The sequence below is a fragment of the Oryctolagus cuniculus genome, chromosome X (assembly GCF_964237555.1).
Source record: "Oryctolagus cuniculus chromosome X, mOryCun1.1, whole genome shotgun sequence".
In the NCBI taxonomy this organism is placed as follows: Eukaryota; Metazoa; Chordata; class Mammalia; order Lagomorpha; family Leporidae; genus Oryctolagus; species Oryctolagus cuniculus.
In genome coordinates this window covers 91807131-91951309 of record NC_091453.1, presented here as the reverse complement: position 1 = coordinate 91951309, position 144179 = coordinate 91807131, and the positions used below count along the sequence as shown (strand labels likewise).

General features: G+C 42.0%; 2 protein-coding genes and 1 long non-coding RNA gene across 6 annotated transcripts; 1 reads left to right on the top strand and 2 right to left on the bottom strand.

The window, feature by feature from the left end:
* Positions 1 to 42443: 42443 nt before the first annotated feature.
* LOC127484901 (uncharacterized) lies at positions 42444 to 59594 on the bottom strand. The gene is made up of 3 exons (XR_007912127.2): positions 59400 to 59594; positions 51302 to 51499; positions 42444 to 42567 (listed from the first exon to the last, which is right to left on the bottom strand). It is a non-coding gene; the product is annotated as an uncharacterized lncRNA (long non-coding RNA).
* A 42-nt stretch (positions 59595 to 59636) lies between these two features.
* Positions 59637 to 92843, top strand: CSTF2 (cleavage stimulation factor subunit 2). 3 transcript variants are annotated; one of them, XM_008273145.4, is made up of 15 exons: positions 59637 to 59808; positions 60830 to 60908; positions 61523 to 61692; positions 62286 to 62422; positions 62896 to 63015; positions 63125 to 63262; positions 66960 to 67083; positions 73478 to 73540; positions 76432 to 76491; positions 77152 to 77293; positions 77923 to 78098; positions 78331 to 78620; positions 84603 to 84713; positions 85456 to 85581; positions 90158 to 92843. In XM_008273145.4, the coding sequence occupies exons 1-14, from the start codon at positions 59751 to 59753 to the stop codon at positions 85576 to 85578; spliced, it is 1791 nt and encodes a 596-aa protein (XP_008271367.1). In that variant the 5' UTR covers positions 59637 to 59750; the 3' UTR covers positions 85579 to 85581; positions 90158 to 92843. The 3 variants fall into 3 exon arrangements, with proteins under 3 accessions (XP_008271367.1, XP_069923015.1, XP_002720432.1); XM_070066914.1 differs by lacking the exon at positions 90158 to 92843 and adding an exon at positions 88249 to 88648 and having other exon boundaries at positions 59654 to 59808; XM_002720386.5 differs by lacking the exon at positions 76432 to 76491 and having other exon boundaries at positions 59654 to 59808.
* NOX1 (NADPH oxidase 1) lies at positions 92631 to 117222 on the bottom strand. 2 transcript variants are annotated; one of them, XM_002720381.5, is made up of 13 exons: positions 117039 to 117222; positions 113280 to 113375; positions 106062 to 106172; positions 105739 to 105823; positions 105259 to 105410; positions 104986 to 105167; positions 104764 to 104896; positions 99289 to 99381; positions 98382 to 98617; positions 98016 to 98178; positions 97221 to 97367; positions 96892 to 97016; positions 92631 to 93196 (listed from the first exon to the last, which is right to left on the bottom strand). In XM_002720381.5, exons 1-13 carry the CDS (start codon positions 117081 to 117083, stop codon positions 93070 to 93072), a joined length of 1695 nt encoding a protein of 564 aa, XP_002720427.1. In that variant the 5' UTR covers positions 117084 to 117222; the 3' UTR covers positions 92631 to 93069. The 2 variants fall into 2 exon arrangements, with proteins under 2 accessions (XP_002720427.1, XP_069923016.1); XM_070066915.1 differs by lacking the exon at positions 92631 to 93196 and adding an exon at positions 94606 to 94798.
* Between the last annotated feature and the right edge of the window lie 26957 nt (positions 117223 to 144179).

Genomic DNA, 144179 nt, shown 5'->3' with positions numbered 1-144179 from the left:
CTCTCAAATATCTATCTTTCTGGCTGTCTATCTATCCTATCTATTGGTTCTATTTCTCTGGAAAATATATATATAATACACATATACAAATAATATATAACACATATACAGATATTATGTGTGTATATAACTAATATATATTAGTACCCACATATATTTTCCATATATACATAAATAAGATATATATGGAAAAATTATAAGTCTTCTGGGCAGGAATCTAACTTACTTTGGTCATCATAGAGGAAATCCACGTCCTCTTACCCAGTTCCCAGTCCTAAGCCAGTTCACAGACACATAGCCCCTTGACCAAGGAAGGACTCTGCAACATAGCCACATAAATTCTCCCCTGAAGATCTTGTAGCAAGTTATCAGGGTAACTAAACTGGGGAAAGAGAAATACTCAGACCTACTGGATATTATTAGATAATGTCTCTGAACACACACCAATCCCTAAACATCTGAAGTATCACTATTAACCACTGATCAGAGCAGGTGACCTATGGAGTTCAGGTGATAGTATTGGCTTGAATATGTCTTACAGTGGAGCTAAGTTTGCATCTTATGGTTATTTTGTAAAAGATTTATGTATGTATGTATTTATCTATTTATTTGAGAGAGAGAGAGAGAGATTGATCTTAAATCTATTGGTTCACTCCCCAAATGACTGCAACATCCAGGGCTGCACCAGGCTGTAGCCAGGAGCCTGAAACTCATCCTGGTCTTCCATCTGGGTGACAGGAACCCAAGAACTTTGGCCATCATCTGCTGCCTCCCAGAGTGTGCATTAGCAAGAAGCTGGATCAGAAGCAGAGTAGAAAGGACTCAAACCTGGTGCTGCAACACCACAGCGCCTCCTGTCCCAATCCTCCAGCATCCTATGGCTATTCACCAAGAATCAAAATATATAGTAGGAATAGATAGATACATTTACTAACTGGCAGAATTCCCAAATTGATACTCTGATCATTGAGTGATATATTATAGTAGAAAAAGCCAAATGGAAGTCCCTGGAACTGCCCCACCTCTGCTACATTAGTAAACCAAAAGGATTGTGTCTATGGGGTAACTAAATAAATCAATACCTAATCAAAACTTGAGAGATGCTATTAAGGTAATTTCTACCAAATCCCCAGGTAACTCACTGACTTGGCTAATGCAAACCAGATGGTTTTTTGGAAAATCAGAGTAAATTATCACAAACATAATTAAATGATATAAATTGCAGCTGGGGTTCCATATGTGGCAACTCTACTGGTATATAGCTATCAAATTGGAAATTCATTCTTCCCCATTTTAATCAATAAGCAACATAACAAACAGTTTATATTTACAGGGAAGAAAAAACAATATATCTTTACTATTTCCACACAGCTATTCTGCTCATTGTCACAGCCCAGAGGACAACTGATTCTCTTCATATCCCAAAGAACAACACAATGGTCCATTACATTGATGACATTACACTATATAAATCCACTGAAGAGGAAATAGCACATGACCTAAATACCTTAGCAAGACGTGTGTGCCAGAGGATAGGGGATGAACCTTGGAAGAGTTCAGAGGCTTGCCACATTGGTGGAGTTCCTAAGGGTCCAGTGGTATTGGGCATTCTAGATATCCAATATGAGATAGAAGCTCTTGCATGTGTACCATCTACCATGAATAAAGAAGCACAGTAGTACTTCTTGAGATGCTTTGGACATTTCATTATGCTGCTCTGACCCATTTATTGTGACCCTTGTTAAGACTACTTTTGGGCCAGTGCCGCGGCTCAATAGGCTAATCCTCCGCCTGTGGCACTGGCACACTGGGTTCTAGTCCCAGTTGGGGCGCCGGATTGTGTGCCAGTCGCTCCTCTTCCTGTCCAGCTCTCTGCTGTGGCCCGGGAGTGCAGTGGAAAATGGCCTAAGTCCTTGGGCCCTGCGCCCACATGGGAGACCCAGAGAAGCACCTGGTTCTTGGCTTCAGATCAGTGTGGTGCACCGGCCACAGCAGCCATTGGGGGGGTGAACCAACGGAAAAGGAAGACCTTTCTCTTTGTCTCTCTCTCTCTCACTGTCAACTCTGCCTGTCAAAAAAAAAAAAAAAGACTACTTTTGAATGACACTCCATAAGAAATGCATTTGCAGTAGGTTTCAGTTGCAGCAACCTGATATGTCACTCAGATATTATGACTCAGCAGATCTGAAGCTACTCAAAATGTCATGTCTGTAGCAGGTAAAGAAAAAGTACAAATCTCTGCCAGACCCCAATAGGCAATCTCTGTGAAGATCACAATGGCTCACAAGCAAGACAATGCTTTCCTCTATTGACAATGATTCTCCACTTGAAAAATAGCTGTTGGTTTACTACTGGGCCCTGGTAGAGACTGAAAATCTGATCATGGGACATGAAGTGACTATACAACTGAAATTCATTTTCATGAACTGAATGTTTTCTGATGCAACAAACCATAAAATTGCTCACATAAAGCAGCATTTTGTTAAACATGGAAGTGGAAGAATCCCACATACACAATGCATAAGGAACAAAGAGTGATAAATGGTGTACATAATTTTAAAAATCAACCACTTGGGGTAAACATTTAGGTTAGTGGTTAAGAGGCCAGTTAAGATACCCATGTTCTATATTAGAGTGCCTGGGTTTGAATCCCGGCTCCAGTTCCTGACTTCAGCTTCTTTTTAACACAGACCCTGGGAGACAGTGGTGATGGTTCAAGTAATTGAGTTCCTGCCACCCATGTGGCAGACATACATTGAGTTCCCTGCTGCCAAGTTTAGACCTGGCCAAGGGTCAACCATTATAGGCATCTGGAGAGTGAACCAATGAATAAGAGCTCTCTCACTCTGTCTCTTGCTCACTCTCTGTCTCTTTCTGTGCCTTACAAACTATTTAAAGTCCCTAGAAATTGTCCTAAGGGTAAACAACAAGTGAAGAATTCAAGAAAAATCTAGGGGCCCCTGCTGTGGCTCACTTGGTTAATCCTCCCCCTGTGGCGCCAGCATCCCATATGGGCACCAGGTTCTAGTCCCAGCTGCTCCTCTTTCAGTCTAGCTCTCTGCTGTGGCCCAGGAAGGCAGTGGAGGATGGCCCAAGTGCTTGGGTCCTGCACCCACATGGGAGACCAGGAGAAAGGACCTGGCTCCTGGCTTCGGATCAGCACAGTTTCGGCTGTAGCGGCCATTTGTGGGGTGAACCAACGGAATGAAGACTTTTCTCTCTCTCTCTCTCTCTCTCACTGTCTATAACTCTACCTGCCAAATAAATACAAAAAAGAAAAAGAAAAATCTAGGGGCCAGCATTGTGGTTCAGAGGGTTAAGCCACCTCCTGCAATGCCAGCACCCCTACTAGAATGCTGGTTCAACTCTCAGCTGCTCTGCTTCCAATCCAGCTCTCTGCTAATGTGCCTGGAAAAGCAATGGAAGATGTCCCAAATACTTGGGCCCCTGAAACCCAAATGGGAGACCCATTTGGAGTTCTGGGCTCTGGGCTTCAGCATGGTCCAGCCCTGGTGGTTGCAGCCATTTGGGAAGTGAACTAGTGGATGAAAGATTCATTCATTCATTCTCTTTCTCTCCCTCTCTCTCTCTCTCTCCCTCTCTCCCTCTCTCTTTCAAATAGATAAAATAAATCATAAAAATAAATTTTAAAAATCTATTAAAACTCAGTAAGAAAAGCAAAAATCTATGGAGGTTCAGCAAAGACCCATTCTCTCTCTCTCCATCCCCCAAGTGGATTTAATGAAAGCTCCATTCTATGAGGGTATGGCCAAGAAAATAGGTCTCTTACACCCCTCAACTCTAAATCAAGTGTTACCATATCTCCTTGAGAGAGACAAGCCACTAGCATTTCTCATCCTCTTCAACTCCAAGTTCCAGGAATTTAATTCCTGTGAATCCCATCAAGAGGTTGGGACTCCCTTACTCCACCTTACTTCGATACACAGGACAGACACATTATATCAGGTGTCAAAGGCCAAGAATACTGGAGCCTGAGTCACTCTCATTCCAACTCACTGTCAAGATGTTGGCTCTATGTCAGCAGTGAAAATCTGAGAAGATCAGAGTTACTGACTCATGCAGGGCTCAGAGAATAATCCAGAAATATTTACTAGGAAAAGAGAGGCAGCCTCTAAAAACAGCTCCAGGGCCGGCGCTGTGGCATGGCGGGTGAGGCTACCGCCTGCAGTCTGGCATCCCATATGGGCGCCGGTTCAAGTTCCGGCTGCTCCACTTCCGATCCAGCTCTCTGCTATGGCCTGGGAAATCAGTAGAAGATGATCCAAGTCCTTGGGCCCCAACACCCGTGTGGGAGACCCAGAAGAAGCTCCTGGCTCCTGGCTTTGGATCAGCTCAGCTCTGGCCATTGTGGCCAACTGGGGAGTGAACCAGCGGATGAAAGACCTCTCTCTCTCTCTCTCTCTCTCTCTCTCTCTCTGCCTCTCCTTCTCTCTGTGTGTGTAATTCTGACTTTCAAATAAATAGAAAAATCTTTTCAGAGAGAAAGAGAAAGAGAGAGAGAGAGAGAGAGAGAGAGCGAGCGAGCACTCCAGGGCTCTTCTCGGAGAAACTGACTTTATTTGAAACAATTTATGAGGAAGTTCAAGCATAAGGGTGGTCTTAGAAACAATGGTTAAATCTGTTTCCTTGTTGATTGTCTGTCTGGTTGATCTGTCTATTGCTGAAAGTGGAGTATTGAAGTCCCCCAATACTATTGTATGGGAGTCTAAGTCTCCCTAAATGAAAGATCTCTGTGAGTGAGATCCCAGTGGAAAGAACGGGCCATCAAAGAAGGAGGTACCTTTCTCTGAAGGGAGGAGAGAACTTCCACTTTGAATATGACTTTGTCTAAATAAGATCGGAGTTGGAGAACTCAAGAGGCTTCCATAGCCTTGGCAGCTCATGACAAGAGCCTCGGGTGATTACTGATGTCATAAATAAGAGTGTCAATTGTTAAATCAACAACAGGAGTCACTGTGCACGAACTCCCCATGTAGGACCTCTGTCCTTAATGTGTTATACTATGTGAATTAATGGTAAAACTGCTACTCAAACAGTACTCTATACTTTGTGTGTCTGTATGGATGCAGTCTGCTGAAATCTTTACTTAGCATATACTAAGTTGATCTTCTGTATATGAAGATAATTGAAAATGAATCGTGATGAAGAATGGGATGGGAGAGGGAGTGGGAGGTAGGATGGTTGCAGGTGGGAGGGAGGTTATGAGGGGAAAAGCCGCTATAATTCAAAAGTTGTACTTTGGAAATTTATATTTATTAAATAAAAGTTAAAAAAAAAAAGAACCAGAAACAGAGGGAAAGGGGCTCGTGGAATTTCTACAAAGAAGAGATGCTCAGTCAGAAGAAAGTGGCCAAAGAAGACTTTGCAAGATAAAAGTGGCAGGCTGTTTAGTTCCTAGAAAGCTGCTTCTCCGTCTGAGAAGGCAGACCTTGCATGGGAATGCTCTGAACACTGCTCGTGTAACCAGTGCCAAGCCTGGCTTGTCATGATGCCCCTGAACCTGAGTTCCTTCTTCAGAGGAAGAACGGTGGGAGTGGGCAGGAGGGAGGGTAGGGTAGGAAGAACCACTATGTTTGTATACTTGTATATATGAAATGCATTAAGTGTGTATACCTGAAATAATATATACATATAAAAAAAAAACAAAAAAATGGTTATTTTGGTAGTGAGTAATTAAGAGGAGATTGGTAATTCCATGAAAGTAACCATCTAAGCTATAGACCAGTTTATTTACTACAGAGAACCAAGGAAAGTAGAAGCTAAGATTAGCCTCCCAGGGAGAAGAGCAAGTCTCAGATATTGCCTGAAAAGTTAACCCCCTCAAAGGGGCCCAAATATAATTGGGCGATGCTATGAAGCAATTTAAGGCCAAAGCCTTCTAAAACAGTAGAGAAATCAGATAGAAATTAGTATAGCCTAACAGCCTGGTGTGATATCAATAGAGATAGACAGCTTAACACACACTAGTCATTCAGAGAGACAAAGAGCATGCTCAAGGTTACATCTTCTGAGGAGCAATATTAAAGGTTTCACATTACATGGAAAGTACCTTTCACTAAAATAGTCTAGCCATACTACTAAACAGATAAACAATCAAACAACAAAAAGAAGCCACAAACATGAGGAATGAAGCCAGTACCCAATTTTATTACAATACATTCCCTAAAATGTCCTATTTTCAACAAAAATTATCATACATGCAAATAAACAAGGGAAGAGTGACCTATATACAGGAAAAGTGCAGGAAAGAAATTCCAAAGAGAGAGTGATCAGATGTTGTATTTGGCAGAGTAAGACTTCAAACAACCATTGCAAATAAATTCAAAGAAAATTATGTTTAAAGAAATATAGGAAGCTATGATGACATAGTGCATCAAATATAGAATATCACTGAAGAGGTAGAAATTATTAAAAAGAACCAAACAGAAATTCTGGAATTCAAAAGAATAATAACCTAGGGGCCGGCGCGGTGGCACACTAGGTTAATCCTCCGCCTGCGGCACCGGCATCCCATACGGGCACTGGTTCTAGTCCTGGTTGCTCCTCTTCCAGTCAAGCTCTCTGCTATGGCCTGGGATAGCAACAGAAGATGGCCCAAGTGCTCGGGCCCCTGCCCCCACATGGGACACCAGGAAGAAGCACTTGGCTCCTGACTTCGGGTCGGCGCAGCTCTGGCCATTGCGGCCATTTGGGGAGTGAACCATCGGAAGGAAGACCTTTCTCTCTGTCTCCCTCACTGTCTGTAACTCTGCCTGTCAAATAAATAAATAAAAATCTTTTTTTAAAAAAAGAATAATAACCTAAAAAATATTTTCACTTAGAGGAACTCAACAGTAGGTCTGAACTAAAGAAGAATGTTCAAACTTACAGATTGATTTCAGTAAATCTCCAAGTAAATTGCAAGTGAATCTCAACTCCAAGTGAACTCCAGGTGAATTTCTGTGAACTCCAAGTCTGATAAATGCAACCAGACTCACACCAAAACATATCATAGTAAAAATGCCAAAAGTGAAAGACAAAAAGGAAATCTTACAAGAGAAAACCAATTCATCATGTACATTAGAACCCATATAAGATTAACAGCTGACTTATACAAAACAACAAAGGCGAAAAAGCTATAAGATGTCATGTTCAAAGCACTGAATGGAAAAAACAATCTGTCAACCAAGAATCACATATCTTAGCAAAATTATCTTTCAGTTAACAGTGAAATAAAGACATTCCAAGATAAACTGAGACTTCATTGCTAGCATACATATCTTTTTTAAAATTTATTTTTAAGGAATACAAATTTCATAAGCATAACTTTAGGAATATAGTTATTCTTCCCACCATACCCACCCTCCCACCCATACTCCCACCCCTCCTCCTCCCTCTCCCCTTCCCAGTCCCATTCTCCATTAAGATTCACTTTCAGTTAACTTTGTACACAGCAGATTAACTCTATACTAAGTAAATATTTCAACAACTTGCATACACACACACACAAGATCTATTTGAGAACTAGTTTTACAGTTAACTCTCATAATACAACTCACTGAGGACAGAGGTCCTGCATGGGGAGTTCGTGCACAGTGACTCCTGTTGTTAATTTAACAATTAACACTCTTATGTATGGTGTCAGTGACCACCCGAGGCTCTTGACATGAGCTGCCTAGGCTATGGAATCCTTTTGAGTCCACAAACTCCGTCAGTATTTAGTCAAGGCTATAAAGCAAAGTAGAAGTTCTCCCTTTAGAGAAAAGTACATCCTTCTTTGATGGCCACTTATTTCCACTGGATCTCATTCACAAAGATCCTTCATGTAGAACATTGTTTGCCACAGTGTCTTGGCTTTCCATGCATGAAATAGCATACATATCTTATAGCAAATATTAGAGTAAGTATATCAGACTGAAAGCCTGTGACCCTAGATGGTAATTTGAAATCACTTAAAAAAACAAACATTACTGATAAATGAAACTATGCAATTATAAGTGTTAGTAAAAATGGTAATTTCTTCTTTCTCATTTAAAAAGCAATTGTATAAACCAATTTGTACATAATTGTGTTGTTATATCTATTACAGATGGTAATGTAATATATATGTAAACAATAGCACAAAGAGGTGGGTGGAGAAAAACTATACTGGAATAAAGAAATGGCACTAGATTATAACTCAAATCTGAGTGTGTTAATTATGCTATAACAATATATCTGATTTAGGGTAATTTATACATAATAGCAATGTATTTTTTCATAGTCCCAGAGGCTGAGAAGTCCAAGATCAAGGTGCCAGCAGATTTGCTATTTGGTGAGGGCCTGTTTCCTGCTTCCAAGATGACACCTGGTTGCTGCATCCTCATATAGCAGAAGGCAAAAGAGCCAAAGAGATAAACACTGTATCCCACCTGCCCTGGCAGAAGACAACAGAGTGAATACATTGCCTCAAGCCCCGTTACAAGGTCCCTAGTCCCATCCATGAGGGGTCTGTCCTCATGACTTAATCACTTCTTAAAGGCCTTACATCTTATGTTTATATATATAAAATTGGTGATTGTATTAGTCAGCTTATCATTATCTAACTAAAATATCTGAGAGGAGCTTTTTGGTTAGGAAAAGGTTTGTTTCATCTTATAGTTTGAAGTTTCACAATTCAAAATCAGGTGGCTCCATTAGTCTAGTTACTGGCAGAGGCTGAATATGGGCAGAGGAATAATCACATGATGAGCCAGGAGGCAGAGAGAGAAGCTAAGCCAAACTCAGCTTAAATAGCCAATCCTTTCTTAGAACTGGCAAGCCCTCAATGACCTAAAGGCCTCTCACTGGTCTTACTTCCTAGCCACTAACTTAGATCAAGTCTCTACCATAATCTACCAACTATTAGCATTATTTCATTAACTGTTAACACAAGATTTTGGGGTTTAAATGACTGCATGAGTTTGAGGGGCAAGTCCTGTTCAATCCATAACAGTGAATAGGTTTAACGTACAGATTTTTTTTTTCTTAGAGTAGTAGAATGGAATTATTTTTTTTATTTTTTTTATTTTTTTTATCTTTTATTTAATGAATATAAATTTCCAAAGTACGACTTATGGATTACAATGGCTTCCCCCCCCATACCATCCCTCCCACCCACAACCCTCCCCTTTCCCACTCCCTCTCCCCTTCCATTCACATCAAGATTCATTTTCGATTATCTTAATATACAGAAGATCAGCTTAGTATACCTTAAGTAAGGATTTCAACAGTTTGCTCCCACACAGAAACATAAAGTGAAAAATAATAGATGATTTTTTTTAAATGATGATGAAATCATATCAGACCTATTGTCATGTTTAATCCCAGTGAGAGTCAAGTTGGGAATTGATAATTTCTTTTTTTTTTTTAAGATCAGTTTAGTGTACATTAAGTAAAGATTTCAATCGTTTGTACCCCCATAGAAACACAAAGTGAAATATACTGTTTGAGTACTCGTTATAGCATTAAGCCTCAATGTACAGCACATTAAGGACAGAGATCCTACATGAGGAGTAAGTGCACAGTGACTCCTGTTGTTGACTTTACAAATTGACACTCCTGTTTATGGCATCAGTAATCTCCCTATGCACCAGTCATGAGTTTCCAAGGCTATGGAAGCCCCTTGAGTTCTCCGACTCTTATCTTGTTTAGACAAGGTCATAGTCAAAGTGGAGGTTCTCTCCTCCCTTCAGAGAAAGGCACCTCCCTCTTTGAAGACCTGTTCTTTCCACTGGGATCTCACTCACAGAGATCTTTTTGCCAGAGTGTCTTGGCTTTCCATTAACGTACAGATTTTGAGGGACATATTCAGACTATATCAGGGCTCAACAGTAATATGAACAGGCAGAAGAAAGAGTTAGTAAATTTAAAGACAGATCAATAGAGATGATGAAATCTATTGTTTTTATTTTTTAAATTTTTTAGTGATTTCTTTTTTTTTACTTTTATTTAGCAAATACGGATTTCCAAAGTACAGCTTATGGATTAAAATGGCTTTCCCCCCCATAACTTCCCTCCCACGCACAACCCTCCCCTCTCCTGCTCCCGCTCCCTCTCCCATTCCATTCACATCAAGATTCATTTTCAATTAACTTTATATACAGAAGATCAATTTAGCATATATTAAGTAAAGATTTCAACAGTTTGCACCCACACAGAAACACAAAGTATAAAATACTGTTTGAGTACTAGTTATAACATTAATTCACATTGAACAACACATTAAGGACAGAGATCCTACATGAGGAGTAAGTGCACAGTGACCAGTGACTCCTGTTGTTGACTTAACAAATTGACACTCTTGTTTATGGCATCAGTAATCACCCTAGGCTCTTGTCATGAGTTGCCAAGGCTATGGAAGCCTTTTGAGTTCGCCAACTTCGATCTTATTTAGACAAGGTCATAGTCAAAGTGGAGATTCACTTCTCCTTTCAGAGAAAGGTACCTCCTTCTTTCTACTGGGATCTCACTCACTCACAGAGATCTTTCATTTAAGTTTGTTGTTGTTGCTGTTTTTGGTTGTTGTTGTTGTTGTTGTTGTTGTTGTTGTTTTTTGCCAGAGTGTCTTGGCTTTCAATGCCTAAAATACTCTCCTGGGCTCTTCAGCCAGATCCGAATGCCTTAAGGGCTGATTCGAGATGATGAAATCTTAAGAACACAAAAAAAGAAGACTCCAAGAGATAAGAGGAGAGAAGACAGACACCACAGCCAGCCATGCAGCACAGCCAGCTGTTGGCTGTGAGCCACCATCTTACCATATCAAGGTAGGAAGAAATTGCTGTGTGCCCCACAACTTGCAGTTTTATCTGAGAGGGAATTCCACAGTCATCCACTGACTGTTACTTCAGCCTGGGGAAGTGACTGGGGTCTGAGCAACTGCCAGACTTGGACCAAAGAATCTGCATTGCTTCTCTTCCCTCTCCCATTCCCACAGAGCACCATATTCAGCTAAATTGGTATATATGAAATGCATTATTTTGTATACCTTAAATAAAAGGTTTCTAGGTGAGGGAGAGAGAGAGAGGGAGAGAGAAATTACCCAAATAATAGTCTATCTTTTTTAAAAAAAATTTATTAGCCAGCGCCATGGCTCACTTGGCTAATCCACCGCCTGCAGCACCCGGGGTTCTAGTCCCGGTTGGGGCGCCAGGTACTAGTCCTGGTTGCTCCTCTTCCAGTCCAGCTGTCTGCTGTGGCCCGGGAGGGCAGCGGAGGGTGGCCCTAGTGTTTGGGTCCCTGCACTCACATGGGAGACTGGAAAGAAGCACCTGGCTCCTGGCTTCGGATCGGCGCAGCTCAGGCCATTGTGGCCATTTGGGGAGTGAACCATCGGAAGGAAGACCTTTCTCTCTGTCTTTCTCTCTCACTGTCTATAAAGAGATTTATTTATTTATTTGAAAGGGAGAGTTAGAGAAAGATAGAGGCAGAGAGATAGGTCTTCCATCCACTCGTTCACTCCCCAAATGGCCACTGTAGCTGGAGCTACAACGATCCGAAGCCAGGAGCCAGGAGCCAGGAGCTTCTTCCGGGTCTCCCATGTGGGTCAGGGCCCCAAGGACTTTGAGCCATTTTCTACTACTTTCCCAGGCCACAGAAGACAGCTAGATCAGAAGTGGAGCGGCCAGGACTCAAACCAGTGCCCATATGGGATGCCAGCACTATAGGCAGCAGCTTTACCCACTATGCCACAGTGCCAGCCCCCCAAATAATAGTCTGTCAACAAGTGACTGCATGCTCATGTTTTAACCCACAAAAAAAGTCTTTGCTTTTCAATAAACCATTATTTCTTAAAAAAAAAAAAAGTTGCACAGCATGCCTCTGTTACACTCCCACTAGAATTAGTGTCAGAGTCAGGGCAATGTGTGGGACAAAGGACAAATGCTCTACAACCTACAACTGTGGGAGGTTTGGGGCATTAGCTGCAAGAACTATACTCACACACTCTACATGAGCCAAAGGGATTCACCTTAGCTTCTGGGAGCTAATTCCAGAAGCAGCCTGTAAATAAATCTGCTTCTACCAGGGGAGATCTGTGTAATGGCCCATTATATCCTGCAACACCAGGATTGTAACAATTAGTTCTAAATATCTCAGTGACCCTGTAATCTACCCGGTGGACCTAGGGAAGAACCAACCTGAATTCTACCTCTTTGGACTCACACCATTCAGAGAAAAATCTCCTGTATACCTTGTAGTCACCCTGTAGAACTAGAGCAGGGTTCAGGACTAGGGCTATTGGTGTTATAAGCTACAACACCAGTTGGACTCTTCTAGGAGGACCTGAGGAAGAATCCATCTGCCTTGCACAGTCCTAGAGACATAGCAATTGGTACCATAGGCTCCAGTATCACTCAGGCTTGCCAGTGAGACAAGGGGACAGCTACCTTTGTCTCCCTCAGCACCAAGAACAAGGCCTTGCCTATCACAATCACCAGGGAGACTGACACCAAACTCTCTGTGGGCCTAAGATACACACCCAGTGAAACCCTTATTCATCTGAAAGTCACACTTCTATCCCTACAAATTGCAGCAGACTAGTCTATTGTGTCACTTATAGACACAGCCAACATTGATTAACACAAAAGAAATCACTCAGAGCCTACACTCCTGGGCTCACATAGAACCAAAGCCAAATCAATGAGTCAAGTGATATTCCAGCAAAACCATAAAATCTTTTCCAATAAAATCTGCTCCATAAAGAAGAAAGGATGATTACACCAGATGTGCAGAAGTCAATGTAGGGACACAGGAGACAGGAAGAAGCAAGGTAGCATGACATGTCCAAAGGAATACAATAATCCTCCAGAACTAGATCCTGAACTAAGGGAAATCTTTGAACTGACAAATATAGAATTCAAAATAATAACTGTAAGGAAACACAATGAGTTGTAAGGGAATGCAGATAGACAGATTAAAGAAATGAGGAAATCAACAAGTGACATGAAAGAAAATATTTCTAAGGAAATAGAACTCATTAAGAAGAATCTAATAGAAATTTTGGAGATTAAATCTTCAATCAGTGCAATAAAAAATACAATTGAGAGCTTTAAAAGCATAATATCAAGTGGAGGAAAGAATTTCTGACCTCGAGGACAAGACTTTTGAAATAACCCAAACAGAAAAATTAAAAGAGAAAATAATTAAAAAGAATGAATAAAGTCTACTACTAAATGACCAAGTGCTCATATTATGGATATTCCCAAAGGAGAAGAAAAGGAATAAAGAAGGCGGTACCTTTCTCTGAAAGGAGAAGTGAATCTCCACTTTGACTACGACCTTGTCTAAATAAGATCGAAGTTGGCGAACTCAAAAGGTTTCCATAGCCTTGGCAACTCATGACAAGAGCCTAGGGTGATTACTGATGCCATAAACAAGAGTGTCAATTTGTTAAGTCAACAACAGGAGTCACTGTGCACTTACTCCTCATGTAGGATCTCTGTCCTTAATGTGTTGTTCAATGTGAATTAATGTTGTAACAAGTACTTAAACAGTATTTTACACTTTGTGTTTCTGTGTGGGTGCAAACTGTTGAAATCTTTACTTAATATATACTAAACTGATCTTCTGTATATAAAGATAATTGAAAATGAATCTTGATGTGAATGGAATAGGAGAGGGAGCGGGAGAGGGGAGGGTTGTGCGTGGGAGGGAAGTTATGGGGGGGAAAGCCATTTTAATCCATAAGCTGTTCTTTGGAAATTTATATTTATTAAATAAAAGTTTAAAAAAGAAAAAAGCATTGAGAACCTACTAAATGAAATAATAGTTGAAAATTTCCCAGGTCTTGAAAAAAACATGGACATCCAGATACAAGAAGCTCAAAGAATCCCAAGCAGACTCAACCAAAAAAGATCTTCTCCAACACATATTGTAGTCAAATTGTCAAAACTTAAGGACCAGAAGAGAATCCTAAAGACAGTAAGAGAAATGTGTCAAGTTACATATAAAGGAAAATCAATTAGACTAACATCAGACTTCTCAGCGGAAACTCTACAGTTCAGAAGAGAGTAGGATGATATATCCAAGGTCTTAAAAGGAAAAAAAAAAACTTTCAACCAAGAATATTATCTTCAGAGAAGCTATCCTTTAAAAGTGAAGGAGAAATAAGGCATTTTCCAGATAAGCAAAAACAGAGAATTCACCACCAGACCAGCCTTACAAGAAATTCTGAAGGATGCTCTGCATTAGAAATAAACATTCTGAAAACACATGACATGACCAAATTCACTACCAAAGCAAGTAGAATCAGTATCCAATCAACAAAATGACAGGATTTAGTTCTTGCCTACCAATACTAACTTTGAGTGTAAACAAATAAATTCTCCAGCCAAAAAAACTTAGGTTGGCTGAATGGATAAAAAAAGAAAAAAAGAAAAACAAACAAACAAAAAAAAAACAAGATCCTACTGTATGCTGTCTACAAGAAACTCATTTCACAAACCAACATACACACAACTGAAAGTGAAGGGCTATTAAAAGACATACCAGGCAAATAGAAACCATAAACGAGCAAGCATATTCTGATCAGATATCAGACAAAACAGCTCTCCCAATATCAGATAAAACAGACTTTAAATAAAAAACTGTAAAAAAAGATAAAGGACATTATATTTTGATAAAAGTTTCAATTCAGCAAGAAGACATAATAATCACAAATATATATGTACCCAACACAAAACCACCCAGATATACATAGCAAATATTGTTAGACCTAAAGGAAGAGACAGATCCCCATACAATAATAGTGGGTGACTTCAACACACCATTCTCATAAATGGACAGATCATCCAGACAGAAAATCAATAAAGATACATTGGAGTTGAAACACTGTCAAGCAAATGGACCTAACAGACATTCACAGGACATTTCACCCAACAGCTACAGAATAAACATTCTTCTCATTAGCACATGGAACATTTTCTAGGATAGACCACATATTAAGCCACAAAGTCTCAGCAAATTTGAACACACTGAAATCATACCATGTATCTTTTCAGACCACAAAGGAATAAAACTAGAAATCAAGAACAAGAATAACAGAACACTCATAAATACTTGGAAAATAAACAAGATGCTAATGAATGATCAATGGGTCATTGAAGAAATTAAAGAGGAAATAAAAAATTTCTTGAAATAGATGAAAATGAAAACCCAATATATCAAATCCTGAGGGATGCAGCAAGAGCAATATTAAGGTGGAAGTTTATAGCATTAAGTGCTTATATATATATTTTTTTTTTTTGGACAGGCAGAGTTAGACAGTGAGAGAGAGAGAGACAGAGAGAAAGGTCTTCCTTTTTCCATTGGTTTACCCCGCAAGTGGCCGCTACGGCTGGCGCGTTGTGGCCAGTGCGTTGCTGCCAGTGCGCTGCACCGATCTGAAGCCAGGAGCCAGGTGCTTCCTCCTGGTCTCTCATGCAGATGCAGGGCCCAAGGACCTGGGCCATCCTCCACTGCCTTCCCGGGCCACAGCAGAGAGCTGGACTGGAAGAGGAGCAATTGGGACAGAATCTGGTGCCCCAACCAGGACTAGATCCCGGGGTGCTGGCGCCGCAGGTGGAAGATTAGCCTAGTGAGCCACGGCGCAGGCCCAAGTGCTTATATTTTAAAAGCAAAAATATCTCAATGATCTAATGTTGTATCTCAAAGACTTAGAAAAACAAGGACAAACCAAACCCAAAATCAGCAGGAGGCAAGAAATGATAAGGATCAGAGCAGAAATAAATGGAACTGAAACTAAAATACAAAAGATCAAAAAAACAAAAAGATGTTTTTTGAGAAGATAAATAAAATAGATAAACCTCTAAAGAAACATGGAGGGAAAACTCAAATAAATAAAATTAGAGATTAAAAAGTAGACTTTACAACTGATACCACTGAAACACAAAGGATAGTAAAAAACTACTAGGAAGAACTATATTCTAATAAACTGGAAAAACTCAAAGAAATGGATAAATTCCTGGATACATATAATCTATCAAGATTAAATCAAGAAGATATAGACACTTTAAATAGACCCATAAAAAACAATGAGATTGAAGCAGTAACCTAAAGTCTTCTACCAAGGAAAAGTCTAGGACCCAATGGCTTTACTACTGAATTTTACAAAATATTCAAAGAGAAAGTAATTCCAATAGTTTTCAAACTATTCAAAAAAGTTGAACAGGCTGAAACTCTGCCTAACTATTTTTTAAAAGGCCAGCATCACTTTAATACCAAAACCAAAGACATTACACAAAAAGGAAACTACAGACTTAGATCCTTAATGAATATAGATGTAAATGTTCTCAACAAAATACTAGCAAATCAAATCCAACTCTACATCAAAAAGATCATACATCAAAATCAAGAGGGATTTATCCCAGAAATGCAAGGGTGGTTCAACATTTACAAATCACTAAATGTCAAAAATCACATCAATAGAATGAAAAACAAAAACTATATGATCATCTCAATAGTTACAGAGAAGGCATTTGATAAGATTCAACAACACTTCATAATAAAAACTCTCCACAAACTAGGTATAGAAGAAACATATCAAAATTATAAAGGCTATAGATGACAAACCAACAGCCAATATGCTGAATGGGGAAAAGCTGAAAGCATTTCCCCTCATATCTGGAATAAGAAAAGGATGTTCACTTTTGCCACTCTTAATCAATATAGTACTGGAAGTTTTAGCAAGAGCAATTAGGGTAGAGAAAGAAACAAAGGGCATCAAAATTGGAAAAGAGGAAGTCAAATTATCCATGTTTGTGGATGACATGTTGTACATGGAAAAACCTAAACTCACCGAAAGAAAAATCAAGAAAGAAATCCCATTCACAATAGCCACAAAAAATCAAATATTTAGGAATAAATTTAACCAAAAAAGTTAAAGATTTTGTGGCTTGTGTTGTGGCATAGCAGGTTAATCCACCTCCTGTAGTACTGGCAACCCTTATGGGTGCCAGTTCAAGACCCAGCTGCTCCACTTCTGACCAGCTTCCTATTAAAGCACCTGGGAAAGGGGTGTAGAACGGCCCAAGTGCTTGGGACTCTGCCACCCACATGGGAGACCTGGAAGAGGCTCCTGGCACCTGGCTTCAGCCTGGTATGTTGTAGCCATTTGGGATAAACCAGCAGATGGAAGACCTTTCTCTCTCTCTCTCTCTCTCTGTAACTCTGTCTTTCAAATAAGTAAAATAAAACTTTTTTTAAAAAAGAAGCAAAAAATCTCTACATTGAAAATTATCATACATTGATGAAAGAAATCAAGGACACAAAAAATGAAAGAATCAATATCATTAAAATGTCTAAACTACCTAAAGCCACCTACAGATTCAAGGCAATCTCTATCAAAATACCAATGACATTCTTTACAGAATTAGGGAAAAAAATCCTAAAATTTTTATGGAATCAAAAAAGACCCAGAATAGCCAAAGCTTCCTGTGCAAGAAAAATCAAGCTGAAGACATCACAATACCTGACTTCAAAGCATACTACAAAGCTATAGTAATTAAAACAGCATGGTAGGCCGGCGCCGTGGCTCAATAGGCTAATCCTCCGCTTTTCGGCGCTGGCACACCAGGTTCTAGTCCCGGTTGGGGTGCCGGATTCTGTCCCTGTTGTCCCTCTTCCAGGCTAGCTCTCTGCTGTGGCCCGGGAGTGCAGTGGAGGATGGCCCAAGTCTTTGGGCCCTGTACCCCATGGGAGACCAGGAGAAGCACCTGGCTCCTGCCTTCGGATCAGCGCAGTGCGCCGGCCGCAGCGCACCTGCGGCGGCGGCCATTGGAGGGTGAACCAACGGCAAAAGGAAGACCTTTCTCTCTGTCTCTCTCTCTCACTGTCCACTCTGCCTGTCAAAAAAAAAAAAAAAACCAGCATGGTACTGGCACAAAAACTGACAAATACATCAATGGAACAGAACGGAAAACCTAAAAATTAATCCAAGTACATACAGCAAACTGACTTTTGACAAAGGTACTCATATCATACAGTGGAGTCTTCCATCTGCTGGTTCACTCCCCAAATGGTCGCAATGGCCAGAGCTGGGCTGATCCAAAGCCAGGAGCCAGGAACTTCCTCTGGGTCTCCTACATGGGTGCAGGGGCCCAAGGACTTGGACCACCTTCTACTGCTTTCCCAGGCCATAGCAGAGAGATGGATCAGAAGTATAACAGCCAGGACATGAACTGGCATCCATATGAGATGCTGGCACTGCAGGCAGCAGCTTTACCCACTACATCACAGTGTCAGCCCTGGGAATATCATTTTATTCCTAGAATTGTGTCTGCAAACTATATTGAATCTGAGAGGAAGGGACTGGGGAGGGAGGAAGGTAATATCACTATATTCTTAAAATTATATCTACAAAGTATACTGAATCCATTAAAAATCAACCAAAAATTAAAATTAAATTTGGAGGAGAGTCACGATAGTTGAATAGGGAGGGAACTTGCTGCTCTAGTCTAGGGGAAGATAGTTTTTAAAAAGTGGAGAGAGCGCAGTCTCAGGAAAGAGTGAGGGAGAAAATGGCAGAGGAAAATGCACGAATTAGAGGGACACTATGGACCTACGTGGAGGGTGTGGACAGGCACAACTCAAGAACCCAGTAGCCAAGAGCCTCAGCTCTAGCTTTGGAGTGAGCTGAGACCAGACTTCAGCAGCCCAAGTCACTGGTGATAAAAATGCAAGAGGAGGGGCTGGTGCTGTGGCGTGACGGGAAAAGCTGCCGCCTGTGGTGCCAGCATCTCATATGGGTGCCAGTTTGAGACCTGGCTGCTCCACTTCTGATCCAGCTCTCTGCTGTGGCCTGGGAAAGCAGTAGAAGATGGCCCAAGTCTTTGGGCCCCTGCACCTGCATAGGAGACCTGGAAGAAGCTCCTGGCTCCTGGCTTTGGATCGGCCCAGCTCCAGCCATTGTGACCAAATGGAGAGTGAACCAGCAGATGGAAGATCTCTCTCTCTCTCTCTCTCTCTCTCTCTCTCTCTCTCTCTGCCTCTCCTTCTCTCTCTCTGTAACTGTGACTTTCAAGTAAAATAAATAAATCTTAAAAAAAAAAAAAAGATGCAGGAGGAGTCTGGCAGGAGTCCAGCTTGGAGTTCTGTGGGGGACAGTGTACCTGAAAATCTAGAGGGGAAAAGGGGGGCAGATTTTTCTCTCCCCAGCCACCTGGCACCAGCATCCTGTAACTAGCCAAGAGAGGGAGAGCGCCATTTTGGACATATGTAGCAGCTGCACCAGCACCTGAAACCCAGCAACCAGCCGAGAGGAGACACCTGACTCTGGCTGGGAGACTTGACAGGAGGCTGGATGGATGCTCATGACTGTGGGAGCCTTGTGTGCCAGGACTATGAATACTGTGGCTGTGTGTGAGGGTGCAGGGTGTGGCTGAGTCTTGGGACAGTCACTGTGGGTAGTTCCACACACTCAGGGCTCTCTGATTCCCTGGTGAGGGTCACTGCCTCAGGATCTGTGCTCAAAGCGAGGACTGAACAGATCCGTTGTGTGGTTCTTGTGGCAGCACAAATGAGTATTGTACCCACTGGGGCTAGCGCCCAGGCATTGGTCTCCTTGGAGGAGAGGAGGTGAGCATGAGACTATGCCAACAGAGCTGAACAAACCTCCCCTCTGATTACAAAAAGAGAGATTTACCACATCCAACTTGGGTGTCATCTTAGACACTCCACTCACCCTGGAGCACTGAACAGAGCTCTCTGACCATACCCAGCACACGCCTCAGGGTATTCACTGAAAGAGCAGACACTCCACTAAGCCACAGAGGCATAGTTCAAAGATAAAAGCCATCACAGAGGGAAAAAAAAAACAAGTATCATCACAAATGCTTAATAATAAAAACAGCAATTCAAGAAACAAGAATAAGGAAGACAACATGACACCTCCAAAAAAACACAACACTTCAATACTAGACTGTAAAGATGAAGAGATTGATGAAATGCCAGAAACAGAATTCAAAAAACTGATCATAGGATTACTTAAAAGTAATCAGAAGCAAATTCATGAACTAAAGGAATACATACATGACATGAATGAAAATTTTTCCCATGAAATTGAGTTTTTAAAGAAAAATCAAAACAAAATATTGGAAATGAAGAATTCAATAGAATAAAAATACAGTGGAGGGGCCAGTGTTGTGGCTTAGCAGGTAAAGCCGCCACCTGCAGTGCTGGCATCTCATATGGGCGCTGGTTCAAGTCTCAGCTGCTCCACTTCCAATCCAGCTCTCTGCTAGGTCCTGGGAAAGCAGTAGAAGATGGTCCAAGTCCTTGGGCCCCTGCACCCATGTTGGAGACCCATAGGAGGTTCCTGGCTCTGGCTTTGGATCAGCTCAGCTCTTGTTGTTGCAGCCATCTGGGGACTGAACCAGCGGATAGAATATTATCCCTCTCTCTCTGCCTCTGCCTCTCTGTAGCTCTGCCTTTCAAATAAATAAATAAATCTTTTTAAAAAATACTGTGGAAAGCCTTAAGAACAGACTTGGTGAGGCAGAAGAAAGAATATTTGATTTAGAAGATAAATCTCTGGAAATTATACAGTCAGACAAAAAAAAAAAGAAGAAATAAGAAAAAAAAGTGTTGGAATTTTATGGGATACTATCAAACGACCTAACATAAGGGTCTCAGGAGTTCCCAAAGGTGTGGAAACAGAGAATGGATTAGAAGGCCTTTTTAATGAAATAATTACAGAAAACTTCCATAATTTGGAGAAATAAAGGGATATCCAAGTACAGGAAGCACATAGGGAATAGGAGGTAGGACAGCAGTTGGGGTAGGAGGGCGGGTATGGGGGGAAGAACCGCTATATTCCTAAAGCTGTACCTATGAAATTTATATTTATTAAATAAAAGCTTCCTTAAAAAACTCCTAATAGACATGACCAGAAAAGATCTTCACCACGACACATTGTAGTCAAACTCTCCACAGTAAAATATAAAGAAAAGATGCTAAACTGTGCACAAGAGTGACACCAGATTACTTTCAGAGGACTCCAATTAGACTCACAGTGACTTCTCATTAGAAACCCTACACGCTAGGAGAGAATGGTGAGATATATTCCAAGTCTTAAGAGAAAAAAAAAAAACTGCCATCCCAGGATATTATATCCTGCAAAACTCTCATTATGAATGAAGGTGAAATAAAGACCTTCCATAACAAACAGAAATTGAAAGAATTTGTCACCACTTGTCTAGCCCTACAAAAAATGCTCAGGATCACTAGCCATCAGGGAAATGTGAATCAAAACCACAATGAGGTTTCACCTCACCCCAGTTAGAATGGCTGTCATACAGAAATCAACAAACAACAAATGCTGGCTAGGATGTGGCTAGGATTGTTGGTGGGAATGTAAACTGGTACAGCCACTGTGGAAGACAGTATGGAGATACTTCAGAAATCTGAATATAGACCTACCATTTGACCCAGCCATCCCTCTCCTGGGAATTTACCCAAAGGAAATGAAATCAGCATATGAAAGAGTTATCTGTACTCCCATGTTTACTGCAGCTCGATTCACAATAGCTAAGATATGGAATCAACCCAGATGCCCATCAACTGAAGATGAGATAAAGAAATTATGGGATATATACACCATGGAATACTACACAGCAGTAAAAAAAATGAAATCCTGTCATTTGCAACAAAGTGGATGAAACTGAAAAACATCATACTTAATGAAATAACCCAGTCCCAAGTGGACAAATACCATATGTTCTCCCTGATCTGTGATAACTAATAGGGCACCTAAAAGGTAATCTATAGAAGTGAAATTAACACTTCAAGATGAAATGACTCTGAAGAACCCTTGTCCCAACTGTTGAGGAACAGTTTTTTTTTTCCATACAATTTGTTGAACTCTTTACCTAGTATAGAGTTAATCATATGTGTATAAAGTTAATTGAAAATAGATCTTAGTAAATAATAGGAATGAGAATAGGAGAAGGAGGAGGAAGAGAGGTGGGAGGGTGGGTACAGTGGGAAGAATCACTGTATTCCTAAGTTGTGTTTTTGGAAAGTATGAAATTAAGAATCCCTTAAATAAAAGGTTTCTGAGAAAAAAAAAAACACTGACTACAGTAAGATTTTATGTATATAAGCCTGAAAACCTATTCCCTGACACTGCAAAGATTAATTAAATGTTGTTATGTGATGGCTACATTAATTAATTTATTTTTGGAAAAAAATATCAGGTTTTTTTTCTAGTTATTTTTCTTCTTAAAACATTTTGTTTTTTTATCTTTTAGATAACATTTTGAATTCACATTACATTCAAAGGCTTAATGTTTGATTAAATGAAACATTCAACAAGTAAAAATTAAAAAAGAATAGTTCAGCAGAAAATAGTCCAGGACTATTCATAATAATCATTTGGAAATATGTCTACCTCACTTACATAAGCTAAATTTTTTTCTTTCAGAGAACATATTTTTAATTTAGGTTATAGTCAAAGGCTTAATGTTCCACTAAAGAGTTCAACAAGTCTAATTTTTAAAATATGTGAGATTTCTTATTTATAAAAAATACTGAGCAGTCAAGAAATTGCAAAGCATATTTTCTTATATTAACTTACTTTTAATCGATGTGTCATCTATTTCCCCATGGAATTTGAGCTAATTTAATATGAAAAACAAATTCAAATGCTTCGGGAAGTGCCATCAAGAACCTAGGGAACAGGGCCAGTGCTGTGGCACAGTGGGTTAACGCCCTGGCCTGGGGCAACGGCATCCCATGTGGGCAATGATTCAAAACCATGCTGCTCCACTTCCAATCCAGCTCTCTGCCATGGCCTGGGAAGGCAGTGGGGGATGGCCCAAGTCCTTGGGCCCCTGCACCCACATGGGAGACCCGGAGGAAGTTCCTAGCTCCTGGCTTCGAATCAGCACAGCTCCGGCTGTTGCGGCCAATTGGGGAGTGAACTAGTGGATGGAAGACCTCTCTCTCTCTCTCTCTCTCTCTCTCTCTCTCTCTGCCTCTCCGCCTCTCCTCTCTCTGTGTAGCTCTTTCATATAAATAAAAATAAATCTTAAAAAAAAGAACTTAGGTAACCACTGTATACATATATACTTTCTGCTAGGTATTCAGGGAAAAGATTTTTATTGCACCTAAATACTTAACTGTGTTTTGTACTTCATGTTATTTATGTCAGTTATGGAACCCAAACTGGTGATGTGGCTGTCTTTGCTTAGGAAAAGCAAGAACGTAATTTATCATGAGAAAATAATGGGTGAGATGAATCACATAAAATAGTGTAATTCTACTTATTGAGCCTGTTGAAAACTAGGAAGGCTATGGACTCTCAGGTCAAATCTCAACCGGGGTTGATATAGAACTTTAATGCTGCTCACATCATCTGGTTTTCTAGGTTTAGACTATTTCATGTAAAATCTTGGACAGTTGGAAGATAATTTATTTTACATTTCATCAAAAAACATTTTATTGTAAAGCTTAATGTGCTTTAGAAAGGACAGTACTATTGCTCCTGTAAAATCTTAGGCCCTTGAATGAAAATGAACCCTGTTATATTGATTAGTATGTCAGTTAGGCTTTTGTAGAGGGTTCTCAAGTGAAAGTGCCTGAAGCTAGACGGAAGTTCAGCCTTCTCTTCTGCATGCACTGTTCTTTACACAGAGGCTGATGTAACTCCCAACTGCCCATGGCACTGGAGGCCTTCCCTCGTGTTCTCTCCTCTCCCCAGTGTAGCTTTTCCATGTTGTGATCCAATGTCCCTGCTGTTTGTTTTTCTGCATTCTAGATAACAGAAAGGAGGCAAGTGACAATGCAGGGCCTGCTGTTTGCCTTTCAGGGCCTGTTCTGGAAGTTGCATGGTTCCCTTACTGCTGTAACTGTTGTCCATGACTTAGTGAGCAGCCTTGCCTAGCTGCAAGAGGCGTGAGGGATAATTTCTTTCCCCTTGGATGGGCATGTACTCAAGTAAAATGTCCAGTTCTATTACTAAAGAGTGATGGGGAAATAGTAAACAGGAGATGGTTAATTAGCAGTTTCTGTACCAACCTTTCAGTTTGCTTTTCTCAACATTTTAAAGTTAATGATAGCACTCTGCCCACCCATCTGTGAGTCTTTTATAATTTATATGCAGTCAACTTGAGAAAAAAATCCCTTTTACAGTAAAAGAAATATAAAATGCAAAAAAATAAAGTTTGGAGTATAGAAAAAAAATTTAGTGAAAAGAATGACCAATAAGCCAATGTGAAATATGCTCAACAGCATTAATCATCAGTGAAAGACAAATCAAAAGCATAACAAGATTGAAGTTGTGAATTAGATACACTTCACATCTACTAGGATAGCTATAATCAAAACATGAAAAAATAAGTACTCGCAACAATGTGTAGAAATTGGAACCCTTATAGGAATGTGAAACAGTACAGCCACTATCAAAAATAGTTGCTCCCAAAACTGGACATAGAATTACAACAGGATCCAGTAATTCCACTTTTAGTCATAGACCTCAAGGAACAGAAAGCAGGAATTCAAATAAGACATTTGTACACCTAGGTTCATATCAATGTTATTCACAGTAAGCAAAAGGTGAAAGCAGCTCAGTGTTTACTAATAAATAGATAAGCATAATATGGTACATACATATAATGGAATCTCATTCAGCCTTTAAAAACTGAAGGAAATTCTGTCACATACTACAACATAGTTGAACCCTGAAGACTTTATGCTGTGAAATAAGCCAGTCACAGAAAGACAATTACTGTGTGGTTCCACTTGTGTGAGGGATCTAAACTAGTCAAATTCATAGAATCAGAAAGGAGAATGGTGGTTATTAGAGGCTGGAGGGAAGGAAAAAAGGGGAGTTGTTACTATTGGGTACAGAGGTTCAGTACAGAGTCAACAAATAGTATGGGAAAAAAAAAAACTGTTCCTCAACAGTCAAGACAAGAGCTGTTCAAAGTCATCAATCTCAAAGTGTCAATTTCATTTCTATAGATTAACTTTTAGGTACTCTATTAGTTACCACAGATCAGGAAGAACATATCGTATTTGTCCATTTGGGACTGGGTTATTTCATTAAGTATAATGTTTCCCAGCTGCATCCATTCTGTTGCAAATGACAAGATTATATTTTTTGTACCACTGTGTAAAATCCCATGGTGTACATGTTCTATAATTTGTCCAGTCTTCAGTTAATGGGCATCTGGGTTGATTCCATATCTTAGCTATTGTGAATTGAGCTGCAGTAAACATGGGGCTACAGATCACTCTTTCATATGCTGATTTCATTTCCTTCGGGTAAATTCCCAGGAGTGGGATGGCTGGGTCATATAGTAGGTCTATATTCAGATTTCTGAAGTATCTCCATACTGTCTTCCACAGTGGCTGTACCAGTTTACATTCCCACCAACAATGGATTAAGGTACCTTTTTCCCCACATCCTAGCCAGCATTTGTTGTTTGTTGATTTCTGTATGACAGCCATTCTAACTGGGGTGAGGTGAAACCTCATTGTGGTTTTGATTCACATTTCCCTGATGGCTAGTGATCCTGAGCAATTTTTCATGTATATGTTGGCCATTTGGATTTCCTCTTTTGAAAAATGACTGTTTGGGGCCGGCGCTGTGGCACAGCCCTGGCCTTAAGCACCGGCATCCCATATGGGTTGTGGTTCAAGACCTGGCTGCTCCACATCCGATCCAGTTCTCTGCTATGGCCTGGGAAAGCAGTAGAAGATGGCCCAAGTCCTTTGGCCCTTGCACCTGCGTGGGAGACCTGGAGGAAGCTCCTGGCTCCTGGCTTCAGAACGCTGCAGCTCCAGCCATTTCGGCCAATTGGGGAGTAAACCAGGTGATGGAAGACCTCTCTCTCTGTGTCTCTCCTCACTCTGTAACTCTGAGTTTCAAATAAATAAATCTTTACAAAAAGAAAAAAGAAAAATGCCAGTTCAAGTCCTTTATAAATAAATCTTTTTTAAAAAGTTTGTATGGGGGTTTGGGAGGTGGTGCTATGGCTTAGTAGGATAAGCCTCCGCCTGCGGTGCAAGAATCCCATATAGTGCCAGTTCCAGTCTCCGCTGCCCCTCTTCCAGTCCAGCTCTCTGCTATGGCCTGAGAAAGCAATAGAAGACAGCCCAAGTGCTTGGGCCCCTGCACCCATGTGAGAAACCCAGAAGAAGCTCCAGGCTCATGGCTTCAGATTGGCTCAGTTCCGGCTGCTGTGGCAATTTGGGGAGTGAACCAGCAGATGGAAGACCTTTTTCTCTGTCTCTCCCTCTCTCTATCTCTAACTCTACCTCTCAAATAAATAAATAAAATCTTTAAAAATAAGTTTGTGGGAAATAGAATTATTTGTGCAAAAAAATTGAAATTCATGCCTAGTTTTCTCATAATATACATTTTCCATGAGCTTTTCTCCTCATTTTTAAGAGCTTTTTGAAGTATCCTCATATATGACTACTTTTTGAAATGCACTTAAATTTTTTTTTGACAGGCAGAGTGGACAGTGAGAGAGAGAGAGAGAGAGAAAGGTCTTCCTTTGCCATTGGTTCACCTTCCAATGGCCACCGCAGCCGGCGCACTGCAGCCAGTGCACTGCGCTGATCCGAAGGCAGGAGCCAGGTGCTTCTCCTGGTCTCCCATGGGGTGCAGGGCCCAAGGACTTGGGCCATCCTCCACTGCACTTCCCTGGCCACAGCAGAGAGCTGGCCTGGAAGAGGGGCAACCAGGACAGAATCTGGTGACCCAACCGGGACTAGAACCCGGTGTGCCGGTGCCACAAGGCGGAGGATTAGCCTAGTGAGCTGTGGCGCCGGCCTAAATGCACTAAATTTATAAATAATTATTTTTCAAATACAGTGCTGCATTTGGCTATTATGGTCTTGATATCTAAACATATGGTATAATTGCAGTTTTTTCCTTTTCCACTTACATTCAATAAATGAGCTCTGTCTCATTTATTGGTGGGGGGATACAGAGAAATTTCATCCCAAATACAATATAAATTATTATAAAATTTAAAGTGATGAAGACTAAATGATATTGCTGTTACACAGTCTTAGACCAAATTTCTCATGCATGTTTTAATTGCCTAATCCTCTGATTACCTCCATCATTATGGGTAATCACAAAATAACCAACTCTTTGTTTCTCATCAGCTAGAAGAGTATGTATTATAACTGCCTTTTGTGATGGGAAGAATTTATGGCCTCAGAAATGTGGAAATTTCACATGACTCCCTGAGGAGTGATTTTACGTATTAAGATCTTGTGGCCATGGGCCGGCGCCATGGCTCAATAGGCTAATCCTCCGCCTTGCGGCGCCGGTACACCGGGTTCTAGTCCTGGTCGGGGCACCGGATTCTGTCCCGGTTGCCCCTCTTCCAGTCTGGCTCTCTGCTGTGGCCCGGGAGTGCAGTGGAGGATGGTCCAAGTGCTTGGGCCCTGCACCCCATGGGAGACCAGGAAGAGCACCTGGCTCTTGGCTTCGGATCAGCGTGATGTGCCGGCCGCAGCGCGCCGGCTGCAGCGGCCATTGGAGGGTGAACCAACGGCAAAAGGAAGACCTTTCTCTCTGTCTCTCTCTCTCTTTCTCACTGTCCACTCTGCCTGTCAAATAAATAAATAAATAAATAAATCTTGTAATGGGTCAGAATCTAACAAATATTTACTGTACATGGGTGTCCAAGAAGCTAGCTAGAAATCTACCAATGTTAAAGCCAACCTATATATGGAGTAGCCCATGATTTTTACACTTATTGAATTTTTACTTGCTACAGTTCCACTGATGGGAGTCTGCAGGCTGAGGGGTACTGGCTGTAGGTAACTGACTATTATATTATTATAGATACGTAATATATAAAATATACATAAAATCCTCTTCCAAATCATGGAGTCAAAAATGCTTTGTAAGATTCTTGAATCTGCACAGCTCAAGGTGAAATAAGAGAAAGGTGGCCACAAGACAGAACTTGCAAGTCCAGCTAGCATGTGAAAGACACCAATCCCATGAGTTTCATAGTTTGCCCACTTGACTCCATGAATTCTGAGACAGAATCAAAAGAGTTGATAGAAAAGTTCTGCACCTGTTGCCAAATGTGACGCATTCTGGAGAATACTTCAGAAAACATATAACATCAGGGCACAAGAGTAGAGACATTAAAATTGCTATATCAAGTCCACCCTCCATGCTCATCTGGAACCTACAGTGATCCAAGGTAAATGCATGATTGTTGTTGGCCAGCTGAAGGTCACAGAAAGCACTCAAAAGGTGGATGCAAAGATGAAATAGAGGCAATGTAACTCTGGCAGATTTTTCACTGCAAGGCCACAAGGGTTGGTGTTTAAGGATGTCCTCCTATTGCCTAATGTCCATCTATGGGTTGTAAGCACAAAAGACTAGAGAGGCCAATGGTGATCTCAATATTCTGTTTGCCAGGCAAATATTTGAAGGTCAAATCATATTAGCACAGAGTTCTCAATCTCTCTACCACTACATGTCTTGGTATTTCTGTGCTTCTCAATGGATGAATGATAAAGCAGATCAGATATATGGAGAATCATCACTATGACTGGAATGTATTCCAGGATAAAAGATTTCCACCATGGTCATGGAATGTACTCATTTACTTTAAAGTATTAGGGGATGGATGGTTTAGTAGTCTCCATCATATACCTTCTGGTAAGAATTGAAGTCACACAGGAGGTTGCTGTTGGGTCTTCTCTATAGGCAATTCCAAAAAAGGGAGGCTGTGAAATGCCAGTTGATTGACTTTGGGGACCTCACAAGCTGTTCCTTATAAACAATATCCCAGGATGAGATGTAGGACTCCAAAAAGATGATAAAGACTTTCAGGGCATTTTCAGACATGCTCCTTTGAGCTGCAGTGGTGCAGCCAGAGGGCAGGAGCAGGTGCAGCCAGAGAAGGCTTCACTGGGCAGCAGCATGAGTAGACAATTCTTGTTGGGCCACTTGGAGAGGCGGTGACAGAATGCAGCAGGAAAGCCAGACGGCAGTAGGGAAATAAAGTCACCATTTTTGTATACCTTTCATTTCTTTGTTCTCACTTTACTGCATGACCTAGGACCTTTTATTTCTTTTCTGCCTTACTGTGTAAATGAGGGCTTCCAGTATGACTTAAATAGGAGAATGGACACTGTTACTTGCTCCATGCTTAGCATTCAGTCTTTTACCATAATATATGATGTTAGCCATAGGAGTTTCTTGTAGGTGCCCTTTACTAGCACAGGAAATTCCCTGTGTTCTGGACAAAATTTTGTCTCCTCTAGATTCATATATTGAAGCTCTGACGTCCAATGTGATTGTATTTTGAGATAGGACCTTTAAAGAGGTAATTAAATGAGGTCAAAAGGGTAGGGCTCCAATCCAATATGACAGATGTCTTTGGAAAAAAACACCAAGGATGTGTACACACTGAGAAAAGGCAATGTTAAAGACACAGGAAAAGGGAGGCCATCCAAAAGAAAAGGAGACAGTCCTTGGGACAAAACCAATTTATTGTCACTTTAATCTTGAACTTCCAACTGGGAGAACTGGGAGAAAATAAATCTTTGTTAACCAAGCCACCCAGTTTTTGATATTTTGTTACAGCTGCCCTGGCAACTAACACACCATATATTCCTTCTTTGTTGATTGACAACTTTTATCACTAAAGTATGTTGAATTTAATGAAATTTTTTTCTATATCACTTGATGTGATCATGCAATTTTTCCTTTTTTAGCCTGTAATATGATGAATTGCATTGATTATTGACTCAGTGTTGTATTCCCAGGATAAATCTCATATTATTAGTTTTATATGTTCATGGATGGAATTTCTCACTATCAGAATTCTTATGCCTATGTTCATGGCAAATGTTGGTCTATCATTTCTTCTTCTTGTACTGCTTTTGTCTGGTCTTGTTGTTAGGGTAAGGCTGGCCTTTAAGAAGAGTTGGGCTTTGTTTTCTGTTTTCTGAAAGAACTCGTGTATAACTGCTGCTATCGCTTCTTTTTTTTAAAGATTTTATTTATTTATTTATTTATTTGAGAGGTACAGTTACAGACAGACAAAAGGAGAGACAGAGAGAAAGGTCTTCCATCTGCTGGTTCATTCCCCAGAGGGCGACAACAGCCAGAGCTCAGGTGATCCAAAGACAGGAGAGGAGTTTCTTCTGGATCTCCCTTTGAATGCAGGGGCCCAAGGACTTGGACTGTCTTCCACTGCTTTCCCAGGCCATAGCAGAGAACTGGACTGGAAGAGGAGCAGCTGTGAAATGAACCGGTACCCATTTAGGATTGAAGCACCACAGGCAGAGGCTTAGCCACTATGCCCCAGTGCCAGCCTTGTTATTGCTTCGTTAAAGGTTTAATAGAATTAGCTCGGAGATTTCTTTTCTTAGAATGTTTTCAACTGAGAATTCAATTTCCTGAATTTCAAGTTATTTATTTCATCTTGGTTGATTTGGGATAGTTTGAGGTTTTACATGTGTAATATTGCTCACATAATTCTATTATTATCCTTTTAATCTCTGAGGATCTGTAGTGATATTTACTATTTCATCCCTGATACTGGTAATTGGTGTCTTCCATTTTTATTTGTTAATTTTGGCAGAGGTCTATTGAATTTGTTGATCTCTTTCAAAGAACCACAGTTTGTTTTTTTTTATTTGTTGTTTTTTAAGTTTAATTTCATTTGTTTCTGCTTTCATTTTTATTATTTCCTTCATTTTGCTTGATTTGGGTTTATTTTGCTCTTGTTTCCTAGTTTCTTAATGGGAAAGCTTAGATTACTGCTTTGAGACTTTTAAAATACATACTTTTAATACTATATGTTTTCCTTACACACTAATTTAACTACATACTACATATTTTGATATATTGTACTTTCATTAAGTTCTGTAGTTGGGTTGTGCTTTTTCATGCTCTCTACAAATCACTGTATATAATTCATGTATTTAAACTATTTAGGGCCAACGCTGTGATGTATTAGGTTAAGACTCTACCTGTAGAGCCAGCATCCCATATGAGCACAAGTTCATGTCCCAGCTGCTCCTCTTCCAATCCAGCTCTCTGTTAATGGCCTGGGAAAGCAGTGGAAGATGGCCCAAGTGCTCGGGTCCCTGCACCTACATGGAAGACCCAGAAGAAGCTCTTGGCTCCTGGCTTTGAATTGACCCAGCTCTGGACATTGCAGCCACTTGGGGAATGAACCATTGTATGGAAGACCTTTCTCTGTTTCTCCCTCTCTCTAACTCTACCTCTCAAATGAATAAATAAAATCTTTTTTTAAAATAAACTATTTATATTTGAAGCACTTGTTGAATGTTAGGGTTTATGTGTCATATTACTTGTTTTCTGATTTTCATTTCGGTTTTCCTTTTCTTCCCTTTTTGTTATTTGAACTTTGTTTAGGACTGCATTTTAATTTATATAGAGAGTTTTAAAAATATACCTCTGTATAGGTTTTGAAGTTGTTGATCTAGGTACTGAGGAAATACATGCTACTTATCATAGACTGCTAGCATTGACCTTTTAACACTTCAAGTGAATTGTAGAAAATTTATTCCACTTAGATGCCTTTATCCTCCAAACATTTTAAATAAATTCCTAAGTATTTTCTCTACATACATTAGGCAACACATCAGATGTCATAATTTTGCTTTAGTCATCAAACATAATTTAAAATTCATGAGGAAAATGATGGTCTATTATATTTGCTCCTATATTTTATCCATGAATTTTTCTTCCAACCTGTATTAAAATTCCAAGTTTTCTTCTTTTATCATTTCTTTTCTTTTTGGAGAAATTACTCTCCCTTTGTTGTGGTAAAAAAATTAAATTTACCATCTTAACCATTTTTAAATGTACATATTAGAACTATATTCACAGGGCTGGCGCTGTGGTGCAGTGGGTTAATGCCCTGGCCTGAAGTACCAGCATCCCATATGGGCGCCAGTTCGAGACCCGGCTGCTCCACTTCTGATCCAGCTCTCTGCTATGCCCTGGGAAAGCAGTAGAAGATGGCCCAAGTCCTTGGGCCCCTGCACCTCTGTGGGAGACCCAGAAGAAACTCCTGGCTCCTGGCTCCTGGCTTCAGATCGGCTCAGCTCCAGCCGTTGCAGCCAACTGGGGAGTGAACCATTAGATGGAAGACTTCTCTTGCTTACATTGTAATCAAACTCTCTACAATAAAACATAAAGAAAATATTTTAAAATGTGCATAAGAGAAACACCAGATTACTTTCAGAGGATCTCCAATTAGACTCAGAGCGACTTCTCATTAGAAACCCTACAGGCTAGGAAAGCATGGTGAGATATATTTCAAGTCTTAAGAGAAAAAAAAAAAAAACTGTCAACCCAGAATACTGTACCTTGCAAAGCTCTCATTTATGAATGAAGGTGAAATAAAGACCTCCCATAACAAACAGAAATTTAAAAAATTTATCACCACCTATTCAGCTTTGCAAAAGATGCTTAAGGATGTGCTGCACACAGAAACATGGTCATCACTATGAAAGAAGGTAAAGGAAGAAAATCTCCCAGTAAAAGTACAAGGGAAATCCAAAGTAAAAAATAGGAACATTTATGGAAAAATGGCAGGGCAAAGTTGTTACTTATCAATAGTCACCTTGAATATAAATGACCTCAACTCTCCAGTTAAAAGACACAGACTGGCTGAATGGATTAAAAAACAAAACACATCTATTTGCTGCATACAAAGATGTATGCAGACTGAAAGTGAAAGGATGGAAAAAGATATTCCATGCTAATAGAAACTAAAAAAGAGTTGGTGTGGACATCCTAGTATCAGACAAAATAGACTTTAACACAAAAACTGTTAAAAGAGACAAAGAAGGGTACCATGTAATGATTAAGGGATCAATTCAACAGGAAGATGTAACTATTATAAATGTATAGGCACCTAATTACAGGGCACCTGGCTATAAAAGAAATGTTAAGGGATCTAAAGGGAGACATAGGCTCAAATACAATAGTAATGGGGGATTTCAATACCCCACCTTCAGCAATGGACAGATCAACCAAACAGAAAATCTGCAAGGAAACAACAGAGTTAATTGACACTATAGACCAAATGGACCTAACAGATGTCTACAGAACTTTCCATCCTATAGTTGCACAATACACATTCTTCTCACCAATGCATAGAACTTTCTCTAGGATTGGTTACATGCTAGGCCATAAAGCAAATCTCAGCAAATTCAAAAAATCGAATTCATACCATGCATCTTCTTAGACTACAATGGAATGAAGCTGGAAATCAGCAACTCAGGAATCTCTAGAACATATACAAACACATGGAGACTGAACAATAGCAGGTCTAATGTGATTAACACACCCAAGTTTCTATTTTATCTGGAAAAGTCTTAATATCGTCTTCATGTTTGAAGGATAGTTTCACCAGATACAGCATTTTTGAGTAATAATTTTTCTTTTGGCACTTTAACTATATCATTCCACTCCCTTCTATCCTGTAAGGTTTCCACTGAGAAATCTGCTGACAATCAAATAGAAACTCATTTTACTTAATAAATAATTTTTATTACTCTTTTTAAGAGTTTCTGTGACTTTTCAGTTTGATTATGATGTGTCTTGGTTAAGTCTCTTTAGATTTACCCTATTTGAATTTTTTTTTTTGAGCTTCTTGATTTTCTACATTTTTCTCTGCTCATATTTGGGAAGTTTTCAGCTACTAGTTAATGAAATAGCCTTTCTTTCTCTTCTCGTTCTAGAGTCTCATAATGCATATGTTGCTATGCTTGATGGTATTCCATAAGTTCTTCCTTAGTCTTCCTTACTCATCCTTTTTTTCTTTTTTGTTCCTTTGCCTGGGTAATTTCTTCCTTTAAATTATTTATTTTATTTATCTGAAAGAATTACAGAGAGAGGGAGAGAGGGAAGAGAGGGAAGAAAGGGAGAGACAGAGTTAGTTCTCCCATCCACTGGTTCACTCCCCAAATGGCCACAATGACCAGAGCTGTGCCAATCCAAAGCAAGGAGCCAGGAGCTTCTCCCAGGTCTCCCACATGGGTGCAGGGGCCCAAGGACTGGGCCATCCTCTGCTGCCTTCCCAGGTATTAGCAGGGTGCTGGATTGGAAGTAGAATAGCCAGGACTCAAACAGGCTCCCACATGGGATGCCAGAGCTGAGCTGCAGGCTGGGGCTTTAATCTGCTGCATCACAGCACCAGCCCCTTGCCTGGGCAATTTTAAATGTCCTGTCCTCAACTCCACTGATTCTTCTGTCTGGTTAAGACTGTGATTGGATTCCTATAATGAGTTTCTCAGGGCTGTTATTATATATTCTTCAGCTTCAAGATATCTTTTTGGTTCTTCTTCATAGTTTCTATCTCTTTGCTAATGTTCTCATCTTGTTCATGGATCATTGTCCTGATTTTGTTTAGTCGTCAATCTTGCACTCTCTTAATTCACGGTGAATACTCTTATGATGGTTATTCTGAATTCTTTGTCTTGTAATCCACATACTTCTATTTTGTCAGGATCCATTTCTGGACATGTAATTTTTTTAATTGTCTATCTGAAGGGGAGAATGAGAGAGAGAGAGAGAGAGATTGATCTTCCAGCTGCTGGTTCACTCCCCAAATGGTTGCAATAGCAAGGGCTGGGCCTGAACAAAGCCATGAGCCAAGAATTCCATCCTAGTCTCCCAACATGTGTCATCGAGGCCCAAGTACTTGGGTCATCCTCCATGCTTCACCAGCCACATCAGCAAGAAGCTCCATTGGAAGTGGAATGCCCAGGACTTGAAACAACACTCCAATATGTGATGGTGGCATGGAAGACAGCAGCTTAGTTTGCTGTACCACAATTTCAGCCTCTAAATTGTTCTTTTGACAGGTCACATTTTCCTATTTGTATACCTTGGTATCTTCAGTTGGGACTTCAGCATGCAAAAAAATCATGCACCCCACCCAGTCTTTGCAGTTTTACTTGTTATAGTAAAAACTTTATCCAATCAGTCTGGCTATAAATTTTAGAGGCCTTTCAAGCTTTTTCTAGGAATCTACCCTCTCTGGGCTTCAGTGTCTAGTAAGCTCCCAATTAAAGAGGTTTGCTGATTAAGTTATATAGCTCCCTCTGGTGGTTATATGTAGTACTGCAGTCTCTCTGTTGGTGTAGACACTAGGTAGTACTGGAGCTCCATCTAGTGTGTATTCATGATATTGCATACTCTGGCGCACAAGTCAGTGCTTGGCTTAAGCCAACATAGAAACTAATCTCTCAGGCACCCCCTACTCCATTTAGTGCAGATGTCAAGACGCTGCTTGGGTCACCTGTGTTCCATATGGGTGTGCCTAGGTTTGTGCTCTGCTTCCACGCCTGATTTTAGCTTCCTGTTAATGCACCTGGGAGGCAGCAGGTGATTGCACAAGCAGTTGACTCCCTACCACCCACACAGGAGACCTACCTGGAATTCATGGCTTTGGGCATCAGTCGGGCCCAGCCCTGGATGTTGTGGGTATTTGGGGAGCCAACCAGTGAATGGACAATCTCTCTGTCTCTGTCTCTTTGTCTCTGTGAAATGAAAATGAAAATAAATAATGTTTCAAACATCATATTGTTGGATATATATTCTATTTTCTTTCCCTACTCACGGATAAGGGAGGGGTTGAGAATTTTCTCCTAATTTCACCTGTTGTTCTGGGAGGATGGGCTCTGGAAAGTGAGCATCATGACTTGTCCTACTAGTCTTCAATGCCATTGATGTCCCACTGGCCTGGGGTGTAGGAACACCTTAACTATTTTCTGGATTTCTTATAAAAGCAATTGATTCAGTACAAGCGTACTCCAAAAACTTCACAGCAAAATGGAATTAAAAGGTACTGCATATTTTCTATAAACCTCTTAAATACTGCTCATATGTTGTTATGGCACTGTCTCCATGGAGGAAGTAGGATCTAGAGCTTCCTGTTCTGCCATCTTGCTGATATAAATCCTGTGAATATATTCTTCTCCTTTTAAATAGCTTTACTGACCTATGATTCAAATACCATACAATTTACCCATTTAAAATGTACAAGTCAATCATTTTTAAAATATTCACAAATGTGTGCAACCACAACCACAGTCAATTTTAGAACATTTTCATCAATTCAAATAGAAATCATATGCCATTTAACTACCACTCTCGCTTTCAGTTACCATCCTCCAAATCCCTAAGCAACTACTAATCAATCCTGTGTTTCCATAGAGTTCTCTATCCTAGACATTTCATATGAGTGGACTCAGAATACATTATATGTTTTTATTGGCTTATTTCACTTAGCATAATATTTTCAAAGTTCATCCATATTGTAGCATTGTCAATATTTCATTATTTTTATGGCCAAATAATACTGTATTATATGGATACACCACATATGCAAAAATGAAAAGAAATCTAGAGACAAATATAACTCATTTAATTAGATACAATAATATTCTACAAAATATTAACAAATTGACCCAGTAATATATAAAAAGAATTATATACCAGGATTAGTTTCTTCCAAGTAAGTAGGGTTGGTTCAATATTTTTTAAGATTTATTTTACTGGAGCTGACATTGTGGCACAAGTGGAGTAAGCCACTGCCTGTAATGCAGGCATCCCATATGAGTGTTGGTTTGAGTCCCAGCTGCTCCATTTCTGATCCAGCTCTCTGCTAATGCACCTGGGAAAGCAGCAGGATGATGGCTCAGGTGCTTAAGTCTTTGCCACCCACATGACTCCTGGCTTTGGCCTGGCCCAGACCCAGATATTATGATCACTGGGGGGTAAATCAGTGGAAGGAAGATCTCTCTCAGTGTGTCTCAGTCTCTCTCTTTCTGTAACTCTTTCGAATAAATAAAATTTTAAAATTTATTTATTTATTGGAAAGACAGAATTATAAGATAGAGCGAGCGAGAGAGAGATCTTTTGCCTGCTGGTTCACTCCCCAAATGGCTGCAACAGCTGGAGCTGGCCCAGGCCAAAGCCAGGAGCCAGAAACCCCATCCAGTCCCCCACATGGGTGACATGGACCCAAGCACTTTGGTCATCCTCCTGCTGCTTTCCCAGATGCATTAGCATAGAGCTGGATTGGAAGGAGAATAGCAAAGACTCCAAACGGCACTCTGATATGGAATGCCAGTGTTGCAGGCGTTGGGTTTAACCCACCGAACAACAACGCCAGCCCTGGTTCAATATTTTAACATCAATCAATACAATCCACTACATTAATAGGTTGAGAAAAAGACTCACAAGATAACAATTCATGCTGTAAAACATATGACATTTCAGGAGCCAGCACTGTGGTATAGTGGGTAAAGTCACCACCTGTGATGCCAGCATTGCACATGGGTGCTGTGTCCAGCTGCTCCATTTCCAATCCACCTCCCTGATAACATACTTTGGAAAGCATCAGGAAGATGGCCCAAGTTCTTGGGCCCCTGTCACCCATGTGGGAGACCCAGATGAAGCGCTTGGGTCCTGGCTTCATCCTGGCTGAGCCCCTGGCCATTGTGGCCATCTGGGGAGTAAACCAGTAGATGGAAGATCTCCCTCTCTCTCTCTGTAATTAAGAATTTCAAAATAAATAAATATTTTACAAAAAAACACTTGACAATTCAATACCCATATGTGAATCTCAACAAAGTTGTTTTTAAAAAGCTTCTTAAGGATGGACATTGTGACGTAGCCTATTATGCCACTACTTGGGGTGCCCACATCCCATAACAGAATATCAGTTCATGACCTGGCTCTCCACTTCCACTCCAGTTTCTTGCTAATGCACCTGGAAAGGCAGCAGATGATAGCCCAAGTACTTGGGTTCCTGTCACTCACATGAGAGACCAGGATGGAGTTCTGGGTTCCTGGATTTGGTCTGCCCCAATCCTGGCTGTTGTGGCCATTTGGGGAGTGAACCAGGAGATAGAAGATCTCTCTCTTTCTCTCCCCCTGCCACTCTGCCTTCCAAATAAATAAATCTTTTAAAAATGCTTTTTAAAAGTAGAAATAGAAGGAAACTATTTATATTTACATTCATAAGGAATATTATTAAATAATACTCATGAGGAGTTGGATCATAAGTGGAGCAGCCAGGACTCGAACTGGTACCCATATGGGATACCAGCAGTGCAGATGATGGCCCAACCCGCTGTGCCACAGTGCTGGACCCAGCAAAACAAATCTTAAAAACAAAAGCTGTTCTTTCTCAATGAATTGTCTCAGAACCCTTGTTTAAAATCATATGACCATGGATGTATAGGCTTGCTTCTGTACTCAGTTCAATTCCACTGACAGATATACCTATCTTTATCCTATTACCACATTACATTGATTACTCTAAGTTATGAAATCAGGAAGTATGAGTCCTAAAAGTTTGCGGCCTTTCTCAAAATCTCTTATGAATATAAATGAAAAGACAACCCTCAGAATGGGAAGAAAGTACTTTCAAAGCATAAAGCTGATATAATTCTAGTACCTAGAATATATAAGAACTCTTAGAACTCAAACAACAACATGACAAACAGCCTAATTTAAAAAGAAAAGGTGGCAGGCATTTGGCACAGTAGTTAGGTTGCTGTTTGGGATGCCCATATCCCAGGTAGGAGTGCCTGGTTCGAGCCCTGGACCCTCCACTTCCAATCCAGCTTCCTGCTAATAGACCAGGGAAGGCAGCAGATGATGGCTTAAGTACTTAGATACCTGCCAACCACATGGGACACCCAAATGGAGTCCCACACTTCTGATTTTGGCACAGCCTTGGCTATTGTGGGCATTTGAATGAGTAGATAGAAGAGTAGTATCTCTCCCCCACCCGTTTCCTCTCTCTCCCTCCCTCTGTCAAATAAAATGAAAATAAATAAATTTTTAATGACAAACGATCTGAAAAAGAAATCAAGAAAACAATTCCATTTACAGTAGCTACAAAAACATACCAGAATAAACATAAGTACAGAAATGAAAGCTCTATAAAGCAAATATTATAAAACATTTATGAAATAAATTAGACATAAATAAATATTTACCCCTTATTAATAGATTGGGAAAAATCATATTGTTAAAAATGTCCATGCTGCTCAAAGTGATGTACAGATTCAATACAATCCTTACACAATGACATTTTTCATAGAAACATAAAAAGTAATCTCAGAATTTATAGAACCACAAATAACCCCAAACACGTAAAACAATCTTATGCAAAAAGAACAAAACTAGAATATCACATTAATTGATTTAAAAATATACTTACAGGGGTAAGCATTTGGTATAGTGATTAAGATGCTGCTTGGATTGTCTGTATCCTATATTGGAGTGTCTGAGTTTGAGTCCCAGCTCTGCTTCCAGTTCCATCTTCCTGCTAATGCATAGGCTGAGAGGTAGCAAGTAATGACTCAAGTACATGGGTCCTTGTCATCAGTGTGGGAGATTCAGATTGAATTCTGGGACCCTGACAGCATGGCCCAACCCTGGCTATTGTGGACATTTCAGAAGTTAGCCAGCAGATGAAAGATTTCTTTCTCTCCCTGTCTCTCTCTATGCCTTTCAAATAAATAAATAAAAATATGACACAGAGTTGTAGTAATCAAAACAGCATGGAATAGTATAAAAACATATAGACAAGGAGCCGGCACTGTGGTGTAGCAGGTAAAGCTGCTGCCTGCACTGCCGGCATCCCATATGGGTGCTGGTTCAAGTCCCAGCCGCTCCACTTCCGATCCAGCTCTCTGCTATGGCCTGGGAAAGCAAAATAAGATGGCCCAAGTCCTTGGACCCCTGCACCCATGTAGGAGACCAGGAAGAGGCTCCTGGCTTCAGATTGGCACAGCTTCAGCCATTGAGGCCAATTGGGGAGTGAACCAGCGGATGGAAAACATTCTCTCTCTCTCTCTCTCTCTCTCTCTCTCTCTGCCTCTCTTTCAAATAAATAAATAAATTTTTTAAAAAAAAAACATATAGACAATGGAATAGAATAGAAGGTCCAAAAATAAATCTGCACATCTATAATTAATGACTTTTTTTCCAAAAGGTGTCAAGAACACACAATGGAGAAAGAACAATCTCTTCAATAAATGGTGCTGGGAAAATTGGATAGCCACACACAGAAAAATGAAATTGTACCCATATCTGAACTCAAAATTGATTACAAGCCCTTAAACTTTAAACTACTAAAAGAAAGCAGGATTACTTGATATGCATCTTGGCAACAAATTTTTGGAGAAGACCCCCAAAAGCAGAGAAAACAAAAAAATGAACAAATGGTATTACATCAAACTAAAAAGTTTCTGCACATCAAGAGAAACAACAAACAACGAAGAAATAACCTACATAATGAAAGAAAATATTTTTTAAAGATTTATTTATTTACTTTAAACTCAGAATTACACAGAGAGAAGGATAGGCAGAAAGAGAGAGAGAGAGGTCTTCCATCCACTGGTTCACTCCCCAATTAGCCGCAATGGCCAGAGCTGTGCCAATCCGAAGCTAGGAGCCAGGAGTTCTTCTGGGTCTCCCACATGGGTGCAGGGACCCAAGCACTTGGGCTATCTTCTACTGCTTTCCCACGCCATAGCAGAGAGCTATATTGGAAGTACATCAGCCAGGACTCAAACTGGTGCCCATTTGGGATTCTGCTATGCCACAGTGCCAACCCCAAGAGAAAATATTTATAAAGCATATATCTGATAAGAGGTTAAGATTCAAAATATAAAACATACATCTGATAAGGGGTTAAGAACCAAAATATGTAAGGAACACAAGCAAGTCAATAGCAAGAAATCACTCAATTAAAAATTGGGCACACAAGACAATGAGGCAAAAAATGTCCTACATGAATGACCTCTGTGGGTGAGACCCCAAGGGAAAGAAGTGATCATCAAAGAAGGATGTACTTTTCTCTGAAGGGAGGAGAGAACTTCCACTTTGCTTATAGCCTTGTCTAAATACTGACGGAGTTCGTTGATTCAAAAGGCTTCCATAGCCTTGACAGCTCATGTCAAGAGCCTTGGGTAATCACTGATGTCATACATAAGAGTGTTAATTGTTAAATTAACAACAGGAGTCCCCATGCGGGACCTCTGTCCTCAGTGAGTTGTATTATGAGAGTTAATAGCAAAACTTGTTCTCAAAGATTTATTTCACTTTAGTGTATTAAGTGGAGGATATTCTTATGTCTTAAAATTTTAGTTATGCCTAAGTATCCAACTCTGCAGATCAAGGCTTAACCTTCTATGCCACAGAGCCACCCCACAGACTATTCACATTATACATGCTACCCACCATAGGCATCTTGGCTATCAGATTGAGTGCTGTCGTATTGCACTATTTGTGTTTAAGTAAACTTTATTTTACTTAATAATGGGCCCAAAGCATAATAGTAGTTATGCTGGCAATTCAGATATGCCAGTGAGAAGCCATAAAGTACTTTCAGTGAAAAGATGAAAGTCTTCAATTTAATGAGGAAAAAAGAAATAATATGCTGAGGTTGCTGAGATCTATGGTAAATTATTGTTAATCTCTCATTGTGCCTAATTTATAAATTAACTTTATCATAGATATATATGTGCAGGAAAAAACAATGGATTTATGTACATTCAGTACCATCTGAAGTTTCAGGCTTCCACTGGAGGTCCTGGAATGTATCTCCTGCAGATGAGCAGGGACTATTGAATTTTCCTGCTTCCAGGAAGTTGGTGATTCTTCCATGGTAAAGATTCCACATTTTTGGTAGACATGCAAAACTCCCCCAATCCCCTTGTTGTGGGATGATGAGGGTGATATCAGTTCTTATCTCACATTGCAGAATTTCCATGCAGACAGGGACAGTGAGCAAAGCAAGATTTATTCAAAGTGAGAAACTTCCTGCCACAGGAATCAGGAGGGGGACTCCAAGGGAGGAGTGGCCAGAGAAGTTTGCCAGTGCTGGCTCTTTTATACACAAAGTGGCTCTCTCTGATTAGCTGCTTTCTGAAAACCAAATATAGATTTAAACAATCAAGGGATCAGAATAACAGCCAATCAGAAGCTAGGGATAACAGCCAATCAGGGGACTAGAATAACAACCAATCAGGAAGCAGGGATAACAACCAATCAGAGGGCTGGAATAACAATCAATCAGGGGGCTGAAAGTGTATGCTAATGAGACATGCTATGCTAACCAGAGAACTGACAGTATATACTAATGAGGCATGCTACCTGGATCCATCAGAAAACTGAAAGTGCATGCTAATAAGGCATGCTAAATGAACCAATCAAGGAACTGACATTGGAGCAGCCTGGTTTGCATAGAAGAGTGTAGAGTGCTCAATCAGATCTGATTAGCAGACTCAACATCTGAAGATTACATTGTATATCTTCATATTGTATATGTCCCCCCACCTTCCAGCAACCCCATCTCCTATCTCCCCCTCCATAAGGGGCCCTGAAAAGTTATATCATGTGTTGTCTTCTTTGCCATGTCCCCCCAACTCCCCAGGGCCCCCTGAAACTGCTGTTGAGGTAACACTTACTTGGCAGATGATGAATCCGCCTTCTTCACAGCTAAGAATCATCTATAGAATCACCAAGTCAGCAATGTTCAGCAGTGGAATCTGTAAGAGGTGTAAAGAAAATAATAAAACAGCAGTTTCATCAAATGGGATAAAGCTACAGCACAACAAAAGGAAAAATTACTACACAGACTTTCCCAGGTCTTCATTCCAATAGTGTATCCTGAGAAGAAGAGGAAAACAAAGTCCTCACTTAATGCTGGATAGGATATAGGATATGTAGGATATGAGAATGGCTCATCTTTCATGAGTTTTCACTCTAACATAACATTTCTCCCATTGTTTTTCTCTCAATTTCTTTGAGAGAAGGTGGTATACATTGTCAAACAGCATTAAAAATATAAATTCCCATAGTTTTATTTCAATTGCTTTATAATTTTTCTGTATTTGTTCCAGACCTTGGCTGCTTACCTAATCCTCTCCTCTATCACAATACACATACTTCACTTTCTAAATAAACTGTATCACTCAAATTTTCTGGCTAAAATCATTCTAAGTAAAATCAGTACTTTGAGGGTCCTGCGCTGTGGTATAGCAGGTAAGGCTGCCGCCTGTGGTGCAGGCATCCCATATGGGTGCCAGTTTGAGTCCAGGCTGCTCCACTTCCAATCCAGCTCTCTGCTATGGCCTGGGAAAGCAGTAGAGGACAGCCCAAGTGCTTGCACCCCTGTACCCGTGTGGGAGACCCAGAGGAGGCTCCTGGCTCCTGGCTTTGGATCAGCACAGTTCTGGACGTTGCAGCCATCTGGGGAGTCAACCAGAAGATAGAAGACCTCTCTTTGCCTCTGCCTCTCTGTAACTCTTTCAAATAAATAAATAAATCTTTTTTAAAAATCAGTACTTTGTATAGTGAAATAATAAAGACAAGCAATTCAGTTTTCCTGTTTGGATTTGGGAGGAATGGAAATTTTTTGAAAGTCACTGCCTAGTAGTAGCAATGAAAGGTCATCTTTGAGCTGACAAAAAATACATTTCCTCTGTGCTCACCTTTCTGTTATCTTCTAAGTATATTTGGCACGATTTGCTATTCTACTTATCTCTATATTTTTTTCTCAGAGCAGTTACAGCAAGAAGACTCTGCTCACAGGTAAGGACAGAGGCAGCACCAACATGAACTATAAAGGGCAATGCAAAAATCCCTAAGAAAAATAAGACACAGCTTGAAGTTTTGGGCCCCAAGTGGCCCAATATGAACAAAGGCTCCAAGTTCTGAGATTCAGAAATAGCAATCTCCCTGAGGGAATACTCACCTTAGGTTGAGCAAGAAAGAAGTCTCCTTGTTCAAAACCTCAGGTGACCATTCTCCAGATGTATTAGAGTGAGTCCTTTCTTCTTTATTATCAAAAAGCTTATACATAGTACTATCTTGTCTGGGGTGCCTACATATATGCTCTTTAGGGAGAAGACATTAACACAAATATTTACAGGATATACCAAAATGTAATAAAATATTTAATATTTTGAGTATTCATACCATACACATATCAGGGGCCAGAACGAGTAGTGCTCAAAAGATAGTAGACACAGAGGTATTAGTAGTCCATAAATTACTATATATTGAGCATGAAACAATTATCTGAGGCTGTATAGTGAAAGAAATTATTAGAAAAGAACATCTCAGACACTTGCATGGGACAAGGCTCACAGATATAAAACATGTGGCAATCTGAGGTTCTGACACTAAAGGGTTTTGGACTTCATTCATAAGGAGTAAGAAGGGCTTTTTAAGAGGAGAAGGAATGATCAAAGGAAGACAATTCTTAAAGAAATCACTTTAAAGAGCTCACCATTTTCTCAGAGGGTAATAAGAATTTCCATTCTATTCAATAAAAAACAGAAATTTTATGTTCAGTACATTCTGACACAAATTTATCACAATTCAACCAAAAAATTTTTATAGCATAGAATAAAAAAGACTGATAAAGACTTAAGAGTAAGTGGAATCTAAATGGAAGTCTAGGGAAGACAGGGCTATTTTAAGGTAATAGTTCCTAGAATTGTCTATCAGCTGCAAAGAGAACCTACATATACTTCTCCAGTATGGGATAGTGATGCCACTTGTAGCTTCTCAGTGAAGAGCCCAAAGGAGAATGCATACTGGGTCACATCAAACTTATACCCAGAGAACAGCTGAATAACATGGGCATCAAACAAAAAAGTGAGGGCTCACAACTGTCCATGCCTTTATAGTATTTGATTTATGCAAGTAAAGAAGTGGGGGGCTGGCACTGTAGTGCAGTGGATTAACGCCATGGCCTGAAGCGCCAGCATCCCATGTGGGCACTGGTTCGAGACCCAGCCTGCTCCACTTCCAATCCAGCTCTGCTATGACCTGGGAAGGCACTGGAAGATGGCCCAAGTCCTTGGGCCCCTGCACCTATGTGGGAGACCGGGAAGAAGCTCCTGGCTCCTGGCTTTGGATCAGCACAGCTGCAGCTGTTGTGGCCAATTGGGGAGTGAACCAGCGGAGAAGGACCTCTCTCTCTCTCTCTCTCTCTCTCTCTCTCTCTCTCTCTCTCTCTCCTCGCCTCTCTCTGTGTAACTCTTTCAAATAAAAATAAATTTAAAAAAAGAATGGAAACTAATAACAATAGCTAACATATGAAGGCTTATGATATGCCAAGCATTGTACAAAACAAGTGTTCTTTCTCATTTAATCTTCATCACCACAACCTCATGAGGCTATTATGCCAATATTACAGGTAGGGAAATTGAGGTTCACAAACATACAGTTAGAAAGTGGGATCTGAGCCAGCGCCGCGGCTCACTAGGCTAATCCTCCGCCTTGCGGCGCCGGCACACCGGGTTCTAGTCCCGGTCAGGGCGCCGGATTCTGTCCCGGTTGCCCCTCTTCCAGGCCAGCTCTCTGCTGTGGCCAGGGAGTGCAGTGGAGGATGGCCCAAGTCCTTGGGCCCTGCACCCCATGGGAGACCAGGAGAAGCACCTGGCTCCTGCCATCGGATCAGCGCGGTGCGCTGGCCGCAGCGGCCATTGGAGGGTGAACCAACGGCAAAGGAAGACCTTTCTCTCTGTCTCTCTCTCTCTCACTGTCCACTCTGCCTGTCAAAAAAAAAAAAAAGTGGGATCTGAACTCTTACTGTGTGCTACTAAGTTGCCTCTAAATGTATAGTAAACTATCATGTCGGAGAGAATTGGATTGTGAATCTTCCAGCTTCCTCTTTTTCTTTTGCTCCTGTTAACCACCCACTATACACATACGCATACTCCCCCAAGTAGGTTCCCAGCCTACTACACTCTTTCATTACTATGCAGACATTTGATATTCTAAAAGGAACCATGGCTGGTTGGAGAAATGGGTGATTCTAGGGATGAATCAAGGAATCCACAAAATGTATTTCTTGTAATGCTCTAAAAACAATATTATGGGGACATGCCAAGGGGACACAGAAGACAACCTGAAAGAGCTTCCAATAGGCAAATCTGGAACAATTTGAGCAATAAAATACATAATTCTTCATTATAGAAGAATTCCAAATAATTTATGTAGATATTTGCTATGGCAGAATAGGAAGCTCTAGGTCCTCCTTCTCCTACAAAGAAACATTTTAAAAAACAATTATAGATTGAGTAAAATAACTGTATACAAGGTCTAGAAAATAGTGAAAGGTCTACAGAAACAAAGAAAATATCCAATAAAAGAGCACATTCAAAACAGTAGGAAATGTCGTGGCATTTTTACTTTCCTGCTTTCTACACACCCCTTCCCCCCCCTCAACAGGAGAGTCCTAGCTGTCAATTACCTCCCTAAAAGAGACAAGAATAGACTTTACTTGCAACATTCTAACATGTCTAGGAATAGTCTAGGATAGAGTTCTATTTTCATCTAACTTAGAGATGGTACAGCTTGGATCTGAAGTTAGGAAAAGCCACAGGAAATGGTGGGCACTGTTCATGAAAGCTGCATACCTGGGGTAAGACATTCAGGTTAAAGGGATACAGTAGAACATCTAAGGCCTCCCATAAGAGGCAGGGGTGAGGTTCCAGGAAACAAAGACATTTAAAAGCAGTCATGTATTCAAGGAAAGGCCTAAGAAGACTTTATGACCTCATATGATGCTAATCCCAAAGTTGAAAACATGTCCTACGAACTATGAAGGTCTTTCTTGGTACAGAGCCAATCTATAAAAAGTGGAAGAGATTGCTATATGCCCAAGTTTTAACAAAAAAATCACAAAGCATACAAATAAAGAGGAAAATATGGCCCACAAAGGAAGAAAATAGTGTCAGAAACTGTCCTTGAAAAAACATAAGCATCAGAAGTGCTAGACAAAGACAATAACAACTGTCTTAAATATGCTTAAGAGAAAAATGAAAACTCTAAGAATTCAAGGAAATCAGAAAGGAATACATAAACAAAAATAATATTAACAATTAAAAATTATAAAAATAAACCAAAAAAATTCTGGAATTAAAAATATAATCACAGAATTGATAAAGTCTCTAGAGCAGTTTGACAGTAAACAGAAAGAAGAAAAAACAATAAACTAGAAGATAGGTCCTTTGAAATTACGGAGTCTAAGAAGAAAAGAAGGAATTAACAAAGGAGGACAGAGACTAAGAGACTTATGGGACACCATCAGGCTAACTGATACAAATCAGGGAAGTCACAGAAAGTGAAGAGACAAAGGGACAGAGAATAAATGGTCAACACCTTTCCAAATTTGAGGGAAAACATAGGTGGATAAATCCACGAATCTAAATGACCTCTAAGTAGGATAAATCCCAAGAAGTACATAATAAGACATATCCAACCATCAAAAGCCAAAGTAAAAATATTGAAAGTAGCAAATAAAAAGTAACTCATCATGTAAAAGTTATTCTCAATGCCATTATCAGGGGATTTCTCAACAGAAACTTTGGAGGCTAGGAGTAGGACAATACAATTAAAGGAATAGAAAAAATGTTATCATAGAAGTCTACATTGAAGAACCTTAAAAATCAAACCAAGATGGAGTGACCTAAGCCAATACCATTAAAAACAAGAAGTTACCTTTGCCCTAAATAAAATTAAAGTTTAAAAATTATAGCCCTAAACTTTTCCCCCAAAGCTAAAATTAGGTGCAGCTATAAAAATAAGGGACCCTCTTGATAGGTGACAACTGAGCACCAAAAAGGAAACCTGTTAAAGTGAATGAACACTATGAGAAACGGTGACTTGATCAGCCCTCACCCTGACTGTTGATGAGCAGCTTAATATGTTATCCCTCTTAGTATTTTTTTCGTTTGTTCTACTTAATACTTTTGGTTGAATACTGTAATCAATACACAATTCTTCTTAAGTGCTGAAACTTAACTGAAAAGTGATCGCTGTTAAATATAAGAGTGGGAATAAGAGAGGGAAGAGATGTGCAATTCGGGACATGCTCAAGCTGACTTGCCTCAAACGGTGGAGTTAGAAACATACCAGGGGATTCGAATTCAATCCCATCGAGGTGGCATGTACCAATGCCATCTCACTAGTCCCAGTGATCAATTTCTGTTCACAATTGATCATAATGATAGGACTAAGAACCAAAGGGATCACATAAACAAGAATAGTGTCTGCAAATACTAGCTGATAGAATCAAAAAGGGAGAGAATGGTCCAACATGGGAAGTGAGATACACAGCAGACCCATAGAATGGCAAATGTCCTAACAGCACTCTGGCCTCATAATCAGCCCTTAAGGCATGAGGATCCGGCTGAAATGCCCATGAGAGTATTTCAGGCATGGAAAGCCAAGACACTCTGGGGGAAAAAAAAAACTAAATGAAAGATCTCCATGAGTGAGATCCCAGTGGAAAGAACGGGTCATCAAAGAAGGAGGTACCTTTCTCTGAAGGGAGGAGAGAACTTCCACTTTGACCATGGCCTTGTCTAAATATGATCAGAGTCAGTGAACTCAGGGGGCTTCCATAGCCTTGGCAGCTCATGACAAGAGCCTAGGGTGATTACTGATGCCATAAACAAGAGTGTCAATTTGTTAAGTCAACAACAGGAGTCACTGTGCACTTACTCCTCATGTAGGATCTTTGGCCTTAGTGTGCTGTACATTGAGATTTAATGCTATAACTAGTACTCAAACAGTATTTTTCACTTTATGTTTCTGTGTGGGAGCAAACTGTTGAAATCTTTACTTAATGTATGCTAAACTGATCTTCTGTATATAAAGAGAATAGAAAATGAATCTTGATGTGAATGGAAGGGGAGAGGGAGTGGATAAGGGGAGGGTTGCAGGTTGGAGGGACGTTATGGGGGGGAAGCCATTATAATCCATATTCTATACTTTGGAAATTTATATTCATTAAATAAAAGTTAAAAAAAAATAAGGGACCCTATGCTTAGCTAGCTGCGACACTTGTGCCTGGCTGTGCTAAGACCTAACCCAGTTTGTATGCCTCCTAATACTCAAATAACAGTGTGGGAAGCGGGACGCCACTCTCCCACCAGGGGAACAAAGGGAGCGAGACGTCGTCCCCCTCAGGGTGAACAAGATGGCGCTGGCAGGGAAAGGAACTACTAAAGAAGTAAACAACAAAATGGTGACGAGGTGCATGCCTCCCATGTGATCCCATAGCTGATTGGATAGAAGACGCATGCCTTTCACATGATCAGCTCACAGATTGGACTGCTGTGTGCATGCCTCCCATGTATCCCGTAGCTGACTGGATAGAAGACACATGCCCTTCACATGATCAGCTCGCGGATTGGACTGCTGTGTGCATGGCCTCCCATGTGATCCCGTAGCTGATTGGATAGAAGACACATGCCCTTCACATGATCAGCTCGCGGATTGGACTGCTGTGTGCATGGACTCTATAGTGCTTTTGATTGGTTGCTGCGGGTATATAAACCGTGTGGCTTTGTGCTGGGGGCGCTCTCTGGACTCCCGAGTTCAGGAGGCCATCTGCGCAGACGCAGAATAAATCCTCTTGCTTTTGCATCAGCTGGTCTGGAGTCTGAGTCTTTGGGGTGTGCCTCTCGACGTGTTAGCATCCTCACTCCGAGGGTCTAACAACATATGACAAAACTGTCCTTCAGAAATGAAGAATAGGGGTTGGCATTACTGCACAGTGGGTTACGCTGTTGTCTGCAATGCCAGCATCTTATATGAGTGTTAGTTAAGTCACAACTGCTCAACTTCTGATCCAGTTCCCTGCTAATGTGTCTGGGAAGGCAGTGAAAGATGACAGCACAAGTACTTGATTTCCTATCATCCACATGGGAGACCAAGATTGAGTTCATTAGCTCCTGACTTCAGCCCTGGCCATTGTGGCCATTTTGGGGTGTGTACCAGCAGATGGAAGATGTCTTCCTCTCTCTATCTCTCCCCCTTATCTCTAACTCTGCCTCTCAAATAAATAAATAGATCTTTTTAAAAAAAGATATGAAGGATAAATTAGGATAGCCCCAGATAAACAACTTTAAACATTGCATGGGAAGTTATAGCTAGAGCAATTATGCAAAAAAATTGAAATCAACGTGATTTTTTTCATAATATTCATTGATATGAACTTCTTGAAGACCTCTTGTACGCATGGATCTCAAAATATTTTTGCACCAAAAATGAATTTACATTTTAATTCTATTTTCTATGAATATTTTAAAGTACTCTCATACAGATGGCCAATAGACACATGAACTATGTTCACCATCACTACTAGGGAAATGCAAATAAAATACCACTTAACACTATGTGGGTACTATAAAAAACATAAAATAACAAATGTTAATAAGGAGTTGGAGAAGTTAGAACCTTTGTTCACTTCTGGTGGAAATGTAAAATGATGCTGGCATTGTCAAAAATAATATGACATTCCTCAAAAATTTAAATGTATGTAATTTAGCAATTCCACTTCTGGGTATAAACCCAAAATAACAGAAAGTGAGATTCAAACAGATATTTGAATGTTTATATTCATAGCATCATTATTTACAATAGCCAAAAAGTAGAAGTAACCCAACTATCAACAGATGAATGAACTAAATATGGTATATACATATAATAAAATATTCAGTTAGAAAAATTAAAGAAATTTTGACACACTGTACAACATGGATGAACCTTGAAGACATGCTAAGTAAAATAAGCCAGTCATAAAAAGGTATATTTTACTATTCTACTTATATGAGGTGCCTAGAATAGTCAAATTCATAGACACAGGAAGTATAATATGGTTTCCAGGGGCTAGGATGAAGAGATGGAAAGTTAGTATTTAGTGAGTATGGAGATTCATTCTGGGACCAAAAAAGAAAGTTCTGGAAATGGATGATAATGAGGGATACACAACAATGTGAATATATTTAATGTCCCTAATTGTACACTTGCAATAATGATTAAAATGGTAAATGTTAAGTTCTATGTATTTTATCACAATAAAAATTTCAAACAAAATTCATCTTAAGCGCTTTGTGAGAATCAAATGACATCTATGGAGAAAAGCCTTGGGTTCTATACAACCCTTCAGAAATATTATCTGTTCTTAGTTATTATCACTACATTTCCCCTGATACTATTATCCACATGGTCTACCCAGAAGCAAACTGTTGGAGTTTGAGTGCTTTCCAGTGATACCCAGTTTCTTTTTGCTAAACCCTGGATGCCAGGTGCTAGGCAACAATATGCCAAAGTTTTGGTTCTGAAATAGAACAAGCCCACAAAAGAGACAGCTTTTAGAGCAGGCTGGTAGAAGCTAGGTAAAAAAAAAAAAAAAAAAAAAAAAAAAAAAAAAAAAAAAAAAAAAAAAAAAAAAAATTGAAGACCAACTCTTCTTACTCAGTTTTTTTCACAATGCTTGAAAGTAGTCCTCACACCATAACTAAAGGTCAGGATGCCATTGCCAAGAATAGGGCAAATCTTCTTCCAATTCAGTTGACAACATACCCCTCTGGCTTTCTACCAAGCAATGCACTTCATAATATACAGCCTTTGAGCAGGTGAATAACCACGAGCCTTCTTTAAAGGAACAGCATTCTGGGAAAGGAATAAAAAAAAATACAGAGCATGCAGTAAGAACAAAATGAGTGATCTAAGAGATAAAAAATGAAAACACTAACATCAAAAGATAAAGAATAGGAATTTAGCACAATGCACAATGTTAAGATGACACTTGGGATGTTGCAACCCTGGGTTTGAATCCTAGCTCTGATTCTGATTCCAGCTTCCTGCTAATGTGCACCTTGGAAGGTAGCAAGTGATGATTCAAGTACTTAGGCCCCTGCCATCTACATGAAAAACCTGAATTGACTTCTAGGTTCCTGGCTTCAAGCTGGCCCAGCACCAGCTATTGAAGGCATTTGGGGAGTGAACCAGCACTTTATTTAACTTTGTTTTCTTTGTTTATCTCTCTCTTCCACCCTCCCTCCCTCCCCCTTTCAAATAAAATTAAAATTTAACAAAAGACCAGAATAACCAGTTTTGATGGACTTGGCAACTATTAGTAGAGTAGCCTCAGGACTTAACTCTCAAATATTCCCAGAAAGTACAAATGCTGCTGCAGAACCAGTCTGATAATACAACAGTACAGAGTTTAGGATTGATGGTTCTTTTTCTTAAAAAAAAAATTATTTATTTGAAAAACAGAGACACACAGAGTTCTCATCCACTGGTTCACTCCCCAAATACCCACAACATCCAGGGCTGTGTCAGACCAATGATGGGAACTGGGAACCCGATGCAGATCTCCCATGTGAGTGGAAGACACCCAGCTGCTTGAGACATCACCTGCTGCTTCCCAGGGAGTACGTTAACAGGAAGGTGGAATCAGGAATGGAACTGAGACTTGAACTCAGACACTCCAATATAGGATGCAGGCATGAAAGGTGAAGTCTTAAGCCAAATGCCTATCCCATGAATGTTTCTTTCTTTAAGCCAGTTGATGGGGCTGGCATTGTGGCGTGGCATATAAAGCCGCTGCCTGCAGTGCCAGTGTCCCATATGGGCACCAGTTCAAGTCCCAGCTGCTCCACTTCCAATCCAGCTCTCTGCTATGGCCTGGGAAAGCAGAAGATGGCCCAAGTGCTTGGGCCCCTGCACCAGTGTGGGATGCCCAGAGGAAGATTCTGGCTCCTGGCTTCAGATTGTCTCAGCTCCAGCCATTGCAGCCAATTGGGGAGTGAACCAGAGGAGAGATCCATCTTCCATCTGCTGGTTCACTCCTAGGATGGCTGCAATTGATAGGGCTGAACCAGCCTAAAGCCAGGAGCTCCATCCGGTCTCCCACATGGGTGGCAGGGGCCCAAACACTTGGGCCATCTTCCGATGCTTTTCCCAGGCCATTTGCTGGCAGGGAGCTGAATCAGAAGTGAAGTAGCTGGGACTTGAACCTGTGCCCATATGGGATGCCAGTGTCACAGGTGGTGGCTTTACCCACTATGCCACAAAGCTGGCCCCTTCCTTGGCTCTTGTAGGTACTAGCAGTCTCATCAGTCGTCTTTTTCATGCAATATCTACCAAGGAGTTGCGGCCTTTCCAGATATTCCCTGCAGAACTAATGAGGGATTTCATCCCACAACTCTTTGAGAAACTTTAAATACAGATCAAACATGAAGTAATATATACCCCAGGGGAAATCTGACCTTCTGTAGCCAGGGAGACAGAACTTGAGTCTCTGTACCCTCACAATATTGAATGTCTTTTCTTGCTTCATTTTAGGTTACCTCATCCAAGATTCATACTATCTACTATAGGACTGCCTAAGAACTCAGGACTGGGCCGGCATTGTGGCACAATGGGTTAAGCTACTCATTGTGACTCCAGCATCCCATATCAGAGCACTGGTTACAGTCCTGGCTGCTATAATTCTGATCTAGATCCTGCTAAGGCACCGGGGAAATCAGCAGAAGATGGTCCAGGTGCTTGGGCTCCTGCCACCCACACAGACCAGGATGGAGCTCTTGGCTCCTGGCTTCAGCCTGAATCAGCACTACCTATCGCAGCCATTTGGGGAATGAATGAGCAGATGAAAGATCTCTCTCCATCTTTCTCTCTTTCTGTCACTCTGTCTTTCAAATAAATACATAAAATATTAAAAAAAAAAACCTTATGGGGCTGGCGCTGTGGTATGGTGGGTACAGCTGCCACCTGCAATGCTGGCATCCCATATGGGCACCGGTTCAAGACCTGGCTGCTCCACTTCTGATCCAGTTCTCTGCTATGGCCTGGGAAAGCGGTGGAAGATAGCCCAAGTCTTTGGGTCCCTGCACCCATGTGGGAGACCTGGAGGAGGCTCCTGGCTCCTGGCTTTGGATCAGCGCAGCTCCAGCCGTTGTGGCCGATTGGGGAGTGGACCAGTGGATAGAAGACCTACCTCCCTCTCTCTCTCTCTCTCTCTCTCTCTCTCTGCCCCTCCTTCTCTGTCTGTGTAACTCTGACTTTCATGTAAAATAAATAAATCTTTAATAAAAAAAAAAAAAGAAAACTCAGAACTCTGCTACAAACCTTCTGCCAAAGCTCCACAAATCTTAACTATTGTTTCCCAAATTCTTCCATTCTCTATTAGATACCCTTTAACTTCTGGTCAATGCCACAGGTAACATTTATCCTGATATATTTAGTCCCATTTATGCAGAAATGTTTCTTTCCTAGCATACCCTCTACCTCTGCATAACACATCCATATGCTCATGTTAACTGCAGCTTAGACCGGACACCTAAAATGGCAGTAGCATCCCACCTTCTGTCTTCACTTTGATATAAACTGGAGGCAAACGAAATGCTGTCACTGACAGAGTATCTTAATGAAGATGAAAGACTCACATGGACAGGCATTGAGGCCAGAGTACCTAGCATAGAGACTATAAGTGAAACCCAAACATAAAAAATCAAATGCTTAGGATAAATCCTTTGCATATATCTCTTCTTTTATAACCAGTAGAACGAGGTTTTGTTGCTGACGTGATAGCACCAACACTCCATATTTCACAGATTTTGCCGACAGCAGAACTGTGGTGGAATGAGAAGGCCATGCCAAGGTGGCTGCTGGCAAGCGAGTGTCAGTTACTCAGGAATGGCTTTGAAACCCACCTGGCAACGGAGCCTTCCTGGCAACAGGCTGTAATTGGATGGATTTGAAACCCACATGGCAAATGGAGCCTGCCTGGCAACAGGCTGTGATTGGATGGCTTTGGAAACTGCCTGGCAACAGGCTGTGATTAGTTGGGGCATAGACCGCCCCTTGACCAGATTGGCTGGTCTTGGCCATATAAGATGTTGTACCAACTGAAGTAAACGAGTTTGCGGGCTGCCTGCCTGAAGCCCACTTTCACCCCACTCCTGGGGTCTGTGTGGTGACTCCCTGCCTCTTTCCCCCACCACCCACACTCCTCCTCTCAGAAACGAATCCACTACAACATTGTTGAGAAATCAACTGCAACACAGAACAAGTTCTGCCTAAGAGCCTCAACCTTTTCTTGGGTGGTTCATTATTATGAGCTCCTGACCCACCATCACTAAGTCATATGCTCTACAACCTTTCCTCAAAACGGTAACATATTGAGCCATCTACATTTTCTGTTATACTGTGACAAAGCAGATAACAGGCAGATTCTGGATCTAGAACCACCTGAGTTGAAACCATGCCTTAGCTGCTTGTTGTGCGATCCAAAGCAAGTTACTTAAAATTACATGTTTATCAATAAAAAAGTAGGCAGAAGCCTAAGACAGAGTTCCTGACTCCCTGATATATTTTTTCTACCCAATTCCCAGGAATGTGATTATAACAGATCTTATTCTCATGATTAGGTTGTTGCATAGCAGTTGACCTTAATTAGGGAGATTTTTCTGGGTGGGCTTGGCCTAAACAGAAGAGCCTTTTAAAAATCAAGAGTTCTGGGGCTGGCGCTGTGGCGCAGTGGGTTAACGCCCTGGCCTGAAGCGCTGGCATCCCATATGGGCGCTGGTTCAAGACCCAGCTGCTCCACTTCCTGTCCAGCTCTCTGCTATGGCCTGGGAAAGCAGTGGAAGATGGCCCAAGTCCTTTGGCCCCTGCACCCACGTGGGAGACCCGGAAGAGGCTCCTGGCTTCGGATCCACGCAGCTCCGGCCATTGCAGCCATTTGGGGAGTGAACCATCGGATGGAAAACCTCTCTTCTCTGTGTGTGTGTGTAACTCTTTCAAATAAAATAAATCTTCTTTTAAAAAAATCAAGAGTTCTCCCCACCCTGGAAGTCAGAGATGCAAAGCATCACAAGGTTTCATTGTGTCACTGCTGGTTCTGAGACGTAGGATCCCTGGGATCTCTTAGGAGCTAACAGCAACAGCCCCCTGGCCAACAGCCAAGTCCACAGAAACAAGAACCCCAGTCCCACAACTATAAAGAACCAAATTCTGTCAACACCAGAAATGAGCTTGGAAGCTGTTTCTTCCCCTCAGAGACTCCAGATAAGAGCCTGACACCTTCATTTCAGCCTAGTGAGATCCTAAGCAGAGAACCCAGCCAAGTATACCTGGATTTCTGACCCATAGAACTGTAGGCTAATCAATTGGTATTGTTAAACATCACTGTTTGTTGAAATGAGTTACACAGCAATAGAAAGCTAATACAATAAGGATACAGCAATTGCTCAAATGTGAGCTTTCCTTATTACTCATTAGGATCAGCTGCACAGGTGTGAGAAGGCTGAAGTACAATTAACTGTGCAAGTCTAGCAATGCAATATATGGCCTTCAGAACCAAGGTCCATTTGTTCTACATGGCTGATAGTAGGTGTTTTTCAAGGGGAGACACATTATTGGTATTTGAAGGGGAATAGGATTCATTGTGTAGTACTATCCTGCACTTGACAGTCCACTTACCATCCCCAGCTCCTCTTTCCCCAGTCATTGCAAAAACACTCCTGTACATTTCTAAACACCCTCTCCCAGAAGGAGTAGCTCTAGATTGAGACTTCTAAGAACCACTGTGGGGGCCGGCACTGTGACGTAGTGGGTAAAGCCGCCGCCTGCACTGCCAGCATCCCATAGGAGCACAGGTTCGAGACCCCGGCTGCTCCACTTCCAATCCAGCTCTCTGCTATGGCCTGGGAAAGCAGTAGAAGATGGGCCAAATCCCTGGGCCCCTGCACCCTCGTGGGAGATCCGGAAGAAACTCCAGGCTCCTAGCTTCGGACTGACTCAGCTCCAGCCATTGTGGCTGATTGGGTAGTGAACCAGCAGATGAAGACCTCTCTCTCTCTCTCTGCCTCTCCTTCTCTGTGTAACTCTGACTTTCAAATAAATAAATAAATTTTCAAAAAAAAAAAAAGAAGTTAAAGATCTTGGGGCCTGTGTTGTGGCATAGCAGGTTAAGCCACTGCCTACAGTACTGGCATCTTATATGGGCACAGGTTCGAATCTTGGCTGCTCCATTTCTTTTTTTTTTTTTAAGTTTTTATTTATTTATTTGAGAGGTAGAGTTACAGACAGAGAGGAGAAGCAGAGAGAGAGAGAGAGGTCTTCCATCCACCAGTTCACTCCCCAAAAGGCCGCAATGGCTGGAGGTGTGCTCATCTGAAGCCAGGAGCCAGGAGCCAGGAGCCTCCTCCGGTCTCTACATGGGTGCAGGGGCCCAAGGACTTCAGCCATCCTCTATTGCTTTCCCAGGCCATAGCAGAGAGCTGTATGGGAAGAGCAGCCTGGACTCAAACCGGCACCCATATGGGATGCCGGCACTGCAGGCAGCGGCCTTACCTGCTACGCCACAGCACTGGCCCCGCTGCTCCACTTCTGATCCAACTCTCTGCGATGGCCTGGGAAAGTAGTAGAAGATGGCCCAAGTCCTTGGGCCCCTGCATCCACGTGGAAGAAGCTCCTGCCTCCCAGCTCTGACCATTGCAGCTATTTGGGGAGTGAACCACCATTTGGAAGATCTCTCTCTGTGTCTCTCTGCCTCTCTCTAACTCCGTCTTGAAAATAAATAAATCTTAAAAAAAAAAAAGAACCACTGTGAGAAATTTTATAAGAAAACAAGGTTGTCCTAAGTGTTGTCATAAAACTACCTCAATAACTACAACAATACCCAAATTGCCTGATCCTAAGAATCAGCAAGGAGGGGCCGGCACTGTGGTATAGTAGGTTAAGCATCAGCCTGTGGCATTGGTATCACATATGGATGCCGGTTCCAGTATCAGCTGCTCCACTTCCAATCCAGCTCCCTGCTGATGGCCTGGGAAAGCAGAAGATGGCTGGCCCAAGTCCTTGGGCCCCTGCACCTGCATGGGAGACCAGGAAGAATCTCCTGGCTCCTGGCTTCGGACCTAGCCAGCTCCAGCCATTGCAGCCATCTGGAGAGTGAACCAGTGGATGGAAGACCTATCTCTCTGTCTCTCCCTTTCTCTGTAACTCTGCCTGTCAAGTAAATAAAAAATTTTTTAAAAAATCACCAAGGACTCTTGTTTAAAAATAAGGACTCCTAAATTCCTTCCCTGGAATCTCATTCCATATGCCTTGGTGAAGCTCAGGAATCTCTATTTTGACTTAAACATCCCAGATCAATATTTTGTTCATGTTAAGTTTGGAAAATACTAGGTTAGAAAACATAAGCCTACTTCAAAAAGTTCGTGGAAAATAGAATTAAAAGTATTTTTGTGCAAAAAATTCTATGCATAAGAGGCGAATCTTCAAAAAGCTCATGAAAATGTATATTATAAAAATAAAACTATGGGGCCATCACTGTAGTGTAGTAGATTAACCATTTGCCTGCAGTGCTGGCATCCCATATGGATGCCAGTTCGAGTCCCGGCTGCTCCTCTTCTGATCCAGCTCTCTGCCATGGCCTGGGAAAGCGATGGAAGATGGTCCAAGTCCTTGGACACCTGCAACCACGTGAGTGACCTGTGAGAAGCTCCTGGCTCCTCGCTTTGGATTGGCCCAGCTCCAGCCATTGCAGTCATTTGGGGAAAGGATCAGCAGATGGAAGATCTCTCTCTCTCTCTCTCTCTCTCTGTGACTCTGCCTTTCAAATAAATAAATAAATATTTTAAAAAGTAAAGCTATGCATGGATTTCAAAAAATTTGGGGCACCAAAATGAACTTATCTTTTAATTTCATTTTCCCAAGAACTGTTTGAAGTACCCTGGTATATTTGGCCATATGTGTACTTAGCAAAAGTTCACCATACTGGGAACAACAACTCATACCAAAACTCTTTGAAACCGGCATTACAGAGCTGTAAATCTTGTTTGGGACTATTCTATTTCACAAGGTGTTCTTTTGGTCACATAGTGATTCCATAAGGAAATTGAGTCATGGGAGTGAAAACTTTCTATCTTCCAAAATTTTATATATTTGCCAGAATTACTTCTTGAAATGACATGTTCAATGTGTAATGCAGCACTTATTCACCTTTTAAAATACTTCTCATTTTGCAAGCAAGCACACTTCTAATACATGTGCAGCAAACACGTCAAATTCTGTGGCTATTTTACTGCCTCTGTTTTTCGGGAGACAGCAAGTTCTCTCTGGATCGTGCTCTTCGCTCCTCGTTTTTTCCTCCTCTAGCTCTGTACTTTTCGGGTACCTTCCTCTGGGTTTCCTCCAACCCGGGCAGGGTCTGCCTTTCTGGGAGTTAGCATCTCGCCTTTGCAGCACACCGTATCCCAGGAACGCAGGCACCCAGAGTGTGTTATCACCGCTCCATGTTTTCTGTTGTTTGCAATACTCTGCCTGTCAATATCCCCTGCGACACCGCCCCTCCAACCTAGCACATGGACCCTAGGGTTACGTCTGTTCTTTCCATAAAATCGCCACTCCTTTTAGAGTAGACTTAGAGCGCCGCTCGTTCTCCCATTCTCTTGACTGGCGCGCCTTTCTTTCCCCCACCTCACTCCGTACACCCAGTTTTAGCAAAATATAATGGCCCGAAAGAGGGCGGCACTAAAATGAAGTTATTCGTTACCACGGTAACTGCCGCCGCCATCTTCGCGGTGGTCGACCAGTATTTCTGTCAGCCTTAAAGAAAATAAACCAAAAAGAATTTCGCAGACTAAAAACTTTTAGTTTAACCTCCCCTACACGAATCCTACTCCGGAAAGAGTTATTCTCAGGCTGCAGCCACCCCACAGCTTTAGTTCTCGCTTGGACGTGCCGAGCGACAGAAGCTGACGGAATGACGCTAGGGGGCGGAGCCCTGCGTCCGCCACGCCCAGGCGCTCTCTGCTCACGCGCCGTAGGGAAGCGTGGTCGGTGCTGGGCACGCGCGCTGTACGGAAGTGTGCTTAGGTGCACCGGAAGCCGCAGGAAGAGAGCGATGGCGGGTTTGACTGTTAGAGACCCTGCGGTGGATCGTTCTCTACGTTCTGTATTTGGTGAGAGGAATTTGATTGAGCCAAACGTCGGGGAGGGACGCTCCCCCGGCACCCCCACCCTTCTTGAATCGCCACTGGAGCTGTGGCGCTCTACCTATTCTGTGGGGCGGCCAACTGGTGGACTCGTGGGCAGAGATGCGCCCCTTTTCCTGAGGTTTCACAGGCTTTGCGCGGTATCATTGAGGAAGTTAGACTTACGTTCAGCTTTTATGCGTTTCTCCTTTTCGGAGCTTCAATTATTGTCTGAAAGAGAGGGCTCATGGCTACAGCCCGTTGCTGTCCCATAGTACTTCTCACCCCCGTCCCAGAATATAGATTATATGCTGAGTGTACAGATACCTGTGTCCACTTCCCCGTCCTCTAAAGAATTTTCATTCTTTGCTTCTTCCCTGTAACGTTTTAGTGCAACCAGCCACCTGTGGTCCTGAAATGGATTCTAAGTAAATGAATGAATAACAATTAAAATCGCCTCAGAGGAATTTTAAAGAGGACCAAAACTATTCTGAGTAATTTTCTTCGACTGGAATAAGTTGTTTAAAAAAAAAAAAAACACGTGTAATAATTTTTAAAGCACGTTTTGAAAGAGGCAATGACAAAACAGTTTTTAAACATCCTCTGTTAGAATCGTGGTCATTCTTCCTTAAGGGCGTTTATGTGTGAAAATACTTACATATGAAACTGTTTTTTAAATTGTATATAAATATTTTAGTAGCTATTGACGAGACTTGCAGAACTTCAGGTAAATACCAAAGCCTAAATAGTAACTTTCACCAACAGTTAAGGAAAAATCTAACACTGGGCAGATCTGTGAGCTTACATTCATCAGTATCTATACCTTTTGCATTTAGTCTCACTGGTTGATTCACTTGTTAAGAGGCCTGAAAAAGTGCAGTGGAATTGGGAGTTGGAGAACACTATTTTGAGACAGATGTTAAATAGTCAGTGACATAAGTAGACACTGTGCTTTTTCACTAAAGGTCTGCATACTCTGAATTTTAGTATTACCTGTTTTCTTCCCTAGTGGGAAACATTCCTTATGAAGCTACTGAAGAACAATTAAAGGACATCTTTTCTGAGGTTGGACCTGTTGTTAGTTTTAGGTGAGACTTCCTTTTACTTCTTATGAGAATTTCTTAAAAATCCCAGCAAATCTGACTTTTAGTAATAATAGTAGGGTTTTTTGTTTGTTTTTCAAACTGGTAACTTTCCACATGCATTTTATTTCTTAGCAACTTTATCAATATATAACTAACTATATAATTCACATTCATTCTTACCTAAAAGGTGCTTTTTTTTTTTCTTAAAAAATGTTTTAAGAGGGGGCCAACATTGTGGTGCAGTGGGTTAAGCCACTGCTTGCAACACTGGTATCCCATTTTGGAGTGCTGGTTTGAGTCCTGGCTGCTCTGCTTCCTGCTAATGTACCTGGGAATGCAGTAGAAGATGACCCCTGCCACCTGTGTGGGAGACCAGGATGGAGTTTCTGGCTTTTTCCTGGCCCAGATCTGACTATTAAGGCCATTTGGGGAGTGAACCAGTGGATAGAAAATCTCTTTCTTCCTGTCTGTCACTCTGCCTTTCAAATAAATAAATAAATAAAATTTTTAAAAATACTGTAATGAGAGTTACAAGGTTATTTAAAGTGAGCTGAATCAGAGCATGTCAATATTAGCAGAAATACTGCATGTTTCTGATACCTGCTTCTGCTCTCTAGATTGGTATATGATAGGGAAACAGGAAAGCCAAAGGGTTATGGCTTCTGTGAATACCAAGACCAAGAGACAGCACTTAGTGCCATGCGGAACCTGAATGGACGTGAATTCAGTGGGAGAGCACTTCGAGTGGACAATGCAGCCAGTGAAAAGAACAAAGAAGAGTTAAAGAGTGAGTATAAACCCAAATTGTATACAATAAGAGTTATGAATAATATAACAATACAAATATTCTGTTAATCATATGTTTTAGAATATTTTGAAATGGTTAGACATACAGTTTCTTAATCTACCAAGGTGCCTCAGTTAGGGAAGTATGTCTTTTGAGAAAAAAAGGTAAAATTGACTTTAGAAACCCTTTAGTTGCCAAGGAGTTTATTTTGAGTTAAAGAGGAGTTCAGGTTCACCAAGCTACTAGTAGTGCTAAGCGTGTCATAGTAATAGATCCAGGAATTCTGTTTTGAAATAAGCATCTTTTTCTATTTAAACCTTTTGTTTCTGAGATGACTTGTGAAGAGAAGTCAATATACCTAGTTCTCTAACTTTTGTCCATCTATGTGTTCGTGGCCCCAGCTTTCCTTTGAGAACATTAAATATGCTCTCACTTTTTTCCATAGAAACGAGATTTTCAAACCACTTATTTCTCAGCTTCAGAGACTCTGTGGTTATCCACTGGCCCAAACAGCAGTCCTGGGAAGTAGATACTTGGGATGATTTAGCTTTTTATTTTGTCTCCCTAACTTCTTGTACTTTTTTCCCAATTAGGCCTTGGCACTGGTGCCCCAGTCATTGAGTCACCTTATGGAGAGACCATCAGTCCTGAGGATGCCCCTGAGTCCATTAGCAAAGCAGTTGCCAGTCTTCCACCAGAGCAGATGTTTGAACTGATGAAACAAATGAAGGTGGGAGGAGGCATTAGGTTGTGGATAAAGAATTTACATCAGATTTTCAAGAAGTTAATTGATAAGTTAATAGAAACCATTCCCTGAGCTCAAATGGAACTTGAGTCCATAGACCAGTATTTTTAGCACCTTCAATAGTCCATGTGTACACAGTATATTTACTTTCTGCCAAGAACTTTTCTATTTTTGTATACAAACCCATCTGTTCAATCTACTGGGGTTTTGTGATCTGTAGATATCAAATACAGATATTTAAATGTGACTTTTTTGCTAAATGACAATATTACTAGATTTGAAATGCCTCTTCCTTCTCTTAACTGCCATGACCCAGACTTTGTGTGCCATGCAAAAAATCCATGATAACTTAAAGAGCCTCTTGAATATTATCTTTCTCAGATGGGAAGGTTCTAAATCACTCCCCATTTCCAAGTAATGAATACTGAACCTGATAATGGATTTGCTTATCTTCTCAGCTCTGTGTCCAGAATAGTCCCCAGGAAGCACGGAACATGTTACTTCAGAATCCTCAGCTGGCATATGCTTTGCTGCAAGCACAGGTAGTGATGAGAATCGTGGATCCAGAGATTGCCCTGGTGAGTGCTTCTGTTTCTTTTATGGAAATGGTAGGGCAAACTTTGAGTGGAATAGAGCTGCCTGATTGCTTTGTTAGACAGTTCACGGGGTTGTCTTTTCCCTTTTTAGAAAATTCTGCATCGCCAGACAAATATCCCAACACTGATTGCAGGCAACCCCCAACCAGTCCATGGTGCTGGACCTGGCTCTGGATCCAGTGTATCGATGAACCAGCCAAATCCTCAGGGCCCTCAGCCCCAATCTTTGGTAGGACTTTATCCCTTCACATTTCTTCTATCTGTCTGTGAATGTCGTTTTCTTTTTAGGAGAAAGTATTGAAAAGGAGTGGTTAGGAACCAGAGGTGACACTTGGCAATTTCCAGGTTTCAGAACACATGGATTCTGAATGCATAAAGATTTAATTTCAATTCTGTGAAATAAAGAGATCCTTCCTTTATTCCCATTTCCTATAAGCTAACTTTGTATGTATGCCAGATATACATGTTGTATAAAGTGGTTAGTGCCTCATTCCATGTATATGATCATGCTTATCTTCACAGTGCTTATATGAAGGTAACATTCTTAATTTTTTTAAAGGTTTGTTTGTTTGCAAGACAGAGTTACAGAGACAGAGGGAGACAGAAAGAGAGAGAGAGATCTTCTATCTACTGGTGCACTCCCTAAATGGCTGAATGAAACCAGGAGCCTGGCACTCCGTGGGTAGCAGGAGCCCGAACACTTGGGCCACCTTCTGCTTTTCCAGGCACATTAGCAGTGCATCAGAAGTGTAGCAGCCAGGACTCAAACCAGTACTCATATGGCATGCTGGTGTTGTAGCTGCCCTCTTAACTTGCTATACTATAACACCAGCTCTGAGGTTAATACTCTTACTATCTCCTTTATCAATGAAAAAAAAGCTCACTTTCCAAGTATGATACGAAATCCTGAAGACATAAACAATTGATATATTTGAAGAATGAAAAATTTCTGTACAGAGAAACACCAAAGAAAAGTAACAAATTAGGGAAAAGTATTTGCCACACATACAATAGACAAAAGGCTGATTACTTAATAAAGAGCCTTTAGTGATGTTTAAAAAATGTTTTTTGCTACATTATAATAGCAAAAAATTGGAAACATCCTAAGTGTGTATCAGTGGAAGAATGGAGAAAATGTGTATTTATCCAGTGGAAAACTCTACAACAGTTAAACTGTATGTATCAACATGGATGATTTTCTTTTTTTTAAAACATGGATGATTTTCAAAAACATAATTCCATAAAGCAGTAAGATGAACTAGGAAATGAGACATCAAAGACATCAACACAGATAACTAAAAAACATAATACTATATAGAAGTGAAACTATGAATGTGAAAGCATTCTAAAAATACAGGGTATATGTATCTACATAAATTTCCAAAAATAAATCCCAAAGATATGTTGAATAAATTAACAAAAGAATATATTCAGTATGTAGTGGTTCATATAAAAAGTTGAAACATCAAAGGCTACCGTTTGGCCTAGCAATTAAGCTGCCGATTGGGATGCCTGTATTACACATTGGAGTGTCTGGGTTCAATTGCAGGCTGCAGGTCCTGATTGCAGCTTTCTGCTAATGCAGAACCTGGGAGGCAGTGGACCTGTCTCAGGTGATTGGGTCCCTGCCACCCATGTGGGAGACCTAGATTGAGTTCCCAGCTCCCAACTTTGGCCTTGCTCAGGCACAGCAGACGACTGGGGAGTGAACCAGTGCATGGGAGCGTGAGCAGTCACCCTTCCTCTACTTTTCCCTCTCCCTATACCTCTTTCCCTCTCAAAAAAAGTTTAAAAATGCTTGTCTAAGAAGAGGATACAACATAAAATTGGGAAAGACCATACAGGGGATTTTGATTGCATTTATAATTTTATTTTCCTAAGTTGGGTGATTATTTTCTTGTGACTTATGTATCTGCAATTTTTTATAATAAAAAACCTATAAATTAGTTAGAAAATTACTAGTAACCCAGTAGAAACTGGGCAGGAGACATACATAGTTCACAAAAGTAGAAATATAAAGGTATGGAAAAGTATTCAAACTTAAGATAAAGATAAATATAAATAGAAACTATACGATTTTTTACTTATCAGACTGGCAGAGCTAAACAACTTGGGTGGATTGTACATTTTCTGTAAATTCCCAGATAGTAAATAATTTTGGCTTTGCCGGTCATAGGATCTCTGTCACAACTACTCTGCCATGCTAATGTGGAATCAGTCATAAACAATACCTAAAGTATGTGTGGTTGTGTTCCAATAAGACTCTAGAGAAAGAAAGGAGTAAACTAAGACCCACAGAGATTAACTGGTCCAAAATTAACACAATTGAAAGTGACAAGTCTAACATCTAAGTCTGATTTTGTTTGACCTCATAGCCTATTTACTCTTATCCATCTTCCTGTACAGTTCCCTCTTTTCTGCTTTAGTTTTGTTTGTGTTCTCTAAGTGTGTGTGTGATTTTTTATGGCTTAGTTTTTATTCTTTATTTATTGGGTTCTTTATTCAAAGGTAGTGCTCAGTTCTCTAAAGAGTACAGAGATGAAAATATAACATTCTCTTTCCTCCAGAGAACTTTAAAATAGCATTAATAGGGCTGACAATGTGGCATAGTGGGCTAAGCCTCTGCCTGCAACGCTGGAATCCCATATAGGTGCCAGGAGGAGGTGCTCCTCCTCCAATCTAGCTCTCTGCTGTGGCCTGGGATGGCAGTGGAAGATGGCCCAAGGGCTTGGGCCCTTGCACCCATGTGGGAGACCTGGAAAAAGCTCCTGGCTCCTGGCTTTGGATAGGCCCAGCTCCAGCTGCTGCGGCAATCTGGGGAGTGAACCAGCAGATGGAAGATCTTTCTCTCTGTCTTTCCCTCTCTCTGTAATTTTTTTTTAATTTTTTATTATTTATTTGACAGGTAGAATTATAGACAGAGAGAGAGAGACAGAGAGAAAGGTCTTCCTTCTGTTTGTTCACTCCCCAAATGGCCGCCACGGCCAGTGCTGCTCCGATCAGAAGCCAGGAGCCAGGTACCTCCCCCTGGTCTCCCATGCGGGTGCAGGGCCCAAGCACCTGGGCCATCCTCCACTGCCTTCCCGGGCCACAGCAGAGAGCTGGACTGGAAGAGGAGCAACAGGGACTAGAACCCAGTGCCCATATGGGATGCCGGTGCCACAGGTGGAGGATTAGCCAAGTGAGCCACAGCGCCAGCCCCCTCCTCTCTCTGTAATTCTACCTTTCAAGTACATAAGTAAAAAAATCTTTTAAAAATAGCATTAATAACATTTTGGTGTCTGTGTTGTGATGTAATGAGTTAGGCCTCAACCTGTGATGCCGGCATCCCATATTGGCACCAGTTTGATCCCAGCTGCAGAAGATGTTCCAAGTGCTTGGGCCCCTGCCACCCACATGTGAGACCTCGGTGAAACTCAAGTCTTTAAAAAAATATGACATTCCCCCCAGACCAGAATTATATCTGAGGACAGGAATGAGGGAAAATTTATCAAATTTAAAAAAGTTTTTTTTCCTCTTAAAAACAGGTGGCTAGGTTACTTTTTTAAAAAGTCCCAGCCTCTTTTTCCTCTTGTATTCAAGACACTTGTTGTTGTTGTTAATCTTAATGCCAGGCCCCAGTCATGAAGTTGACAACAGATGCTTCATGATGCCTTGCCACACAGATAAGGCTTATCAATTCAACTTGTAGAATATGTTGCATAGTAACTGTGTTCCATATAACCAGGCTCATGATATATATTACAGCTTGTTTCTGTGGAATTCAAAATGTGTGTTAGATCTAATGCCATGTAAGACATATTATACAAAAAGAACGTATGGTATCATACTTGGAGCTGTCAATTTGATGAACTTTAAAATCGCAGACTTAGTGTATTAAGTCTTCATGAAAGCAAGTACATACTGTGTTTTTTTGTCTTGATCAGGGTGGAATGCACGTCAATGGCGCACCTCCTCTGATGCAAGCTTCTATGCCAGGTGGTGTTCCAGCACCAGGGCAGATGGCCGCTGCTGTCACAGGACCTGGCCCTGGTTCCTTAGCTCCTGGAGGTAACTTTCATTTCAAGTCGACACCATTTCTGTACTTTGTTGAAATGTTGTCATAGCAACTGCTGCAGTGTAGCCAAAGTATTATGTGGTAATAGGATCTTGATATAAAGTTAATATAGGAGAGTACTTTAAAAAGTCCATGGAATTTGCATACTGTACAATTTGCACCAAAATCAAGTTATCTTTCAACTTCATTTTCTATAAACTTTTTGAAGTCCCCTCATACAGCTAGAAATTATATATCCCGGAGGAAGGAAATAGTTGATTTCTTATACACAAATCCTTAAATATCTGATTATATGGGACACTCAAGTGGAAACTTGGAGTAAAACTTCCAAATTAACAAGGGGGAAAATGAAATGAATGGAAGCTAAAACAAGCCAGAAAAAATTAAAGGAAAAGACAATGTAAAATAAGTAAAAATAAATGTAGAGTAAGATAGAAGAAATAAAAACTGGTTTAAGTTGTTATCCTGCTAAATGTGAATGAATTGAATTCTCCCACTAAAAGCTGAAAACTGTTAGATTAGGTTAAAAAGCTCATGAAGAAAACAGACACAAAGTACATAGTCACATGTGTTATGTTTAGCAAGTCTAAAATTGCATTTTAAAAAATACAATAAGACTAACCAACAAAAGAAATAAATTTGGAAACTCTATATTCATTGAAAGTATATAGGTGGACAATTAAGAATGTTGCTATTGAAGCCAGCATTGTGGCGTGGCTGGTAAAGCCACCACCTGTGACACTGGCATCCCATATGGGCACGGATTGGAGTCCCAACTGCTCCACTTCCAATCCAGCTCTCTGCTAATATGCTTGGCTTGGGCCCCTGCACCCACAAGGGAGATCCAGAAGAGGCTCCTGGCTCCTGGCTTCTGTCTGACCCGACTCTGGCCATTGCAGCCATTTGGGTAGTGAACCATCGGATAAAAGATCTCTCTCTCTTTCTCTCCCTCTCCCTCCCTCCCTCCCTCCTTCCCTCCTTCCTTCTCCCCGTCTCCCTCTCCCTCTCCCTCTCCCTCTCCCTCTCCCTCTTCCTCTTCCTCTCCCTCTCCCTCTCTACACCTCTGACTTTGAAATAAATACATAAATCTTTAAAAAAAACACAAAGAATATTGCTATTACAGTTAGCTTTTCTTTTCAAAAAGATTTTATTTTATTTATTTGAAAGGCAGAGTGACAGAGAAGAAAAGAGAGAAAGATCTTCCATCTGCTGGTTGATTTCTCCAAATGGCCACGATAGCTATAACTAGGCCAGGCTGAAGCCAGGACCCAGGAATTCCATCCAGGTCTCTCATATGAGTGGCAGGGGCCCAAGTACTTGGACCATCTTCTACTGCCTTTCGAGGCACATTAGCAGGGAACTGGATTAGAAGCATAAAATCCGGGCTTCAAACCAGTGCTCTGATATGGGTTGCCAGTGTTGCAAGCTACTGCTTAACCCAATGCACCTCAATGCCAGCCCCCCATTAACTTTTCACTGTACCTAAACACACTGAGTGAAATAGCAGTTCTTTATATGAAAGACCTGTGTGAACCCGAGTTATTTTCAACATTTATAGTTTTTTATGAATCAAACTTGCTTATTGGCTAATTTATCTAATATTAGATTGGCTGTACACTACTCATGAGAATAATGTAGATTACTCTGTTTTGTAGATAAATCAAGTCTACACAGCTAAGTTAACAAGGAATCGATTTTTAAAGAAATTTCTAAAACTCAGAATTTTCATTTATGCTCATTATCAAATTGAGTTGTAATTCTCTCTCAATGAAAGAAATAGGCTCAGCCTTTTATACATTTTTAAATTAGACATGTCTAGCATACCTTAAAAATATCTCAAGTTGTAATGCCCTGCACATGGCAAATATGCAACCCACGATATATGCAGGTTGTTACACAAGTTTACTTAGACTGGTCTATGCTTTGTTCAGTGAAACACGTGCACTGATCACACACTTCAATGTCACAGCATTTTCATATTGCTGTAAAATGTTTCTATGTGTCTGCAGTCCATTTCTGTACTTACCTTGTCATGAACTGTTAACATACAGTGTATAGATCAGCACCATTGGTGGATCACACTTCAAATAGCATTGTGCTAGTGGACAAAAAACAAGTAAGGACACTGAGACAGTAAACAATAGAATCAATAAATTTCATCCAGTACAGAGGGAGCTTTATATGGTTTTTTTTTTTTTTTTTGACAGATAGAATTAGAAAGAGAGAGAAAGAAAGGTCTTCTTTCCGTTGGTTTCCCCCCAAATGGCCGCCACGGCCAGAGCTACACCAATCCAAAGCCAGGAGCCAGGTGCTTCTCCTGGTCTCCCATGGGGTGCAGGGCCCAAGCACTTGGGCCATCCTCCACTGCCTTCCCGGGCCACAGCAGAGAGCTGGCCTGGAAGAGGGGCAACCGGGACTAGAATCAGCACCCATATGGGATTCTGGTGCCGCAGGCAGAGGATTAACCAATGAGCCACAGCGCTGGCCCCGCTTTATATGTTTTGACTAGAGAATACATCTTTTGCCCTCCCAAATGACAATGGGAAGTTTTTTGTTTTAAAAGACCATGTAAAAACATTAGCTGTAAAATAAAACCTTAACAAATTCAAAAGAAAAGATTATTTCATAGGCCACAGTCTTTGATTATAAGCCAATAAAGTTAGAGACAATTAAAAGGTGACTGAAAAAAATCTTTGCTTGGAAGATTAAGGAGCATACTGTAGGTCATCCCTGGATCAAAGGGGAAATAAAAAAATAAAATAATTATGAATTAACTAAAATATAGCAAAAACTGATATGTACATATATATGTTTTTTTGTATATATAATACAAAAAAGTATGGGTGGGGCCAGTGTTGTGGCAGGAGTGTGTTAAGACACTACTTGTGATGCTAGCATCCTGTATCATCAGAGTGCCAGTTCAAGTCCTGGCTGTTCTGCTTCTGATTTCAACCATCTGCTGATGTGCCTGGGAAGGCAATAGATGACCCAAAGTGCTTAGAGCCCTGTCACTCCAAATGGAGTTCCTGCTCCTGGCTTCAAAGCCTGTCCTAGACCTGGCTGTCGAAGCCATTTAGGGAGTGAACCAGAAAACAGAAGATCGATCTCTCTCTCTCTCTCTGTTACTCTGCCTTTCAAATAAATAATTTTTTAAAAAAAAAAGTATGGGAAACAATGAAGACAATGCTTAAAGGGAAATGAATACCCTTAAATTCCTACATTGCTAAAAACAGAAGAACTCTAAGAACTAGTTTTAAAGAATTAGAAAAATAATAAACCAGAAGGTACCAGGAAGAAGAAATTAATAAAGATAAAAATTGAAAGTAAGTGTAAAAGAAATTTAAATAATTGAATTTTTGAGTAATAATTTTTGTGAGTTCATAGCATTTATACTTCCAAATTTAAGCATGTGGCGCCGGCACACCGGGTTCTAGTCCTGGTCGGGGCACCGGATTCTGTCCCGGTTGCCCCTCTTCCAGGCCAGCTCTGTGCTGTGGCCAGGGAGTGCAGTGGAGGATGGCCCAAGTGCTTGGGCCCTGCACCCCATGGGAGACCAGGAGAAGCACCTGGCTCCTGCCATCAGATCAGCGCGGTGCGCCGGCCGCAGTGGCCATTGGAGGGTGAACCAACGGTAAAGGAAGACCTTTCCCCCTGTCTCTCTCTCTCACTGTCCACTCTGCCTGTCAAAAAAAAAAAGACTTAAAGCATAACTTTAAAGCATAAGATTTTTCAGATACGCTGTACAAAGCTCTTTGACAGTTGACGAGGAGAGAGAGCTTCGGAACCAAATGAGCAAAAAAAATGTGTAGGCACAAAGAGGTAATAATATTGGTGAGGAAAGTGATATTCACACATTGGCTGATGAAAATGAGAAGTTTTTTCAGTCTTTTTAAGAAAGTCATTTAATGTTGAATATTTACGTACATTTTGACTCACCAATTCTGGGAATTTGGACCATTCAAATAAAAGTGCTGTTATTGAATAATGTATCGTGTGAGAGAGATTATACCCTAAATGCCTTCTGCTGTTTCCTCAGATCCTATCTTTGCATTGTTTTGCTGATTGATTTGAATCAAATGAATAGGACAGAACAGAATGTTGTGGCTAGGTGAGAACTTTGAAATCATTTAGCCCAGTGGTTCTCAAACTTTAATGGGTTAGAATTACCTGCAGGACTTTGTTATTTTTTGACAGGCAGAGTGGACAGTGAGAGAGAGAGACAGAGAGCAAGGTCTTGCTTTGCCATTGGTTCACTCCCCAATGCCCGCTGCGGCTGGCACACCACCTGATCCAAAGCCAGGAGCCAGGTGCTTCTCCTGGTCTCCCTTGTGGGTGCAGGCCCCAAGCACTTGGGCCATCCTCCACTGCACTTCCGGGCCACAGCAGAGAGCTGGACTGGAAGAGGAGCAACCGGGACAGAATCCGGTGCCCCGACCGGGACTAGAACCCTGACCGGGACTAGAACCCCGTGTGCCGGCGCCGCAGGGAGGAGGATGGAGGAGGATTAGCCTATTGAGCCACGGTGCCAGCCCTGCAGGACCTTTTTTTTTCTTTTTTTTTTTTTTTTTTTTGACAGGCAGAGTGGACAGTGAGAGAGAGAGAGACAGAGAGAAAGGTCTTCCTTTTGCCGTTGGTTCATCCTCCAATGGCCGCCGCAGCTGGCGCGCTGATCCGATGGCAGGAGCCAGGAGCCAGGTGCTTTTCCTGGTCTCCCATGGGGTGCAGGGCCCAAGCACCTGGGCCATCCTCCACTGCACTCCCTGGCCACAGCAGAGAGATGGCCTGGAAGAGGGGCAACTGGGACAGAATCCGGCGCCCCGACCGGGACTAGAACCCGGCGTGCCAGCGCCGCTAGGCGGAGGATTAGCCTAGTGAGCCGTGGCGCCGGCCACCCTGCAGGACTTTTCAAAACAGTTTGCTCATCCCCATCCCTAGACTCTGTAATTCAGTAGGTGTGAGAGGGAACCCTGAGAATTTGCAGCTCTAACAAATTCCCTGGTGATGCTAATGCTGATGCTGCTACTCTGCGAGCACATTCTGAGAACCACTGTTCAGACCAGTTCATTTTCTTTTACACATGAGGAAAGCTGTGAATGTATTAAAATTTTCAAGTCACTTTGTCAAAAATCACAATATTAAGTAGCAAGGGCAGGGCCAGCATCCAGTTCTTATAAAGGCAAAGTAGGAGGGCATTAATTTATCATTTAAAAAATTTTGTAATAGACGATTGTCCAGGCACAACTACACTGGAAAACAGAACATAGCAGTCAGATATGTGCAGCCTATACCATGAACATAAAAACTAAAAATATCAGGCCGGCACCATGGCTCAATAGGCTAATCCTCCGCCTGTGGCGCCAGCACACCGGGTTCTAGTCCCGGTCAGGGCGCCGGATTCTGTCCCAGTTGCCCCTCTTCCAGGCCAGCTCTCTACTGTGGCCCGGGAGGGCAGTGGAGGATGGCCCAAGTGGTTGGGCCCTGCACCCGCATGGGAGACCAGGAGGAAGCACCTGGCTCCTGGCTTTGGATCAGTTGGTGTGCCAGCCGCAGCAGCCATTGGAGGGTGAACCAACGGTAAAGGAGGACCTTCCTCTCTGTCTCTCTCGCTCACTGTCCACTCTGCCTGTCAAAAAATAAATAAATAAATAAACTAAAAATATCGTCAGATAAAGGCACATTGATTTGGCAACTCAGATACCACAAGGACTATTGCCATTGGTGATGGAATTTTCTGAAATAGTGGAAACTTGGGATAAAGTTCTTAAATTGCACTTCCCATAATTTACTCAGTAATTGCATTTCTGAAAAAATCAGTTGTATAATGATAGTACAGAGAAGCTTTATATTTACAAAATAGACAGGTTCTAAGTTCACAGGACTATAAACACGTTTTTATTTCTGTGAGTATACAGTGAGACATTTCAAAGCATTGCAAGACACAAGGTAATTCTTGACTTTGTGGAACTGTCTCATACATCGCAGGACATCTAGTATGCTTGGTATCTTCTCAGTGCCAGCTGTGCCCTACAAATCTCTGTTATAACCGACCGATATACCCACACGTTTTCAAGATACTCTGTGAGTAGTACTGCCTACCATGAGAGGTCTCTGGGTAAATGGCATTGTTTACCTGTATTACACAGGAGCTTCATTCCAAGGTCTTGATATCGAATGAGGTGAAGTGTTCTTATTGAACCCACTTTTCTGTTGCTGAAGCACAAAGCACTAACAAACCCCGTCTTGTGTCTAATTGCATTGTTGAGTGGTATCTATCATCTCCCCTTGCAGGTTTCTGCTTGTAGGACAGAAATGAAGAAATTTGTAAGCTCAGCCACTGTTCCCACTGTCCTAATTTGTGTTTTTCTTTCCTGCCTTTTATCTTCCTAGGAGGAATGCAGACTCAGGTTGGAATGCCAGGAGGTGGACCAGTGCCCATGGAACGAGGACAAGGTAAATAAATATTAGTGTCTGATTAATATGGACTGGACTTGGAAAGTTTCCATATCTGTACTACCTAATACAGTGGCCATTAGCCACCAGTGACTATTTAAATAAATATGAAATTCAGTAAACTTTAAAACTCAGTTCCTCAGTCACACTAGTCACATCGCAGTTGCTCAATACAGATACGCTACTGGACACTGGAGTTATAGAATATATCTATCATCACAGAACATTCTCTTGGACAGTGCTAGGCTAGACTTTCCAACTAGTGATTCAGACCGCTCTACAAAAATTGATGATGAAGCAAATGCATATTGAAGCAAATGGATCTTTTATTTCATGATAGCCTAATGATTCCACTTAGATGTTCTCTCTCTCTCTATCCATGACTATGTTGACTGAGTAAGGAATTGTAGTAATAAGCATTTATTATGGCTTGGGTATGCTGAACACTAGATTTAAACCCTGTGGAAACTTGCAGTAATGCTGTAGACCACAGTGGCAGCAGCCATCCCGAATCTCCACATTACTTCTGCTGGGTGAAAGAAAACAAAATGCAGAGATTCAATTGAAAGCAAAGTCAGAAGGAAACAGAATGAGAAAAGAGGAAGGACTGACTGCATACTGTGTAGCACTTTAATTTTCATAAACAACCTTGAAAGTTAGGTGGCAGCACCTCAGTTTTGGAGCAAAGAGATAGAAGCTCAGAGTTTTAAATTACTTACTCAAGGGGACAAGGTAAGTAAGTCCTAATGTCTGAGGAATGTGGACTGATTTTGGTGCTCTCATCCTCTTTTCATTTTTTTAAAGATTTATTTATTTATTTATTTGAAAGTCAGGAGTTACACAGAGAGAGAAGGAGAGGCAGAGAGAGAGGTCCTCCATCTGCTGGTTTACTCCTCAGTTGGCCACAGTGGCTGGAGTTTCTCCGATCCAAAGCCAGGAGCCTCCTCTGGGTCTTCCCATGCTGTCCCAGGCCCAAGAACCTGGGCCATCTCTTCTATTGCTTTCCCAGGCCACAGCAAAGAGCTGGGTCGGAAGTGGAGCAGCCAGGACTTGAACCAATACCCGTACTGGATTTCGGCACTGCAGGCAGCAGCTATACCACAGCACTGGCCCCATCTCATCCTCTTTTCCACCTACTAAGTGGCAGAGCTAAGATTCAGAAGTCTCTGGTTTCAAAATTAATACTTTTTTGGTCACTTCACATTGGCTCTTATTTTTTAAAAAGGATTTATTTATTTATTTTATTTGAAAATCAGAGTTACAGAGAGAGATCTTCCATATGCTGGTTCACTTCCCAAATGGCCACAATGGCTGGGGCTGGGACAGGCCAAAGCCAGGAGCCAGGAGTTTCATCTGGATCTCCCACGTGGGTGTAGGGGCCCAAGCACATGGGCCATCTTCTGCTGCTCTCCCAGGCACATTAGCAGGGAACTGGATCAAAAGTGGAACAGCCAGGACTTGAACCGGCGCCCATGTAAGATGCTGGTTCTGCAAACGGCGGCTTTAACTGCTGTGCCACAGCACCGGGCCCATCTTACTAACTTCTAAAAATATTCTTCAGTGTCTTTTTCTCCTATGCATTGGGTCTCTGTGTTGAGAAAAGATTGCTTTGGACAAGCTTAAAGAAGCTTAAGTTGTTTCATCTTAACCTATGTCCTATGAGTGAAACTCATTTAAAAAGCAAAATATTAAGATGTAGGCCTGTAATTTGTTGTTAGATGTCTGACAGCAGGATATACTCCTGGCCCAAATACTTTATCTTTTCTCTAAGCATCCTATGCTTTTTTGTTGTTGTTGGCCATCCCCGCTGGCAATCAACTGTGTATGTATTCCAAAGTGTTTTTGTTGTAGTAAGAAGAAATTGGGACTCCAGGCATACTTCCATGTTTCCCTAGGCTAGCAGTTAATCAATGAAGCTTTAGATGTTTAGCACATACTTCTACAAAACATATTCCTTCTTGCTGTAGTTAGTTCACCTTTCTGGTCAAAAATTAGCAAAAGGAAATGACTCCTGTTGTGAAGGTATTTGAAAGATGCCTTCATGAAGAGACAAAGTGTGATGAACTTTCTTTTATAATTTTCTTCAGTACCCAGCAGAAGAGTAACACATCTTTTCACTTCCTTTTTCTGGAATCTATGTTTCTTTTGCACTTTTGTAATAGTGTAAAGAGACAATGAGGTGCTGGAGAAGATACTTCTTGCTTTCTTACCACCTTTGTATATTGGGGGTGCCCTTACTGCGTTAGCCTTTGTTTGCTGTGGTCGCGATGTGTATTATCAAAGATTGGCTGTGGCAGAGTATTTCTTGTGGATTGTTGATATCTGAAGGTCATTACTGCATTTCCCCTTTCGATACTTTTTGATAACAAATTTTTATGTTTTAAAGTGTAACAAAATAGCCTTATCCTACTTCTGTTATGGCCTCTCCAGAATAAATCTCACCTTCCAGATTCAGTGTAATTTCTTTCATGCTTTACTTCTGAAAATATGTTCTTTCCTTAACTAGAGATTCAAAATCATCCTCCTTACATTTTTTCTGTATTTGTGTGTATGTGTATGTTTTAGTAGTATCACCAGAACATTTAAGGGAAGACATACAAATAGGGGTGAAAATGGAGATTGGCTGGTTATTCCTGCCAGATAACCCCAGTGTCCCGCAGGTTTCCCTTTAGAAGCTGTCTGGTGAACGCGAAACTCTTTCAGATACCCAAAGAAGCTAGTGTAGTTTGGGAAGATTTTATAGCTGTGTGGGCAAGCTAATCACCCCTTGGCTTGTTAACATACCTGTGTAAATCTGCAGTTTCCGTGTGTGTGTGTGTGTGTCTGTGTGTCTGTGTGCAAGCTATTTTAAGTGTCTACTCTTTCTCCTTTTAAACTTACTGCTCACCTAGGAACCCTACAGCACTCGCCTGTGGGACCCGCCGGGCCTGCCTCAATTGAACGAGTTCAAGGTACCCATTGTATCTGTGGGTTTCCTTTTGCTTGTGGTGTTCAGGGTGGGGTGATGAGAGGAAAAGAGCTGCTTGGCAGTCATCCTCATGTTCAGAACCCAAAAGGGTAGTATTTTTGGGTTTTTGGTGTTTTTTTTTTTCTTAATTTTTTTTTCCTGTTGAGGCCACAAGCCTAAGATTGACCTCTTCACACAGGGCAGAGAACATGGATGATATGGGCATCTGTCCGAGGCTGTACTCCCTCCCTACTGGTGTCAGGAGGCTTGGATGGAATAGCAGTCTGTAAGGAGACAGCAGGTTCTTGCAGAGCCATGGCAGTATTAACATAGGCCAAGACCCTACCTCTCTTTTGTGACTCTGGTCCTTGAACTTAAGATTGATTAGAAGGAAACCAAGGAGCATAAGGTTCTTCAGGTCACAGTGCTAGTCCTTGGCAGGTTGCTCCCCAGTTTGCTGTGTATACAATTCCATCCATACCTCTGACGTGGCACAGATTCTGCCTACACCCTGCTTCTGTTCTTGAGCTGCAAGAGGATTCTGCTGTGGTGAGGTGTCACCCACTCTAAGGTGTCTGAATTACATTGTCAGTGGTATCAGAGTCGTTTCTTGTTTCCTTATGTGTCCTTCACAGCAGTAACTCCCCATTTGTTTCCCTGTCAGTGCCGATGCAAGACCCCAGAGCAGCTCTACAGCGGGGCTCTTTGCCTGCCAACGTCCCAACTCCTCGAGGTCTCTTAGGAGATGCTCCAAATGACCCACGGGGAGGCACTTTACTTTCTGTAACTGGAGACGTAGAGCCTAGGTAAGTACTAACATAGAAGGAAACGGTTGGAGAATTCAGGATTTTCCTTTGTCTTGAGAACAAAGTCTTTCTGTACAAGTTGTACCTATTTGCCTACTTCAAAAGATAAAGGAAAAGTCCATGGTCCCTGTCCAAGCATTTCTCTTAAGGCAGAACATGTAGTTGTGTGTCCTCTCAAGCTAATCATGCCTATTAAATATATTTTCAGAAGTTGGCAATTCTAGTATACATACCTAAACAGGGAAAACTTGTGGTAATAATAGTATCAATAATAGTACTAACTGACATTAATAGGGATCATATTTCTGACTCTGCTCTGAGAAGTTTTATTAGATCATCTCATTAAATCCACAGAATGACCCTATAAGATGGATAGTATTAGTTCTGTTTTACAGATAAGCTGAGGGTGGCATAGAGAAGTTAAGCAAATGTGCCCAAGATCACACAGCTAACAAGTGATGGAACCTAGATTTGAACCCATATAGTCTGAATTCAAAACCCATGTTCTTCTTCATGTAATGACTGTCCATTAATTCTTCTCTAGTTATGAGTACCACTAATTATCAAATTCTGGAATAAGTGGATTTATGTCTCTACAGCTTTTATGTAATATTTCTTTCAATCTCTAGAGGTTACCTGGGACCACCTCATCAGGGTCCACCCATGCACCACGTCCCTGGTCATGAAAGCCGTGGCCCACCCCCACATGAGATGAGAGGAGGGCCACTAGCTGAACCTAGACCTCTAATGGCAGAGCCAAGAGGACCCATGCTAGATCAGAGGGGTCCACCTTTGGATGGCAGAGGTAAGGAGAGACCACATCACGAAGCTAACTGGTACTCTTGGGTTGATAATGAACCCAGCTGTCTTTGACTCTAACCTGGGATAAAGAATGCTGGCAGAGGGAGCACTGGGGTCATCAAGCATCTTTAAGGTTTATCTGCAAATCTGAGAAACTGGGGAAAAGACAACAATATCATAGTTGGGGGAATTTTACTAGAGGAATAGAGTTCTGTTACTGACAAATTTCTTTACAGGTGGACGAGATCCACGAGGCATAGATGCACGAAGTATGGAGGCCCGAGCCATGGAGGCAAGAGGATTAGATGCACGAAGTATGGAGGCCAGAGCAATGGAAGCCCGTGCCATGGAGGCCCGTGCCATGGAGGCCCGTGCCATGGAGGTCCGTGCTATGGAAGTCCGAGGAATGGAGGCTAGAGGCATGGACACCAGGGGCCCAGTGCCCGGACCTAGAGGACCTCTGCCTAGTGGAATGCCAGGTCCCGCTCCAATGAATATGGCGGTTGGTCCCCAGGGAGCCAGACAGGTATGTGTAATGCTCACTTCTAACAGCTATGTGAAATCTTGATCTATACCACAATTGGTTATTGAGCCTGATTATTACTGCCTTGTGACTTGAACTGTTTCTAAGCTTGCTAGAAAGGGAATGGTGGGCCGGCGCCGCGGCTCAATAGGCTAATCCTCTGCCTGCGGCACCGGCACACCGGATTCTAGTCCCGGTCGGGGCGCCAGATTCTGTCCCGGTTGCCCCTCTTCCAGGCCAGCTCTTTGCTGTGGCCTGGGAGTGCAGTGGAGGATAACCCAAGTGCTTGGGCCCTGCACCCACATGGGAGACCAGGAGAAGCACCTGGCTCCTGCCTTCGGATCAGCGTGGTGTGCCAGCCACAGCGCGCCGGCCACAGCAGCCATTGGAGGGTGAACCAACGGTAAAGGAAGACCTTTCTCTTTGTCTCTCTCTCTCACTGTCCACTCTTCCTGTCAAAAAAAAAGAAAGAAAAAGAGAATGGTGGAATCTCCCTTTATTTTCTGTGTCCCTTACGATAGTAATTTTTCTGGCCACTAGGATTGAAAACCCAAAGAACAACTTTGTCTTACAATATCAGTAGCTATTTGCATTCAGAGCAGAGCCCTTGGAAATTTAGTGGTTATGGGATATTCTTCACTGGGGTGCAAACCAATGTCGTATACAAGGCTTCTTCAAAATAGACTTGCCTGAATCTCACTGCAGGCCCATCAGAATCTATCAGTAGGATCTGGTGCGTGGATGGTTTCAGAAACCTCCCCCAAATGATTCTTTTATTTATTTATTTATTTATTGACAGGCAGAGTGGACAGTGAGAGAGAGAGACAGAGAGAAAGGTCTTCCTTTGCCGTTGGTTCACCCTCCAGTGGCCGCCGCGGCCGGCGCGCTGCAGCTGGCACACCGCGCTGATCCAAAGGCAGGAGCCAGGTGCTTCTCCTGGTCTCCCATGGGGTGCAGGGCCCAAGCACTTGGGCCATCCTCCACTGCACTCCCAGACCACAGCAGAGAGCTGGCCTGGAAGAGGGGCAACCAGGACAGAATCCGGCGCCCCGACTGGGACTAGAACCTGGTGTGCTGGCACCACAGGCGGAGGATTAGCCTATTGAGCTGCGGCGCCGGCCCCCCAAATGATTCTAATGTGCAGCCCTAAGAACCCCTAGGTTAGAGTGTCTAAAGAGCTGTTTGTGGTCATTTAGATAATTGTAGGATTACAGAAATGTGTTATTAATTTATTGTCTTACATAGCCTTAGTGAACAGTAGAGTGCGAAAGACAGTTTCCTAATGATTACCCAAAAAGCTGCGGAAGTGAAGTCTTACCTCTTCTCTCTCTTTTTGGCTCTCCCAAGCTATGTGTCTATGGTAGTCTCTGGTTGCCATCTTTCCTATCTTTATCCCCTGTTGGCTGTGGGAAGGTAGTATGTGTGTATCTTCCCTGAGTTTTTATGTGCTGGCACATTCTTTTCCCTTCAGCCTCTTCTGTTTCCTTTTTCTCCTTCCTCTGTGTAATTGTCTCTTCTTTCATGTGGTTTTTTAAAAGATTTATTTATTTGAAAGTCAGAGTTATACAGAGAGAGGAGAGAGAGGTCTTCCATCCACTGGTTCACTCCCCAATTGGCTGCAACAGCCGGAGAAGGGCTGATCTGAAGCCAAGAGCCAGGAGTTTCCTCCAGGTCTCCCAGGCAGGTGCAGGGGCCCAAGCACTTGGGCCATCTTCTACTGCTTTCCCAGGCTACAACAGAGAGCTGGATTGGAAGTGGAGCAGCCGGGACTTGAACCGGCTCCCATATGGGATGCCGGCACCACAGGCAGCAGCTTTACCTGGCCCCTCATATCTTTTTTATGTCTTCCTTCCTGTGTGTGTGTGAGCAAGAGGAGAGAATGTCAAAGCAGGAATGGAACATGTCAGTCATCCAGTCCCCTCATTTTTTAGGCTTGGAAACTTAGACCCAAGAATCAGGTGACTTGGTCAAATTCACATACCTAAAAAGTACAGGGCAAGAAATAGAACCCACTATTTTTTCACTGCTACTCTGTCCTGTTACTTGCACATTTGTGGGGGAGGGGGGGGTCAGTATGTGTCCACCTACTTCTTGAAATAAAAATACTTTTTTTCTGGTATATATAGAATAAAATTATTCTTTACTTTTTAAGTATTATTATTTCAAAAATGTGTTCATGGGCCTTGATTTTTATTGTTCCTCTGTGGTCAGTAACTTCATAATAGAATTTTTTGTATTCAGCAAATACTTATTTAGCATATACTATATACCAAACACAGATCTAGATACTGGAGGTACAGCAGTGTGAACAGTACAGTCTCTGTTCCAATGGGGATTGCATTCTAGTGGAATTCTGCTGACAATTCTGTGAAGAAAGACACTGAAAATAATGATTGGAAGACCATTTCTGGATAATATCTTGCTTCATTTTCTCTGCTAGTCCTTGAATTCATTACTCATTACCATTAGATTTATGTAGTTTTCATTAGCAGAATCTATAAAGCCAATTAGATCTGAGGTGGAGAAAACAAAAATTTTTATCTTAAAATTTTTTTTAAATTTCTTAATTAATTTATAAATAAGTGAGTATACCTTCATCTAGAAGACATACATATTAAGAACCTTACTATCTTGTACCTTTCTACACTGTGACCCCCCCAGCTCCTGTAGATAATTGCCTTTATTAGAATTTTTGTGTGTCTTTCTAACAAATATGAGTGTATTTTCCCCTTTCAGTGTCCTATACCTTATTTTTTTACTTAATAATGTGTCCTTCATAATTTTATTTATCTTTTTAATTGACACACAAAAATTGTACATATTTGTAGAGTACCATGTGATGTTTGGTACATCATACATGTATAATGCTCAAATCAGAATAAACCTCTGTCTTCTCCTTACCATTTCTTATTTACTAATTTTTAATCAGGTTTTAAAATTGACTCCAGTCCTGCCAGTTGTAAACATGTAGGTAAAAGGCTTATTGTTACTAGGGTGATTCTGTAATTTGTCAGCCAAAGACAGACATGTTGGAGAGTACTGTTAATAATTTACTCTGGGCAAAAGCAGAAACTGGGACTGCCTCAGGTGAACCAAAATGTATGATCACTCTTGCTTGTACTTACAAGTATAGAACAGGTACTTCTAGAAACAAAATGGCCTTTTTTTGAGTGGCTAGATCACATTGTAATATTTCAAATGATTATTAGTAAGCATTAGTAAGCTTCAAAAATATTATAGGTATTTCAGATCCTTAACAGTACAAGAATTCAGTGCAGCTTCTGGATTCAATATTGATTTAAAAAATAAGAAGAGTGGCCGGCACCGCGGCTCACTAGGCTAATCCTCCGCTTTGCGGCGCCGGCACACCAGGTTCTAGTCCCGGTCGGGGCGCCGGATTCTGTCCCGGTTGCCCCTCTTCCAGGCCAGCTCTCTGCTGTGGCCAGGGAGTGCAGTGGAGGATGTCCCAAGTGCTTGGGCCCTGCACCCCATGGGAGACCAGGAGAAGCACCTGGCTCCTGCCATCGGATCAGCACGGTGCGCCGGCCACGGCGGCCATTGGAGGGTGAACCAACGGCAAAGGAAGACCTTTCTCTCTGTCTCTCTCTCTCACTGTCCACCCTGCCTGTCAAAAAAAAAAAATAAGAAGAGTGATAATATTCTATCATTCTGTACAAAGCTATATTAATACCTCATGTATCCAGTGTCTTTGCAAAATGAGTTGAATGCATATAAGTGAATATTCCAGATGATAGACCTATTCTACCAAGTTTTTAAACTATTTTAATGAAAAATTACTCATGAAGTATATTTTATGCTTCCTTTCCTCTTAATCAAAATACAAAAAATGATTTTGTTTTTGATTAGTCAAGGTCATCGTTAAATAGCTCCATACCCGTATATGCTATAATACAAAACATAGTCTATTTTCTGTTTTGTTTCTGGTCTCCTTCACTGTAAGGCTGTTGCCTGGCTCTTCACATTGCTGTCGTGTTATCTGATCTTAACAGAAGTTTATCAGCATTTCTTTTATGCTTTGCTGCTTTTGATCTGCTGGGGAAGCAGGTAAAAAGTTTATTGACAATTTGTGTTCAGTCAGAGTACCTAAGCTCTGGGTGAATGCCTGGGTGTGAACATAACTCTCATGGAAGGACCTTCTCACAGTTCCACTAGGTACTCACAAGCCTTTTCCTTCGGTTCTGGCAGTTTTCCAAAGGGTTGAACTCACTGAAGAGCTTAGATACCAATACCAACAAGTATGATTTAACTACACTTTCTTCTTTTACGTGGGTTAGTCATACACAGGTATGTCAGAAAGTTCATGTAAAATGCACGTTACCTTTTGTTTTTTAAAGATGCATCTATTTGAAAGGCAAAGTTAACAGAGAGAGAAAGGGAGATAAAGAGTTCTTCCAGGAGCTGGCGCTGTGGCACAGCAGGTTAAAGCCCTGGCCTTAAATGCAGGCATCTCATATGGACACCGGTTCTAGTCCCGGCTGTTCCTCTTCCAATCCAGCTCTCTGCTGTGGCCTGGGATAGCAGTAGAAGACGGCCCAAGTCCTTGAACCCCTGCACCCTCGTGGGAGACCCAGAAGAAGCTCCTGGCTCCTGGCTTCGGATCGGCACAGCTCTGGCCTTTGCGGCCATCCGGGGAGTGAACCAGCGGATGGGAAGACCTCTATCTTTGTCTCTACCTCTCTCTCTCTGTAACTCTGTCTTTCAAATAAATAAAATAAATCTTAAAAAAAAAAGAGTTCTTCCATCTGCAGGTTCACTCCCCAAATGACTACAGCGGCCTAAGCTGAGTCAAGACAGAGCCAGGAACTTCATCTGGGTCTCTCACATGGGTGATTTGGGCTATCTTCTGCTGCTTTCCCAGGCACATTAGCAGGGAACTGGTTCAAAGTATACAGCCAGGACTCGAACAGGGGCCCATATGGGATGTGGGCATTACAGGCAGCAGCTTAACGTGCTGCACTACAACATGGGCCCCCACATTACCTTTTTTTTTTTTTTAAGATTTGTTTATTTAAGAAGCAGGGTTACAGACAGAGAGGTCTTCCATCCACTGATTCACTCCCCTAATGACCACAATAGCCGGAGCTTAGCTGATCCAAAGCCAGGAACCAGAAGCTTCTTCTGGGTCTCCCACGTGGGTGGAGGGACCCAAGCACTTGGGCCATCTTCCACTCCTTTCCCAGGCCATTAGCAGAGAGCTGGATTGGAAGTGGAGCAGCCAGGACTTGAACCTGCGCCCATATGGGATGCCATTGCCACAGGCAGTGGCTTAACCTACTATGCCACAGCACCACCCCCTCCACACACGTTACCTTTTAATTTCACTTTTCCATGAACGTTTTTGGAGTAGCCTAGTGTATTTGGTATGTATTGAGCAGCAAGCGTTTGCTGCTCATTGTCCATGGAAAGCTATGCAAAGCAACTGTGGAATTAATAGCAACCTTTTTCCCAGAGGCATTTGCATCTCCTTTCTGCCTCTGCAACATTATGATTGTGTCTACCTTACTGGTGGGATAAGATCCTCTGGGAAGAACTACCGGGTCTGATTAATTAGAGGTAGGCAGTAGCTCTCTAAATATAGTGTCCCCAGTGGATCAGCATACAGTACCTCTAGAATCTGTTGGCTTGCATTTGTGTTTCCACTGGTACTCCTTTCCAGGGTGTTCTGTTTTCTCTGTGCTTATTTGGCTGAATTTTCTTTAATCTGACAGTATCCGATTGTGCTGTGTGATATTTATTGGTGATGCTGGAGCTGTGTAAACAAGAGTGTCTGACTTGCTCATTGATCTCTGGCTAAAGCCTGCCTTCTACCATTGCTAACACTAGAAAATGAGACTCCGAGTCATTAATATGCTTTTAAAATTCATATCTGTCTAGAGTTTATCGTAATTTTTCACATTGCTGTTCCTGGGTTCAGGTTCCCTATGTGTGAGAAGTTTCAAAAATCTCTTCCCTTTATGCACATAGGTCCCAGTCATGCAGGGAGCAGGCATGCAAGGAGCAAGCCTGCAGGGTGGAAGCCAGCCTGGTGCCTTTAGTCCTGGGCAGAACCAAGTCACTCCACAGGATCATGAGAAGGTGAGCAACACTGTCTGACTGCTGCCATACGCACAAATCTTGTCTTTTGACTCCTCTTTTCACAGTGACCATGTGGTGTCCCTGGGTCTTCAAAGTCCCTTTGGAGGTGATGTTTACTCTGACTTAGAACTCTTGTATAATATTGTTACCTGGAAATTTGTGGGCCTGGTCCATCATTAAGTGTATGTAAATGGCAGTTTAACTTGCATTTCAGAGTCATTGCCAAGAGTGGTTTTCTTTCAGATGGACCTGAAACTCCAAACCCCTTTCTTTCTCCCCTTTCTACCTTATCCCTGAAAAGAGTAGCAGATTCCCCACAAGTGTGTATTTCTGTTTTTACATTTAACCGTGGTGAGGAGTTCATATTTGATAGAAAGGCTAAAACTTGTGAAAATGAGAGACTTTCAAAACAGGATCTAAAATTGAAGAATTCCCAGGGCCTGCAGGTACCATCTTAGGCTGCAGAAACTTTGAGTTCATGAAGGTGTCTATTTTGAGTCGTCTAATCTTAGGTATTTTAATTTATGCTTGTTCTTTCCATTATGCCTTTCCTCACCAGATTTTTTTTTTTGGCCTGTTGTTTGTTTTCTGTGTGGGAAATATCCTTCTTTTTTCCATTTGGCTTCATATTCCACTACAGTAGCTTTTTGGACAGAGCCTGGTGGTGGTTGGTTTTTGTTGTTGTTGTTGTTGTTTGTAGCTTCCATCATTCAAACTCACTACCTTCTTTTCCTTTGCACAGGCTGCTTTGATTATGCAGGTTCTTCAGCTGACTGCAGACCAGATTGCCATGCTGCCACCGGAGCAAAGGCAGAGTATCCTAATCTTAAAGGAACAAATCCAGAAATCCACTGGAGCGCCTTAAAAGGTCAGCATAATAAATTCCACCCGAGTAGAAGTAGCTTCCTCTGTATTTTGGGTATATATTTGACCTTAACCAACACGATTGTTCTGTTTGAGACCCTCCCTTCTCTTAGGCAAACTCTCTTTTTCCCTTCAGAGTATAGGTCAGCATCTACAGAGTAAGGCTATAGAACATTTGTTCAGTTGTTGAATGCTTATAGTTTTTCTTAACCTTTCCTTATGACAAAATAATATATAATGAGTTTAACAAAATGAATCAGATACAGAAATGAGTAAGATAAAGGCACAAAGCCCTGCTTCTACAATCTCATCCCCCCAGACAGACCTCAAAAGCTAGTTTGGTATGTGTTCTTGCAGAATAACATGTGTTACTTGATTCCAAATGTCCCATGAAAATGGAGAAAACACATAATTTCAATAAAATGTATAAATATTTTAGTTTTCAGGGTTTTTTTTAGGAGTTTATTTGAAAAGCGAAGTGACAGAGAGAGAGAAAGAGACAGAGAAAGAGATCTTCAGTCTGCTGGTTCATTCCCCAAATGACCACAGTGGCTGGAGTTGGACCAAGCCAAAGCCAGGAGCCAGGAACTACATCCAGGTCTCCAACATGAATGGCAGGAGCCCAACCACTTGGGTAATTTTCCACTGCCTTCCCAGGTGCATTAGCAAGGAGTTGGATCAGAAGCAGAGCATCTAGGAATTGAACTGGCACTCCCTTAAGGGATGTTAGCACTGTAGGCTGTAGCTTAACTTGCTGCACCACAACACTAGCCCCATCATCAATTTTTATACAATTTGGAGATTACTGAATCTTGTACCCTATTTCTCTTGTGTATCAGATAAAAAGGATCCTCAGGTGACCTACCTCATAAATAGTTGTGTGACATAACTTGATTACACACGTTGGTATTTTTTTTTTAAGATTTATTTTATTTTATTTGAAAGGCAGAGTGACAGAAATCAAAAGGGATCTGCCATCTAGTAGCTTACTCCCCAAATGGCCACAATGACCAAGTTGAAGCCAAGAGACTAGAACTCCATTCTGGTCTCCCACGTGGGTATTTGGGTCATCTTCTGCTTTTTCCCCAGGTATATTAGCAGCGAGCCTGATCAAGCATAGAGCTTGGACTTGAACCTAAGCTCTGATATGAGATGCTAACATCACAGGTGGCAGTGTAGCCCACTGAGCTGCCACACTGACCACAGATTGTTGTTTCTTTTTTAAAAAAAAAAAGAATCCCCATCATTTTTGTATCTCATAAATATTCTGTTTTCTAAAAACAGTTTTTTTAAAAGGATGTATTTATTTACTTGAAAGGCAGAATTAGAGGTGGGGGGGAGAGAGTGAGAGAGAGTGCGAATGAGAGAGCTTTCATCTGCTGGTTCACTCCCCAAATGACCGCAATGGCCAGGGCTGGGCCAGGCCAAGGCCAGAAGCCAGGTGCTTTATCCAGGTCTCTCACATGGGTATAGGGGCCCAAGAACTTGACCTGTCTTCGTTGCTTTCCCAGGTGCGTTAAAAGTGAGCTGGATCAAAAGTGGAGCAGCTAGGACACAAACTGATACCTGTAGGGGATACCGGAGTTAGCAGTGGCTTATTAACTCATTGCACCACAATGTTGGCCCCCCAAAAAAATAGTTATAAATTCACATTGTCCCAATATCATCTGAAATATATTTTGTGGGTTTTTTGGTTTTTAATATTTTGTTTATTTATTCAAGAGGTAGAGTTACAGACAGAGAGAGGGAGAGACAGAGAGAAAGGCCTTCCATCCACTGGTTCACTCCCCAGATGACCGCAACAGCTGGAGCTGGACCTATCTGAAGCCAAGAACCAGGAGCTTCTTCTGGGTCTTATGCAGGTGCAGAGGCCCGAGCACTTAGACCATCTTGTACTGTTTTCCCAGGCCATAGCAGAGAACTGGATTGGAAGAGGAGCAGCAGGGACTAGAACCAGTACCCATATGGGATGCTGGCACCACAGGTGGAGGCTTAGCCCATTACTCCATAGTGCTGCCCCTGAAATACCATGTTTTGAAATTCTACTTTTTACCCTATCCATATTATAATTTCCCCCATATGTTATCATCTAATCATGAACTTGTTTATACTAATTAGCAGTCTTACTAAATATAGTGGTATTTTTAAAGTAATTTATATTTATTTATTTGAGAGGCAGAGAGAGAGTGAATACTCCCATCTGCTGGTTCACGCCCCCAAAAGCCTATAATGGCTGGGGCCAAAGCCAGGAGCTAGCAATTCAATCCAGGTTTCCCACAGGAACCCCACCACTTGAATCATCATCACTGCCTCCCAGAATCTGCATTAGCAGGAAGCTGGAGTCAGGAGCCAGAGGCAGGTGTCAAAGCCAGGCGCTCTAGTAGGGCACCTTAACAGCTAGGCCAAATGCCCATCCCAATATAATAGTATTTTAATCTGTATTTGTACCATCTTCAAAACATCTAAACTGCAAATATGCATCATATCTGTATTTAGACTTTAAGTAACTAAACGGTACTGGGAACCTATCACAGATGTATGACCATCTAGACTTTTGATATGACTGGTACTTTACCTATTTACTCCAGATACCCACGACATTTTTTTCTTTAATAAAAGCATAGACTACCTGTTATATTCACAGAAACCTTTTCTAATTTATTTATGCTAGAGAAGATATTTCCTGCAATGTGGGAAAGTTACTCTTTGGATAACAGAAGAAATACTTCTGGGGGCCTTCGCTGTGGCATAGCGAGTAAAGCTGCCACCTACAGTGCTGGCATCCCATATGGGCGCCAGTTCAAGTACCAGCTGCTCTACTTCCAGTCCAGCTCTCTGCTATGGCCTGGGAAAGCAGTAGAAGATGGCCCAAGTCCTTGGGCCCCTGCACCCGCATGGGAGACCCAGAAGAAGCTCCTGGCTCCTGGCTTCGGATCAGCCCAGCTCCAGCCATTGTGGCCAACTGGGGAGTGAACCAGCGGATGAAACACCTCTCTCTCTCTCTCTCTGCCTCTCCTCTCTGTGTAACTCTGACTTTCAAAATAAATAAATAAATCTTTTTAAAAAAGGAACATTTCTGAAAGTTCTTTCACTATATATTTTTGCTTATATATAATTTACAACTGTACATATTAACCACAGGACAAAGTTTGTGCTTTTTTTTAACCTTTTATTTTGAAATAATCAGAGATCACAGGAAGTTGAAAAATAACCCTGACGGGGCCAGTGCAGTGGCGCTGTAGGCTGTGTGTCTGCTTGCAGCGCTGGCATCCCATATGGGCGCCAGTTCATGTCCCAGCTGCTCCTCCTCCAATCCAGCTCTCTGCTATGGCCTGGGAAAGCAGTGGAAGGTGGCTCAAGTGCTTGGGCCCCTGCACGCGCATGGGAGACCCAGAAGAAGCTCCTGGCTCCTGGCTTCTGATTTGACCCAGCTCTGGCTGTTGCAGCCATTTGGGGAGTGAACCAGTGGAATGGAAGGCTTTTTTCTCTCTTTCTCCCTCTCACTGTCCATAACTTTACCTCTCAAATAAATACATAAATCTTAAAAAAAAAAATAGCCCTGAGTACCTTTCATTCAGCTTACCCAGTGAGACCATCTCAGATAGCTGTAGTGCAGTACTTTTTTACTCTATGTGGTACAAAACCAAGAAATTGACATTGGTACTTCACTATTGGACTACAGATCTTTTTTGGTTTTTGACATTTAAAAAATGTGTTGTTCTTATTTATTTGAAAGGCAGAGAGACAGATACAGAGATCTTCCATCTGCTGGTTCACTCCCCAAATGCCCACCACAGCCAGTGCTGGGATAGGCTAAAGCTAGGAACCCAGAATTCAATCTGGGCCTCCCACATCAGAGGCAGGGACCCAACCATTTGAGTCATCATTGCATTCTCCCAGGGTGCACATTAGCAGGAAGCTGGTATTGGAAGCAGAGCTGGGACTTGAACCCTGGCACAATATAGGAAGTGAGCATCCCAAGGGGTGTCTCCACCATTTTTTAAACCTACAGTAACTTGTGTGTGCATGCATGAGTATGTGACTATAATTTTGTAATTTTATGTGTTTACGATTTTACTGTTTGTGCTGGTATTTGTGCATACTGTAGCCAAAAGTGTTGGCTCTTTCTGCATCCTTTTCCTACCTCATTGTGATCCATCTCTGCCATCCCTGACAGGCATCTATTCCATTAATGTCAGATCAGTTCCAAAAGGGACATTTGGCAGTGTCTGGAAACATTTTTGGTTGTCATGACTTTAGGGAGTATGGTATACGAGTGGTATTCAGTGGATTAGAGACCAGAGATGTTGCTGAACATCCTATAATAATGCATAGCCCCCAACCTCCCAATTATAGAGTGCTCCAGTCCAAAATGTCACTAGTGCTGAGACTGAGAAACCTTGCTGCAAGCAATGATGGCTCTGGGGATGTGGGAGGCAGGAGACAGCTTAGAAAGCTGTTCTGGTGGTTTGATTTTATGCCTTATCCTCCCTCACCTAGCCTTTAATTTTTTTCCTGATATATGGGGAAGAGAACTTTATCTCCACTTCTCATGGCTTTCTCCAAAATTTTTCTTACAGGTTTTCAAAGCTACCTGGCAACAGATCTGGAAATTATTTCCATAACTTAATGTTGCAAAAAGATGACTTCAGCATCCTAACCCCTGACTGACTCAGTTGGTGCCAGGTGGAGGACTCTCATCACCTTCTCTTGAAACAAAACTGTTTAATTTTGTTGTCTTAGTTTGTATATTTTCTGTGACTTGAAATAAACTTTGAACACAATTTTAGTACACTGCAAATTGATATACATGACCTTTTTGGTTTTAAGAAGCTGAACTCCAAGGGTGAAACCTTAGATGTGTTTTCTACCCTTCCCACAGCATTGTGCTTTAATGTTATATTGTAGCTTGCTCTTTTGGTTAACCATTCTTTCTTCTTGATAATATTTGAGAATTTCTCAGAAGCAGTGTTTTCTGGAATTTAATTTTTGCTTAATTTGCTTCTAGCAAGAATAATAAGGCTTTGCCCTTTGAAAACTTTCTCAGACTTCTGAGTCTTCTGGGAGAAAACAGCACATGCTTAGAGCTATAAAATGGTCAAAAGGCCAACAAAGCAAAGAGCCTAGCACAGCAATGTGTTTAGTTTAGAAAAATATAAATATCAAAATGCATTTTGTCAATAGCAGATCTGAACATTCATAGTTCAGAGTTAAGACAAAAGATTGTGTTGGCACTGGTTTGAGTATATCAACAATACAAGACACTGTTGACATTTTCTTGTCCTAAAACTTCAGTCTTGTAGTCAGCTTTAAAAACCCACTGATTTTTCACATGTTCAAGATGAAATAACAACAGCAGAAATAGAGTGAACAAAATACATTTCATCCTGTCTTCCAGGAAATCACTAACCTGCAGCCCTACATTATAAACCAAATTTATTCTGGGAACTTAAAACATAGAAAGCCCTAAAACTTCAGACCAAATGTAGAGGACAAGCATTCAGGTTGCCTGGTAGGTGTGTCCCTGCTTCCTACCTTGCAGATAGTTCTGAATGTAATCAGTGCTCTAACCTGGGGTCGTCTTGCCTAGTATTCTCTCTCTCCTAGTGGCATTAAGGAGGAACATAGTTTCTCTCCATCAAGCCAACCTCAAGAGGTTAAAAGTTGCCTTAATAATTAGTAAAGTTCTACTGGAACTATTTTTGATCCTATTTGTATTCTCAGAATACTACCCCCTGGGTTAGGGATTATGGTCAGATCAATTGAAAACCTGGCATAGGCTTAGAGAATGTAATAGCATATTGCTTTACATGGCAAGCAAAAGAATGCAAAGATCATCTACTTGATAAACGTTGAAATGGAGGAATTTTCTACTCTTGATACATAATCATTTATAACAGAAATGTGCTGAATAAGCTGTTTCATATTAACCTAGCAAAGAAAATATGCTCAAAACAGCTGAAGAGCTTTCTGGGTATCCTGCTCATCTCCAATTAAGCTTGGATGACAATTTTGCAGAGTTTATTATTTTCATTACCTTTTATGTCCATTTCCATGAATACCAGAACCTTGATATGTTGATTTGAGACTAGAATAAAACCTTCTCATCAGGAACACCTAAGTTTCAGGGAACACTAGCATTCCAAATCAAGGGTCTTGAAGATGACATTAGTTGGTCAGCAGTTGTCTAACAGGAACCGTGTTTTTGAGGTTACATTGTGTGTTTTCCCAAAGTCTTATTAAAATTAATTTAGGTAACTGAAATCCAAGTGAACAAATTGGCAATAGCAGTGGTATCCCAATCTATCCCTACAGAAGCACCCGTAAGTGTCTTTTACTGGTGTAATAACACAGTTAGGTACCATGGGTCCATGAGCTACCTTTATTGTGTTCAGACTAGTGACTGAAAAACCTATCTCACTAATCCTTCATGTCATACCAGAGGTTCCTGAATAATTAGAAACAACCATTTGTTCATTCTTGGTGACTTAATGGTAGGATAATTGGTGCTATAATGTTAATTCAGTAGGAACATTCTCATCAATCTATAATGACTTGAACTCTGGGTACAACTAAATGTGAAGTTTTTTCCCTCTTTTGAGGGGCTTAGGGCTTCTTTTCTCCTAGTGATTCATGGTGACTACTAACATCCTAGAGCAGATGTAATTGTAGGCTAAGGTTGGATATATGACAAAAATAAAAAGCATTCTGGTAAGACAAAGAAATGGCCTTTTGCTTATGTTACTTGGTGAATGATTACTTGGTGAATAGGTAGGTAGGAACCAAAAAAAAAGCTATTGAAATTGTAAATTATTTCTTAGTTTTTAAACGAGACTTTAATAAGTCCCCTTAATAAAAAGAGTGATAAGGAGCCTTTGTGTTGACTACAAAAGTCATCCTAAGATGGAGTTCAAGTTTTTTCAATTATTTTCAACAGAATAATAGAAGATGACAGGATAACTGACTGTAAATTATAATACAATTTCAATTACAATTCACATACTTTCAAGGTTTTCTTTCCCAAATGGAGAGCCCAGAAAATGCAACAAGTCATTAAGCAAAGAAAAAAATCCTTCATTTTTTGACAAGCAAAATTAAAGCATAAATTGCTGTTCACACTGGATAAGATTATGTTTAATGTAACAGAATGTATGTAGTTGGTGTTATATGGGGATAGAGTTCTTGGTAATTTTATGTTCATTGTTTATTATTTATGTTTATTATTATGTTTTGTCATTATTCAATAAATTTATATTTAAAAAGGCACCCTAATTAGAAATCTTCTGTGAGGGTGAGAGGGCGGGAAGGTAACCAAAGTCCAGGAGATAGTAACAGCTAAAGTCAGCAGAGCCACCTGGGATTAAATTGTGTAACTGTCAACCGCCAAAGCTCTTGCTACAGTCATGGCTTTTAAATGGCTGCTCAAACCTGACCTGAGTAGTGGATGATACAAACGAGATGAAATGCAGATAGCCATCCTCATTACTGCAATTCAGAAATTTTCTTTGTTGAAGTAGAATTGAACCTTCCTAGGATCCAGACTGGAGTGTCGTTGACAGCATTTGCGCAGGCTCTTTGCCAAACCTTGAGGACCACATAAGAAAACCCCCACCACAGACCTGCAAGAATAAAGCAGTAGTAAGGGCAGGAATGCAGTAAAGGCTGCGGGTGTTAGTGGGAATGAAGAGACTGCTTTTGCTAGGCCTCTTATTCCCAACAACACCAAGTTAAAACACAATCGGTGGTTGACTTCCCATGTTCTTCATGTCAATTTTTTAGCCTTTTCTGTTAAGTCCCAACTATGCTTCCAAGAACCCTTACTACTGTAATACTTACTTATTGAGGACACAGATACCCAAGAGATGTATTACAGCACTGTACATAAGTGGTAGACCCTGGATCCAGGCTATGGGCTCAAATCCCAGCTCTGACATTTGTCCCACCCATGTGACTTTAAGAAAGGTGCTGGTTCAAGTCCCAGCTGCTCCACTTCCAATCCAACTCTCTGCTATGGCCTGGGAAAGCAGTAGAAGATGGCCCAAGTGCTTGGGCCCCTGCACTCATGTGGGAGACCCAGAAGAAGCTCCTGGCTCCTGGCTTCGGATCAGCCCAGCTCCAGCTGTTGTGGCCATTTGGGAGTGAACCAGTAGATGGAAGACCTCTCTCTCTGCTTCTCCCTCTCTCTAACTCTGCCTTTCAAATAAATAAATAAATCTTATTTAAAAAAAGAAAAAAGGTCTTGGGGCTGGTGCTGCAGAGTAGTAGGTTAACCATTTGCTTGTGGTGCTGGCATCCCATATGGGCAGTGATTCCAGTCCCGGCTGCTCCACTTCTGATCCAGCTCCCTGCTGATTGCCTGGGAAAGCAGCGAAGGATGCCCAAGAGCTTGGGCCTCTGCACCATGGGAGACACAGAGAAAGTTCCTGGCTCCTGGCTTCGGATCAGCTCAGCTCCAGCTGTTGCGGCCATTTGGGGAGTGAACCAACGGATAGGAGATTTCTCTCTCTCTCTCTCTCTCTCTCTCTCTCTCTCTCTCTCTCTCTCTCCCCCCCTTCCCTTCCTCTCTCTCTCTCTAACTCTGTCTCAAGTAAATAAATAAATATTTTAAAAAAAAAGGTCTTCACCATTCTGTATTTCAGACTCCCACCTATAAAATAGGGATAAAAATGGTACCCACCTCAGGGTTGTTTTGAAGAGTAAGCGGAAACATGTGACACAATTGGGAAAATGTGTGGCTCAGTCAAGTGCATATGTGTTAGCTTCCATTAAAGCCATTCACTGTGAGTTTATTCCCACCTCAATTTCTCAGAGTGAAGAGCTGATGTCTTTCCAGTTAAGCTCCGTGTCTCACTCACTCTGTCCTCTTTTTTAAAATATAATTATGCCATAATTCGCATACCATAAAATTCATCCTTTTGAAGTATGCAACTAGTGCATTTTAGTATAGCCACAAAGTTGTGCAATAATCACCATTATCTAATTCTAGAATATTTTCTTTTTTTTTTTAAAGATTTATTTTATTCATTTGAAAAAGTTACAGAGAGAGGCAGATAGAGAGAGAGGTCTTCCACCCGCTGGTTCACTCCCCAGATGGCTGCAATGGCCGGAGCTGCGCTGATCCGAAGCCAGGAGCCAGAAGCTTCTTCTGGGTCTCCCACATAGGTGCAGGGGCCCAAGCACTTGGGCCATCTTCTACTGCTTTCCCAGGCCATAGCAGAGAGCTGGATTGGAAGAGGAGCAGCCGTTACTAGAACCAGCACCCATATGGGATGCTGGCACCTCAGGCCAGGGCTTTAACCCACTGTGCCACAGCACCGGCCCCTAATTCTAGAATATTTTCATCTTCAAGGTTCATCTGTGTTGTAGCATGTATCAATACTTCATTCCTTTTGTATCCATGCAGATACTACATTTGCCTTATCCCATTCATCTGCTGGTGGATACTTGGATTGTTTCTATTTTTTGGCTACTATGAGTAATGCTGCTATGTACGTTCATGTACAAGTTTTCATTTCTCTTGGGTGTATACTGAACAGTGGAATTGCTGAGTCATACGGGAACTCTTTGAGGAACTGCCAAATTTTGCCCAAGTACTGCACCATTTCACATTCCCACAAGCAATGTAGGATTCTAATTTCTCCATTTACTGTCCAATACTTGTTATTGTCCATCTTCCACTAAGTCCATCTTAGTCCTCTCCCCTCTTTTGTATGTTAATTTATTTCTATCAATTGGTCTCTGTCCTGTCTATAAATATGCTAAGATTGTCATCGGGCTAAATAAGCATTTCCTGGGGCTGGGGCTGTGTTGTAGCAGACTAAACCGCTGTCTGCTGTGCCAGCCTTCCATATGAGCGCCAGTTTGAGCCCTGGCTGTTCTACTTCCTTTCCAGCTCCTTGCTAATGGCCTGTGAAAGCAGTAGAAGATGGCCCAAGTCCTTGGGCCCCTGCCGCCCACATGGGAGACACGGCAGAAGCTCTTGGCTTCAGCCTGGCCCAGCCCTGGCTGTTGTGGCCTTTTGAGAAGTGAACCAGTGGGTGGAAGCTCACTCTCTCACTTTCTCTCTGTGTGTGTAACTCTGTGTTTCAAATAAATAAATAAAGCTTAAAAAAATTTCCTGACACAGAACCTTTCCAATACTTGACTACACATCTCTAATAATTCCTTCCTTGATATCTATGACACCACTTCCCCACGTTCTCCTACTTATTCTCTGGTTTATCTTTCTCTCGCTCCACATAATGTAGGCATTACTTAATACTCTATCCTTTGCCATTCTCTCTCCTGGCAATCTGCTGCACTCTCACAACTTCAACTACTTCATCTCAAGCATAACTTCTGCTTATCCGCTGCTTTATGACGTACAAAGCTTTTTTGATACATTGTATCACTTCATCTTTACAACAGCCCTGCAAATGAGCACAGCAGGCATTTACTAGCATAACCATTTTAACAGATAAGGAGTTGGAAGATCAGAGGGTTTTTTAGCTCAAGGTCCTAGAACTAGAAAGTGTCACAACCAGTCTGAGGTAGGACCTAGGATCATCTGAGTCCAAGTCACTAAGCGCTCTTGCCACTGCCTTCCCAAAGCCTTTCCTGATCATCCGATGTGGCCATAGAGTTTTCTTGCCTAGAGTGTCCATGCACCTGTTTTACACAGTGGGTCATTCTGATTGAGTTTATTATATGTATGCCGTGGTCAAATGTGTGCTACCAGAGGGCAATAACCGTATCCTATTTCTCTTTCAACCTCCAAAGCTTCTAGAATAGTGAATGCCGAACTCATAGAAAGTAGCTAATAATTCTGTAGAATTGAATTGATCTTCACCTACTGATTTGTTCAGGAAGTGTATCTGCTACAATCAACTGTACTCGCCCATTGGAATGGCTGCTTTCATAGCACTATGTTTTCCTGTATTCATGAATATGTCGCAAAACTCTCTAGAAAGACTGAGCTCAGGTGATCAGTGAAACAGATATTGCACTCCAAAGCCTTCTTACTTTAGAGGTCATTGCCCCCCACCCAAATGCATTTGAATTGCTGCAGGTCTCTATTTTGTTTGGTAGATCAGAATGGAGGTTCCTTGCCTCACTGAATAGAGGCTTGCTGGGGCAGCAAACACCCTCTCACCAATTACAAAATTGTGACCTTTGTTTTTGATTAAAAAAAAACCATAAGGTTTTCTCCATTTTAAGCAAGAATCTAAGAATGGTTTCTGCTCCTGAGATCTTTTTCTGAGTGTTCAACATGCTATACTGTCTTTCCTAAACCCTAGCTCTGCAAACTCAACTAACTAGAGGAGAATGTACTTACTTGGGGTGGGCAGTAGCTATAGTAGAGAACTCATTGTCCCACATTGGTCTCCCAAAGGAGGTTTTCTGTTTCAAACCTGTCAAGATGTCAGTGGCCTTGTCAAAGTTTATTGCTGCATGGCCAACCTGGAGTCAGAAAAATAAGAAGTTAGAAAAAGCAAGCACGTCCTGATGGCTGCATCTTTCTTTGGCCACTTTTCAACTTGGGTGTGAGGCTGAAGGCAGGTAGGAAATCAGAAGAAATAATTATCTCTAGTCATCATGCACTATCTTTTGACTGACTTTCATCTTAACATTTAACATGAGAATTAATGTGTTATTTAAACTTACAATGTTGCTATCCCATCCGGTGAGGAAGAGACGGTAGTTTAGAAAACCCACTTTGCCCAATTCCTCCATTTCCTTTTCCAGGGAATTCAACAGGTCATTGAACCAGGCAAAGGCACCTGTCTCCCTGCAGATCCAGTAGAAATAGATCTGGAATAAGCAAAGAGGACATAGTCTTATTAAGTGCCTTTTAAATATATACACAAGGGAACTTCAAAACATTCATGGAAAAATGGAGTGAACATAAGTGCATTTTGGTGCAAAAGAATTTTGAAGTACATTGCATAGTTTTTTGCAACCCACATTTTTCCCAAACTTTTTGAAGATCTCTTGGAAGGCAGCTATGCTCACCACTATACCACCAACGCTTGAAGATCTCTTATGCATAGATTTTAATTATTTTCCAGCAAATAAACTTATCTTTTAATTCCACTTTCCACAAACTTTGTGAAAGTGCCCTCACATGTACTCTACACTTATTGACCAACCTGACAAATCCACTTTTACAGAGCAGCAGACCTAAGGCAACAGGGATGTCCCGTGTTCTGACAATGTCCCTCAAGCAAAGAGACCTCCAAGACCATATTTGATTTAGGGTGATTTGAAACTGTGAATCAAATCACAGCCTCTGCTTTTACAGTGAATCTGTAGAAGCCAATGGTGTGGCAGAGAAGTGATTTCTCACTCTCGTAACTCCAGAGAGAGGCTTACTCCCTTAGCCATTGGAAAGATCTAGCCCATGAAGTCAATAGACCTGCCAGTGCCAGGCCAGATGACAAGTACTATGTGGAAATGTACCTTTTGGGTTTTGAGTTTGTGGTCAGCACGCTGGAATTTGTACCAGATGGATTTCAAGATGGAAGCAAAGGGAGTGACCCCAATTCCTGCTCCAATCAGCATAGCCACTTCATACTGGAAAACATCCTCACTGACTGTGCCAAAGGGACCATCTACCTCAATTCTGGCAGGAGACAGAAGACAACAGGCAAGTGAGTCACCTCCACCTCTAACCTTGAACATACTCCCAGAAACTTCGCTGTTCCCATGGCTGACTTCTACCTGATTATTGCTGTTGTACCAGGCCTAAGGTTTAATGAGGGATTGCTTTCTCTTTTCTGCCAGTCTGCATCCTGGTCTGGGACCCTACTGGTCTCAAGGACCTACCTGGGTAGTGGTAACTTCTGTTGTTCAAAAGCCTTGATGAGTTTTTCTGTCCAGTCCCCTGCTACTCGGACATGAATGGAGAAGAAATCTTCCTCTGGAGCAGAGGTCAGAGTAAAGGGATGCCACTCCAGGAAAGAGATTGAGGGGCAATTAACGAAGACGTACTGCCCCACTTCCATGCTGAAACCGCGCTTCTTCATCTGCAATTCCAAAACTTTGGATGGGTGCATGATCACCTGTGGAGGAGACACACAGACCCAAGGAGGCAAACTCAAATGGCAACAGGGGCAGGCCGAGGAAGTCCCTGAGTAGAGCTGGAGGGCTAGTGACTGATGGAGGTGAACTGCAAACCCAAGCTCTTTCTAAAGGGGGCAGCAGCTACTCAGTTCTTGACAAGGGTTGCAAAACTGAACTGTGACTTGGTTGCTAATCAGCTTTTCTGATTTTTCAACGGAAGCAAGAAATGCCTCTGTGTGTGTGTGTGTGTGTGTGTGTGTGTGAGAGAGAGAGAGAGAGAGAGAGAGAGAGAGAAAGAGAGAGAGAGAGCCTCCATTTAGATTTTTAACTGTTGGTAATCAATTATTTTTTTAATGAACATTATGTGGGCCGAACAAAAATGTATTCATGGACTAGATCTGGCCCAGGTTAGATCCGGGAAAGACAGCTCTGAAAAAGACCCATCCTGAGCATTTCCACCAGACCCCTCCTTCCCATCATTTTGTCCCACACTGGAGAAACTGAGGTAGGTTGCTCCTGTGTTCCTCTTTATTCTCTTCTCAATGACAACATGACAATTGAGTTGTTGTTGTTGCTGTTGTTGTTTTAACACAGCCAGATGGCAATTGAGTTTTATAATCAGGCATAACGTAACTCTTATCACAGCAAGAGAAAAGTGTGTATTCTTTACCTTGGTAATCACAACCTTCTGCCGGGAACGATAGAACCGGAGGATCCTTTCAAAGGCATAAAGAATGCATGGTGCAAGGATCCACTCCCAAGACTACACAGAGACAGAGCAAAGTATTAGATCACATATCGATCTCTCACTGAAGACTGATTGTGTCACAATTTATTCTTTCACTTAAGATCTCTGATGTGTGCCTACATTAAACCTCTAATTTCACAGATCTTGAGGATGGAAATCAAAAGAAATATACCACAATGATTTCATTTGCTAATCTGTTACTCATAAACAGAACACTTTCTGAAAACTCATAGGTCTGACCAGGAAGTGAAAAAAAAAAAACCAGAAATAAAATACATGGATAGATGATGGAAATATACTTAGATAGATGATAGAGATATAGATGATAGAAATGTACATACATTCTTAAATTATATGTAAAATTTAATTGTAAGGCTCTAAGACAATCTTTCAGGACAACTTGTCCAATCTGAGGAACCAATGGAGAAGATAGACATGAAATAGAAACATACGATTAAAAACACTTTTAAGAAGTAATGCCCAGGGGCCGGCGCTGTGGCATAGCAGGTAAAGCCACCACCTGCAGGGCCGGTATCCCATACGGGCACCGATTCGAGTCCCAGCTGTTCCACTTCCGATCCAGCTCTCTCCTGTGGCCTGGGAAAGCAGTAGAAGATGATCCAAGTCCTTGGGCCCCTGCACCCGCGTGGAAGACCTGGAAGAAGCTCCTTCCTGGCTCCTGGCTCCTGGCTCCTGGCTCCTGATCGGCTCAGCTCTGGCTGTTGCAGCCAATTGGGGAGTGAACCAGTGGATGGAAGACCTCTCTCTCTGCCTCTTCTTCTCTCTGTGTGTAACTCTGACTTTCAAATAAATAAATAAATCTTTTTAAAAAATAAAGAAGTAATGCCCAGTGTTAACCGAGATTCAGGGAAATGGGAATAGTCACCCGTGCAGCTGCTGGAAGTGCAAATTAGCAGCATCTTCCCAGTGGGCAATTTGGCAGTAACCCTCAACAGCCTCAAAGGCATCCCTTCTCTTTGACCTTGGAATTTCACTTCTATGAAATGGAGATAAAGAAATAACTAAGGAACAGGTATTGTGGCACTGCACGTTAAACCACTGTTTGGGACACTAGCATCTCATGTCAGAATGCCTGTTTAAGTTCCAGCAACTCCACTTCTGATCCAGCTTCCAGCTAAAGTGCTTGTGAGGCAGTAGAGGATAACTGAAGTAGTTGGGTTCCTGCCACCCACATGGGAAGTCAGGATGGAGTTCCTGGATCCTGGCTTCAGCTTGGCCCAGCCCTACCTGTTGCAAGTATCTGGGGATGGAAGATTCTCTCTCTCTCTCTCTCTCTCTCTCTCTAGTAATTAAAAAATAAATGAACATTTAAAAACACATAACTAAGCTGTACATAAAATACACAATATTTACTAAGAAAAAATGTCAAGAATAGAATATCATAAAACTGTTTCAAACAGATATTTCAGGGAAATATTTGACCATAAAGGAAAACATATATGATATAGGACAAAGACAAAGATGCTTACCTTACATGGTAGAACTCTATATGTAATTATTTGTCTGTATGTTCTACAATAAACATGTATTAGTGTTTTAATTTTCAAATAGAGGGAATATTGAAATAGTATTTTTTGTAATGTTTATGGAGGAAACTGGTGTTGTCTTCCTTAGGGTATTAAATGACCCATCAAAGCAACCCTTGAGATTTTTTTTTTTTTAGAATTTATTTATTTTATTTGAAAGTAAAATCAAAGTTATAGAGAGAGGAGAAGAGACAGAGAGAGAATCTTCCATCCATTGGTTCATTCTCCAAATGGCCACAACAGCCAAGGCTGGGCCAGGCCCAAGCCAGGAGCCCGGAGCTCCACCCGGGTTTCCCACATGGGTGGCAGGGGCCCAGGTACTTGGACCGTACTCTGCAGCTTTTCCAGGCACATAAGTAGGGAGCTGGATGGGAAGCGAAGCAGCCAGAACAAGAACCATGCTGTGATATGGAATGCCAGCATTGCAGACAGCAGCTTAGCTCACTGCACCACAATGCCGGCACCTGAGCTACCCTTTTCATGTAAATGTTAACAGACTATACACACTGCCCTGCGTGTTTCATATCTTGGAGACTGGTTCTTATTCATACGTATTTTACTAGTGGCAGGGTAGTCCATCACCATAAAGTCCTGTCATTTAACTATTGATGCAGACTGGTTTCCAATCTTTTTTTTTCCATCAAGCAGTGCTGCAATGAATAAGCTCAGACATGTAGTTTAACATATAGACAAGTATATTTGTGGAATAAAATCCTGGAAGTAGACTTGTAAAGTCTCATGGACACTTCCAAATCACCCTCTACAAGCAGTTACATGGGCTGATTCTCTCACCAGAAATACGCAAGAGCATTGCCCTACACTTTTTCATTTTTGCTAGTCTGATAAGTTAAACCCTCCTTTCTTGTAATTTAATTTTGCATTTCTTCCATTATAAAAACACAAACCATCATTTCATGTATTTAAGATTAAAGTACACCTCCATTTCTGTGATTATCCTGTTCATATTTTTACATGTCTTCTTATCAGGTTAGGCTTTTAGTATTGATTTCTAGGAATTGTTTATATATTAAGAAATTAGCCCTTAGTCTGTGAGTTGTAAATATTTTTCCTACTTAATTTGTTGTCAGTTTTTATTTCTGACCGTCTTGTCTGGTTTCTTTTCTTTTGTGGCTTTGAGATTATTTGTCTTACTTAGAAGTATACTCTCCCATTTCAGCATAAGAAAAAATTCCTATGTGATCTTAGGGTGCTTTTTTTTACATATAAACCCTTGCCCCACGTATCCTCAACCCATGTTTGAGTGTTAGATATGGAATGAAAATGTAACTTTTTTCCCAGATGATTTTCTTGCTGTTCTAAAAATATTAATTTATCATTTTCCCACTGAATTGAAATGTCAACTTTAGGAGAAATTTTTAGATATTAGATTAGGTGAGGACTAACTAAGCCATTGTACTTTCTTTCTCTTTGTTTTTTAAATATTTATTTATTTATTTGAAAGACAAAGTTGAGAGAGAGAGAGGGAGGGAGGGAGAGACAGAGAACTTCTATCCGCTGGTTCACTCCTCAGCCACAACGGCTGGAGCATCCGAAGCCAGGAGCCAGGAGTTTCCTCCAGGTCTCCCACATGGGTCCCGGGGCCCAAGCACTTGGGCCATCTTCTACTGCTTACCCAGGCCATAGCAGCGAGCTGGATTGGAAGTGGCGCAGCCAGGCCTCAAACCGGTGCCCAAATGGGATGCCGGTATCACTTTACCTGCTACTCCACGGCGCCAGCCCCTAAGGTATTGTTCTTAATCCTGCATCTCAATTAACCATTTTAATTATCCTCAAATCACTTTGAAGCACCACAAATCGAACTTACTTTTCCATTCATTTTTCAATATAACCTACTTTATGAGCAAGCAGAATTGATTCATAATATCCATTATAATTACCCTGGGGAACACCTTCAGTTACCTAAAATCCAGTTTCCTAATCATCCAGTATCTGACAATAATTTCTTTTTCTAAAATATTTATTTTATTTATTTGAAAGGCAGAGTTAGAGAGAGAGAGAGAGAGAGGCAGAGAGAGAGAGGTCTTCCATCCACTGGTTCACTCCCCAAATGGCCACAACTGCTGGAGCTGGGCCACGCCAAAGCCAGGAGCCAGGAGCTTCTTCCTAATCTCCCACAAGGGTACAGGGGTCCAAGGACTTGGGCCATCTTCTGCTGCTTTCCTAGGTGCATTAGCAGGGAGCTGGATGGGAAGTGGAGCAGCCAGGACTCGAACTGGCACCCATATGGGATGCTGGCACTGCAGGTGGTGACTTAACCTACTACACCACAGTGCTGGTCCCTCTACAATAATGTCCAAGCATGTCCTCATATCACCAAAGAAAGCCCACTCGACTGACTGGGATGTTACAGCTGAGCTTTGGGGCAGTACAGTGGTCAAGAGCACAAGTTTGAAGCCAGAACGCCTTGGGCTGAATTCAAGTTCCACTATTTGCTTAGTTACTTAATCTCTTGGCATTTTAATGATTTTTTAAGAAATTATTATTTTATTTTATTTATTCAAAAGGCAGAGTTTTGGAGAGAGAAAGACAGAAAGAAGACAGAGATCTTCCATCCTCTGGTTCACTCTCCAAGTGGCTACAACAGCAAGGGCTGGTCCAGGCTGAAGCCAGGAGCCTGGAACTTCCATCTGGGCCTCCCACATGGATGGCAGGAACCCAAGCACTTGGACCATCTTCCTCTGCCTTAGCAGGGAGCTGGATCGGAAGTAGAGCAACTGGGACTTCAAACGGGCACCCATTTGAATTGCTGGCATTGAAGGCAACAGCTTAACTCACTGCACCGCAACACTGGCCCCAGAGTCCCTGTCCTTTTGTCTCAAAATGGAGACAAGAGAGGTATGTACTCCATAGGTTATTTCTATATGTAAGTGAGATCATGCATCTTTTTTTTTTTTTTTGGACAGGCAGAGTGGACAATGTGAGAGAGAGACAGAGAGAAAGGTCTTCCTTCCATTGGTTCACCCTCCAAATGGCCACCATGGCCGGCATGCTGCGCTGATCTGAAGTCAGGAGCCAGGTGCTTCTGGTCTCCCATGCGGGTGCAGGGCCCAAGCACTTGGCCATCCTCCACTGCACTCCCGGGCCACAGCAGAGAGCTGGCCTGGAAGAGGGGCAACCAGGACAGAATCCGGCGCCCCAACTGGGATTAGAACCCCGGGGTGCCGGCGCCGCAGGCGGAGAATTAGCCTAGTGAGCCACGGCGCCAGCCAGAGATCATGCATCTTACACAGCAAGGCCAGCACATGATCAATAGTACTAATAATGTGGGCTATCATTATTACTTTTACAGAGGGTCTTGCAATATACAATAACCATTGGTCCTGTCACTTCAAGATCTTCTGTTAGGCCAGTGATGCAGAACAGTGGGTTAAACTAGCACTTGCAATGCTGGCATCCCATATCAGAGTGCCAGTTTAAGTCCCAGCTGCTCTGTTTCCAATTCAGTTTCCTGCCAATGTGCCTGGGAGGGCAGAGGAAAATGGCTCAAGTGTTTGAGAGACCTGGTTGAAGTTCCTGGCTCCTGGCTTAGGCCTAGCCCAGCTTAGGCTGATGCGGTCATTTGGGGACTGAACCAGAAGATGAAAGATCTCTCTCTCCCTCTCTCTCTCCCTCCTTCTCTTTGCCTTTCAAATAAATAAATTTTTTTTAAAAAGATCCTCTGTTAATTGCCTGTTGTCAGTGATGTTGGAAGTTCCTTGAAGGCAGGAACCTTGGAATATCTTTCTTAGGACCCAGCATAGGGCTGAGGTAATAATAATGATAACTATAATGAGTAATCATAACAGTAATAACAACTCCTAGAGTCTGTCCTTATCCATAAGGTTTTTACCTGAGGGAAGTGCCCTTCAAACTGAGGATGCCTACAGTGATGGTCAGGATCATCCCACTTCTCAAAAGATTCTGCACATTCATGAGGATGGCTCTCCTCCATGCTCTTCTTCGTTTGACCTCGGACAATTCCACTGGAACAGACAACGGTGGGCATTTTGAGGGTAACGAATTGTGCAAGGTTGGGAGTTGGGACAAAAGAACAAGACTTTGAAAACCTTACCCAACACCATGAATCACTAAGCCAATGATATAGATGATGAAGAGGTGGTGAGTATACCAGAAGACCTCAAAATAATGCTTCCGGATAAACTCCACAGCTGAAGTTACCATGAGAATCAAGGCTATCGTGATAATAACTCCTGTGAGACCAGCAATGCTGGTAAACGTCACATACAACAATGTCTGTGAAAGGAGAAATGTCAGCAAGACACATGTCCACCAAGGTTACTGTGCCCTTCCAGAGCCTAGATGCTTTGCCATTCAGTCAACTCACCGTGTCTGGGGAATGGATGGGATTTAGCCAAGCATCTCCTTCCTTCCCATGATGAGATAGGTTAGAGAGAACAGAGGCCAGGGATCCATCTGTGGCCCGCCGGCTTCTGCTGTAGCGTTCAAAGTTAAACAGGTGTGCGATTATATGAACAGCTAGTGGAAAGATGGAAAAGAGTGTAAGAAGCACCTATCTCAGGAACATCATGGCAAGCATACCCCACCAAAATAGGAGAATCCTAGAGGGAATGCCTAGCATAATGATAAGTCTACGACAGGTGTCCAAGAATGCAGAGATCCAAGATCTTTTTTTATACTCAGTCAGTCCCCATGGGAATAGAATGTGCGCTCTATGAAAACAGGCATAGAGCAATGCCTGACAAATAATGCCAATAAATATTTGTTGAATGTTTGTAGGTGTGGATGAGTGAATCTGGACTCTGAATGCCCTGGAGTCTGCAATTTCAGGGTTTGCTTGAGTTACCTGTGAGGAGGCAGATCATATACGCCACCAGCTTGTGGAAGGTCAGATTGTGATCCAATGGCTTTCTCAGTGTTCGACTGCAAAACTACAAATAGAAGGTGACTGTGGTGAGGTGCCCCCAGGCAGCCTTAAGAAACTCAGTAACCAGTAACCAATATGTTTTATACATAGCATACTAATACCCATCTACCCTCACCCACCCCCTTGGCCACCAAAAGAGACCTCTGGCTTCCATCCCCAGGGACTCAGTGTTGGGCTGTCCTACTAAGGCGCCAGGGGTCTCTTTCTTTAATGTGAAAATTGTAGTAGTGGTTGAGACTCACTGAGCAGGTGCCCCTCACGAAGGACAGCAGATTGCGACACACGGGAACCAGGATCAGCATGCTGTTATAATTCAAGCAGCGAGCAGAGGCTCGGGCCCAGGCCAATGCAGACTAGAGCAGAGGGGGAAAAAAAGACATGCTGCTGCTTCATCTGACCACCTAACAGGTAAGCACTGGCTCAGTCCACTTGTCTGAGACATGCGAATGGACAGGGCTTGGCTTATACCCCACTCTCTCGGTAGCTAGCATAGTCAGGCTAAGCTCTCTCTTTGCCAAAGATAGAAAATGGACTGAACTTAATATGGAATTGAGAAATTTCCCTGACACTGGCTTGGAAATATTTCACTACACATTAATTAATGTGAAAGAGACTAGAATTTAATGATTTTGGGCTGGCGCTGTGACGTCCTGGGTTAAAGCCCCAGCCTGCAGTGCCAGCATTCCATAAGGGCACCAGTTGGAGTCCCGCCACTCCACTTCTAATCCAGCTCCCTGCTAATGCTCCTGGGAAAGCAGAGGAGGATGGCCCATACCCTTGGGCCTCTGCACCCACATGGGAGATCTGGAAGAAGCTCCTGGCTCCTGGCTTTGGATCGGCTCAGCTCTGGCCATTGCAGCCAATTGGGGAGTGAACCAGCAGATGGAAGACCTCTCTCTATCTGTCTCTACCTCTCTCTGTGACTCTTTCAAATAAATAAAAATAAATCTTTAAAAAAAAAGAACTTAATTATTCCATGTTAGCAAATATATTCTATGTATGTAATATTTTGCAATGAATAATTGTACTTAATAGACTCAATTATGATTTTACTATTTGCCATTTACAAAATAGCCTTAAAATCATATATACTTTTATTTGCATTTTTAAATAAAATTTTTACTTAGAGCTATAATTACCAGTGGTGGCTATTTTATTCTTTTTTCTATATTGTCTAATGTTGCAATTATAAGCATGTAACAGCTGTGTAATAAAAATAATAAAGCATTGGATGTTTGGAGAAGCAGTTTAGATGCCACTTGGGCTGCCTACATCCCATATCAGAGTGCCCCCCCCCCGCCTCTCAAATAAGTAAAATAAATAAAAATTTTAATAGACAAAAATTTCAATAAATAGAAAGATTTAACCATTTATATGTACAAAAGTGTGCTTCAACAGTTCATGGAAAATGAACTTAATAAATAAATTTATTTTAGTGCAAAAAACTTCTGAAATCTCTCCATATGAGGGGTCTTCAAAAGGATCATGAAAATGTGTACTTTTTTATAAATTTTATTTATTTATTTTGAAACTCAGAGTTACAGAGAAAGAGAGAGAGAGAGAAGGAGAGTGGCAGGGGCTCAAGTACTTGGGCCATCTTCTGCTGCTTTTCCCAAGCCAATAGTAGGGAGCTGGATTGGAAGTGGAACAGCTGGGACTTGCATCCCATATGGGATGCCAATGTCACAGGCAGTGGCTTTACCTATTACGCCACAATGCTGACCCCAAAAACATATATTATAAAAAGTCCTGCATGGATTTCAAAAATTTTTTAACTAAAATAAACTTATCTTTTGATTTAATTTTCCATGAAGTTTTTGAAGTACCTTTATAAAATATCTTAACAAATGGAATATGAGGCTGATGTGGTGGTTCAGTGGGTTAAGCCACCTCTTGCAGATCTTGCACCTCATATCTGAGTGCTGGTTCGAGTCCTGGCTGCTCTGCTTTCCATCCAACTCCTTTCAAATGTGTCTGGGAAAACAGTGGAAGATGTTCCAAGTACTTGGGTCCCCTGCCGTGAAGGTGGGAGATCCAGATGGAACATTTGTGGAACATTTGGGAAGTGAATCCCAGTTCATGGAAGATTCTCTCTCTCTCTCTCTCTCTCTCTCTGTGTGTGTGTGTGTGTGTGTGTGTGACTCTGCCTTTCAGATAAATTAATTAATTAATCTTTAAAAAGAAAAGGTTGGTGTCCAGCACTGTTATATTTTTTATAAATGGAATAAAGCTTAGGCAAGACTAGCAATCCCCTAGAGCAAAATTCTTAACTTTATGTAGAGATTCGAGAAGACAGAACTTCTGAGAGCAGAATTTCAAGCTGATTTCCTTGGGTAGCCAAGCAGCATAAATCAAGAACTTGATCTAACAACCTAGAAACAGGCTGAACTAGGTACAGACTGGCGGAATATGCTCCACTCCACGGCAGCTACGTCCAGCTTGTAGCCTCAACTCTGCACAACTGGTCTCTAAGTCTGCTTCATGTATTTGGGACTGCAGGCTATGGGATGTGACTGTCTTGTAGAAGTGCAGGTGGTGGTGGTAGCCAGAGAATTTCTATTGCACTTCAGCCAACTGGCCAGCCTTACACGTGTGCCTGTCAAGGACTTGCTAAAAGGAAGAGTATGGATCCACGTTAACAATCGCTCAGTCTGTCCCTAACAATATGTAAAGCACAGATACTAATTTTCCATATAACCTGGGTCCAGGACAATGTGACATCAGGTGAATAAGCCAGGTCAAGATCTGCCTAGGGTCGCTAATGGCTCACAATGTCAGGCAGTGCAGTGAACAAGAGCTGCCCTGCTGTTTTCCATTTCTGGATCTTCCACATGACCTGTGCTTTCTCGCTCTGCTGAGTCACACTCCGACTGTTTTTGGTAGAGACAGCCTGTTCCATTTCCGAGGAAATTTTCTCTGCTTATCTCGGAGACCCTGCATTTCCACATCAGTTCCCACAGCTTGCTTATTTGAGTCACAGAGGTTTCTTGAAGCTAAAATTGGCAAGTGAGTTGAAAATGTAGGACTATAATTTCACAGCCCCATATTCTGTGGCAGCTATCTGTACAGGATGAATTCTTTTCTGAGAAAATCTTTTACCCCATCACAGCACACTGAAATAGCCCAATGTATATTCGTTTCCCTCAATCAACACTTACAGATGTTATAATTAAACTGCTATTGTCATTAATGCCTCATTGACTTTGGACTTAAACTCCTTCCTCTGCAGCGTACTTGCCCTGCTTCATAGTGAATCAAACTGTTCTCCATATATTCCCCAGGTGAGCATGAATTATAAAATGCTCTATGGAATGATTAAATGAATTATGACACATCAATGCAAAGGACTATTATTCTCCTAAAAGGCTGAGAGCCATATGTGGTGGTATAGTGGTGGTACATATTTTAACAATCAGCTTGTTCAGGGGAAGGAGATTCCTGATTTCCAGCATTTGTCAATGTTGATGATGTAAATATTCCCGCCATGGTAGAATTCAAGGTGTCATTGGACCCTACCGAAAGCAGTTTGGAAAAGATGCACACAGCTGCAAGTATGCGGGTGGGCACTTGGCTGAGTAATTGAGATGCTGCTTGGGATTCCCATATTCCTAATATGGGAGTCCCTAGGTTCAGATCCTGGCTCTGCAGCCAATTCCAGCTTCCTGTTGATAGGCACCCTGGGAAGTAGTGGTGATGGCTTAAGTGCTTGGGTCCCTGGCATCCACATAAGTGATCTAGACTGAGTTCCTGGCTCTTGGCTTGGACCTGGCCCACTCCCCAACTGTTTCAGGCATTTGGGGAGTGATCCAGCAGATGTGAGCTCTTTCTGCCTTTCAAATAAGTAAATAGATTTAAAGAAAAAGATTTATTTGAAAGGCAGAGTGCTAGAGAGAAAGGAAGAGACACAGAGAGAAAGAGATCTCCATTCTGCTGCTTCACTCCCCAAATAACCACAATAGCTGGGCCTAAGCCAAGCCAAATCCAGGAACTAGGAACTCCATCCAGGTCTTCCACATTCGTGGCAGAGGCCCAAGCAATTGGGCCATCTTTCACTGCTTTTCCAGGCACATTAGCAGGGAGCTGGATCAGAAGCAGAGTAGCTGGGACTCCAACCAGCACTCTGATATGGCATGCCAGTGTTGCAAGTGACAGCTTAGCCTGATGTGCCACAATGCCAGCCCCAATAAAATTTGTTTAAAGAGATGTAGAGAGGATGTTATTGCAAGCTGGCATGAGATGGTTCTAGCACACCCATGCTTATGTACTCACACGGGACTATACCTGAGGTACATTGAGTATAAGAAGCAATTTCTTGGGGCTGGTGCCACGGCTCAGTAGGTTAATCCGCCGCCTGTGGCGCCAGCATCCCATATGGGTGCCGGTTCTAGTCCTGACTGCTCCTCTTCCGATCCAGCTCTCTGCTATGGCCTGGAAAAGCAGTAGAAGATGGCCCAAGTGCTTGGGCCCGTACACCCGTGTGGGAGACCCAGAAGAAGCTCTTGGCTCCTGGCTTCAGATTGGTGCAGCTCCAGCCGTTTCAGCCATTTGGGGAGGGAACCATAGGATGGCAGACCTTTCTCTCTGTCTCTCCCTCTCACTGTCTGTAACTCTACCTCTCAAATAAATAAATAAAATCTTTTAAAAAAAAGGAAGCAATTTCTGGCCAATATCTACAAAGTGATTCTTTTTTTTTTTTTTTTTGGTTCAAACAAAAGGTGACATGCCCTACTATAAAAGTTAATCAAAAACACTTAGCACTATACATCCCAAAGAGCACATGTGACTGTATGGAAAGAAAAAGGTGAACGAACAGTAATAGCTATGCCAAGACAAAAAATAAAGCCCATGTGCATGACAACATGTGAGCAAGCACACCTTTGCATACACACGTTGCACTACAGACATGGTGCTCTCATGGGAGTGCAAAGGGGAGGAGTTTCCACATTGTACTTACACACTTCTATATGGCTTGGTTTTGTTGAAGACAGCATTGCTTCTCCAGAAGGTTTGTTTTAAACAGGGCTTGAAAAAATGAGATGTCCACAGGACAGCAGCATGATTCATTTTGCTGCTGCTGACTCTTTGGTCATCATGTAATCAAGCTCTTAGTAACGAGTCACACTGATTGCATCATTCTCTTAATAAAAAGCTATTTTTAAAACAAATGAACACTTCCTTCGGAGTTCTAATTTCTAAAGAAGGATCTGGGACAAACATTTAGAAAGGAAAACAGCAGGGTAAAATCAGCCCCATGAACAGAACATTCAAATTCATTGTGATCTCAGCATGGGACCTCTGATTATGGAAAGTAAGAAAGTTTTCTTTAAAAGGACATGCTGTCTTCAAACGTGTCAGTCCATTGGGTGGGTCTTTGTGGAAAGTGACTGAAAAAGGGCTCGGTGGAGATGAAAGCAATGGGAGCAAATCCCATACCTGATAGGGCATAATAAACTAGAGATAGCCGTCACATTTGCTCTTCGAAGCAGGGAGTGTCCAGGTGCAGCAGCCTGTGAGAGAACCACCCTCACCTCCATGTGTCCAGTCCCGGTGATTTCCACACCCCACCCTTCCCCTGCCACCCCCAGCTTTCTCCATGCTGTTACCGAGACCTGACCCCAGTTCTTGGCAGCCCCGCCCAGGCCCCAAACGTTTCCTGTTTCAGAGGCGTTTTTCCATGACCATGATGTTAGTCCGCAGCACTGACTTCCAAGGTGCCCTTTGTCTTTCCTTATTTCTTTTTCATTCTCATTCTCCCCCTTCCCTCCCTCCTTTCACTCTCTGCTTCCTCCCTCCCTTCCTTTCCCTCTGCCCTTCCTCCCCTTTTTCTTTCTCTCCCCATTCGTCCCTCCCTTTCCCTCCCTCCCTTCTGTCTCCTCTTTAGTTCCTCCCTCCTTCCTTTCTTTCTCTCCTTCTACATCCCTCTCTCCCTCCCCATTCCTTCTGTCTCTCTCCTCCCTCCTTCCCTTCTCTTCCTCTCCCCCTTTGTCTCTCCTTCCCTCCTTTCCCCCTTTCTTTGTACTTTATCTTTCCCTCCCTCCCCCTTTCTCTCTTTTCTTCCCCCCCACTCCTTCCTCCTTCCCCTCTCTCCCCCATTCGTTCCTCACTCCCTCCTCCCTCCTTTCTCCCCTCTTCCTCCAGACCACTCGCCTTCCTCCTGCCTACCTTCCCTCCATTTTTTTTTTTTGCCTGCCTGCTTGCCTGTTCCTTCCTTTTTCCTTTCGTTTTTCAAATAAAGGCTTCTCTGGTTAAAACACAAGCATGGGGGGCCGGCGCTGTGGCGAAGTGGACTAAGCCTCCACCTGCGGAGCCAGCATCCCATATGGGAGCCGGTTAGAGTCCCGGTAGCTCCACTTCTGGTGCAGCTCTCTGCTGTGGCCTGAGAGGGCAATAGAAGATGGCCCAAGTCCTTGGGCCCCTGCACCCATGTGGGAGACCCGGAAGAAGCTCCTGGCTTCAGATCTGCACAGAGGCAGAGTCTCTGCCTCTGCCTCTCTGTAACTCTGCCTTTCAAACAAATAAATAAAAGTCATTTTAAAAAAATGAAGTTATTGAAAAAAAGAATTTTTCCATCAAGAATACTATATCTGGCAAAAATTAACAACAACAACAACAAAAAACCACAATCATGGACGTGAGCACTATTCAGTGAGCCTTCCCTTCCCACCTGAGTTTCTAGAAACCATTTTGAAGTTTCTTTTTTTTAATTTTTATTTATTTATTTATTTATTTATTTATTTATTTATTTTGACAGGCAGAGTGGACAGTGTGAGAGAGAGAGACAGAGAGAAAGGTCTTCCTTTTTGCCATTGGTTCACCCTCCAATGGCCTCCAATGGCGGCGCTGGCATCCCATATGGGCGCTGTGTTCTAGTCCCAGTTGCTCTTCTTCCAGTCCAGCTCTCTACTGTGGCCCAGGAGTGCAGTGGAGGATGGCCCAAGTGCTTGGGCCCTGCACCCGCGTGGGAGACCAGGAAAAGCACCTGACTCCTGGCTTAGGATTGGCGCAGCACCAGCCGTAGCAGCCATTTGGGGGGTGAACCAATGGAAGGAAGACCTTTCTTTCTGTCTCTCTCTCTCACTGTCTAACTCTATCTGTCAAATAAAAATTTAAAAAAAAAATATAAAGACTGGCCCCTGGTTGTTTTCTTTATCTGATCTGGGGAGTATGCCCTACATACGGTTGTCAAATTTAGTAAATAAAAATACAAGAATACTCAGCTAACTTTGAACTTCAGATTAAAAAAAAATATTAGTATTTCAGTATACTTACATTCCATACAATATTTGGAACATACTTAAATCAGAAGTGATTTGTTTTTTATCTGAAACTCAAATTTAACTGAAAAATCCTGCCATTTTTCTGACAGCCCTAGCCTTAGAGGAAATCGGGTCAAAATAGAGCTGGAATCAGAGATAAGGGAAAAAAATAGAGATTGTCTATATCACAGCTGTGATACTCACCCCAAGGATTTCCCTTGTGTAGTAGTACTTGTCGTCCGTCTCATATTGCAGAAATGCTTGCACAAACAAGAAAACGTTGAGTCCAAACCAAATAACCTAGAGGAACAGAACATACAGTAGAATTGGGGTGTGGAAAGGAGGTAACAGTGTGCCATTTGGCTGTTTGGGATTTATCTGTTTTCATTTAAAATGAGTACAACCCTGTCAGTATTGGATTTGCTCTCCCAGTTAGCACTTTGAAATGTGCGTACCTGCTAATGAGCAAGGACAACAAACCAAGGTCCAGGGGCTTTTCTGGCTCACCACCTGTTTGCATCTCCTGCAAGCTAAGAATGTTTTTTACACTCTTTTTGTTTCTCCATTTTTAAATGGTTGAAAAAGATCAAAAGGGTACAATATTTCATGTAATATGAAAATTATGGGGGCAGGCACTGTGGCATGGAGGGGGGTAAAACTGCTGCCTGCAGTGTGCTGGCATCCCATATGGGCACCGGTTCGAGTCCTGACTGCTTCAAATAAATAAATAAATAAATAAATCTTTAACAAAAAATTATGCAACATTCAAATTTCAGTGACTGTAAATAAAGTGACATTGGAACTTAGCCATATCTATTCCTTTCTATGTTGTTCATAGCTCTCTTCATGCTACGATGACAGAGTTGAGGTGCTGGGACAGAAATCATAGGGCTTGCAAAGCCTACGATATGCACTATCTAGCTTTGGACAGAAACATTGTCTCATTTCTGAACTAGAGTGTTCAAACAACTGCACCTAAAAGGTGGCAGTAAGTGAATAGTGGATTTCTGAAGAAACAAAGACTAAATTTAGCATTTATAACAACACACATCTGAAAAGGCCATAACCACTCCAGATGGGCCTGCCTCTTTAATTACACCCTGACACACACTTTGCTGTTTTTGAATGGTGAATCTTCTTTCGAATTCACCTATTATTGCTTTGGACTCATTTGACCTCCTAAGATTGCTTTGCCTGTCCCAAGCTCTGGCTCAGCATTGGCTAAGTGGGAAACCTGGAACCCACTGCCTGTTGTCTTGGAGACCAACCAACTGGGCTTGAGCCCAAGTTTGGAAGTGCTACTCTAATTCAGCAGGTCTCCAGGGCACTGGGGTGGCCGTAGGATGTATCCCTCTCCCTAGGATAGGTCAGACCCATCTCAACCAACAGCTAAAGAGCCTTTAGCCTAAGATATGGTTCATTCAGATTCTCCAGATCTTGACTACTCATTCATCTCTAGCAGGATAGCATTTAAAGTGTGATATTGGAGTCAAACTCCTTGGGCTCAAATTCTATCACCACTTCCTACTAGCTCTGTAATCTTAGACATGTGGTTTAATGTCTCGGAACCTCAATATCTTCATCTGTAAAATGAGGCTACTAAATAACAACATCTACCACACAGCAATGCTGTGAGGGTTACATAACATAGTGCACGTAAAGTGATGAAGGCAATACTTGGTGCATAGTAAAAGCTCAGCAAATGCTGGCTACAGAGTTGAGTCATTACCAAACTGACTTTACCAAAATCAATTCCTTCCTGCCTCCTCTGCTTAGAAACTCTTTCCAGACTTGAGTGTCTTTGAGATTCTTTTACTCCAGTTGCAAGGGGTGGCTACCTCAGGAATTCAGGAGACAGAGAAGAGATGCTTCTTAAGGGGAAGCAGAACTGTTTCAGGACCTGAGAGGGATACGGGCTAAAGAGCTCTTATCCCAGGCCGGCGCCGCGGCTCACTAGGCTAATCCTCCGCCTAGCGGCGCCGGCACACCGGGTTCTAGTCCCGGTCGGGGCGCCAGATTCTGTCCCGGTTGCCCCTCTTCCAGGCCAGCCCTCTGCTGTGGCCAGGGTGTGCAGTGGAGGATGGCCCAGGTGCTTGGGCCCTGCACCCCATGGGAGACCACGAAAAGCACCTGGCTCCTGGCTCCTGCCATCGGATCAGCGCGGTGCGCCGGCCGCAGCGCGTCGGCCGCGGCGGCCATTGGAGGGTGAACCAACGGCAAAGGAAGACCTTTCTCTCTGTCTCTCTCTCTCTCACTGTCCACTCTGCCTGTAAAAAAAAAAAAAAAAAAAAAAAAAAAAAAGAGCTCTTATCCCATTAGCAATTGTAAGCCAGGTACATGAAGAAGTTCATCCAGGAGGAAGGAAATCCATTGCCCACTTTGGCTGCTATTCCTTCCCCTGTGCATGGAGAAGAAGGCAGAGCACAAGGCCTGAGAGGAAGGAGCGGGGAAAAATACTTTAGGCATAGGAGTATATGCCAGAGACAGCAAGAAATCAGAGGCCAGCAGGCTGAGTCAGGGTGAAAAGGCAAAGCGGCAGAATTAAATGTGTGTCACCACCATAGGTGATAAACTCCTCCCAGCAAAAAATAAGAGAAGGGTTAAAAAAAAAAAAAAAAAAAACCACAGTATGTCTGAGAGCTAGAAACACCCTGATATTTGTATCTAAACTAGTCATTCTATTAGGTCACTGCTCCTTTCCCCAAACCCCCATATACACATGGGAGACCAGAAATCTAGAGAGGATAATTTGATCAAGTTCACTCAAGCACTGAATGTACCTGCCAGATCCCCTGTCTCCTAAACTAGTTCTCTTCCTGTGATAATGCAAAAGGAGCTAAACATAGGGCATTGAGTGTTCAACATGTCATGAGATAACCTGACAAAATAAACACTGGACTTTTCGTTAAATACTAGAAAAAACCCGTCCAGGAGAATGCTGTACCTTTTCCCCTGGTGCACCTGGGCAGTCCTAAGGGACCCATAGGAAAAACTGGAGAAAAGAGCAAAAGCCCCCGAAGGAGTGATGCCTGGCGTTCTAAGGCAGTGAGAAGGCACCTGGGGTGCTCCAGGCTCAGGTGTGGCTCAGAAATGAAAGAATCAGAGTGGAGAAAGGTCTCCTTTCTTTGGGAGCGGGGAAGAGATTGTGGGATAGTGAAGAGGCTCTGGGTTGATCACTGGGGAGCTGGGTTTAAGTGATGGCTCTTCAATCCATTCACTGTGTGACCTCTGGGTCTTATTTTCCTTTGCAAAATTAGGAAGCTGGGTTATATTTGCACTGTTATGCGGTGCTGTAGCCACCACCCCACCCGCTGTTACTGGGCACTTGAAATGTAGCTGCTCCTAATTGAGATGTGCTGTGAATGTAAAATACACATCAGATTGTAGAGACTTGGAAAAACCAAAAGAATATAAATGATCTCATTACTATTTTCAATATGTATTACATTCGGAGGGGATAATCTTTTTGATAAATTGGGTTAAACTATGCTGTTAACAATTCCACCTGTTTCTTTTTACCTTCTTCACTATAACTTTGGGAAGTTCAGAAATGATGAATGTGGGCTTGCAATATATTTTTAGCAGGCAGTGATGAACCAGATGATCTCTCAGATCACTTTTATCTCAAAAAAGACAATGATTTGATGAAATCTGGGTGGGGAGAGTCTAGGAAGGATGGGGAGAAATCAATGCTCCAAGGGATAGAAATGAGATGGAAGAGAAAAGAAGACAGAGAATGAGAACGAGAACGGATTGACATTCCAAATACTTATCACCTGACAACATGAATAATTGCATAGTCTTTGCCCCTGTCCACTCATCTGGCCCAGAATTGGATTCATAAACTGAAACCCAATAACTAACATGAAATCTCCCTTTCAAATAACTTACAAATCTTAACAAACATGTTGTCTCCTTACTCTGTCAACCTTCCCAACTAATAGGAAGTGAGACATCACTTACCAGAATCAAAACTGAGAACCAGTGATTAACCACCCAGTTTCCCATCGTCAGGAGCTGGCCTGGAGCTTTTCTGGCAGCAGGGCTGCTGCAGCAATTTGGCTTCTGGAGAGGGTCTTCAGGATAGGGAGCTCTGTCCAGCTCAGCCTCTGTGAATCTTTAGGATGTGAAAAATGTGCAGGCATCCACAAGGCTCCCAGGGATGAATAATTGTATTCTGCCTTCCTCCTCTGGAAGGAAATATGTTATCAGCTTAGGTAGACCAACCCTGCCTGTGAGAACCACAGGGGTTTTCCCTGCTAGGGTTTTTACCTCTTCAGGAAATAGAAACCTTCTAGGGTTGAAAATACTCTTGCTCATCACCTTATCAACATAACCTAATTCTTTGATAAGAAATTTGCTAAGTTTTTTTTTTTTTTGGAAGCAATATAATTCGGTGGGAATGATATAGCCACAGGGCTCTGGTGCAGCAAGGTGGGAGGTATGTGTGTGAAGGAAGCTGCTTGCAGGTGCACTTTCAGAGGAGCTGTCAAATCTGCTGCTTGCCGCTAGGACCTCAGCCTAAGTAGCTCAGAACTTTTAATCTACCAGTCCTCCTGGCAGCTGATCCCCAGTTGGTGGATGACAGCTGTGGGGAGAGCTGGGCTGGCTGGAAGGACAAGTGAAAGGAAAAGTCAAATAGGATAAGGGAAATATTAACAAGTGTAAATATATGAGGGGTCTTCAGAAGCTTTATAGAAAATGTGTATTACCAAAAAATCTATGTATGAATCTCAAAAATTTTATACCAAAATAGATTTATCTTCTAATTATATTTTCCATAAAGCTTGTGAAATACTCTCATACACTTTGATTTAAAATAAACAGAGACAGAACACTAAAAACAAGGGAGAAAATTGTCTTTCTGTATGATGGGTTAGCTAGAATTATGTGTTCAACTCTGGCACTGATTTTTTCCTCCTTTTTCTGAAATGGTGAAATACATAGAATGGTATATAAAGCAGTTACATGTAACTTAAAGAATAATTTTAAGGAATGAATATCTATGTGCTCACTACCCAGGAAGTTTCCTCCCTTATCAAATCCCTCTTTTTCCCAACCAGATGCAGTCATTATCCTAAAAGTTGGAATAATCATGACCTGTTACCCTTTATACTTTTACTAACCATAAATGCATCCATTAACAATAAATTGTCTAGCTTTCCTGTTTTTTGAACTTCTTGTAAATTGAACTTAGCTGTATATATGTACGCTTATTGGATTTTTGAGATTCATATACGTTGGCATATGTAGTTGCAGGTCATTTACACTGCCATATGCCATTGAATGAATATACCTTCATTTATTCCTTCTGCTATTGATGGATTTGATGGTGGAGCAATGTTGATGGAATGACACACATATGTTACAGATTCTTTAAACTATATATTCGGGGGTGGGCATTTAGTGCAGTGGTTAAGCTGATACTTGGAATGGTTGCACCCCACCCATATCAGAGTATCTGGGCTCCATCTGTAGGAACCACATCTGTTGGTTCACTCCCCAAATGCCCACAACAGCCAGGGCTGGACCAGGTCGTAGTCAGGAGCCAGGAACTCCATCCAGGTCTCCCACGTGAGTGGCAGGGGCCCAAGTACTTGGGACATCATCTGTTGCCTCCCAGGCACATTAGCAGAGTGCTTGATTAGAAGCACAGAGGAGCTGGGACTTTAACCAGGCACTTTGAAATGGGCTGTGGGTGTCCCAAGTAGTTGCTTAACCTGTTACACCACAACACCGGCTTGACTTGAGTGTCTTTCATTTCAACTACTGGTCATTTGAATTTTTACTTCTGAGATGTACCTAGTCGTTTTTGGCCTCTCTTTCTATTGTTTAAACTTTTCCTTGTAGATACTTAGAATTTGGTTTGTAATCTGATACTAGTCTTTCATTGGTTACAATTCTAGCTTATCTTTTCACTCTCTTAGTAGTACTTTTTGGCAAATGGAAGTTTATAATTTTAATCTACTCTGATTAGCAGCCTTTTCTTTTAGAATGTATACATCTTAGTGTGTATTTTAGGAATTTGCCACTACGCAAAGATGAAGATACTTTCTTCTGAAAGTTGTATATTTTTAACTTTTCCATTGATATTTTGAATCCACTTGGAGTTAATTTTTTAAATGTATAGTGTAAGGTAGGCATTCCATTCACTATTTTTACATATGGAAAACTAATCATTCCAGCGCCATTTTTGAAAAGCACACTTTTTTCACTAATCCAAAATGCCAGCCCCATCATACGTTGAATGTCTATATACACGTCAGCTCCCTATGCTGTTCTGCCACGCCACTGCCTTCATGACTATGGTTTTATAATAAGTTTTGACGTCTAGTAGAAAAGCATTTCCCATTTTTTTCTTCAAGAGTGCTTTGGCTATTTTTGACCTTTTGCACTTTCATGTAAATTTTGTAATCAACTTCCTCCTACATTTCCTTTGTTACATTTACTGTTAAATACTTGATATAGCTTTATGGAATTGTAATTGTATATTTTAATTTTTAATTACTGCTGTAATCAAAGATACATCTGGGTTTAAAAAAAAGATTTATTTTATTTATTTGAAAGACAGAATTAACAGAGAGAGGTAGACACAGAGAGAGAGGTCTTCCATCCACTGGTTCACTCCCCAAGTGGCTACAATGGCTGGAGTTGCACTGATCTGAAGCCAGGATCCAGGAGCCTCCTCTGGGTCTCCCACGCGGGTGCAGGGACCCAAGGACTTGGGCCATCTTCCACTGCCATCCCAGGCCACAGCAGAGAGCCAGATTGGAAGAGGAGCAGCCGGGACGAAAACCAGTGCCCATATGGGATGCCTGCGCCTCAGGCCAGGGCCCTAACCCACTGTGCCACAGCACCAGCCCCACAACTGGTTTTTACATATTAAATTTTATATCCAGAAACACTGCTAAACTTACTCAATTTTTTGCTTTAATCTCAGTTTTATTTTGTTCTTCCTGATTGTTATAGCCTTTATTTCTTTTTATTGGCTTACTGCATTCACTATAACTTCTAGCAGTGTTTAACAAAGGTAGTAACAGTGATGCTGTGTCTAATTCCTAATCTCAAACGAGATTCTTTCATTTCACCCTTAAGTGAAATGTGTGCTGTAGGTTTTTGTAGATACCCAGCTACATAGTCCTCTCTCATTTTACTCTAGACACAAAAGAGAATATTTATTTAAAATAAGAAAAGAAATTGTGGTACATTTTAAAGTTTATTGAGGTATAATTTATAAGCCATAACATTCCCCTATTGTAAGATTACAACTCAATACACAGCACATCTTGTATTTATTTTTTTAAATATTTATTTATTTATTTGAAAGACTTACATGGAGAGAGAAAGAGGAGCCGAGAGAGAGGAGAGAAAGATCTTCCATCTGCTGGTTCACTCCCCAAATGGCTACAACGGCTGGAGCTACACCGATCAGAAGCCAGGAGCCAGGAGCTTCATCCTGGTCTCCCACATGGGTGTGTCAGGGGCCCAAGGACTTGGGCCATCCTCCACTGCTTTCCCAGGCCATAGCAGAGAGCTAAATTGGAAGAGGGGCAGCCAGGACTAGAACTGGCACCCATATGGGATGCCGGCGCTGCAGGCAGAGGATTAACCTACTGTGCCAAGGCATGGGCCACCAAAAATAACAGTTTCATTAGCTGCCTAACACACCTACAACTTATTGTCACAATGCTGGGTGAAACTGGCATAATGTGGAGTAGCAGTATTCCTGGAAGTCATTCCTCCACTCCAGCACCTAGCAACTGGTTAACTATACATGAAAATGTCAGAATAATATATATTCTCCTAAACCTAAACTAGACATACTACAGGTACAGCTTCCTTTTAATGTATTCCAGAAGTGCTCATGACCACTCCACCAGCACCTGACGTGAGGGCACGCATGACAATGGGAAGCTGGAGTGGAGAGAAGCAGTCATCTTAACCCCTTGGGAAGAAACTATTTTACTTTTGAAAATTGTACAAAAGCACTTGACATGTTCAGGACCACACCTTAAAAATGAAACAGGAGTCTGTCCACGGGAAGGTGACCAGGATGACAGAATCACTTGAAAGTGCCTTACATTAAGAAGAGTTACAGAATTTAGAGAATTTGGCTGAGGGAAGCGGTTTGTCTACAGCAAAAGGTAATTATTTTTTCAGAGAAGGCTTAGATTATTTCACATATGGACCCAATGAGTCAAGCTAAGAATGGAAGCTCTAAAAGAACACAGTTTTGTTCCATGTACAGCACAATTTTTTAACGCGGATGTCCAAAGAAGTAACAAAGCAACGAGTTTCCTCTTACTTGAGATGCTCAAGTAAGTATCCTCTAACCTTGAGATCCTGTGATTCCTAAGAAAAATGCTCTATATAGATGACAATTTATGTATTACCCGAAGGACTATACATGCCATCCTGACTGGATCCTTGTGTCTGTAGGTAGAGATACTCCCAATATTGGAGAGCTAGGAAATCAATGGATAAATTGATGAGCACAAAATCTGAGCTACATAATTTTAATAGAATATTGTTTTTCAGCTGAAGCAGCAGGATTAGTCAGCCCTTTTCAAAATCAGATTATACTGGCAAATTCAATTAAAATACCCATGCCTCAAATCAGAGACGCCTCTCCCTCGGGCAGTGTTGGCCATACCAAAAAAAAAATTTTTTTAACATGAACTTCCCTTTTTGGTAAGTTCTCCAAGAACTTTTTTCCTTCTGTTGGCTCTAGACACTGTAATAGCCCCCTCCACCCTACATTGTTTCACCCGACTCTCTTACTGTTTGCATTTCCCAGGTTTATAGATTACTTGAGATGGGTTACCTTTGAGGTTGTCTGCTTCCTGGAGATTTCGGAGGAATATTGAAATGTCATTAGTAAGTTATCCGCAGTCATAACATGGGCTACTCTCTTTTAGAAAGACTTCCTGTAGACCGTTGATCCCACCCAAAGTAGGTGGATTCCAGTAAATTATAAACACAGGGCCCTTCCCTGACGTGCCTGTTCTTCCTCATCACCTGTGTTCATTGTCATCTGCCCCCGACTTACCTTTACCGTTTCAACTCTCATACACCACCTCTGCCAGGAATTAATATGTAACAGACAATGCTGAAGTACTTAGCGGTTTACACATGTCCTTAAGACACCAGAAAAGAAATATTTTAAAAACTTCTTAAACTTTTTGATGGTGGGCATTTCAAAAAGAAACATTTAAGCAGCCATTATGGGCCAAAACGGTACTTTGTTGTATTTACTTTATTGTTTATAGTTATTTTTAAATTCAACCTCTTGAGGATGGTGTTGAGAGAACCTTTTTCTTTTTAGAGCTTCAATTCTTTGAAGGTGTTGTTCTGGTATTGATCACAGTGTCCAAAAATGAAACATATTTAATGACGAGAGACACTGATGTGTGTGGACTCATTTGAGGTCATTTCTTTTCACTATGCCGGAGCAGAACCAGACTTCACCAAAGTAGCCTCTCTTAGACACAACGTGGTATGATGGAACGGGATTTTCCCCCAGGTATCCTACTTGGCTACTTAATACTGTCTTCAAAAAGTCTAGCTTTTCCAGGCCTCAGTTTCCTCATCTGTAACATAGTGACCTATTTCCTCATGGGGTCAGTGTCCAAAGAGTAACCTATATTTATAGGCAGAGGGTGGAGTGATGGTGGGGAAGAAGTGGTGAGGCAATATGGGATAGTGGTTAAAGATTAATTAATTAGTTAATTTGAAAGGCAGAGTGAGAGAGAGAGAGAAAGGAAACAGGAATCTTCCATCCGCTGATTCATCCCCCCAAAGCCCGTAACAACCAGGGCTAGGTCAGGCTGAAACCAAGAGCCAGGAACTCCAGCCAAGTCTCCCATGTGAGTGGCAGGAACCCAAGTACTTGGGTCATCCTCCGTACATTCCATGTACATTATTAGCAGGAAGCCAAATAGGAAGCACAAAATAGTGGGGACTGGAACCAGGCACTCCAATATGGGATGCAGGCTGCTTAATCCATAGCACCACAACTCCTGCCCCTTGTATACTGGTTAGAAACGTGTATTCTGGGGCCGGTGCTATGGCACAGTGGGTTAATGCCCTGGCCTGAAGCGCCAGCATCTCATATGGGTGCCGATTCAAGTCCCTGCTGCTCCACTTCTGATCCAGCTCTCTGCTGTGGCCTGAGGAAGCAGTAGAAGGTGGCCCAGGTCCTTGGGCCCCTGCACCCGCATGGGAGACCCAGAAGAAGCTCCTGGCTCCTGGTTTAAGATCAGTGCAGCTCCGGCCGTTGCAGCCATCTGGGGAGTGAACCAGTGGATGGAAGACCTCTCTCTCTCTCTCTCTCTCTCTCTGCCCCTGTCTCTCCTCTCTCTGTGTAACTCTGGCTTTCAAACAAATTAATTAAAAAAGAAACATGTATTCCAGAGCCAGTCCACCCCATATACCCATCCATAAAATGTGCTATTGTGCTGATTGAGTTAAATATGTAAAGCAATTAAAACAGTGCCTGACATATAAAACCCACTCCATCATGACTTGCTGCAATAATGCTGAGGATGAGTCCTAAGAAAATAGAAGCAAAGGACCTGAACCCAATGGTATCATCTTTTGCCAATGAAAAAAGGAAGGAGAAACTATAGATCAGAGACCATAATTACATAAACTTTGTAAAATTATGGAAACTTTGGCACCTCCTTACACCTGTCGGTTTTATTTTCTCTAGAGTTTAACAGGTAAAAATTAAAATTATTAATTATTAATTAAATGAGTCTGTGTATGAGGTCAACAGAAAGTGGAGAAGGTGGAGAAACTATGTCTCATTCTGCAGCTAGGCTTGCGGAAATAGCTACCAACAAGGGAGAAAACAAGCTGTGTCCCTAGGGCTACAAGGAAGAAGGGAGCCTTGGGGACTCGGGGGGGGGGGCAGTTCATGTGGTTCCCTGTCCTCCCTACTTCCCTCACAGGGCTGTGGTGAGTATCAAGTGGGCTAATGGATGTGCTGGCACTCTTTAAGCTGGAAAGCGTTACGATGACATCATTTGAATAGCAGTAAGTGCGTTCATGTTACAACTGCTACATGAGAAGTCTGCACTCAAGAGTCTGTAAGACTCACTCAGCTCAGAAACAATGCTCAAGTGTTGCCCTTTCTTTCAGTCTGATGGTACCAGTTCTGCCTCTTTCAGAAAGACTTCTTTGACCACCTCAGTGATCACACCATACAATCTTCTAATTTTCTTTTTTAAAAAAATCAATCAATTGATTAATTTGAGGGAGAGATATGTATCTTCCATCCACTGGTTCACTCCCTAGATGTCAAAATGCTACAATATCCAGGCCTGGGCCAGGCTGAAACCCGGAGCCAGAGCCCCATCCAGGTCTCTCACATAGGTGCCAGGGACCCAAGTACTTGAATCATCCATGGACATTAGCAGGGGGCTGGTGGGAAGCAGAGCCAAGACTGAAACTCAGGAACTCCAAGGTGTGATGGAAGCATCTGTTTTTTAAAAAGATTTATTTTATTTATTTGAAAGAGTTACAGAGAGAGGTAGAGACAGAGAGAGAGGTCTTCCATCCAATGCTTCACTCTCCAGATGGCTGCATCGGCCGGAGCTGTGCCAAACTGAAGCCAGGAGCTTCTTCCGGGTCTCCCACGTGGGTGCAGGGGCCCAAGGACTTAGGCCTCTTCCACTGCTTTCCCAGGCCATAGCAGAGAGCTGGATTGGAAGTGGAGCAGCCGGCACTAGAACCGACACCCATATGGGATGCCGGCGCTTCAAGCCAGGGCTTTAATCCGCTGTGCCACAGCGCCAGTCCAATGGAGGCATCTTAAGCGGCATCCTACTTAAAACCACTGCATAAAACAACTGCTCCGTTCTAATTTTCATTGTGAGAGTGCCTCTTCTGATCCTACAGCCTTTTATTATTATTTACCTTTATTGTTATTTACCCTTTTCTCTACAAGGCCTGTTTCATCCGGACTGCCCCTTAAGCCAGAGCACAAGGCTCTTCAAGCACAGTAGAAGTTCAATAAACACCTGTCAAGTGGTGGTACAGTAGGTAGAATAACAGTGCCCCAAAGACATCTACCTCCTAAGCCCTGGAACTCTTACTATGTGACCTTACATCACAAAGGGAATGAAGGCTGCAGATGGAATTTAGTTTGCTCATCAGCTGACCTCAAAATAGGGAAATGACTGTGGATTAGACAGTACTTCCAAACATTTATGGAAGGGCTCTTGTTATGGCAGTGTTATGCAACACTGGCATCCCACATTGGAGGGCAGGTTCCAGTCCTGGCTGCTCTACTTCCAGTCCAGCTTCCTACTAATGCACTTGGAAAGGCAGTGGAGGATGGCCCCAGTGCTTGGGTCTCTGACACATTTAGATAGAGTTCCTGGCTCCTGACTTTAGCAGGCTCAGACCTGGCTGTTGCAGCCATTTGGTGAGTGAACTAGGGATTGGAAGAGCTTGCTCTCTCGCTCTCTCTCTCTTGCTCTGCCTTCAAGTAAATAAATCATCTTTATTTTAAAAAGTTTGTGGAAAATGGAATTAAAACGTTTATTCTGGTGCAAAACAATTTTGAAATCCATGTGTACAACAGGTCTTCAAAAAGTTTATGGAAAATCCTTATTATGAGTAAACTATGCATTGATTTCCATTTTTGCACCAAAATAACCTTTTCACTTATTTATTGTTAAAATGTTTATTTATTTGAAAGATAGAGTTACAAAGAGAGAATGAGAGACACAGAGAGATCTTCCATCTGCTGATTAACTCCCCAAGATGGCTGCAATGGCCCAGCCCAGCCAGGCTGAAGCCAGGAACCACGAACTTCATTTGGGTCTCCTACGTGGGTGGCAGGGGCTCAAGCACTTGGGCCATCTTCAGCTGCTTTCCCAGGCACATCAGCAGGGAGCTGGATCAGAAAAGGAGCACTTGAACCAGTGCCCATACGGGATGCTGGTGTTGCAGGCAGGAGCTCAGCCCACTACACCACAGCACTGGCCCCTAAACTTATTTTTTCAATGCATTTTTTTTTAGTGGGAGATAAAATAGCAAGGTTTATTAGGGAAGGGACATCCGTAAGGATGGATGGGCACCTCTCCAGACAGAGCCTCTCAATGCATTTTTCCACAACCTTTTTGAAGTCACCACATAGGGGTGGGTCTAATGTAATCAGAATGATCCTTACAGGTGGAAGTGAGAGGCAGAAGGTTTGAGTACTGAGTAGTGAGACTACAAGCTGCTGTGCTGACTTTGAAGACAAAGAAAGGAAACTAGCAGTGTCTAGAAACCAGAAAACAGACTCTCCCACCAGGCAGAAACAAATGCAATCCTGTCAACATGTTATTTTTAGCGCAGTGAGACCACTTGCAAACTTCTGCCACTCTAAACTGTAAAATAACAAATTTGCATGGCTTTAAGCCACCAAGTTCGTGGTGATTTGTTACAAAAGAAAGTTGGGCCTGCGCCGCGGCTCACTAGGCTAATCCTCCCCTAGCGGCGCCTGCACACCAGGTTCTAGTCCCGGTCGGGGCGCCGGATTCTGTCCCGGTTGCCCCTCTTCCAGGCCAGCTCTCTGCTGTGGCCCGGGAGCGCAGTGGAGGATGGCCCAAGTGCTTGGGCCCTGCACCCCATGGGAGGCCAGGAGAAGCACCTGGCTCCTGGCTTCGGATCAGCACGGTGCACCGGCCGCAGCGCGCCAGCCGTGGCGGCCATTGGAGGGTGAACCAACAGCAAAAGGAAGACCTTTCTCTCTGTCTCTCTCTCTCACTGTCCACTCTGCCTGTCAAAAAATAAAAAATAAATAAAAAATAAAAAAAAGAAAGTTAATACAGGTGGTAAGAAAGGACTTTCCTGCAACCATATTTACTGATTGGACTTCCTGCTCTGCAATACAAAGTCAAGAGCTTTCAGAGCTAAGTCACCATTTTATATCCCTACCATTAACCTAACATGTGCTGTGAGGTAAATAAGCTAGAACTATTTTTGTTGCAAGTGTAGATGATTGGATTTTTCTATAAGGAAATGCAACTGGTTTTTTAAAATCTTTATTGCTTTAGAAGAATTCAGTTTGTGCTTTGGAGAAGGGACTTCTAGAACAGAATGCAAATATTTGCCTTCCCTTCCAGAGAGTACAAGATGAGACCACTAGAATTTTGACAGTAGCATTCTTGGCATCAAGAAAAAAATTTTTTTAAAGATTAATGTATTTATTTGAAAGGCAGAGTTACAGAGAGAAGCTTCATACAGAGAGAGAGAGAGAGAGAGAGAGAGAGAGAGAGAGAGAGATTGAGACCTTCCATCCTCTGGTTCACTCTCCAAATGGCCGCAATGGCTGGAGCTGGGTTAGGCCAAAGCCAGAAGCCAGGAGTTTCTTCCAGGTCTCCCACATGGGTGCAGGGGCCCAAGCACTTGGGCCATCTGCTGCTTTCCCAGGCACATTAGCAGGGAAGTGGATTGGAATTGGAGCAGCCAGGACTCGAACCGGCTCCCATATGGGATGCTGGAACTCAAGACAGAGGCTTAACCTTCTAGACCACAGTGCTGACCCTAAGAAAAAGATTTTTGAGGAAGCCTCTGCCTGCAGCACCCGTTCATGTCCCAGCTACTCCACTTCAGATCCAGCTCCCTGCTGATGGCCTGGGAGGGCAGTGGAAGATGGTCCAAGAGCTTGGGCCCCTGCACCCACATGGGAGACCTGGAAGAAGCTCCTGGCTCCTGGTTTCAGATCAGCCCAGCCCTGGCTGTTGCAGCCTCTTGGGAAGTGAGCCAGCAGATGAAGAGCTCTGTCTCTTCCCCACTCTGTCTGTAACTCTGGCTCTCAAATAAATGTAAAATATATATATTTTTTAAATGAGAAAGTATTTTGATTGTTAAGGATTTGGACACTAGTTTGAAGCTCTTGATATGGAAAATGCATAGTATGAAAAAAACTATGCATAGACTTCAAGATGTTTTTTTCACCAAAATAAACTTTTTTAATTCCATTTTTCTACAAACATTTTGAAGTGCTGTCATATCTAAGCACATTCCTTTTGTGTCTGGCTTCTTTCCTTTAGCATAAAACTTTCTTTCTTTCTTTCTTTTTTTTTTTTTTTTTTTTGATAGGCAGAGTGGACAATGAGAGAGACAGAGAGAAAGGTCTTCCTTTTGCCATTGGTTCACCCTCCAATGGCCGCCATGGCTGGTGCGCTGCGGCCGGCGCACTGCGATGATCTGAAGGCAGGAGCCAGGTGCTTCTCCTGGTCTCCCATGGGGTGCAGGGCCCAAGCACTTGGGCCATCCTCCACTGTACTCCCTGGCCACAGCAGAGAGCTGGCCTGGAAGAGGGGCAACCGGGAAAGAATCCGGTGCCCCGACCGGGACTAGAACCCGGTGTGCCGGCGCTGCTAGGTGGAGGGTTAGCCTATTGAGCCGTGGCGCCGGCCTATAAAACTTTCAAAGTTTATTCTTGAGCCTCATAGCATGTATTGGGACTGCCTTCTTTTTCCTTGCTGAATAATATTTTTAAAATCCATTTATCCATCACAGTACTTTTGGGTTGCATCCACCTTTTAGCTATTGTGAATAGAGCTGCTATTAACATTGTACATGTTTTTGTTTGAACACCTTTCTCAATCCTTTAGATATATACCTAAGAATAAAATTGTTAGGTCACATGATAATTCTATTCTATTATTGAGGAACTGCCAAAGAGTGATCCACTCTTTGAGTCACTCAAAGAGGGATGCACCAGATTACTTATAATGAGATCTGGTTCTGCCACCAACCACCTATCTCATGCACGTGTCTCCCCACAATACCCCCAAACACCCATGGTTGGGAGAAAGATTCCTCCACACGTGTCTTGTGCTCCTACGAATCTTGCTGGGCATACCAAGAATAAGGGGCCCTGAGCCACTCTTTACCCAGGTCATTTCCCAAATTGTATTTGCAGCAAACAGCCTTGAGAGATGAGGTAACATCTCCCCATAAAGAGTAGGCTTGTGTCTGCTTGGTAGAAGTCAGTGAATTGCCAAAGCTGAGTGTTCCTTGGCAGTGTTCCCCTGCTTACAACTCTCCTGTGAGACCTGAGAGGCATGAGGCACAGATGCAAAGTAAAATTAACTCACGCTGCATGCTGCGCCATGGATAACAAAGTCCTTTGCCTCTGACCTAGGAGCCTTGCATCTTTGCCAGCATCCATGACATGGATGGTCTCACTTATTAGCTTGTAAGTAGGCTAAAATCTCAGATCCTTCAGTTCTTGATGCTTACAAACCCTGGATATCTTTGGGGTAGTGAGGACAAGCTCTTCATGTGTTCTGGAAAGGCATGTGAACTTAAGTTTTTTAAAGCCCAGGGATGGGACACAGCATTTTGATCTCTTAAAATATTTCTCCAGGGCAGGCATTGCAACCCAGCAGGTTAAGTTGCCACTTGGGGTGCTTACATCCCATATTAGAGTGCTGGTTCAAGTCCTTGCTACTCTGCTTCGGATCCAGCTCCCTGCTAATGCACCTGTGAAGGCAGTGTATAACAGCTCAAGTGCTTGGGTCCCTGCCACCCACATGGGAGACTGGGATGGAGTTCTGGGCTCCTGGCTTTGGCCTGACCCAGACCTGGCTATTGCAGGCATTTGGGAGTGAACCAGAGGATGAATGATCTCTCAGTCTCTCTCTGTCTCTGTCTCTGTCTCTCTCTCTCTGTAATTCTGATTTTCAAATATGTAATTAAATATTTTTAAAAATAGTGAAGTGTTATTTTTAACCATAATGCCTTGTAGTTTTCTGTAGATTTATTCCTAATAGTCCATATTTATTATTGCCTGACACTTTGAAGGGTATTTTATTTCATTTTTATCTGTCCTTTATATAGAATTTCATTAACACATTTCTTTTGTACCCAGAGGGCTGATGCTGTAACATAGAAGGTTAAGCTTCCACTTGCACTTGCAGTGCTGGCATCACAGATGGGCACCCATTTCAGTCCCAGCTGCTCCACTTCTAATCCAACTCCCTGCTAATGCACCTGGGAAAGCAGTGGAAGACGGTCCAAGGCCTTGGGCCCCCTTACTAACATGAGAGACCAGGTAGAAGCTCCTGGCTCCTGGCTTTGGCCTGGTCCAGGCCCAGCCATTGCAGCCATTTGAGGGAGTGAACCAGCGGATGGAAGATCTCTCTCTCTCTCACTCTCTCTCCTTCTCTCTCCATATCTCTGTCTTTCAAATATAAATATTTTGTATCCAGAAACCTAGCTCAGTTCTCTTTAGTTCTACTAACTTATCTGGACATTCTTTTGGACTTTACAATTTGAAAATTATTTAAGTCAAAAAACCATCATGATTATGTAATTAGACAGATTAGACAATATAATCTATGGATCAAAATATAAGGAAAGAATTCTCAGGTGATGAAAAGTTTGGGAACCAGGACTGGCATTGTAGGGCGGCAGGCTAAGCCATTACTTTAGGTTCCAGCAACTCATTTGGGAGTTCTGGTTCAAATCTTGGCTGCTCTGCTTCTGATTCAGCTCCCTGCTAATGCATCTGGGAAGGTAGTAGAAGATGGCTTGTACAAGTACTTGGGCCCCTGGCACCCATGTGGAGACCAAGATGGAGTTTCTGGCTCTTGGTTTTGGCCTGGCCCAGCCCCAGCCATTGTGTCCATTGGGGGAGTGAGCCAGTGGATAGAAGATAAGTCTTTGCTTCTCTGTCACACTGTATTTCAAATAAATATTTTTTAAAAAGTTCGGATCCACCAAACTATGGTATCTGATCTTTTGATGAATTGCCCTCATCACAGAGAATTGAGTTTTATATTTAGTATTTATTGTATATCTGTCCTATACAATGTGTGAGGAAGTAAAAAAAAAAAAAAAACATGAATAAGACACAGTCCCTTCCTTCTAGGAGCTCACAGTGTAGCAGGAAGGATGGAAATAATGTCTCTAATATTCTACTTATGCAGAAGTCACAGATTTCATCTCTACCATTTATTTACCCCTCCAGGCTCCAGTGCCCCCCCCCTTCACTGTCACTTACTTTCTCACCCCTATGATTCAAAGAACAGAAACAACTCAATGTACTACAAGAAAAAAGGGATAATATTTTTGGGTGTTATCTTTGTTTTTCCTAAGGAATCCTTTTCCTCTCATCTCTATATCTCTTTTGTCCCTTTACCATCTTGTCTTGTCCTGACCGCTACTAACCTTTCACTTTCAGTTCCGTGGATAAAGAACTCTGTTTCCTCAATTCGTATTAAAAATAGAATGTGACTCAGATTTTCTTATGCTATAGGCCAGATGTGGTTGCTAATCAGTCTGTTGGATAGAATTGCCTGTCCCTGGGTTAAGTGACCAGGGACACTTAAGTCCAGTCAATGTGGTTAGTGCAGCAGGAGGAGAATATGAAAAGACTTTACAGTCTAAGTATGCCACAAGCATAGTAGGCAATTATTTACATCTCAATTATGGAAAATTCATTTCTTGAGAAGGCCACTTCTGTGCCTCCAAATGATCATGAAATAAGTCATGTAAAATATTTGTTGTATGAGTTGAGGACCTAAATAAATAGTTTCAGATAACTAGATTGGATTCTACCAAAATAGGGAAATTATAGGAAAATTGCTGGGCAAATATTGGTCAAATATTATCAGAATCCTTTAAGCTGCCAAGAAAGTACCATCATCTGCAAGGAAGCCTTCACTCAGGTGTCTCTTGCTTTCTTTGCTTTGGAATTACTATTCCTTTGGCCATAATCATGAAACATCTGGTCACAGTTCCATGGTTCCACTTCTAAAATAAGACGATGTTGTCTCCCATGAGTTCAGAGCACATAAGAGGTAAGGCAGGGGCCGGCGCTGTGGCGCAGCAGGTTAATGCCCTGGCCCAAACGCCAGCATCCCATATGGGCACCGGTTCTAGTCCCGGCTGCTCTTCTTCCGATCCAGCTCTCTGCTATGGCCTGGGAAAGCAGTAGAGGATGGCCCAAATCCTTGGGCCCCTGCACCCGTGCGGGAGACCCGGAAGATGCTCCTGGCTCCTGGCTTCAGATCGGCACAGCTCCGGCTGTTGGGCCAATTGGGGAGTGAACCATCGGATGGAAGACCTCTCTCTCTCTCTGCCTCTCCTTCTCTCTGTGTAACTCTGACTTTCAAATAAATAAAATAAATCTTAAAAAAAAAAGAGGCAAGGCAAAGAGTATAAGTAGCTAGGATTGGCAATCCCCTATGTTGTATGATGTCTTTGAGAAATTAGAAATGAGATTCCTCCTCCTCATCCCACTAAAAAATAACCATTCCATGAGTCTGTTATAAGACATACAAATTCTTACCATCAGAATTATATTTTTGTCCCTAAAGATGTAGTTAAATTCCATCGGTCTCATGTGGTGGAATGGGTTTGGTCTTCTGTCCAAGACAGTAAGGGAAGTAATTCATGAACTCACTACCACATGTTACTCATTATATTTTCACAGAAAGGCAGGTCCAGAGAGAAAAGGACTTAGGAGAGGCAAATTTGAAAGTGAGGCAGAAACACAATGGTGCATTTACTGGGGCATCTGGTAAAAGAAAAAAAAAGGTAGTTAGAACACTGAAGCAGAGGACTCTGAAAAGTAGGAGTGCATTGGGCATTTGCAGGTAGGCTGAAGCCAAGTGAATGTTTACATGGGGACTCCTAGAGACCCACCTGATTCACCCCACAGAGCCCTCCTTGGACCCATTGAGTCCAGCATTCTATTTTAACATGATCACCAGGTGATTTGTGGGCACCTTAATTTTTTTAAAAGATTTATTTATTTATTTATTTGAAAGAGTTACAGAAAGGCAGAGGCAGAGAGAGAGAGAGAGAGAGAGAGAGAGAGAGGTCTTCCATCCACTGGTTCACTCCCCAGATGGCTGTAATGGCCACAGCTGGGCCAATCTGAAGCCTGAAGCCAGGAGCCAGGAGCCAGGAGCTTCTTCCAGTTCTCCCATGTGGGTGCAGGGGCCCAGGGACTTGGGCCATCTTCCAGTGCTTTTCTGGGCGTAAGCAGAGAGCTGGATCGGAAGTGGAGCAAGTGGGACTCGAACCGGTGCCCATATGGGATGCCAGCACTCCAGGCAGCAGCTTTACTCGCTATGCCACAGTGCTGGCCTCAAGGATTGTTTTAAAACATTTATTTTATTTACTTGAAAAACAGAGGTACAGAGAGAGAGAGAGATCTTCCATCCGCTGGTTCACTCCCCAAATGGCCGCAACAGCTGGAGCTGGGCCAATCCAAAGTCAGGAGCTTCTTCTGGGTCTCATATGTGGATGGAGGGGCCCAAGGGTTTGGGCCATATTCCACTGCTTTTCCAGGCCCATTAGCAGGGAACTGTATCGGAAGCGGAGCAGTCAGGACTGAAACTGGCGCCCATATGGGATGCCGGCACTGCAGGAGGAAGCTTTACCTACTACACCGCAGTGCCAGCCCCAGGGCACCTTAATTTGAGATACATTGCTTAAGGGTGTGTAATCCACAAGGCCTTAAAAACCACTGACTTCAGTGGAAAGAAAGTTAGGAATTGATTCTACAAAATGGTCTAATTAAATTCCTGTTTCCATTTATTTAAAGATTTATCTTTTTAAGAAACAGTTTTTAAAAATCAACTTTCCTCCTTCCCCTTGCTTGAATCTTCACAAGCTACAAACAATCCCCCAATTTTTATTATAGGAAAAGCCCAATTTGAGTTGGATAAACATCAAAGGTTCTGGCTGGAGTCCTCTTTTGATCTTTAAGGCAACATGAAAGCAAACAACACTAGGAAAAAACTCCCAAAAGAATTTGTTTAGGTATCAGTTTATCTTAGCACCTGTTAGATATTACAGCCTGGATCAAGGAGGCAGGTGGGAAGGGTTCACCTCTCTACTTTCAAGCAGGTCAGAATTTTTAAGTGGGTAATTCTTTTTATTTATTTATTTATTGTATTCAATTGGAAGCCAGAGAAACAGAAAGAGACAGAGATTTCCTACCCGCTCATTCACTCCCCAAATGCCAACAATAGCCAGGTCTGGGTCAGGTTGAAGCCCGAACCCGAGAACGCAGCTCAAGACTCCTATGTGGGTTACAGGGACCCAAATACTTGAGCAATCGCCTGAGCCATCGCTTCTGCCTCCCAGCAGTGCCTGAGCAGGAAGCTCAATTTGGGAGTGGAGTGGTAACTCAAACTCAGATACTCCAATATGGGATGTGGGTGTCATTTAAAAAAATATTTATTTACTTGTTCCCTTATTTGAAAGGCAGAGTGACAGAGAGAGAGGAGAGAGAGGGAGAGAGAAAGAGAGAGGGAGAGAGAGAGAGAGAGAGGGAGAGAGAGGGAGAGAGAGAGAGGGAGAGAGGGAGAGAGAGCGAGAGCGAGAGAGAGAGAGAGAGAGAGAGAGAGAGAAATCTTCCATCATCCAAAGCCAGGAACTGCATCCTGCTCTCAAGTACTAGGGCCATCATCTGCTGCTTCCCAGGTGCATTATGAGGAAGCTGGATCAAAAGCAGGGTAGCTTGGCGCTGTAGAGCAGTGGGTTAAAGAAAGCCCTGGCCTGAAGCGCCGGCATCCCATCTGGGCGCCGGTTCTAGTCCCGGCTGCTCCTCTTCCGATCCAGCTCTCAGCTATGGCCTGGGGAAGCAGTAGAAAATGGTCCAAGTCCTTGGGCCCCTGCACCCGCGTGGGAGACCCAGAAGAAGCTCCTGGCTCCTGGCTTAGGATAGGCGCAGCTCCACCCGTTGTGGCCATCTGGGGAGTGAATCCGTGGATGGAAGACCTTTTTCTCTTTCGCTCATTCTCTCACTCTGCCTTTCAAATGAATGAATGAATGAACGAATAACTCTTCATAAAAAATTTTAAAAAGCAGAGTAGCCAGCACTGGAACCCAAGCACTCTGATATGGGATGTGGGCATCCCAAGTGACAGCTTAAGCTGCGGGTGTCTTAACTGCTCCGCCAAACACCTGTCCTGGATTTTAGTTGGAAGTCAGCTTTGTTCCCTGGCCTTTTATGAGCCAGTTGATCTAAGAGGATATTTTGTTTTCCTAATAGGTAGTCTAGCCAGGCTAGGGAGAAAGCAAACAATAGAAACCTTTGAGTAAAGTTTGAAAATGTATATCTGTCTGGCAGCGGATCCCCCTCCTGTTGACTCTAATTTTTGCTGCCATCAGGTGGTTTTCTGGTAGTACAAGTAGAAGCAAGATGGGTAACTTTGGAAGAGAGGAGTAATCTTATTTTATTGTTTTATAATTGGTCTCTTAGATAAGAGAAGTTCACTTAAGGAGGAAGAATAAATGACTTCAAAAGTTTAAGATAAGCTCCACTTTCTCAGGAAAAATTCGACTCCATTGGACTTTTCAGAGACTCAATCAGAGAACAAAGTGAACATTCACTCATTTAATGTTCATTTAACAAACAGTTATTAAATATTTACCCTTGAACAGGCACTATGTTAGGGGCTAATGATATAGAAGTAATAAGATAAGCAAACTTCCTATCTCTGTGGAACTTATACTCTGTGAGGGTTGGATAAAAACCAAGTAAAAAGAAGTCAATTTTAGGTACAAAGCAGGATGTGGAGAGAATGGTATGTGGGTATGGTGTAGGGGCTGTATTAAATAGAGTGACCAACACGGGTCTCATTGAGGAGGTGACATATGCGATGACATTTGTATGCTGAGAAGGAACAACCATGCTTCTTTGGGGTCCTAGACAGAAGGACTGCCATGTTTAAGGATCTGAGATGGAAATCAGCTTGGTGTACTAGGGGAAGAGCAGGAAGGCCGATATTACAGGGTGAATTGGGCCCCTCAAAATACATATGTTGAAGGCATAACTTCAGTACCCTAGAATGTGTAGAATGTGATCATATTTAGAAATAGGGTCGTTGTAGAGGTAATTAGTGCAGACTATATCATACTGGAGTAGGGTGGGATCCTAATCCAATATGAAAGGATTTCAAAAAGCTCATGGTAAATGAAACTCAAAGATAAGTTTATATTGGTTCAAAAAGTTTGGGGCCAGTGTTGTGACACATCAGGTTAAGCTATCACCCGCAGTGCTGGCATTCCTTATCAGAGTGCTGGTTAGAGCCCCGGCAGATCTGCTTCTGATCCAACTCCCTGCTAATGTGCCTAGGAAGGCAGTAGAAGATGACTCAAGTACTTGGGCCCCTGCCACCCATGTGGGAGACCTGGATTGCAGTTCCAGGATGCTAGCTTCAGCCTGGTCCAGACCTGGCCGTTATGGACATTTGGGCAATGAAGCAGCAGGTGGAAGATCTCTTCTCTGTGTGTCTCTTCCTCTCTCCATGTCACTCTTTCAAATAAATAAAATAAATCTTAAAAAAGTTAAATCTATTTTTTTCATAATATGCATTTCCCATGAACTTTTTGAATACTTCTATGCATGAATTTCAACTTGCACTTCAATTTTTCCATGAACTTTTGGAAGTATCCTTGTATGGCTGGCATCTTTATAAAAAGGGAGGTGTTTGAACATAGACAGGCACACAGGGAGAGCCCCACACAAAGATGAAAACTGAGATCAGGGTGGTGCTTCTACAAACCAAAGGAATGCCCCGTGATTACCAGCAAACACCGGAAGCTAGGAGACAGGCGTACAATATTTTCTGCCTCAGAACCCTCATAAGCATGTGGTAACACATTTCTATTTGAACTACTCAGCTTGTAGCACATTGTTATGGCAGCCTAACAAACTAATACAATCAGGAGACAAGTAAAAGTAGGTGGAAAGAGGAGTTCAGAGACATAGATAGAAGTCAGATTATCTAGGATCTTACAGGCCTTTGTAAACAAATGTGTTGCAAGTGGACCTAAACCCATTGTTTTTGGTAGGGTTCAGTAGGCTCTGAATATTAGAAGTAGGTGAAAAGCTAGAGGTCATCTCTTGCAACCTCCTTCATAGGTAGAAAATCATAATGAAGGTAATTGTCACTGTGAATTCCATAATGCATACTGTTATTAGCAAACAGGGTCTAAAAAGTCATTATAGTCTTTTCTTGTTAACTGGGTCAAGTCCATGTTCTCTGATCTTTAGGAACTTCAGCAAGCTTCTTGCATGAAAGATTCACCTGAAACAGATGGCTTAATGCTATGGTAACAGGGTCAGCCTATCTTCTAGTTGGAATAGGAAAATCTTCTATGAAGTGGCATATGTTAGTTATTTACTGCTGTGTTAAAAATTACCCCAAAACATAGTGTCTAAAAACAACAAACATTTACTATCAATGGGGGCACCAGCTGGCAGGCTAGCTATCTCATGCTGGGGTATGGAACCACATAGAATCTGGAGCTCAGATGCCACTTCAAAGAGTGCTGAGCTATTGGACTGGCTTACCAGCTTTTTTAAAATGTTTTTAGTATTTATTTATTTATTTTGTGTACTTGAAAGGCAGAGAGAGAGAGAGAGAGAGAGAGAGAGAGAGGAGAGAGAGAGAGAACTCTTCCATCTGATGATTCATCCCCTAAAAGCCCACAACAGCCAGGGCTGAGCCAGGCGGAAGCGAAAAGCCAGGAACTCCTTCTGGGTCTCCCATGTGGGTGGCAGGAAACCAAGCACTTGAGCTATCATCTGACATCTCCTAGGATGCATTAGCTGGACGCTGGATCACAAGTAGAGCAGACAGGACTTGAACCGGCCATGGGATCTGGGAGTCCCAAGTTGCACTTTAACCTGCTGCATCACAACTTCTATCCCAAATTTTTATATTCTGTTCAAGTACCTGGACAATATTTCTAACCATTCAACATATTTTGAATACAAGTCATTTCACCAATGAAATATTATTTCTTATAATTCTTATATGAATTAATGTATTCTCTGCTGCAAGGTTTCTTAACTTTGGGTTAAATGAATATAATTTGGGGGCAGTTTTGTGGACTTTGGTGGGAAAATAACTGCACTTTGATCACTGTTAAATATAAGAGTGGGAATAAGAGAGGGAAGAGATGTGCAATTCGGGACATGCTGAAGCTGACTTACCTCAAACGGTAGAGTTAGAAACATACCAGGGGATTCCAATTCAATCCCATCAAGGTGGCATGTACCAATGTCATCTCACTAGTCCCAGTGATCAATTTCTGTTCACAATTGATCATAATGATAGGACTAAGAGTCAAAGGGAGCACATAAACAAGAATAGTGTCTGCAAATACTAGCTGATAGAATAAAAAAGGGAGAGAACGATCCAACATGGGAAATGAGATACACAGCAGACCCATAGAATGGCAAATGTCCTAAATAGCACTCTGGCCTCAGAATCAGCCCTTAAGGCATGTGGATCCGGCTGAAAAGCCCATGAGAGTATTTCAGGCATGGAAAGCCAAGACACTCTGGAAAAAAAAAAAACCTAAATGAAAGATCTCCGCGAGTGAGATCCCAGTGGAAAGAACGGGTCATCAAAGAAGGAGGTACCTTTCTCTGAAGGGAGGAGAGAACTTCCACTTTGACCATGGCCTTGTCTAAAAATTATCAGAGTCAGTGAACTCAGGGGGCTTCCATAGCCTTGGCAGCTCATGACAAGAGCCTAGGTTGATTACTGATGCCATAAACAAGAGTGTCAATTTGTTAAGTCAACAACAGGAGTCACTGTGCACTTACTCCTCATGTAGGATCTTTGTCCTTAGTGTGCTGTACATTGAGATTTAATGCTATAACTAGTACTCAAACAGTATTTTTCACTTTATGTTTCTGTGTGGGAGCAAACTGTTGAAATCTTTACTTAATGGATGCTAAACTGATCTTCTGTATATAAAGAGAAATGAAAATGAATCTTGATGTGAATGGAAGGGGAGAGGGAGTGGGAAAGGGGAGGGTTGCGGGTGGGAGGGACGTTATGGGGGGGAAGCCATTGTAATCCATAAGCTGTACTTTGGAAATCTGTATTCATTAAATAAAAGTTTAAAAAAAAGAAAAAAATAAATGCACTTTATTTTTAGCGATTTCCAACTGAATATAGGCAACAAATCAGTCTCACCAGCAAAGTCTTATTAGTTGGTGATATGTTTCACCAAACACAAATTAAAGATATTTTCTCATCACATTATAGCTGTTGCTAATAATTATCAAAAGATGGCTTATTCCTATCACTATTTCAAAATTGTGGTGATTATTACACTTTCAGATAAATCCTATTAATAAAGAAGTATACATACTATTGTTAAAATACATTGCCCCCTGAATCTACACATTCAATGTAATTCCTATCAAAACTCCAATGGGGGAGGAGGGTGCAACGCTGTGGCATGGCTGGTAAAGCTGCCGCCTGTAGTGACAGCATCTCATATGGGCACTGGTTCTAGTCCCAGCTGCTCCACTTCTGATCTAGTTCTCTGTTATGTCCTGGGAAAGCAGTAGAAGATGGCCCAAGTCCTTGGGCCCCTGCACCCACATGGGAAACCCGGAAGAAACCCCTTGCTCCTGACTTCAGATTGCTGCAGCTCCGGCCACTGCAGCCGGAGTTTAAAAAAAAAACTCCAATGGGATTTTTCATAAAAATAGAGAAACAACCTTAAAATTCATATGGAACTACAAAACACCTCAAGTAGCCAAAGCAATCTTTTTTAAAGTAACTTTATTTAATTTATTTATTATTTTTAAATATTTATTTATTTATTTGAAAGGCAGAGTTACAGAGAGGTAGAGCTAGAGAGAGAGAGGTCTTCCATCTGGTGGTTCACTCCCCTAGATGGCCGCAACGGCCAGAGCTGCACTGATCCGAAGCCAGGAGTCAAGAATCTCCTCCGGGTCTCTCATGCAGATGCACGGGCCCAAGGACTTGGGCCATCTTCTACTAGTCAAAGCAATCTTGAGCAAACAAACAAAAAAGCTTGGAGATATCACAATACTTGATTTTTTTTTCCAAGCAGAGTTAGACAGTGAGAGAGACAGAGAGAAAGGTCTTCCTTCCATTGGTTCACCCTCCAGATGGTTGTTATGGCCGGCACGCTGCACCAATCCGAAGCCAGGAGCCAGGTGCTTCCTCCTGGTCTCCCATGTGGGTGCAGGGCCTAAGCACTTGGGCCATCCTCCACTGCACTCTCAGGCCACAGCAGAGAGCTGGACTGGAAGAGGAGCAGCTGGGACAGAATCCGGTGCCCCAACCGGGACTAGAACCTGGGGTGCCGGTGCCACAGGTGGAGGATTAGCCTAGTGAGCTGCGATGCCAGCACAATACTTGATTTTGAAATATACTATGAAGCAATATAATAAAAATCACATAGTTATGACATAAAAAAGACATATAGACCAATAGAATAGAATAGAGATACCAGAACTAAATCTAAACATTAATGGTCAATTGACCTTTGAAAAAGATGCCAAGACACAATGGGGAAGGAACAGTTTGTTCAATAAAGAGTTCTGGAAATACTGGATAGCCATAAGCAGAAAAATGAAACTTGATCCTATCTCTATATATAAAAAAATCAACTCAAAATAGATTAAAGATTTAAAAATAAGGCCTGGGAGTGAGCATATAGTTTAGTGGTTAAAATGCTAGTTAAGAGACCCACACCTCACATTGGAATACCTGGCTTTGATTCCCAGCTCTGGTTCTCGATTCCAGCTTCCTGCTAATGCAGATCCTGGAAGGCAGTAGTGAGGGCTTAAGTAATTGGACTCCTGCCATGCACATGGGAGACTTGGATTGCATTCTTGGCTCCTGGCTTCACCCCTGAGCCAGCCTCAGCTGTTGTGGGCACTTGGGGAGTGAATCAACAAATGAGTTCTCTCACTCTCTTTCTCTTGCTCGCTCACTCTCTCTCCCTCTGCTTCTCAAGTAAATAAATATATAATTTTTAAAAATCAGGCCTGAAACTGCAAAAGTATTAGATGAAACCACAGGGGAAAGGCCTCTTGACATGGTCTGGGCTCTGCATTTTTGTATATGTACCTAAAAGCACAGGAGACAAAAGCAAAAATAGACAAATAGAATCAAATTAAAAAGCTTCTGCACAGCAAAGGAAACAAGCAGCAAAAAGACAATCTACAGAAAAGGAGAAAATATTTGCAAAGGATCCACACACCTGATAAGGGGTTAATATCCAAAATACATCAGGAACTCAATTCAATAGCAAGAAGACAAATTATGGGGTAGCGGGTAAAGCCGCCGCCTGCCTCCATTGCCCCTACCCTGGGCCAGTATTCAAAAGATCATTTTGTAGACAGACACAATAGCTTCATTGAATAACTGATTCTATGAATCCAAGAATAGGCCTATAGGTTATAAGACCGATCATTCTTTCGTGCACTAAGAAGGAAAAAAATGCTGTCAATTAGATTTTGACATTTTTAATTGATAGAATTCAACTCCAATTTCAGAGGTAATAAAAAGTGAAAAACATGCATCTTCAAATAGATGAAATACGTCATATCACCCAGCTGATACTGAAATGTTTTGAAGTCCATTATGGACGTTACAAAAATGGCACATATACAATATAGCATGGTAAGGCGTCTGGACTTGATATCCTTCCCTTAGGAAAAGTCCTCAGTTCAGTTCTCAAGGTTAATGACCTGCCACAAGGTGGCGAGAGCTCCGAGGAAAGAGTCGGCAAAGGAAAGTGAAAGCATGCGCCGGGTTGAGAGATCAAAGGCTAAAGTAATGATGGGTTTATCTTGAGTGTCTCCAATGGGTTTATTTCAAAGTTGATGATAACAACCAGAAAAGTACTTTAGGAAAGCATCAAAATGTACATGTAACGTTCTGTTCTGCCTGTGTGTACTGGACCTTGCCCTCCAGGCACAGGTGCATGGACAAGATCACATGGTTGGTGTAGGGAGTAGACAATGTGAATCATTGGCAATCAGGGATGTTTTTAACATGCTTCAGCCCCAACCGGCCAGGCAGCTGGGCAGCTTGAGAAGTGCCTCATAACAAGACAAGGCTTGCCACAAAGTGTTCCTCATGAGTGCCAGGCAATCCATTTGTTTTTAGCACAGGATATGTCATAAGGAAAATAATAGGATGTAAGCTCTGGTATATTTTTGTGGGATGAGTGGTGAGGGAAGTGAAGTCTCTCTGATGCCATTAAGGTCAGAGTCACCAATTTGATCCCCACTGACTCTCTGGTAAGATATAAAAAGCCTGGACTCTTGTACATTGCTACTGGGAATGCTAAATGGTATGACCTCTATGGAGAGGAATTTGTCAACATCCAGTAATGTGTGCATACAGCCCTGTGACTTTCCAGAAGTTATTCCAAGACCCACTAGAAAAAGATGAAAAGTGACAAATTCCCAATGCTATTCTTTGACATTATTTATTATATCCAAAAATAGAAGGAAATCCAACACATGCTTATGAAGTAATAAACAGTTATGAAAAGGAATGAAGATAATCTGCATGTACTGACATAGGATGATCTCCAGGAACTATTAGGTGGGAAAAATAGCAAGGTAGAGAGCAATTTTTATAGAATGGCATCTTTGGGGTAAAAATGAAGAGAAATACACATGCATGCACACAAATATTTGTGTAGAATTCTAAGCAAGAAACATCAACAATATAAGCAAAGTTTAACAAAACTGAAGAAAGGAGGAAATAAGATGCATGAGTGGAATGGAAGCAAAACTTCACTAGATTCACCTTGTTACCTAGTTTTAACTTGAGGTGCATAATTAAAAATCAAGTCAAATTTTAAAGAGCAATATCTAAAAATAGAAAACTGAAACAAATGAACCTTGATGTATATTATGTTGGTGGCATAATCGCACAAAGAAAAGAATACCTTCAAATATCGTTAAAGCACAGTATTGGCATAGGTGCCTGGCATGTTGGTTAAGATGCCAAGTGAGATGCCAGCATATCAGAGTGCTGGTTCGAGTCCTGGCTCCATTTCTGATTCCAGCTTCCTGCTAATGCACACCCTGAGAGGCAGCAGGTGGCTCAAGTACTTGGGTCCCTGCCACCCACATGGGAGACACAGATTGAGTTCCAGGCTCCTGGCTTTGTCCTGGTTCAGTCCCAGCTCTTGCAGACATTGGGAAGTGAGCCCCTGGATGGAAGATCTCTCTGTCTCTGCCTTGCAAATAAAATGAAAAAAAAAAATTTAAACACGTTATTTTGACTATACATTTGTCCAAAGATAAGTGAACCACAAAAAATCTTAAACTGTTTTTCATAGTCTTCATGTTAACAGTAATATTGGCATTCTATTTTGAAGCTATTATTGACTTATTTAGAGTTTACCCATGATTCCTTTTAACTCTTTGAGCTTACAGGAAAAAAAAAACTTTAAATAAATAAACTATAATGAAAAAAGAATCAGCTATGTATCCTGGAGCTAAAGAGTGAAATAACTGAAATAGTAGACTTGAACAGACAAAAGAAAGAATCAACAAACTTGAATACAGATCACTTGAAATTATCCAGTTTGAGGAGAAAAAAAGAAAAAAAACTGAAAATAAGAGAATAGAACTCAAGAGACCTGTGTACATCATGATTCAGAGTAAGCAAACATTTGAGGAAGAAAAGTTTCTACTTATAAAATTCCAGATAATAAATGCAAAAGAAATGTTAACATTAGAAAAATCACTATTTTTAAGTTCTTAATAAAATATCTAGGCAATGATTATTATTAAGTAATAAGGTTGATGTAATGGGATAAGCTGACATTGCCTGAACCTATTGATCATTCTTAGCATCAATCAAAATGGTATCTGCAGACATAACATACCTAATAATGTGATGTATTAGGAAGTATACAGAGCCACCTATAAGTGATTCTTGCCTAAAAATTGACACTGAACCTGATCAAATTTTTAGGAACCACAAGGGATGAAAGACAAGTTAAAAAATATCATAAGGAGGGGCCGGCACTGTGGTGCAGTGGGTTAAAGCCCTGGCCTAATGTGCCAGCATCCCATATGAGCGCCAGTTCTAGTCCCGGCTGCTCCACTTCCGATCCAGCTCTCTGCTATGGCCTGGGAAAGCAGTAAAAGATGGCCCAAGTCTTTGGGTCCCTGCACCCCTGTGGGAGACCCAGAAGAAGCTCCTGGCTCCTGGCTTCAGACCAGCGCAGCTCCGGCCATTGAGGCCATTTGGGGAGTGAACCATCGGATGGAAGACCTCTCTCTCTCTCTCTCTTCCTCTCCTCTCTCTGTGTAACTCT

Excerpts from the sequence above, each read along its gene's own strand:
- CSTF2 (XM_008273145.4), top strand. The coding sequence starts at position 59,751 with ATGGCGGGTTTGACTGTTAGAGACCCTGCGGTGGATCGTTCTCTACGT. Across the intron at positions 62,423-62,895 it reads AACTGATGAAACAAATGAAG|CTCTGTGTCCAGAATAGTCC; the intron begins GTGGGAGGAGGC and ends TTATCTTCTCAG. Across the intron at positions 63,263-66,959 it reads GCCCTCAGCCCCAATCTTTG|GGTGGAATGCACGTCAATGG; the intron begins GTAGGACTTTAT and ends TGTCTTGATCAG.
- NOX1 (XM_070066915.1), bottom strand. The coding sequence starts at position 117,083 with ATGGGAAACTGGGTGGTTAATCACTGGTTCTCAGTTTTGATTCTG. Across the intron at positions 105,824-106,061 it reads TCGTGAGGGGCACCTGCTCA|TTTTGCAGTCGAACACTGAG; the intron begins GTGAGTCTCAAC and ends TTCTATTTGTAG. Across the intron at positions 97,368-98,015 it reads ACAAACTCAAAACCCAAAAG|ATCTATTTCTACTGGATCTG; the intron begins GTACATTTCCAC and ends TGCTTATTCCAG.